The 130,733-nt window shown below is 34.9% G+C and overlaps 4 protein-coding genes and 3 long non-coding RNA genes across 9 annotated transcripts; 2 read left to right on the top strand and 5 right to left on the bottom strand.

Moving 5' to 3' along the window:
* Positions 1–4,444: 4,444 nt before the first annotated feature.
* Positions 4,445–9,334, top strand: LOC107872829 (uncharacterized protein At2g39795, mitochondrial). Its single transcript, XM_016719451.2, has 3 exons — positions 4,445–4,687; positions 8,261–8,589; positions 8,991–9,334. The coding sequence occupies exons 1-3, from the start codon at positions 4,520–4,522 to the stop codon at positions 9,148–9,150; spliced, it is 657 nt and encodes a 218-aa protein (XP_016574937.1). The 5' UTR covers positions 4,445–4,519; the 3' UTR covers positions 9,151–9,334.
* A 437-nt stretch (positions 9,335–9,771) lies between these two features.
* LOC107872830 (Golgi SNAP receptor complex member 1-1) lies at positions 9,772–16,655 on the bottom strand. Its single transcript, XM_016719452.2, has 5 exons — positions 16,330–16,655; positions 13,951–14,181; positions 12,225–12,392; positions 11,325–11,438; positions 9,772–10,340 (listed from the first exon to the last, which is right to left on the bottom strand). Exons 1-5 carry the CDS (start codon positions 16,366–16,368, stop codon positions 10,227–10,229), a joined length of 666 nt encoding a protein of 221 aa, XP_016574938.1. The 5' UTR covers positions 16,369–16,655; the 3' UTR covers positions 9,772–10,226.
* A 1,747-nt stretch (positions 16,656–18,402) lies between these two features.
* Positions 18,403–60,567, bottom strand: LOC107872831 (CHD3-type chromatin-remodeling factor PICKLE). Of its 3 annotated transcripts, none has more exons than XM_047413622.1 (31): positions 60,380–60,567; positions 58,433–58,576; positions 56,080–56,217; positions 55,848–56,002; positions 54,976–55,137; positions 49,965–50,209; positions 49,787–49,882; positions 49,466–49,602; positions 49,182–49,391; positions 48,994–49,101; positions 47,400–47,450; positions 47,208–47,307; positions 46,438–46,580; positions 46,261–46,358; positions 44,884–45,022; positions 44,619–44,788; positions 42,478–42,544; positions 42,193–42,315; positions 34,254–34,363; positions 34,057–34,138; positions 32,054–32,251; positions 31,411–31,558; positions 31,198–31,300; positions 30,998–31,072; positions 28,666–28,727; positions 28,455–28,531; positions 24,890–25,020; positions 21,881–22,331; positions 20,982–21,096; positions 20,822–20,895; positions 18,403–19,276 (listed from the first exon to the last, which is right to left on the bottom strand). In XM_047413622.1, the coding sequence occupies exons 2-31, from the start codon at positions 58,571–58,573 to the stop codon at positions 18,920–18,922; spliced, it is 4,266 nt and encodes a 1,421-aa protein (XP_047269578.1). In that variant the 5' UTR covers positions 58,574–58,576; positions 60,380–60,567; the 3' UTR covers positions 18,403–18,919. The 3 variants fall into 3 exon arrangements, with proteins under 3 accessions (XP_047269578.1, XP_047269579.1, XP_047269577.1); XM_047413623.1 differs by having other exon boundaries at positions 18,403–19,230; positions 31,198–31,303; XM_047413621.1 differs by having other exon boundaries at positions 31,198–31,303.
* Positions 60,568–109,313: 48,746 nt separating this feature from the next.
* On the bottom strand, positions 109,314–112,598 carry LOC107874850. The gene is made up of 4 exons (XR_001675618.2): positions 112,468–112,598; positions 110,074–110,115; positions 109,941–109,989; positions 109,314–109,849 (listed from the first exon to the last, which is right to left on the bottom strand). It is a non-coding gene; the product is annotated as an uncharacterized LOC107874850 (long non-coding RNA).
* On the top strand, positions 111,037–114,543 carry LOC124899288. The gene is made up of 4 exons (XR_007056556.1): positions 111,037–111,994; positions 112,115–112,174; positions 112,252–112,317; positions 113,457–114,543. It is a non-coding gene; the product is annotated as an uncharacterized LOC124899288 (long non-coding RNA).
* A 1,340-nt stretch (positions 114,544–115,883) lies between these two features.
* LOC107872832 lies at positions 115,884–117,471 on the bottom strand. The gene is made up of 2 exons (XR_001674996.2): positions 117,098–117,471; positions 115,884–116,367 (listed from the first exon to the last, which is right to left on the bottom strand). It is a non-coding gene; the product is annotated as an uncharacterized LOC107872832 (long non-coding RNA).
* A 5,048-nt stretch (positions 117,472–122,519) lies between these two features.
* Positions 122,520–125,879, bottom strand: LOC107872833 (cytochrome b561, DM13 and DOMON domain-containing protein At5g54830). The gene has a single exon (XM_016719454.2). The coding sequence runs from the start codon at positions 125,622–125,624 to the stop codon at positions 122,934–122,936; it is 2,691 nt and encodes an 896-aa protein (XP_016574940.2). The 5' UTR covers positions 125,625–125,879; the 3' UTR covers positions 122,520–122,933.
* Positions 125,880–130,733: the final 4,854 nt, after the last annotated feature.

Consider the following 130,733-nt stretch of genomic DNA (forward strand, 5'->3'; position numbering starts at 1 on the left):
CCGTAAATAAACAACATATCTTATAGTGAATGGTGTTGTAGGACAGGCAATAAGCCAAACCATCGCCCTTTTGGCACCTTATATGTGTTCCAAGATATCTCAACTCTAAAAGTCAGCTCAAACTCAAAGATAGTTGGAACAGCTGAAGGAACATTGATAACGCCCTTGTTGAACAGACTGCAGAGCATATCTATTAGTAGGATCACTTTGAAGATGAAGCATTACAAAGGCTCAATATCAGTTGTGGAAGGCACACGCAATACAAATCCATCTAACTATCCTGTTATCCGAGGCACTAGTGATTTTTTGTTTGTTCAAGGTGGTAAATTATTGATAGTTAAAAAAAACAAATGGATTGCTGAAAGCTTAATTAGGTAATTGAAGCATTACACACAACTATCTAACAAGACAAGTGATTTAAATCTTTTACCACCATATGTCCTGGTATGTTGAAGAATTTGTCCCATTTCTGCTTCAATCAAAACTATTCTCCTTTTATGTCAATGATACTCTTATCATCGGATGCAGAAGTTATCCATCAATTAGTTTATTGTATAAAGAACTTCTGACATTGGTTATTTTCAATCAAGACAAAGAACTAATATGTAGGAACACAAAACATTAATCGAAAAACTGCTACCTCATTTAAGCCCTCCCATCCCACTCTTCGTACAACTCCTTCAGAAAATCCTTCATTTTTCTCAGCCCTTTCTTTACCAGCCTGTAATGAAGAGATGATTCATATGTAAATTCTTCTTGCATAATTTATAAGATTCTGAAGGAATAAAACAAAATATATAGAAACAAATGATAAGTTGACCTTTGTCTTCGTCAAGTACTTCAATTTGAGAAGCTTCTCGTGAAAATGATTCACACTAGTCTAATCTTCTTTGTTTATGTAGTTTTTCTTAGACAGATCTGATCGAGGTTGAATTTTTGGGTCATGGAGAACTCTATGGCTGCTTCCACCAAAAGTAAAGCAACGGGCGATTCCTGAAACATTAATTGCTATATGATATCCATATTAAGAAATAACAAAACCTTTTCTAAGGTAGGAATATAACCAAGCAGTCTGGAATCAGTAAAAATCTGAAGTAGCATAATTTTATATCCTCAGCAGCAACTAACACAGAGAAAGAGAGAAGACATAACATCTACAGGTGACCACGAGGTAACTAAATTAAGTCAATAACCTATTGCACTAATCGCATCAAGTATCTACTATGGAAATGACAGCACACACAAATTAGGTAACATTGTCACAACATGATAATTATCAAATTTCTCTCTTCAGTTTGTTGCCTTCTTTTTCCCGTGATAAAACCACAATGTAACTAACTCAAAAATTAAAATCAGACACTTGAACCACCTCAAATAATCATAAACACTATTAAAGTCCAAACTTTTCATGAAAAAAATATTCACATAGATTAGCAGTTAATTACATGATTTATTATGAAAAAGGAAATTACCACTCCTTTTAAGATCCTTAGGAACTTTGTCAATACTATCCGAATTCCCCAAAGCATTAGCAGTGGAAGAAAACAAGGGTTCTGTAACCATAGCCATACAATTATGCCTGAGCACGTAAGACATAGTTCTTTCTCTAATATATCCTGATTAACAAACAAGACAAGTTTTTACTATCATTTCACGAAACAAAAATCTGTTAAACCAAGGTAATAGTAGCCTTTGGTACAACTTGCAATAGTACCAACAATCACAAAGACCTTTACTAGTACCAAAATAGCATTGAGATATCATATATGGAATAAGCCAACAATAATATGTGGATTGGAAAATTATACTTAGTTGACGTTATTCAAAAATAAATCGTGTTAATCAATCATGTCATGTAAGCATTTTCTTTTCGATTTGTTGAATCTCTTATGGACACTGTTGAAAGTTGGAACCTACTTAGTAAAGCCCAAAGCATGGTTAGACTCAAACATGTGCAACCTAGTTCAATATTTTGACTCCTATAAGGTCTGGCTATCTTTTGACTGGAATTTTTCCATAGCATATTCAGTTCTAGAGGGACCTTGTATGCTGCGACATTAATTTTAGTGCTCAAAAGGGCATTATTAGTAGCAGTTTAGACCTCCAATGATATGTTCAGCTTTGGGCTCAGGCCGCCTTTTAAAATGCATCCTAGTTTCTACTGATTGCTTCCTTTCTATATCCAATATCTCCTTTATTTTGTCGATATGAGATTTGTCTAAGATGTTATATACTACATGCTCTTTAGGATTGAGTGTTCTTATTGATGTTTACTACACCGTCATTTCAAAGACATTAGAGATACCCAAACTCAATTGAGCTTTTGCCGCTCTATCTTAATGATGCATGATTTGCCTAAACTCATAAATGCTGAGATTTGCCACATCATCACTCATAATAATAATAATAATAATAATAATAATAATAATTATTATTATTATTATTATTGCTATTACTATTATTATTATTATTATTATATTATTATTATTATTATTATTATAAATATTATTACTTTTTTTTACTATTATTATTATTATTATTATTATTATTATTATTATTATTATTACTATTATTACTTTACTTTACTACCATATATTTTTTACTATTATCATTACTACTACTATTATTATTATTATTATTTTACTTTACTACTATATATAAGTGAAGATTGGGGTGACTACCAAAGGTAGTTTGATAACTTTAATCACCCCAACCTTTACTTATATATAGCAGTAAGTAAAATGGTTACACATGCATATGATTTTTTTTTTATATTTATTAGTTTTGTCCTTATTTTACTGTACAATAAAATGTTACACATGCATATTATTTTTTTCTTATATTTACTTATTTTGTCCTCATGTATTATATTAATAATATTTTTATTTAGACCTTTGTAATTGAATTATACATGATACTTTTTTATAAATATCGTTTTGTTCCTTATTAAATGACTACCAAGGGTATTCCAATAATTTTATGGTGCAATAAAATGGTTACAAATGCATATTACCTTTTCCTTATATTTATTAATTTTTTCCTCATTTTTATGGTGCAATAAAATGGTTACACATGCATATTAATTTTTTATTATATTTATTAGTTCTGTCCTCATATATTATTTTAGTAATATTTTTATTTAGACCTTCGTAATTCAATTATACATCGTACTATTTTTGTATAAATATCTTTTTGTTCCTTATTAAAGGACTACCAAGGGTAGTTCGATAATTTTATGGTGCAATAAAATGGTTACACATGCATATTGCTTGTTCTTTATATTTATTAGTTTGGTCCTCATTTTTATGGTGCAATAAAATGGTTACACATGCATTTTAGTTTTTTCTTATATTTATTAGTTTTATCCTCAAGTATTATTTTAATAATATTTTTATTTTTACCTTTATAATTGAATTATACATGATAGTAATTTCTTATAAATATCTTTTTGTTCCTTATTAAATTACTACCAAGGGTATTTCGGTAATTCTATGGTGCAATAAATATTTCAAAATCGACGTATGTCTCCTCAACTTATATATTGGAAACTTTCAAATGAGACGTGCATTATGTACTTTTTCCAAAATGTCCAAATGAAAGACGTGTCGTCAACTATAGTTGCAACAATCTAATTAGATTTTATCGACTTATATAATTACTTTTGTATTGGTTGGACCAGTCCAACAAGCTCAATTTTATTCCACACTGAATGTATATATTATATTAACATTGGCTCATTGTATTACATTTCTTTTTTTTTTACTCCTATATTAAACAATTAAAACAATTAGGAAATAATCTTTTCCAAAATTGAATCTCTTTTGTATATTAGTGTTATCAAAATGTCCGTGCCTTGTACGGGCACGGGTATCTAGTCATTTATATAAAGGGAGAATAAGTAAATTAAAATAATTATTTTTCGTAGAGTGTGACAAGTAAAATCAGAGTAGAGTACTAAACTCCAATTTGAAATTTTTTTGGGGGAAAAATTCAGAAATAACATACTTATCCCCTTAATTATGAGTTTTATAGCAACAGTTTCATAATTACATAATATACCAAGTTGTATTTTATATTTTTGCAAACTGTTGCTACAAAAATACAAATACATATGATACAAAATGTAATTTGATAAAATTATTTTTTTTTTTTGTAATTTAATACTCCCTTCACTTAAAAAAGAATGAACTACTTTCATTTTTAGTTTGTTTAAAAAAGAATGACCTCTTTTCTTTTTTTGGCAATACTTTAATTTCAACTTTCCACATGGCATGTTTAGGACCACAAGATTAAAGAGCATTTTGGTATAGTTGACATAAATTTAATTTAAGGCCACAAAATTCAAAATTTTTCTTTATTTTTTAAACTTTGTGTCAAGTTCATTCTTGTTTAAACGGAGGGAGTATGCTACTTTATATATTTTTTTCCATTTTTATTCTCCTCGTTTCATCTAAAATAGCCTAAACCCATCAAAACAAAACCCCGTCCAAACATTGAATTAAAGAGTGGTGTTGTATTCATGGCGGCATTTCTTCGAACATCTGGTAGGTCACTTGTCTCGACTTGTGGCCAATTTAGTCGGAGTAACGCATCGCAGGCAATTCAAAAATCATCATTTGAATCAAACATACTCAGAATCCTTCGCAATGAAATCCAATATCAGTTAGATTATGCTCCTCCCCATCCGGTAACTCTCTTCGACCTTTTTACTTTATTTTTCCAATCTCGGAGTCAAGTATGGTTTTTTTGGTATCTGGTTGGGGGGTGAGCTATGCAGGTATTAAATTATGCATCAGTAATGCTACCACATTTGGCAGTTATTTAGCAGGTAAATTATTCATGCATAAAATTAATATGGTGTTTCATTTGCAATTTAGAAAACCACCTAACTACGACATGTATAAGTTGTGAGGGAATCTATATATTATTTTATGCAGAATAGTAGAAGGTGATATAGGAACAAACTACGGAATCGAAACTAACTACGATACGAAAACAAAAGATAAAAGGATAGATAAAAGAGCAAGTAATAGATAGACACAACGAATGAAAGGATAGCAAACTAAGGGTATACTAAACCCCTAATCCTCTGTTCAATATCACTCAAAACACCTAACTCTTACGTAGACCTCAAGCGAATTGGATTCCCAAGCAACTCACTTTTCTAAACAAGGTAACAACACAAGTTAATCCAAGCTTGCCTCACACTCTCAAAAGAGTATACATTCATAATTCATCAAAAGATACCTACTAAATGAAAGAAAGGTCCTATTTATAGTCTAGGTTAAATTATTACATCTTATGTGCCCCAAAGTGACCCATTTGGAAAGACAGAGCATTGTAGCCCACTTAGCATCCGCTTAAGCATTTCAAGCTCACATGGGGCACATTTCAAAGGCATGTGGTGCTGTTTTGACCTGCTCTAGCAGATCTAGAGCAGGTTGGGCGCACCTCCAAAGCGGATGGGGCACATGTCCTCTTTCGGGACATGTCCTCTTTCGGGGGCTTTCTAGCTCCGTCTTGAACTCCCTTGGCCTCTTTAACGTCCTTTGACCCTCCTTGAAGGTAATCACCATCCAATTGACACCTTTTGATAGCACCAAGGAGTCGTCAAGTGCCTCTTAAACCATAAGCATCCTATCTAAAGATCCGAAGGCAATTTGGATTGTAACAGAAGGTGGAATAACTCCTATTTGAATAATTACTCCTTATATAACTAATACCTGCATAAAATAATGCATGAATCTCCTCATAACTAATCCCTACATATTAGTACCTCAATAGCTCTTACCAGCTACCAAACAACCTCTAGATGTGTGAGAAAAGTAAACACTTGATATTTGAGATGTGTTTTGATAAATAGTTCAGGTAGTAAACTCACACACTTATTTTAGGTATGAAACTCAAAAGCAGGGGTACTTTAGGTGTGTTTTTGAGTATTAACTCTTTTTTTCCTGGTACGTTTAGGCTAAGTATCCTAATTTTTGGGTTTCTTAGTTATGATACAATATTTTTTAGGAACATTTACATTAGGTTAGGTGTTTTGCCGGAGGTTCTAAGTTTGGTTGGAGATTGTAGGAGAGTGTGGAGTTAAGTGTTGAAATTTAAAGGATCCCTAACTTGTCCTAAGACAAATTATTGAGTATATGAATGGTATTGAGGCATAGTTATTGTTGTTTTTATGAATTATCTTGAGGCGTAGTTATTGTTGTTTTTATGAATGATCTTGAGGCGTAGTTATTGTTGTTTATATGAATGGTATTGAGGCGTAGTTATTATTGTTGTTATGGATGGTATTGGTATGAATGGAGCGAAATGGATATAAAGGATTCAATAAAGATGACTCTGACTAGTTTGGAACGAACGTAGGCTCGTAAATGCAACTACTGGTGTAGAACAGCCAATTTGTTTTGGGTATATATCACCATTGCATATTCATTGTTCCCTCCAGTCCATTTTACTTGTCATGTTTTCTTTTTACACGCCCATTAAGAAAACATTTATTAGAAAGGTAATTTGACTAAATTATCCTTCGATCTCATTTGAATACTACTCTCTTTTTCATCACATTAATCTCTCGCCACATGTATTGAGTTAAGGTAAAGGTGGAAATTAATAATTAGTTATATCTCAAGTTTCTAAAATGACAACTATTTTGGAGCAGATATTTTTGGTAAGCACGAAAACTGAAATGGACCTGAGGGAGTTTCAAGTACCAAAATAGGTCAGATACTGGTACACATGATAGGGTCCCACCAATCTGGTCTTTTCTTAAGGCCGATTTGAAACTCTACTTGACCCGACTTGAGCTTTATTTGGTGGTGTTGTCATGAAGTTGTTGAATTAATCCCTGCTACCTGGACAGCTAGTTTGGTATGCTTGAACCCCTAATGCCATGAGGTGGTTAATATGAGCTAAATGACGTGTAGATCTTTAGGGGCTGATTAAAAATATATCTTAGTCTTAAGTAAGAGAAGGAAATGTCATATTTTTCCTTTTTGTGGATATTATGGGAGACTAAGTTACTTGGACTCTTCACTTGCGGTGCCGCACCCTGTCGATTTCGACATGGGTGTGGGATCCGTACCTGATCTAGTCAACTGATTTTGGGTACTTTGACCAAAACGATCAGGAAAGTCCTGACAAATTTAAGAAATTTTGTTATCAAAACAAACGCTAAGGTGAAATTGAAGAAAATGAAATACCTTGTATATAGAAATTTCTATGTTATTATTTTTCTTTTTATCTCCTTTCAGGATTTTCTTCTTGATATTTTCTCCTCAAGTTTTCCACATAATATCTCATAATTTATGTTTTATAACTCTATTTTTAGATATTTAAATTATTTTTCGCCGAATTCCCGCACCCGTATCCATCCTAGATCCATATCCCCGAATATTTAAATTGAGACCGTGAAGGATCCAACCTCTAGATCCGTACCTATATCGGACACCCGCACCCAAGTCCGAGCAACTTAGATGGGAGAAACCCTCGAGATTGGTTCATACGGTAATGATTTTCTAAATCTCTCTTTCTAATTGAAACCCTGTGCATGAAGCCATAATCTTAAGTTTATACATCCTGGAGGCCAATAAGACATAAGTGAAGTTGTATGATCAATTCAGGGACTAGTCACTTGTATAACTTTCTTTTGAATTAAGACAATTGGTTTTGAAATGAACTTATCATTTGCCCACTAGAGGTAGCTTTTATCTTTAGACTGGCATGCTTTTGGTTCTATATGCTTGTCTATTTATGTGTTGGAGTGTCTTCAGGCAGGTGCATAACTTTAATGTGTCTATGCTGTTTCATTCATCCATGTGCTTGGATGTATGTCATGACAATACGGACCCAGTCCATTATTCGAAGAGGAGAAGTAAATTCTTATAACCAACAAGTATTTTCTATGGTCTAGTTGGCTGCTCATTTAGTTGAATTGCTTATCACGAAAGCAGAACAATTATTTCAGTATCAATCGACTGCAGATTTTGTTTTTCCCATCCTTTTGTTAATTCTATACAAAGAGAAAACATAACGACAGCAAGAGAAATTGTATTCGTCACCAACCAATTTTCAGTTTTTATTCTATACTGATTACTTATGCTGTAAAAATCTCCATTAGCTTACCCGTCTTTCTGTAACGTGGATAGGAAACTGTAAGATAGCTTTGTTACTTCTTTGAAGTCTTTTAAATGTTTGATTTCAGTGGTGATATTTGAATTCCTGTTGTTTCTCACGTTTTATATTTGGCTTTCTCCAGCCTGTTACAAAGTTCAATACATTTATGGTGGAAGACCGGCCAGGTGAACAGTGGATTACCTTGAGGAGAAAATTCGACAATGATGAACATATCAAAATCGAGGCAACGATGATTGATGGAGCAATTACTGTTCCAAAAGCAAATGATGAGAATTTAGGGGAAGAAGTGCGGCTTCACATAAGTGTGCTAGTTGACATATGGAAGGGTGAAAATAGTGAGTTCTTGGAGTTCGTTTGTTCATCCTGGCCAAATTCCTTGGAAATTCAGAAAGTTTACTTGCTCAGAAGCGATGGTTCTCGAGCTCAACCCTATATGGGCCCTAATGTCAAGTATGACACAGCTTCCTACTTTTTATGTTGTGTATGTGTGTGCATTCTACTTGCACTGATCTATTTCATCCATTTAAAAGAGTTAAAATCCGCAAAATAAGAGAACAGTAAAAAATTGAGCTGAAATCTCTTTTCCATTTTTCTCATTCGAGTTTTTCTTTTCTGTCTTAGTTTCTGCCTGCAAGATCTTAAAGATAATAATGCACTATATGCTGAACATCTCTGAAGTTATCTTGAACATCAAAACGTTAACACTTCCCTATGGATATCGTCTACTATCTGTGTCTAGCAAAATTAATAGTAGAACTTCATTCTGATAAATTGTCCATGTTCATCATCTCCCTGCAGTTTCTATTCTTGCTCCTGACTTTTTGATGTTTCTTTTGTGTCATTACTTTCAGGAATTTGAAGAGTGGCTTCCGAGATGGTCTAAATGAATTCCTAAAGGCAAGAGGAATAAATGATGAACTTTCAGCATTCCTTCATGAATTTATGATGAATAAAGATAGAATTGAAGCAATTAGTTGGTTGAGAAAACTCCAGTCTTTTGTGGAAAATTAAAGGCACGGCACGTCTTTGCTCTCTCAAATTAAATTTGTAAAATCATCTATTGTAACCTTTCTTTGTTTTGCTGTGATTTTTTCCTTGATATTTCTATCCTTCTTACCTCTGTGTGCGTGGATGATGGTGTAAACAACTACATCATAATATTGCTTCTCAAGTCATTATGGAATTTCTCCACAGACGAAAATTCTACCGACTAGGTAACTTGGGAGGAAACCAAATTCGATACATTCGTCTGCTTCAATTTGGGCACAGAGGAGTGGCTGCAAATGAAATGGAGTCATACTTGTATAACCAAATTCTTTTATTTGGAGTACTGGCTCTTCAGCTTTGCTAAACAGTTTTGTTGCAAGAATATTTAAGGACCATCGACAATACTTCCTAGAATAAGATAAGAAAAAACAGAACGCACTGATGAATCGTTTCCACTTTGACATTGGTCATATGCTGCCATGCAACGAAATAATTAGCTTGGGGTGGCAAATGCTGCTTTTGCCAAGAGGTAAAAAGAAATGAAAATCCATTACCTTTTTAAAGTTGATTATTGATATGTATATCACCATTTACCAGGCATTCCAAGTCCTTTAAGCATCTTTCTAGTAATCTCCAAACCAACAGTGAGAAAAGTATGTTATTATGAATCAAAAAGTTAGTGTTTTACAATTTATGGCTTAGGGTCCAGACTTAAATTATACACGTTTCAAAAACAAAATGCATTTGAATTACGTGTCCTTGCTCGTTAATTCCAGTATTTGGTGGTTTCATCATCTCCTATACATTAGACAGAAATTTGCATATAAACTAGCCTTCATATTAGTGATCACGATCTACTCTGTTGCAGCAACTGAGTTTTTTCACTTTCACGCCCCAAAAACTACAAACGGTGAATTATGTTGATACTTGGAATTGGCAAAACATACACGAGCAACTGCATGCATTGTACCAATTCAAGATACCACCTTACACGTATAAAAATGAAAGTTACAAAATTCACTGGGTGTGAATATACAAAAAGATACAAACGAGCAAAGACAGTGCTCCAAGCCCCATCAAGAGTCCAATTAATTACTGTCTCATTTCGTCATCCAGTAAACCAAAATGAGAAACATGCACACAGAGGCAACTAATGAAAGAATGACAGTATCCATAGACTTTTTCTTCTTTATTGCTGAAAGAATATGGTTAACCTGCAAAATTGAGGAAGACCAAATAAGAAATAAGGAGATCGATCCCATCTGTAACAGAAGGTTTCTGCAGATATTTAACAATGTGATGCACCGACACTTTTTAAGGGGGGGGGAGCGAAAAATATGCTGCTTACAAGATCACTTTCCTCTCAAGTATCCTAGAGCTTGCAGATGTCAACAAACACCTCTAAGGCTAAGAATACTTCGTAAAGATCTATAACTACTTTATTTCAATGTCATATTCATCTTATTGTATTTTTAAATTTAGGAAAATGGTCAAATTTGCCCGTGCAATAGCCAAAATTGAGCATCTGTTAAACTTCTGGTATAATATTACCCCCGCTATAACGAAAAAGTCTAACTTGCTCTAGCCCTTTACCGGAGCCCAACCTGAGGGTAATGTTTCAACCATAGTCAACAGCTGAGGGCTAAATTTGGGCATTGTTTTCCTCGAAGCATTTATACTGTAGAACATTAATTAGAGTCCATCCAATTCACGTCGGAGCTACGTTAACGGTGAGGGAAAATACCATAAATGGACCAAAAGTGTAACGAAGGGAAAAATGAGAAATTATGGATAGTATAGGGACAAATTTGAACCTTTTTCCCTTTTTTCTTTATGGCAGTGATGTCTGGATTAACTTGCAGGTACTCCAATTAATTAGTGGGGACCTGTTACTGTAACACCACATGTAGTAAATCTATTCACCAAAATGGATTTGGCATTCTGTCTGGGACCAAAACTGGAATCCCATGTTGTTGCTCCCAAGTTCCAATGCCAAGCAATCCCTTGAGGACACTTGGAGGGATAACATACTCAAAAACAAGAACTAAAGAGATGACTCATCTTGATCAGATCAATGGAGCCGCTCGTAGCAAATGCCATCAAAATTTACAATGAGAATTTTAAGCTCTCCTGCTTCAGCTCACCTCTAGATATTCAAGAAAAGCATAAACAGGGTGCTTAAAACACAGTTTACTTACCGTTGGAAGGCGACTGATGACATTGCTCAGTTTTGAATTAATGCCACCAAATGTTGATCTTTGAAACATAAGTGTCTTTATTGTTTCTTGAGCTTGAGAAATTACACCATCCATCTATATCAAGAAGTCAGCAATTGAATACAAAATATGCACAGCGATAAAATTAACAGCAGAAAGAACAGCGCATGATTACTCGAATAAAATAAGTACTCTTAGAAATTACAATGTCCCTAGAAAATCTGTGGCCATCTGGACAAGGCTTTGCATTCTTCTAGATTTCAGTATTTCCTTTCTTAACAGCTGTTACTCAGGTGCAATGTTTTGAAGCTATGTATATCGTAGCATATTGTTATGGTTTAAAGTCCACTGATCAATTATCCTGACAAAGTTTTTAATTTTTACATTATTTGAATGTCTATACCTCACGTTTACCATGCCAAAGGGTGTGGCCTAGTGGTCAATGAAGTGGGTTGAGAGCCTGAAGTCTCAGGTTCGAATCCTAGCAGAGAAAAAAAAACTTTAAGTGATTCTTCCCATCTGTAGCCTTGCCTTGGGAACCTGATATCTATGGCTAATGAGAGGTGGCAGGTACCCATGGATTTAGTCGAGGTGAGCGAAAGTTGGCCCGGACACCACGGTTACCCCCCCCTCCTCCCCCCGAAAAAAAGAAAAAAATCTCATGTTTAGTGCATCCCCCAACTATCATATAAGGAGAGCAAGAAATCCACATTGAAAGAGAAGCAAGAAACAAAAGTAAGTTTAGAGGCAGCACCAAGTGTTTGAGAAATAATTTCACGTATGAAAAGAGGGATCCAACATCATAACTAGTGGTGGAATTTACTTCACATGACAAGGAAGGTTATTCACCATTGACATATCAAAGGAACTTTGTAATTTTACCTGTCCAGTACTCCTATGGAGTGCAGCACGTTCATTAAGGAGTGCTTGGTCGTGAGACCCGCTACCATCTTCCAGATCTAACCTGGTCCGGTCGAACTCCCTAAAATCTTCAAGCAATGAAGCATGCTCTTTCTTAGCTCTGTAACTTGAACGGAGCCGATTAAACTCCTACAGTCCAACAAGAAAGTTTTGAGTATCATTACCTAATTTGATAAGAGGACATTTTACCAATCATTCCATGACATATCAGAAATTGTCCACTGGGAAATGCAAACAAGCTGCTATTAGACATTTGGGGGTTGTACAATGACACATGCATCTCTTTGCGAAGTATGATTCCATGATCAAATATTCACTGATTCCCCAATACCATAATTTATGTCATACTTTGAGAATTTCCACTGTTCAGGATACCCTGGTTTACTTTGGTAATGAAATCACTGATTAACTTAATTTTCTTTCAGTTTGTCTTTGATTTAAGTCTTTAACTATTCAACAATAGATGTTGTAAGTACATATTAGCATGTGTACAGTGTATGTGTGGTACAGTAAGTTTAAGTTACCAAATATATCCAAAGTTCTCGCATTCTTGTTTTGCCATATTATGTATTTTTGCACGCATGGTGATATTATGTTTTCTTTCTTGAAACTCCTCATATAATTTTATTAAGTACATCATTTTGCAAGAGGAAAAAAATAAATAAAAAACAACCAGTTGGGTTGTATCATGTGCTTAGACCAAATAAATAGATCCACCTCAAAGCATTTGAAGACGTGGGATCAGGGATGCATTAGGTAAGAGAAGCGTTTTGCTGGGCCAAAAGCTTGACCAGTACTCTGGATCAATCATCAATTTCCCCATTTACCCACAGACCTGTCTGCTATTTTCAACTGTCCTCAGCAACACAATCAAAGAAGTTACTACATCCTAAATCCAATAACCCACGGACCAATTTGTCAGTTACAACTGTTCAACAGCAACACAATTAAACCATGTTCAGTCAATTTGCTAGAACTAGAAGTTGTCTAGAGAGGATTCTAAAAGCATCACCCATTCTTCCTCTTAGTTCTCGCTGTGAATAAAACTGCTTCTCAACATAGGCCTTCATTTAAATTTTGGATCCCATCAAATAGTCTTACCATGTTCAGCAAATTTCTTTCATTTATTGAAGTTCATCTTGGCTTATTTGGCCCTTCAGATAGTTCAACACAACAAACCACATATGCCATACTCTTTATTAATCAGATGGTTGTAACTTGTAAGCGGCGTTGATAGTCATGACAATACTGACAAGTGACAACGCCCTCTGTCACTGTTCCCAGAATAACAATTAGGTGAAATAGACCCCGTTATACATTAAATTAATTTGCAAGGGCAAGCTTGTCTTAGGAACTCTGAATATCAAGCTTCCCACCTTACCATTAAATGATGACTAAGAAATTCATTCTTTAAGCTTTGACACTCGGGGATAGTGGGCCCCTTATACCCTTCTCCACTTAAATACCAGACGTGGTGCAAGAGAAAGGTTTCAAACTCATGATGTAAGTCTATCATACATTCTGTGCTGTACTACCTTTGCCTTTGAACCAAAGGCCAATGCGACAAGGCACAAGCATTTTGCTTGGCATATAATTCCATTACAACACAATTTCAATGGCTTGTCTTCGCAGAATCTCTTTATATAATAAATATGCAGCAAGATCCATTGGGAAAAAAGACTTTTACCTGAAAAAGATCTTGAAGAATTTCTTGATGGCGAGTCAGTGTATGAGAAAAGATCTCAGATCCTCCCGATGAAACCCATGCTTGCATTTGTGAATTTACTTGTTGAAGCTGCTTGAGCAGCTGATCTATATTAGATTCAAGATCATTATCATTAGCATTGCCAGTTTTGTTTGAAACGAACCTCCGATACAAATGCATCTGCTCATCCAGCTGAGCTTCAAGCATCCTTGCCTAGTTGGATGTGTAATACCAGCATAAGAATGGTTTTTTATATATATGAAGAAAATATAGAAGCAATTAAAAATGAGATTTCAACAAAAACTTCACCACATGACCAAAAAGATCAATTTTCCAATCTGAAGCTGAGCTGAATCAAGCAAAGATAAGAGGATCAACTATAAGTTATCCCTGCCACATGGCACATGCAAACCATTTGTCATGATTCCGGCGATTTCCACACCCTTGGAGAACTCTACAGGCATTCTTATCATAAGTTCAGACGAGCAACAATGCTTGGACTAAGCGAGAAGAGTGGTATTTGAGGGCTCCTACACTAAGAACTAAATCTAAAGCGATACCGGTTCAACCTAGCACAAACTTTGGAATACTCATAAAATGCTTTCTTCAAATTGCAACCAAGAAACTAACAAAGTGAGAAACTCATCTTTATGCATGTTATAAGTCCCCAATCAAAATTGCCCACATTGAGTTTTCCTATGTGATATGGTCTCCTAATGGCTTAACATCTAATATAAGTTGGCAACGTTAGGACCTCCCATATCCTCATCCTTGAGTCTCTGCTAGACTATGTAAACTCCAAAAACAAGCTCATCCTATCCCTCAACAAGTCCTTTGATTTACCATGGCCCTGATATCTAAATAAACCTGATGTTAACCCGAAACCATTTTGGCAGATAGAAGAACTCAATTTAACATATATTCAAGTGTCATCCTATTTCAATTAGTCCTATCAAATCTGTATAGTATAAAAGGAACAAAGAATTGAATTTCAAGACATGGATGATAGCTGCCTAATAGATCATTTTCCCTTTGACATCATTTTTGTCAAATATTTCATCTGTTGGGGTTTATTAATCCTTATGCCTAGGGATATCTCAGTGCAGAGTCGGAATATGGTACAATGAAGCTTCACAATGAGAGACTCAACATTTGAAGATTTGATTTTGGATGTAATAACATCGTAGGTTTGGCATGGAAGAATATATTAAAAGCTATACTTGGGATCATGCAAAAATGATCATGTTCTCTGTGATAAGATCTCAAAAAGTACAATATGGGGGACTGCTTCTTGTGCAGATCATTGACAAAGATAATATGTTTAGAATCCCAAAAATCTTGAATTCTACCGTTCTCATTCACTTTGTATATGAGATATTTCATGCCTTTGGTAGTGTGGATTTGGAAGAAAACCAATCAAGTCTCAGTCAAAACCACATACATAACTATTAACACAGTCGTGTATGATCACATCTCCAAGCACCAATGGAAGTAGTAATAGTCCAGATTGTTAACCAAAAAATTAAAAAATCAACAATTTGTATCACTCTTTTAGGCTCCATTCAAATAGAAAGCAAGAACCATTACAGATATCTTCTAAGATTTACCCCTCAAGAGTAAAAAGAAATATGATCAGTAATCGTTGCAGTACCCCAAACTAATCTCCCAATGCTTCTCTAGTGAAACTTATGCAATAAGAAAATTACATCTACAAGGAAATTAAAACACGCACTCCATCAATAAAGCACATGCTTCCCTTCTGGAGAGAGCAGCATTACATCATGATAAACAACAAGATAATCAATCCAGTTTATATATCCTAACCAGCAATCCATGAAAACCATGGCTTCTTCACACACACAAACACACACACACCACACCCCCTTTTTTAGAGCCAATGTTCTATTGGAAACAACCTCTTCACCTTATAAGTTAGGGGTACGATGTTGTTGTTTTAGCAATTCTAAAAAATCCAACAACTTACAACTAGAATCTGATCCTGCATTTTAGAATAATTCCAGAGTCTACACTCTCGCTACACGGCTAAATCATTGTACCTTTCGATTCTTGTACACAGTATCATCAGATCCGGATCAATACATTCGTACCTCTACATCACCCTCCGTAACATAGATCTATTCAATTTCATCACTCAAATCCAAGCATCAACACCCAAAAAAAAAAAAAAAAAATCGGAAAATTGCACAACCGACAGCACAATTGGAACGATACAGAGAAGATTAACATAGTCAATATGCACAAACCAAAAAATGGTCTAATTTTTTTGTTTACATAAATTTATACCCAAATTTTTAAAAAAAAAAAAATTAGAAAATGGATATGAAGGAATGTAGGGGTTACCTGCTTTCGCAAGGTATCCCAAGAGGTAGGAGGATCCATGAGAAAGTGAGCAACGATCCAACAGAATGGAAGATTCTACAATCTCTTTCTCTCTGCTGAACAAGAAGAAAACAAGAAGAAGAACGAGGGAACTGAATGAAATTTGGGGGAAAACCAATAAGGGTGCGTTTCGTTAGTGGAGATTGAGCCCTCAAAACTAACCATATTCTCAACTCTAAAGTATTTTAGTAGCCTAAAACATCCTCCAATTAAACTCAAATTAACAAAATACTCTCTCTTTCATTTTACTTACTTAGCACTTTGATAAAAATATATATTTCAATTTATTCCCTCGTTTCATTTACTTGCTCCTATATATTAAAAATAGTTCTTTAAATTTAATTATTCATCTTATGAAATCAAAATACAATAGCAATAACAACAAACTCAGTATATTCTCACATAGTGGAGTCTGAAGAGGGTAAAGTGTACACAATTCATACCACTACCTCAGGGGAAGTAGTCCACAAAATTATGAAGTCAAAATAATTTTGTTAAAATTTTTCTTTCTATCCTTAATATTAAATAACTATATAAAATAATCTACTTAAGAATCGTTTGGTATGAGGTATAAGGTGCGTTTGGTTGGAGATATTAGTTAGTTTTGAGATTACTTATCCCAACATTTAAATCATATTGGTGGAATAAGTTATTTCATATACGTGGTTGGATAATTAATCTTGGGATAACTTATTCCCAATCAAACGATTAGAATTGCAAAGCATCATTAGTAAGATTAACTTGGTAAAATAAATTTTTTATTTAAAAAAAATTCAGAAGTGTGTCAAGTCGATAAGAGTCAAGTAAAACAAAATAGAGGGAGCGCTTATCCAAATTTATGAGATAAAAAAAGGCTTATCATTTTCTTCTAATATTATTTCTATCCTTTAATGACTGCGTAAAATATGAAATTTCAAAGTATAAATAATAAGTTAGTTAAGTAAAATAAATTTTAAATAAATATTTTTTTTAAGTGAATATCAATTCATGAATAAAGTAAAATGAAAGAGAGAATGTGTGGAATAGCAATGGCCAAATTTAGAGTTTGGCCAGGTAAAATATCTTTAGCTTTTTTTAAGTTTGTTAGAGTGGATCATTCTTATTCCAACTAAGCAGTATTAGAAACTAATAATGACCATTAAAAACACATGATAAAAACTTATCAAAAAAACTGATAGATTCAATCGATTTGATTCTAACTTTCTGTAAAACAAAATCAACTGAAAATAATTTTATTTTATTTTCAAAATAAGATAGACCAAACCAAATCAGTTAAATTAAAATAAATTAAAAATATGGAATCAAAATGATCGAATTGTTCCATTTTTTATTTATCAATTTTTGATCCAAACACAAACTGACCGATTTATTTTTCTGTCAATTCAAAAGTTGATCAATAAATCAATATTTTTTTAACTATATAATTTGTATTTTGTAATAGTATATTTTTTTAATAAACGCCATTAATTTTTAAGTCCTTTTTGCAGTTCAACTCTTCCCAAATCCCATTATGTGAGAGCCTGTTTGAGATTGCTATTAGAAAATTACTTACTTGAGAAACACTTTTATAAAATAGCTTTCAGAAAAATACTTTTTTTAAAAAAAAACTTGTGTTTGATAAAATTATTTGAAAAATACTTTAGTTAAACGGATTGTATTTTGATAATCTTTTCAAAAAATATTTTTGAGCGGAAAATGACCAAAAAGAAAGTGTTTTTTTTTTTTGAAGGAAGAAAAACAAATCTCATACAGGCCATAAAGACGCTGTGGGTTATATGTTAAGGGACAAATAAAATCCTGTTATGATAGACAAGGGACAAAAATAGATCCTACTAGCAAATCGACCCATGTTGTTAAAAAGTCTCTCAACTAAATACTCTATATTAGTAATACTTTCACGTAATTTCCACCCTATGCAATTTTATTACAAGGATGATGGAAAATTTGTACCTAAGGTAATTATTATAATTTAAATGATACTACATGCAGTAGACTTCACTGATGAATGCGGCTATACATGTGAAAATCAAGAAATGCAAAGTAAATTTTTTTTTTCTTCCAAGTACGAAATTTAAAAAGGACAGTTAAATATGTGACAACATTTCCAACACATATGGGATGTTGTCAATATTGAAGCTACAAGGTTACAGTATGGTCCCATATAAATATAAATATACATGGCATGCTGATAGGAAATGGAGTCCAGCGTACTTGCCCTCCATCCACCCTACAGACTTCTTGTCACTCTTTCGTAGTTTGATCCAGTCAATCGATCAAGACGCTAGACGCTAATCTCTTCTGCTTATGCCGGTTATAAGAAAAGTATGTTCTTGTGTTTCAAGGGGAGAGCGGAAAACACAAATAAGGGAAGGAAAACAGTTGCTCTCTTGTAGTCATTCTAATGATGGTTTCCTAGGAGGTTGTCAATTTCCCTATATAGTCTACTCTCAGTCACAAATGTAATGCCCTTTTTTTAACTGGTTTCATTCTGATATATCCATTGCAACATTGGTGGTGCTAACAACAGTATCATCCTGCTTCTCCATCATCTCTATATCAGTATCTCCGAAGGGCTAATATTGTGGGGCTCATTGCTTCCTGTTGTTCTCGGAGCTGTTAAATTGCTAATACTCACGGATTCAGATTCTGTACCTGTTGGAAAATTGTCATGCCGTTCCTCAGCACTGTGAAGCCTACCATCCCCTAGAAATGATGGAACTGGAGAGGGTTTGACACCTTCGGGCTTCCAATCTTCTTGAGGTTTTTGATGCGCTGAAGAAAGTACTCGTTTCATCTCTTGGAAAAACGACTCCAGTGGAAGGAGGTCCTTTTTTATTGCGACATTAGCTGGCTGACTTGCTACTGCATTAAATGAATCTTCACCATTGTCAGAAAGTACCTTGCACATCTGCAAAAGAAAAGAAAAGAAAGCACAAAACATCTACTTCACAACCCTTGCTGTGAAAATATGTTTTGTTCCATATTTTCTGGTAATATGCAAATTCTCTTATTCTATAAGACAGAGTTAGCAGGCTCATCTCCGTCAACATGCTTGCTTGATGATGGGGATATTTATGTAATCTGGACAGGGTTTTATACGTGGTGATACCTGGAATATCTACTGCCATTTATTTTGCTGCCTTTCAGCCTATTGGCTAGCTTTATTAGGTAAACTTTTTGCAGGTTTCTTTTTGTCCATTGATTTGATCCTTTACTGCATTATTTCACGCTCAATATTTAGTTTTGTCAACAACAACAACATACCCAATATATTCCCGAAAAGTGGGGTTTGGGGAGAGTAAGTGTATGCAGTCCATATCATTGCCCCAGAGGTGAGATTGAAAGGCTGTTTCCGATAGACCCCCGGCTCAAGACAAAGGAAGTCCAGAAAAAATAGTAACGGGAACAAGAAACAATAGGTATTTAAACCACAGCGTATTTGAAGTTATAATAGTGTTCCGATAAAATATATGTGAACACTATATCACAGAGAAAATAATACACATTAAGTATTGTTTGATTGAAAGTACACATAATTTATTCATACAATGTTTTAAAATTTTCTAGCCCATGAGATCATTAAATTAAGTGTACAAATATTGCCAATTTTTTAAATTGGATTACTCCACACATTTCATTTCCAAGTTTGGTTTCAAAATTTTAAACTATTTCAGTCTCACATTATCATTTTCTAAACATTCAATCTTTGATATTGGTATGAATTTGGCTTGCTTTCAATTTCACTTTCTTGCACTGGTTTTAGCTACATAACCCTAATGAAGAGGGGCTAACATATGTGCTCGAGATGTTATTTTTGTGAACATAATGCAGAGATGATTAATGATCTGTTTCTTCATTGAAGTGGTTAGCCAGCTTTGGAATCTGTTTACCAGTTTCAGAGGCATAAGGTGGACGATACCGGAAGAACAGGAGAGGCACTAACTAGCTGGAATTTTGAGGGTGGTCGTAGCACTAACAAAGAAAGACAGATGGAGAATTGCCCCAGCAGTAATATGGTGCACCATTTGGAAAGCGAGAAACTCTAGGTTTTTAGAGGGCAACAGAAGTTCTCTTCAAAAGTTAAAGATGAACTGCATTATAAGTTTTTGTTATTGGTGCAACTCAGAGTATATAGATGGACCAGTTTATATAGTAGACATCCTAGGATCCTACAATCCTTGTAAGATGAGATAGGATTTAGTGTTAGTCTATTGTTTTTACTCTTTTGGATGTAGATTCAATGATGGAATTTTCGCTTCCAGCTTTTGTGATGATGATTTATATACAGTTGTTACCATTGTCAAAAAAATGGAGAGTGATCAAAGTTACTCTTTCATCGATTTTATTCAATATATTTATATTGGGATTGGGCCCGTGCGCTGCACAGACTACTCTTTACTATTTATGCATATAAGATGAAGTCCTGAAATATGTTCCGGAACAGAAGATTCACCTTATTGTAAAGCTGAGCAACACTCAAACGATCCGCTTCACCATCACAAGCAACATCAGAGATTCCCTGTGGAGCTGCATTCAGAAGTGCATGATGGGATGCTAGTCAGTAGCTTCTTGACACACTAGCGAAGCTTCAAGCAGTGAATAACAATACTTACAAATTGCAATAAGTTTTGGGAAATTATCAATCATTTCAGTGCCAGCTGCCTCGACATTTCGACTTGGTTCGTCTACAATCTTGGTGTCACACTCCATCTCTTTCCCAGGGTAACCCTGAAGGAAGAAAATGGATACAAACAAACCACATTAATACAGGTTTAACTGTCCTAAAAATGATCAAATCAACCAATGCAGCTGCAAATCTTAGCTATTAAAACCTAAATCATATGGGAACAAAATGAGAAACAACAATCATAAAGCTTGAAAATGAGCAAGTCAAATAACAAAGGCCAAAAGCCATTCACAACAACTAATAGAACAGCAATATATTTGGGATAAGTCATGATTTATCTACCAAACAGGCAGAAGGAATAAAGACTGGTCTTGACAGTGATAAAACAAAGACCAAGTAACGCATGAAATTCTATTCATTTAAGCTTGGTCGAGAAAGGGTGTAGAATGTAATATCTAACACACCAAAAGTTTCTTTCCCCAGAAAACATCAAATTTTGCAGGCTCTAACAATCATAGAGAAATTTAGCCTTTTATATAGTTGGGGCCATCACAAGGTCACATACTCAATGATTAAGAACTAGCAGGAACATGAAGTTGTACAAGGCTAGCCTGCTAACATGGAATGACTACAGAATATACCTAAAGACTACAGGACCCCAACCAAACCAGGTTCATAGTTCTGTGGCTCTTAAGGAGCATACACTAGATCTACAAGTCTTAGTTTTTCTTCTGAGATAACTTGACACCAGGAGGAAAAACAAAGAAGGAAAGAAGATGAAGCCAGGTTTGTTATTACACTCTTTGGAAACAAATCCATGACCGATGGACTTCCAAGTATATTCAAATGAACTTCAGATGTTTTTGAAAATTTAAGACGACTTACAACAACTTCTCTCTGGTACTCAGCATTAATTGCATTCTCGAGAAGCATCACCCTTTTCCTTATAAATTCAACTTGTCTTCTCTGCATCTCTCTCAAATGATATAACAAAGAAGAATCTTGATAAAGTTGGGTTCTGTTTGAAGGATCGCTTGTGCCATGTGAGTGTTCATGGTTAGTCTCATCAGCAGCCTTCACTTGATTTCCAGTAGTTCCAGCATTAGCTGTATTCACACCATTTGGTGCTTGATGGACTCCTGGAGCAGAAACTTGTGCTTGTGAAACCCCTGAAGTGGGAAGCGGCTGAGAAGCTCCAGGAGCAGGAGGAACTTGTGGCTGAGTCGCTCCAGGCACGGGTAAACTTATAGAAGGAAGATTCAGCTCTTTACAGACAACTTCTTGGATTCTCAACTCTTTGTCATCGATAATAGCTTGCCATCTTCCATAACCATGCCTGCACAAAATACAGAACAAAAACACAGCCAGAAATTAGCACTTATGCACAGTAATTGAACTAAACATGGGCTACTGCCCTGGAATTCCACAGTCGAAATGATCAATGATACATTCAAAAGGATAGGCACAACGAAAAATTGCCGCGACACTTTACACAGACAACTTGCATTTCAGAGGAAGAAGTAGAGGATGATGATCGAATGACCACAAACAACTCTGGCATAACTAGAAGAATAAACATAGATCATCCCTACATTAGGTTCCAGTTATACAAGATACACTTTAGCAATCTTTTACTGTAAAGCAACTTCGCATGTGAGCACAAGTAGATCAAAGAAATCCTTTTCACTTAGAGAAGCCAGTATTTGGATCATGTCAAATGATATAATTTTTTAACTGCAGGAGAAGTCCACGTTATCATGTAAGGTGGGCTTCCTCTTAAAATCATGGGGAAAAAATGAGGTTTGGGAATGGTTTCATAGACACAATTTGCATACTGTAAGGTTTTCAATATTGATTATTGCATCTTCAGAATGCTTTGTTGTCCCACACTCTCACAATGAGGACTGGGATAGTCAATCCTCTGATTCCCTTCTTCTTTGTTCAGGTAATGACAATTTTTTTCTCAATATAGAAAAAAGAAGCATTATATGGATGGTTACAGGCCTACAAGAGAAGAGACTGAAGCCAAGATGGAAACACAACATATGTTTCACAAACTCTTTATGCAGAGAACAGACTTAACCTGTGAAGCAAAAAATAAACAAATGCTGCATTTAAAAGTGATCCTTAGCCTTTGAGGCCATTTCCAAGAGCAACATATCCACTGGAAATGCTGACCAGGGAATTAATCAACCGGCTATGGTAAAGAGATGCAAAGTAGAGAAATTTCCTCTCACCTACCTGGAGATTACATTTGAGAGCTAAACCAAAGAAAGGAAGAAGAGAATTGTACGGCTCGGTTGTGTTTGAAGGCAATTCGGAGAATGTTGCACCACCCAAGAATTTCTAATTTTTCAGTAAGAAAGTTTATTTAACTTGGCTTACTACATTTTTGGAAGGAATTATAGTTATGTCATTATATTTAATGAATCATTCGTTTATTGCTTATGATTCATTAATGAAAATAATCTTAGAACTAAACATAATTTGCTTATTTTTTCCTTACAATTTGAGTTAGTCAAGTACTCATTCCTATCATTATGAAATAAATAGGTTCATATTTCTCTGTCTTTTGTTAGAATTAATTTAATTGAACCAACTTTATTAAGAGGTTAGCATGTGCAGTTTGATTCCCTACTGAGAAGACGCTTCATGGTATCAACAAAAGATCTATTGACATTATTTTCTGATAAAGACCTTCGTAACTTTTTTTCCTTTTCTTTAATTTGATATTTCAGTTTTAAGTAATTGTGGTGATAATTTGCTACTTTTCTTCCATTTCTTGAGTTAAATAACATGTATTTCTCATTTTTAGGTTACATTTATTGCCAATTACTGACCAACCCACAAGCAAACAAGCTCTATTAAATTTTAGGAATCATGTTTTACTTTTCCTCTTCATTTGATTCTCTGGGATTAATCTTTATCCATCATTCCATTCCCATGGAATAACGAGCCTAAATATCTGATTGTTTTGCATTTAGGCACGACCGTTCCGTCTAATTGACATCAACTTCATTCTTCTTATGCTGAATATTCAATCTAACTTCTACTCATCCTAAAACCTTTTATTCACTAGAATGCTTCTCCATAGTTCAAGTTTTTGGTTGACATCCTCATTGATTTGATCAATTAGCACAATATCTTCAACAAGTAGCATAAACCGTATATTTCATCTTGTTAACCCGCAATCACGGAAATTCTTTAGTATTTCTTACTTGTGTACTAAAGTTAGCGACGGTTCCTCCGTATATGTCCTCTATGGAATTTATATATTTAATGTTACCTCTTTTCTTTTCCAATACCAAAGGACCTTTCTCGGTACTCTATCAGATGCTTTCTCCGGGTCAATGAACACCAATGTATAGATCTTTCTTCACCAATTTTCTTAGCAAGAATATAGCCTCTGTTGCAGATGTACTGTACATCAATCCAGTGTGTGCTCTATCACTCATTCCCAGAGTTTCAATGTGTGACTCATAAGTTAAAGGTCATGATAGTTTGGCGCAATTTTGTGTATCTCCTTATGTTTCTAAAACTGGAATCAGGGTATTCTTTCTCTACTAGTAAGGCATCCTACCACATCTTAGTATAGCACAAACAACCTCTAGGAAGATATTAAATACTCCATCTGTTTAAGAAATAATTAAGGACATCTCTACTAGTTTGACTGGATATAGAGTTTAAGAAATAAAGGACTTGTGAAACTTGTGATATAAAATAAGCCATGGATATTGTTTGGCCATCAAACACATCATTAAGAGTAAAATGAAACATTTCAAGGGAAAATGTTTCTAATATAGAACATGGGCAAGTACACAAAGTTACTCCAAAATGGTTCATCACTTTCTAACTTCATGAAATAGATCAGAGGAAAAAGAAAGGACTGCATACTTTAGTACTGCTTGTAGTAGCAGCAAATCATGATCTTCCTTCCAAACACGTCCACCTTTTAATCCAGGAAACCAAGACACAATGTCCATGGAAAAAAGAGGACTATTTCTCTCTTCCAAGAAAGCCTTGACCTGAAATAAGCAACACTTCGTGAAAATTTCATAATTAATCCACATTTAGAACTGTAGCTCAATATGCTCGTGTCATTGACGAGGATTTCAGAGATCACTTGAAAACTTTAGTAACAGCAAAAACTCTACATGAAAGCCGTGCATAAACTGCATATATGACTGTTTTGCTAATACAAGAAACTATCAACGTAGGACTAAGAAGTAACATTGTGTTCCATCAGGCTATACAAGGATACATTGGAAAGTAACAATTCATGGAAAAAAAGTGTCTCCCCTTTTTTTCGATTGTGCGAACTGAATTCCCAACTCAAGCAAAAAGAACAACTTGTAGTACTCCCCCAGAAAAAAAAAGGACGTAGCACTTCCTAATTTCCGATTTAAGTGTCCTACTTTTCTTTTTAAGTCTATTTAAAAAGGAATGCTTCTTCTATATTTGGTAACTCTATAATTCCAACATTCTACATGGCTTGTTTAAGACTACAAATCCAAAGAGCATTTTGGTACTTATTTTTTTTTTTCTTTGAGAAAGGTAACCATAAAGCATTTAGTACACTAAACACATCTTTAGTTTAAGACCAAAAATTGAAAAGTCTCATTTTCTTAGATTCTGTGCACAGTCAAACTAAGATACTTAAATTGAAATGGAGGGAATAACAACTAGGCAGTCAAGTTTGCCAACCAATCAACAATGTCTTCCAACATCTGAAAAGAGTTTCCCATCTCCCTATAATAGCTTGACATTAAGATCCATTCGTGTCTATTGGCTTACAGTCAAGAAATTTGCCTTCTTCCCAGATGACTATCGCATATTTTCTTCATGATATATAGGATGCCTCATTCAGATTGGGTAACCTCATTTACAAAAAAAGTACCTTTAAGCCTCCAAAAAGATTGATGTAACATATCTTGAGAAAAGTAACTGACTAAAATGGTGCGAGAAAATATGCCCAAGCATTATCATTCTGAAGGATGTAAATAAAACACTAAATTGTCTTTGAATCTCAGGGCAAAGAGAAACAAAGGTAGAATATAAATTAGAACGGTTCTCATTCAGGAATAGTCTTCATTGGAAGTAATGAATAACCCTGAGTCCTGACTCAAAACAACCATTCATACTATGTCGTACATATCTCAATGAATTGAAGAAAACGAAGTACGAGATCATACATTGACTATACCTAAGAATAGAAATCTTGTGATAACGAAAGAAAGAATTGTGAGAAAAACTTATTCTCATTAGCTTCTACTATCATAGAGAATTATGGGAAAAACTTATTCTCATTAGCTTCTACAATCTTATATAGTAGCTCCAGAGTTGTGCATAAAAGATAATAAAAGAATGAAAAAGTACAGTTAAGTCCCTAAGCAATGTCCCATTTATTTAACAAATGCAAACAGACGTGCAATATGGCTCCCTAATAGTGTCGTTCATGAGGATAAACCATCCTTATTATAAAACAAGAATCCACTAACAAGTGATGAGTTGATATGGATATCCAACTTATAGTAGACCTCTGATATGGTTTAGTAAACCTAACAATCAAATTAGTTAGCCTTTTAATTTGAGATTTTCCGATTTGTATTTTTCTGAAAAATGGAATAAAAAATTCATATCTAGGGTCAAGCCCTTAATACATTTAAACAGATGCACACAGCAAAAAGAAGCAATTTAGAAGAAGACTTTATCTTAATATGACAGAAATCAATGTCAGTTGATGTTCCTTTACATTGTTCATCATCTCATTTACCAATTTGGAAGTATCTATAAAGAGCTACAGTAGATGCTATATATTTACTTCAATCCACTTCTGTTTGAACGAAAACAAGGTGAAAAAAACTTGGCCAAATAACCCTTTTTTCAGAACAGAGAATTTTTTTCTTCTAGAAAAACTCCAAAAACTTGATAACTTGAAAAAAAAATTCTGGCCCCATCCCAAATGCCAGTCAGTCATATCTCGCTTAATGAAGTTGTGTCAACCTTATCAAGTGATTTTGGTTGGTCAGAAGAGTAGCTTCAGTTCAAACCAAGTAGACATGTTTTGTATAAGGTGTTTTATGTTAGTTCATGTGAAAAATAAAAAAGAAATCTGCCATTCTACGTCACAGGGATGGCTAAGAATCTGATTTTGAAGTTCTTTTATAGTATGTTAATCTGAGTTAGTGTTCTTTTTGAGGTCCTTCAAGTTTTTAGTTCGATCTACGTATTATTTACTAGTATACGGGTTGTACCGCACATCATTGTTGCAAAAGATTTGCCTTACCTGTTAAAAAACTTCTCTCAAATGCATGCCATGTCTTACAAATAAACCCGTATATCCACATTAGGCTATATAATCATATCACAGATCAAAGAAGCACCAGGATAGTAGGGACAATTCACAAAGTCAACAACAACGACAACTACACACCCAGTAAAATCTCACAAGTGAGGCCTGGGGAGGGTAAAGGGGACGCAGACCTTACCAGTACCTCGGGGAGGTAGAGAGGCTGTTTCCGGACGACCCTCGGATCAAGTGTAGCAAATCCAAGTACAAAGAAGAGATAAACAGTGAAGAAAATATGATAACTAACAAGGGAACAGTATGCAGACACAAAATAGTGTGATAATCAAAACACAATAAACAACAAATGATAGATATCTACGGCTAAACCCTAAGCTACCATACTACGATGCACGACAATACTCCTACCCGACTAACCACCATCCATATCCCCGTAGCTAAGGTCATGTCCTTGGTAACCTGAATATGCGTCATGTTTTGTCTAATCACCTCACCCCAATGATTCTTCGCCTACCTCTACCCCTCTTCATACCTACTATATCCAACCTCTCGCACCTCCTCACTGAGGCGTCTAAACCTCACCTCATCACATGTCCAAACCATCTCAATCTCGCTTCCCTCATCTCGTCCACCACGGAGGCCACTCCCACCTTATCTCGAATAACCTCATTCCTGGTTCTATTACACCTAGTATGTCCACACACCCATCACAACATCCTCATCTCTGCGACATGAGCAAGTTAGCATTTCAGAAATTTACAAGAAACAATGGTAAAATTCATCTCACCATCATCAACAATGTCAAGAAAAAATAGTAAAAGTCATATTAAGACATAGCTCAAAAAGTGTGAAATTTATTTCAACACAAAATCAAATACATATAGAGTGACTAAGAAGCTCAACAAGACACCCAGTGTAATCCCACGGGTGGAGTCTCCGGAATGTAGAGTGTATGTAGACCTTAACCTCATGGAGGTAGTGAGGTTGTTTTCAAAGACCTTCTGCTCAATTATTGACTAAGAAGCTCAAGAAATTATAAAATAAAAGGACAGTCCACAAAGCCCCACGGCAATAAAAGTTGCTCACAACTAAAATAGCATTAAATAGCCACCAACCTCGGATTCCGGCAAGTTATCGAAGTTAAAATCTTACCTTGTCTCTTATAAGAAGCAATACTGCAATCCTCACTAGCACATCTGGTATTCTTAATCCTTCTTTTGGAACCCCATCTGCAATCCAGGATTTTAAATGTTTTGACCCAATTGACGCGCAAAGAGAAGGAAGGGAGAGAAACTAAAGCAGTAAAGCGAACAAATAAGAGTTCCATAAAGAAAGACATAAAGAATTGATGTAAGTCCTTCACCTGTAAATGATGGTGATTCAGTAATATCTTCAGCAATATGCGACAAAAACAGAGTTCCATAGCTGTATGACAGATGACAATGTAAATAAATTATTTTTCCTTGCAGAAAAATGAAGGTTGGAGTTTTTTTTTTTCTGACTGGTAACTTGTGTGTATTTCTAAATGAACAAAACAGTACATAGGTTGTACTCTCTGAAACCATATTTACAATGTGACTAAGAAACTGAAGTTGTTCAGACCATCTCAACGTAATCTAGCACATCGAGAATTTCTACAGTTTCTCCTAAGTAGGACTGTCTACACCAAAAAGTAAAAGAGCAAAAATACAGTTCAGGTTGATATATTGCACAGAATTGTTCAAATTCTCAAAACATCTGGAATTTCTTCCTTTCCAGATTGTATACCAAATGTTAGCTAGGACAGTTCTCCATCTTTCTATATCCTTTGCCCCAATTCATCCCAACTCACTAAGGTTTCAGAAATGTTATCTGGCATTATCCAAGTGATGCCTCTAACATTAATGAGATTAATAAAAATCCTCCACAATTGTCTGTTAGCTTGCAATGGAGAGAGATGGATTACTGTCTCTGCTCTCACCACATAAATAACATATGGAACAAGAGAGATCCCCTTTTTCATCAAGTTTCCTGGATAAAAGCCAGACAAAGCAATCTACTTGAATTATTTTGTTAGTTTAAACACAATGTTTTGATTGTTACTTAAATTTTGTTGTATCGTATCGTTAAATTCATCATTATGTAACAGTGAAAAGTCTCATTTTCTGTTAACCGATTTGGTGTGGTCACGGCACTACCTTTTTTCTTCTCACTTTGTTTTTTCTTACAACAGCAACAACATACCCAGTGTAACCCCACAAGTGGAGTGTGGAGAGGGTAGAGCGCACGCAGACCTTATCTCTACCTCGTAGAGACCAAGAGGTTGTTTCAAATAGACCTTCAGCTCATTTTGTCTTTCTTATTATCTAATAATCCTATTTTATCCTTTGTCTTACCTTTTTATAATAGCTTTACCCTGTATCCTACTTATTTTGTAAGTTTATTCTTCAAATTGTCGGTTTGTGACACTATGTAACGATGGAAAACGATACAATCTATCCACACTGTAGTCATCAAAACAATACAATACAACACAACACAATACAATATAATATGACATTATGAACCAATATATCACAACTATCCGAACAAGTTGTTACCGCTCACAACACCACGTTATTCAGTAGGCAGGGACAATGCAAGAGAGAGACGAGGAAGATCAATGAAGAACCACTTTAAACAACACCAAGAGATCTCCTCTTTCATTTTATAAAAAAACTACAATCAGGGTTACAAGGCATGTGATGCATCCGATCATAATATGCCACCAAAACTTAAAGGCACATCCAATAGAGTGGTGGCTAGATCGACTACGTTGTATTGGGCAGAGTGTAGGCCAGTTAACAACTCTCACATTCAGAAGATGAGAGTTGTGGAAATGAGGATGATGTGGTGGATGTATGGCTAAGAAAGAGAAGATTAGGAATGAAGATATCTTGGGAAAAATGAGGTCGTCGTCGTGGACAAGATGAGGAAAGCGAGACTGCGATGATTTGGACATGTGAAAAGGGGATGCATGGATACCCCAATAAGGAAGTGTGAGGTTGGCAGTGGCAGGTTTTAGGAGGTAAAGGTCCGCCAAAAAAGTATTGCGGTGAGGTGATCAGAGACGACATGGCTCACCTTCAGCTTACCAAGGACGTGACCATAGTAGGTAATGGAGGTCGAAGATTAGGCAAAAAGGTTAGTTGGTAGTCGAGTGTTGTTTCCTTGCATTCCAGTAGCATTAGTTTTGATCTCGTAGTTTCTTACCCTTCGATTTCTGTTAATACTACTTGCTCTTTGCTTCAGTTATCACATTATTTTGTTGTTGTAACTGTTCTTTTTTATCACTGTTCCATAATGATTTCGTTATTATTTGCAATGTCTGCTTAGCGTTTGTATGTTATTTTAAAAAATTGCTTTGTTATGAGTTACTTGAGCAGAGGGTCTTTTTGAAACAGTCTCTCTACCTCCATGAGATAGAGGTAAGGTCTGCATACACCCTAGCCTCCCCAGACCCCACCTGGTGGGATTACGGTGGGATTACACTACACTGGGTATGTTGTTGTTGTGCTATAAGGCATGTGATGCATTCTTCACTAAAGAATCCCTTTACCAGAGATATAGCTTCAATATAGCTAACACATTAATGACGGTCTATCTCTTTTATCAGGAGTAGTCCATGATAGAGAGTTGAGGAATATACAGAACTCAAAGTTGATATCTTTACGTACTCTCTTATTTCTTCATAAGTTTTCTGCTTCAGTCGTGGTGTGAATTCTGCCCAGTCATAGTCTCCAACTCCAAACCTGTAAAGAAATCAAGAGAGATTGTTTCAATACTCTCAAGCTTTAGTGCACAACGGAGAAATAAAACAGAAAAAAAAAACAGAGAGAAATAACAACGCCTAGAAAGGAAGATAGCCACATGAGACCTCATTAAAATTTTGACAAATGCTGCCCTCTGGCTTTGATTAAATCCCAGCACTCTAAATGATTTTCCTTCTCCTTCCATCAAAGGAAGTGGTACAGAAGAGTCTCCTGCCAGAGTAAAGAACTTTTCCTTAGACACTATCAAGTATCCTAATTGATATATTTTTAACAAGTCTAATTGAAATGTGAAATGAGATCAAGAGTTCATATTTCACCACGGGCTCTCTTTCTGTAAGGCCTTCTCACAACTGGCGCTCCAGGTAAAGCTGTCTCGCCATCACTATCAGCTTCATAGTTATCATCCTCGCCATCAGAGGTCACCTCTTCCAGACCAGCAAGATCATCGTCTTCAACAGACACCATCTGAGAGGAGAATGAAGATAGTCATGACAACAGGAAGATAACTACTTGTGAGAGTTGACCACATAAAGTAAATACTAAGCATATACTCCCTCCATCCCAATCCCAATTTATGTTTCACCTTTCAGATTTTCAAAAGTTAAACAAGTTTTTCTTTTATCGCCATTTGTTCATATGCCTTTTAAATATGTTGAATTGCTAATGATTGTGACTTATATTACTTCTGATATAGTTTCCAAATATGTAAATTTTATTTTTGAAAAAAAAACATAAAAAGATTCAATATCCGAATTCACGGACAAAATTAAGGAATTTGACTCTTGAAATCCAAATTGTGTCGCATAAATTGGGGCAGTGGGAGTAAGTACAGATGGCAAATTGAGATAAAGACTAGATTAACATGTACAAAAACTCTCGAGCTGAATGCCCTGCCAATTCATTCAACAGAAGAAAAATTGAATAAATTAAATATAGGCCCACGTAAATGGCATGCCACACCTGTTTACGACTTCTCTTTCCCTTGCCCATTCCATTGAATTCTTCGACTTTATGCATTTCATATCTATCTCGTAACAATTCTTCCCAGTAGGTTGCTCTCTCGGAATTGAGTACTGTTGCTTTGTTCTCCAACGGAGGAGTTGAGATATCTTCTTCTGGTGTTGCTTCTGCTTCTTCAATATACTCGAAATTAGCTACCTGAAACAATCAGAAGCGTTCAGCTTGTCCTAGATCAGAAAACCAAACACAAAGCTCAAATGCACCCAAAGCAAAGCTAAAATGTGAAAAAACTCTAGGAGGACGATACTTTCACAACTAAACCAATATATTATCATACAAGTTTTCTTCACATATGCCCTTTTCTTCATTGGGAAAAAAAAAACTTGCAAACAACTACTAGATAAGGCCTGCAGAATAAATGCATGTTTCACCTAAAAGGCTATGCAGAATATGATTTCCTTATTTTTGCTGGAAAGCCTTAAGAAGACAAGTCAACGCATTATTTGCTTAGGAGGTAATTAATCAATCAGACAGAGTAATGGCAAGAATCAAGCATATCAAGATAACCGGCAATACCTTTACACCTGAGACCATTACCAGTATGAAGCTCTGGATTCTAAGTACAGAAATATCAAGCTCACATTGTCCTGGTGTTATCGTTAAGTCATTTTTTTATGGTCAGTCATATGTTTATTACAGGAGAAATAAAAGTAAACAAAATAGTAGTCAAGGTGCAAACAAGTTACAGTTACGTGGTAACATGGTTGCTGACAAAATTCCACCTCATCCCCTCCTATTGTATTCATAAAGCTCCTCTGTTATTAGCATTAGCTATCTTGCCGCGAATTCTTGTATACCATCTCTTCCTCCAACCCTCATCATTAAATTAGCCTTTTACAATTTCCTTTTTTATGAAGTGAAAGAAATTTCATGAAAGTAATATTTTGAAAATTAGTCGTATTATAAAATTAGCATCTCGCTGCAAATTCTTGTATACCATCTCTTCCTACAACCCTCATCACTAAATTAGGCTTTTACAATTACCTTTTTTATGAAAAGAAATTCCATGAAAGTACTATTTTGAAAATTAGTCCTATTAATATAAGAACCCATTGATTTATTAACAAGGTGACATGTTTATAACAAGTTGTAGTACATAAAAGGATATGATATTTCTTGTACGCAGTTTTAAATTGAATAAAGACCCCACAAATGCAAGTACAAGAATTAAGTACATTAACTTAAGACATGAGGAGCAATCACATGACAGTGGAAGCGTCTTCCACATCAAACAGTACCTCTCAAGTTTTATGGGAATTTTATTTAACCTTTAATTAGTATACCACTTCAGAGGAATCAAATATATGTATTCTGCTCCTCCATTTTTATGCCATGTGCAAATTTAGCTTAATATTTTAACAGATTCCAGTTAAGCACTGAGAAAGTGTAAGCCCATGCATATTTCAAAACCTCATTATGGTTAATCTTGAGCTTATTGATGTCTTTAAGTGATCCTAAATGTGTCGACAGGGGTAGAAGTAGGTGAGGTGCTTAAGACATGAATCTAGAAGTTTGACATGAATTGGAAGCACGGCGAATTGGTGTTGGACTTAAAAGTGTTGAAATGTTGTTAAGAAACGCATAACTAATTGTCCGGGGTGCCCAGCAGTACTCCCACATTGCGAGGAGACCAGCACCACTCCCCAGGGGTTCTGCGAGAAAGCCCTGCGCCCCGAGAAGTCCAAATTTGCCTGACTGATGACATACATGATGGGCTTGCACTGCGTGGGCGCCGTGCGGCCTCCGGCACTATAAATAGCTCTCTCTGCCCCTACCGAAGGTATGGGGGAACAAAGTATGTCCTAAGGAATGGAAGTTTATAGCGATTATCCCCAACTCCTTACTAGATAGATGTTGGGTGAACTGGAAAGATAGGTAACACAATCCATTGGCACTGCAAAATCACCTTCCAATTATAAACAAATTACACAAGAGATATAAACCTTGAAGGCCTTCAAAAATGAATCCTCTTCTTCATCGTCCACGACAGCATCCTCATCTACAACTTGGTCGCGATTGAGCAATCTGATAAAGAAAATAACAAAACGATCATTACATTCATTTGACATAAACTGATACCAACCCTTAAGAAAACTAAAGAAAGGGAGAAGAAAGTGAACCTGACATATAGAAAACTCACCTATCTATTGCAGCATCATCGTAATGAATTTGTCGCAATTTTCCGGCCTCATCATTCTCATCAGCAAATAGCTCTTTCGACCCATACCTTATAATATCATCCAGTTCTTCCTGAATTAAGACCGTAATTAGCCACCTTTTTACAGTACAACAGCCAATAATGATGACCGTCCACAGAATGCTTTCAGAGCTGATCAATTGTATGACCAAAATCTTTTCTTTTTCCTTTTTATTTTGTTGGGGTACACTTGTCGCTTCAATCATTATGACTAGGTGTAGGGTCATGCCTCGGAATATTAAAGAAGCATATGAGGGTTGGACTTTGTGGAAAGTTGATAAAAACATCAAGAAATTTGGAAAACGATCCTGCAAGTACTTTTTGGTGCGTATGGACAAAAAGAATTCACAGATGTTCTGATGAAATCTCAACCCCAAACCACTCCTTGAAGATTAGATGTCTACTGAATCTATTTGGTTGGATTAACCTACTCCCTGTAAATACTGTTGATCTTTATTTGGACTTTGTTAGCTCAAACTTCAGCTTAGTCTCAAGAATTATTGTTAATCCCCCCTACTTTTTGACTTTATTAGCTCCCTTAGCATAGATCATGTACTGGAGCCAGCATACTCTCTTGTGCTTATTGCATCTTCTTGATGTCAGTAATGAAACATCTTACTTTATCAAAAATATAACTGTGACTAAATGTTGAGATCAGCCATAGGATCCGGAAGCACATCAACTGAGGGAAGTTATACTTTTTTATACAGTTCTAATGACTAAAGTTCACTCGACTACTATGGGAAGTCGAAGACTTACTACATCTATGATGAAGTGGGTCCAGAAGCAGAAGTAAAAAAAATAGAACCCAAGTTACCTATTTGTAATTACAGTATTTGAAAGAAAATTGCAAGTGACGGAACAAAAGCATTTTTTCTAGGACGCCAGACACTGTTTTGGGACAACCCAGATTTACGTGGGGCAGAGGGGATAAATAAATAATTAAAAGAGATTGTAGATTAACAGTAGACAAAATTGTGACTAGGTGATTTTTCCACATCTCCCTTCTAAGTCTTGGTGTAGAGTTAGCCAGTACCTGCGTTGGTGGGAGGTAGAAGGTATAGGTTACTCGGTTTTATAGTCGAGGTGGGGGCACCACCGTAATTAAAAAAACCGTGTATACAAAATTGTAGTGCGTCTTCAACGACTTGTATACACTAACGCAACAATAATTTAATTGTCTAATCTATAACAGTTCATTATCTATTGGATGCCAGCATAATCAGTCAGAACAATGGTGTTGCCTTGTGCCTACCAACTGATGCAAGACAGCACCGTATAGTACAAAAAGATCTTAAAGAATCGCAGTAGTTAAGTTCGAAAGGTGCCGATTATTAAAGACTAATATAAGTCAACAGAAGTGTTCTCTATTAAGCAACTTACACTTGTATTCCAGACAACTCACACAATACAACATGTTTTAAGAGCATACACAAGCCCTAAGTTTGAGTCGCACCACTACTTAAAATAAAAAGTATATCTTCTAATTTTAGACAAGGAAATAACCGGAATTCAACATAGTATGAGAGCAAGAACCCATCTCAAAACATTTTTGTATGCATCTACACATTTAAAAAAGTAAACTCAAAAGTTATGGGTATCTAACAATTGACTTAAGGAAAATGACCTTAGAATTAGGATATCTCTAGCCATTAGCTTTTTTTACCTGTTTAAAATCTAGTAGCTCACTTCCCCTTAACTTAGCATCATGCTTTAGGACTGTAGAGGTCTGATTCCGGCACCGATCACCGTCATTATACCTTTTTTTTCTCAACCAATCAATAGTCACCCACTGTGACTATTGATTCAGCCCCTTTCTTCTAGTTACTTATCGACACAATTCAATGGCAGAAAACAGAATCTATTTCAATGCAGGCTTCAAATCTTTTGACATTACAAGATGGAACTATGGCAACTCAACATGGTTTGATTGGGTAGAAAGAAGTAGAAACAGAATGCATAGGATAACTCTGAGCAGAAAGACTCAGGAATGGATCTGCTACATACTCAAAGAAGCTTCGAAGGACAAAAGAACAAGTGGCTGAATATTATGGCACCAGAAAATATAATACACACGACAGGTACATGAGCTTTCTGTCTTTGAATGGGGAGGATAGAGAAGTTATTATTGTCCCCGAACTAGCCATAAATGCAGGGTGGAAGGACATAGCATTAAAGATTGAAAGATTCATAAATGCTAATCACCAAAGTACCAGTAAACAGCCTTCAAAATAGACTATTCCATAGGCCAGGATGGTTCAGAGCAGTAAATGGCAACAAGGTCGTAATGAAGGCTGACAATTCGAGATATTTTGGATATTTTGGAGGTGTGGAGATACCCACCCTAGCAGATGTAAGAAGATGGGCATCTTTGACTTGGAAGGAAGCTTTTGGAGTCAACATTTATGAAATGGCAGGGCACAATTTTCTCTTTGAGTTACCAAATAAGCACATAGCTGAACAAATACTACAAGGAGATTGGGTCTGGAGAAAGTCAAAAATTCATCTAGAATGATGGAACCCGCTCTTTGGTTGTGTATCATACAAGCAGAATCAAGAAACAACATGGACTAGAGCCACCGGACTGCCAATGCATTTGTGGTCCAAAGAAATCTTTCAAGAAATAGGAGATAAATTTGGAGGGAGGTGTAGAACAGAGGAAGAAACTAAGCTGAGGAACCATCTTAAATGGGCGCGTATCGAGGTCAAGGGAGATGGCCGAAAAATTCCCAATGAGATCTCCATTACTAAAGAGGGTTACATCTTCAAAATCCCGATTTGGATAGAAAAAGCTACAACTTTTGAGAGGTTGCCGGTAGCAGCAGCAAAACCTATGGCGGAAGAATTGGTGACAGGAGAAACCCTAAAGGGTTTTATCCAGAGGTCCTTGCTTCGCGGAGAAAAGACGAAGGACAATGACCTTGCTTCGCGGAGAAAAGACGAAGGACAATGACCTGCAGATAAAACCTTCTTTCGAAGTTATCACAAAAATAGCATCCTTGACAGCTGTTGACTGGAGTACACATGTGGGCTGTAATTTTAAGTTACACCCATGTGAGGAACATGTGACAATTTTAAGTCAAGAAAAGGAGACCCCAAATATATCCAAAAGCGGGCCGGCCCAACAAAAGCAAGTGCTACAACAAAAGAAAAGTCCCCAAGCCCAACCCAACACAGGTGTATTCATTGATGAACTGTGGGAAGAAATTAAGAGGCTAAGAAAAGCAGTCCCACAAGTCGATAGAGCAGAAAACACAGAAGAGCTTCAGATTTCCATTAAAAACCCAGGTGCAGGTGTCAAGACAGAAAACAAAACAGGTTTTTAGGAAGGATCAATTGAGACAGTGGGGGAAATAATAGGGAGAAAGGAAAAGGCACCTGAAAATTACATGGAGCAACAAACCATGTTGGGTAATTCATGCACGGGAGGAGAGTTATGGAACGTGGAAGAAGCAACACCAATAGCGACAGCAGCATCAACAGATATCATCGAAATGGGGAGATCCACATCAGCATGGGTTCGGCAGAACATAATCAAGCTAGGGAAAATGTTTAAAGCTGATTTCAAAGGTCATGAAGAGGAAGCCCTTGAGTTACTTATGCAAGTAGATGCCTGCAGACAAGCTAGGAGGTTGGAGACATCCTCAGAGATCAGGAAAAACAGGTTTAAGGGTGCCAATGAGCTGAAGAATTTAATCACTTTTGATGTTAAATTCAAAAGTAAAGAAGGCAGAAACAAGGGGAAAGGGTGTTCACAATCTGACCCATGAAGCTAAACCTGGTGTCATGGAATGTTAGGGGATTAAATGATGGGAAAAAAAAGAATGGTGAAGAGCTGTATTGAGCAATGGAGGCTGATATAGTGTGTTTTCAAGAAACAAAGTTACAAGGGAACTTGCAAGAGATAGTGAAACAATTATGGGGAAGGAGATGGGTTAATTTCGCGCGTTTAGAAGCTAGTGGTATTAGGGGTGGTATCATTATGCTATGGGATAGTATAATGTGGAAGGGAGAGGTGTAATTGAAATAGGGGTACATACCTTAACTTGCAGATTTGATGCTTTGTCCCAAAACTTTAATTGCCATATCACAGGGGTCTATGCTCCAAACTGTAAGGTAGAAAGAAGAGAAGTACGGGATGAGCTAGGGGCGGTGAAAGGGATACTTGAAGGTCCCTGGGCAGTATGTGGAGATCTCAATGTGTGTAGGTTTTCAACAGAAAAAAGGGACTGTCAAAGAAGGATCTCTGCAATGATAGAGCTATCAGTTACCACTGAAGACCTGGAACTCAAGGAAGTTATACATGGTTCAGAGGAGACACTAATAATGCAGCATCAAGGATAAACAGAATTCTATTCTCAGCAGAGTGGAGTGAACAATTTAACAGGGTGAAACAGATGACTCTACGGAGACTAACATCACATCATGTACCTATTAGCCTACAATATGGCCCTTGGGATCAAAACAAATCATACTTCAAATTCGAAAATAGGTGGTTTAACACTGAAGGGTTTGTAGACAGAGTCAAAGCATGGTGGCTTTCTTTCACTTTCCAAGGGAAGCCAGATTATTTACTAGCTTGCAAATTAAAAGCTCTGAAAGGCAAGCTAAAGGAATGGAGTAGGGAAGAAAAATGAAACCTATCTTTGCAAAGATCTACCTTGCTAAGCAGAATGGCAGCCATGGATACTATAATTGAGGGAAGAGCTTTGACAAAAGAAGAAGCATCTGAAAAGGCTGCAACATTTGTTGAATTTGAGGAATTGCTAAAAATGAGGAGATTGCATAGAGACAAAGATCTAGAATGTTGTGGCTGAAAGAAGGTGACAACAATACTAAATTCTTCCATAACTCCGCCAATGCCCACAAAAGAAGCAATTACATTGATCACCTACAAGAGCACGGGGAGATAGTGAATGAACCAGAAGGAATTTGTACAGTTTTATAAGAAATTGTATACTGAAACGGAGAACTGGAGACCAACTGAAAACATGAGAAACTGCCCCACAATATCAGAAGATGAGAAAGCACAATTACAAGCAAGATTTGAGGAACAAGAAGTGTTCAATTGTTTGAAGATGTGTGCTGTGGACAAAGCTCCGGGACCTGATGGGTACACCATGGGTTTTTTCTTAAAATGTTGGGATGTCATAAAGCAAGACGTTATGGATGCTTTTCATAACTTCTATGAAAGTGAGATTTTTGAAAAGAGCTTTAATGCCACATATATTGCTCTGATTCCAAAGAAAAAAGGGGCCAAGGAGCTAAAGGACTTTAGACCAATTAGCTTGATAGGAAGTTTTTATAAGCTACTGTCTAAAGTGCTAACTGAGAGGTTAAAAAGGGTGATGGTTAAGCTAGTAGATTCTCAGCAGATGGCTTTCATCCAAGGGAGACAGATTATGGATGCAGTGTTGATTGCTAATGAAGCAGTAGATTCAAGGCTGGCTCGAAAAAAACCTAGAATCCTATACAAATTGGATATTGAAAAAGCTTATGATCATGTGAATGGGGGGTTCCTACTTAACACACTCAAGAGAATGGGATTTGGGGAAAAGTGGATTAGATGGATTAGTTTTTGCATGTCCATAGTGAAGTTTTCAATAATAATCAATGGTGCACCTGAAGGCTTCTTTGCATCCCAAAGAGATATAAGACAAGGAGACCCTTTGTCCCCTTTTTTGCTTATCCTTGCCATGGAAGGTCTAAATAATATGATCAAGACTGAAAGACAATGGATGGATTTCAGGTTTTGAGGTGTCAACAAGAAATGGAGATAGCCTGGAGGTGACACATCTCCAATATGCTAATGATACAGTGATCTTTTATGGGGCAGAAAAGGAGCAGATAAGATATTTATGAGTAATTCTAGTACTCTTTGAAGGCATTTCAGGTTTGCATATTAATTGGAAGAAGAGTCATGTGTACCCTATTAATCTAGTTCCAAATATTGATCTTCTTGCCTCAATCTTGAGAGGTGAAGTGGGAGCCTTACCATCTATATACTTAGGTATGCCTCTGGGGGCTAAATCAAGATCAAACGAGATATGGGACTCTGTTTTGGAGAAATATGAAAAGAAGCTTTCTAGATGGAAAGCCTAGTACTTGTCTATTGGGGGGGAAAGCCTAGTACTTGTCTATTGGGGGTAGACTTGCCTTGGTTAATGCAGTTCTTGATGCCCTTCCAACTTATATGCTTACTTTATTTCCAATCCCTGCAGATGTGGTACAGAGGCTGGATAAGATCAGCAGATCCTTTTTTGGGCAAGGAAACAAAACCAGAAAGGGCTATCACCTAGTCAAATGGAAAGTGCTGATATTCGAAAAGAAACAAGGAGGTCTAGGAATGAAAAATTTGAAGATCCAGAGCTTTAATGAAATGGTTGTGGAGATATGCTCATGAGCAACATTCCCTATGGAAAAAGGTGATCAAATTGAAGTACGGAGAATTGGATGGTTGGGTTACTAAAGAAGCAAACAATCATATGGGGTTAATGTCTGGAGATCTATCAGATGTTGGTGGCCTATTCTTCTTAATCACACTACCATTTCAGTCAATGATGGTGGAAAAACTGCTTTCTGGAAAAACAAGTGGTTAGGTAATAGGAGTTTATCAGTAGTGTTTCCAGACTTGTTTGATTTAGTGCTAAACCAAACCAGTAATGTGACAGACATGTGGTCTCCTCAAGGGTGGAATCTACTATTCAGAAGAAGATTAAATGATTGGGAAAATCCAAGAATGGTTGAGTTGCTCAAATATCTTGACACATTCCAAGGGCTAAAAAATGAGATGGACAGATTATGGTGGTATGGACACAATAAAGGAGCATATAAAGTAAGTTCAGGATACAAGTGCCTAAATGATACTAGTATGCAAAACATCTGGCCATGGAAACAAATTTGGAAAGCTCAAATACCTTTGAAGATAGCATGTTTCTCTTGGCTATTAGCAAAAGAGGCAGTCTTGACACATGAAAATCTAAGGAAGACGAATATCGTCTTAGTTACACACTGTTGTTTGTGTGGAGAAGCAGCTAAGATAGTGGGACATCTATTCTTACATTGCAGAATTACTGATCAACTATGGAAGATTTTTATCAACCTCAGAGGCATACAATGGACGATGCCTAGCGAGATTGTTGACACTCTTTGTAGTTGGGAAGAAGCCGGAAGTGGAGCCAAGAGCAGGAGAATTTGGAGAAGCATCCCACTTTGCATTTGGTGGACTGTCTGGAGGGAGAGGAATGCTAGAAATTTTGAAGATAGGAGTAGGACAATCCAGCGAATTAAAACTGAATGCATTTTGCTTTTGTGTTTTTGGTGTACAAAGAAATCTCCTATAGAAGTAGAAGATATCCTAGGAGTTTTAGAGTCATGCTAGGTTCAGGAACTTCTTTTATTTCTGTTGTAAAGGGGTCTTTTCTGCACTACCCAAGTGCTGGTATTTAATACAAATGTTACTTTCTCAAAAAATAAAAAATCTAGTAGCTCACTTTAGTCTTAACTTATAGAACAAAGGCAAATTGTTTCATATGACCTTGGCCGCGAGTGTGTACCATGTATGGCAAGAGAGAAACAACAGAATATTTCAAGGCAAATCAAGGAGCATGGGAGCTATTATTAGGAGGATAGTACAGGATGTGCATTGTAGAGAGGAGGTAAAGCATAGGCTAGCAAGAATTCTAGAAAAGTTGAACTACCATCCATAAGGATCTGAAGTTTTTTATGCTTCAGGGATAGATTAATCTGGATAAGATAGGATGTTATGTGCTACTCAAGGCTGGGCATGTCAGCCTTGATTTTTTCCTGCTTTGCAAAGTTTACTGGTAATAAACATGCTTATTTACCAAAAATACAAAGAAGTCGATTGTAAATAAGTTACCTGGTTAATATTTTGTGCTTTAAGCCTTCCAACAACTAGATGCTCCAAAACCATTTTCTTCTTAGTCATTTGCATCATTCTTTCCTCAATGGTTCCTCTTGTTATGAGTCGAAAGATCATTACCTGCAATATCAAATATAAAAAAAACTGTCAAAACTTTAGATACAGGCCAAGAAATCAATGTCAACATAACCACCTATTCAGTTTCCATAGAATCAAGGCTAATGAGTATCAATATTTTTCCATGGTGCTGGGACCAACACCAGTAAGGGAGAAAATTGTAACCTTATTTGTTTGACCAAGCCGATGAGCTCTAGCCATTGCTTGTAGGTCCGCATGGGGATTCCAATCACTGAAAGATAGACACTAAAAAGATAAGCAAGAGGAACTGCAGCACAGGGAAAAGAAAATTTCAAAGAAGTTTCTTTCCTTCCCTCTCTTCTCTAGATTTGAGACAGAATTCCCAACAGAGGAACCAGAATTGGATAATGCAGTCTTACATTCCTTATTGTTGAGGTGTGTGACCATCTCAGTTAAAAGCTTACACTATTACAGAAAACACATTTTTATTTACTTAATCCAATGTTGTCAAAGGTGAAAAACTCTCAAAAAAAAAAAAAAAGGCTCCAGGTTTGTGAGGCTTTAAGCGCAAAGCACAATTAAACTGTGGGCTGAGCTAAACGAGGACAATGAAGGGAAATATTAAAAGTATATATGTAATTCAAGAAAAAAGTAACAAGTTCATCCATAATACTTTTCATAACAGCTAATACACTTTTTGTCAATTATCGTTTTTGTTTAGTACTGCTCGATTCAAGATGCCTCCAAAACTCAGAATCAAATAGACACCTTTTGCTACATTGTCCAGTTGTTACAGAATCTGGGGAATGTTTCTCTCTATTTTGGTCTCAAATGGGTCACGCTACAAGTATAAAAGATGCCTATGAATGCTGGTCACAATGGAAGTTGATAAGTCCATCAGGAAAATCTGGCAGATGATTCCTACCTGTAGCTTTTGGTGTGTCTGCGCAGAAAGGAATAGCAGATGTTTTGATGGGATCTCAACTCCCACTAATACTCTTAAAAGCTAGGTGTCTTTCATGGCTGTATAATTGGCAAAATCTCTCCCGTGTAAATTGTCCCAATAATTTTTTGGACTTTATCAGCTCTTCAGCATTAGCTTAGTTAGCTATGGCTGATAATCTTCTGTGCTCCTTCTACTTTTGTAAGAAACAACATAGGAAGGAAGTCTGCTACATTTTGTAATTGTCTGTTAGGCAAGGGGACTTCTTCACTTTTTTGGGGAGAAATCCTTTGACTGGGTATTGAATATACATCCAGGTCTTTATTGTTCCACTAGCTAAGATCAAATTATCACATGTCCCCAGGGGACTATAAAGTTTGGTATAGCACATCTGTTAATATAGAATGTCACCATTATCAAAAAAAAATTGATGTGTTTTCTTGATGCCATCTATGAAATTCTCTTATTTCATCAAAACAGAAAAAAAGATATATCATAAATTTTATTTGAAAAAATCATAATTGATGGAAATATGATAGATGGAAAGCTGAATGATGAAGTATTCTCACTTGCAAAAGGAAACTGCACAAGTGGAGGATGAGATAGATAACTACTCTCAAAAGTGCGGTTTTAGTAGATTCCAGAATATCATAGGTGAAAATTGAATCATCATACAGAGGAGGAAGTCTATGAGCCATGGAAAAAAAGCCAAAATGCAGCTTTTATTGCTTTATTCCTGAAAATGGAAGAGTTGTACCAAAGAGTGTGATGTATTTGCTTTGATGGATACATTTATAAACATGTTGCCAAGGTAATAAATGACATATGACACAAAATGCTTTCGATCAAGTAGTCAAATCCTTGATGTTTTCGAAGGGAAAATTAGGGTACTGACTCAAGACGTGTGGATATGAAACGTGTTGACCTATTAGGCTTTGACGGAAGTCTTTACAACATTGTGGCCGAGGTGATTAATTGATGCCATGCTTCCATTTAGAAACAGCAAACTAGTGTATTGATAGACTTACAGGAATTTTCCTAAGTGATATGCAAGTTGAGACCAGCAGTTACGTGTATATAGAGTGGGAGCAAGGATTCTCGAATATAATACACCCTCCGTTTGTCTTACTTTCCTTTTTAGTCCGTTTCAAAAAGAATGCCTCTTTCCTTTTTTGGCAACTCTTAGTTCTAACTTTCCACATGACATGTTTAAGGCCACAAGATTAAAGGGTGTGTACATTCTACATATTTTTATTCAACATATTTTAAGTTTAAGACGACAAGATTCAAAAGTCTTTCTTTACTTTCTTAAACTCCATGCCTAGTTAATACTAGACAAATAAATTGAAATGGAGGGAGTATTTTATTTTTTTGATAAGGTATTCTCGAATATAATATTTACCTATCATAAATAATTACTGTGTCAGCAGTTGCAAGATTAATTCCTAAACCACCAGCCCTAGTGGATAGCAGGAAACAGAATCTTGAAGAATTCTTAGCATTAAATCTGTCAATTCGGATTTGTCTTTCTGCACCGGGAACTTTTCCGTCAATCCGTTCGTAGTGCCATTTCTACAAACATCAACAGGTAAATGCATCAAATTTTGAGATAATAAAGATGAATACCAAATCGGGTTTAAAATAATATAATGAACTAGCATCTTTACCTTATAGGTACAGTAGTCTTCTAGCAAGTCGAGCATATGCTGAAATTGGGAATATATAAGAACTCTGTGACCTTGGTCTTTAAGCTTAACCATCATCTTGTCTAGAAGTTGTAATTTGCCAGAAGATTCCAGCAGCTGTCTGTCAAATCAAAACAATCCACAGTGCAGATTAAGATAGTTTGGTTAAAAGAACTCAAAAACAAACATGTTTCTACTAGAAAAAGCTCTGAGCACACTTTTCTTGCATGCAGGATCATCAACGATCTCACTAGGCAACATTAGTGCTTAGGCAATACATAACATCCAGGTCCTAAAATAAGAATTTTCGCACTATAGACCGTAATGATCATATGAAACTCCTTTGACCACCCATATTTTCCATATTAACACAATACAGTTTCTCCAAATTAAATGGTATCACGAAAAAGAAAATAGAAGAATCGCACTAAACATTTTTCTTTTAGGGAAATCTGGCACTTCGAGTGAAGACATTAAAAGAGAAGTTGAAAAAGGAACAAAATCCTATATAGTGCCGGCTCTCCAAAATACAAAATACTATTGGGTGCGTGTCAGATCCTCCAAAAGTATAGCATTTTTTGAGGATCCGACAGTGGTGTGAGTTGTGACAACAGTTTTGGCGAATCCAAGCAACATAGCAAAATGATACTTATTTAACAAGATACAGCCAACACAATCAGGAAGGCGAGAAAAGAACTACTCTCACTTAACCTATCACTCCTCCATCTAATATTAATGTCCCTACTCAGAGCAGCCACCACTAACACCTTCCCTTAGCCCCCACAGGGCCACAGTCCTTGCCATTTTCTCACAACTGCCACTTCCTGTACAACTTTTCCCCTTCCCATCGGCTTGGTTACAACCTCACTACCACATCTTTTCGTCCCCACAATTGCTGTTCTTCTACCTGCTGTGTTTCCGCTTTTTTATTCTTGGATAAACTGAAACAAAAATCACCGACTGACTTGAATCCCAGATTCCCTTCATAAATCACGTATCTCCTACTCCAACCCTACTACAGCGGTTGCCCCCTCACCCTCTGCATTCTATATTCCTTAATTAACAAAGGGAAAAGATAGACTTCCAACTTACCTTCTTAATTTTTTCATTTTGTTCTTTTTATAAGGTAAATAACAGCGTTCCAATTTGTAACACCTTTTCTAAATTTTCATTAACAACTGACCTTGAAAGCGTCGGTTTTTGGAACTTAAAAGGCTGGAACTATGACCGGAATAAAGGAGGCCTATTACAGTTTAGCTAATACCAGAGGGGCCACAAAATTCCTCTAGAAAATTGTAACAAATTTGATTTCCTGCAGGCAAGAAATTAATGCAATTGATTATAAGATAAGAAATGTACTTGGTAAACTCGTTAGGATCCTCTGGTTCAACACCTTCTAACATAAATGGATGACAGCAGAGCTTGCGCAATTCCATAACCACATTTATGAGGGAAATCTGATAGAAAAGTATCAACAAAGGTCAAAACTCCTGTTACAGAACAATAAAGACATCAAACAAGTAGAAGCTGGAGCACCTGGGCACCTCCCTTGCGAGCCAGTATCTGGAAGTTACGTGTCAGAATTGCTTTGTAATACTCTTTCTGCTTGCTACTCAATTCCACTCGCAAAATTAGCTCCTTTTTAGGAGGCAGCTCCTTCATGACATCTTTCTTGACCCCTGCAGCCAACCAAACACACTTAAACCATAGCTCAAGAGTTCCTCAATAAAGATGAAGATGAACAGAATCATGTTTCTTGAAGTACCGCCCCAGCCCCTGAAGCTTTTTCTGAATTTAACTATAAGCTTCACTCTGGAACTGTAAGTACTTATATTGAATAAGCTCAGCTATTTAGAAAGATGTACAAAATCTTCAGAAGCTTAATCCACTTGAACTGATACAGCATGCACTCCAGGAGATCAGCAGACTACAGTCATCTAATGATGTTGTGGTTGATTTGAGAGGACGCCAAAAAGATAGAATTTCCAATGAAAAATGATAGTATAGAGAACTTGGCATCTAATTCTTAGTTGTTTTGACACCCATCCCCAAAGGTGTATAAGATACAGCATATTTAATGTAAAGACAAACAATACAAATTTGTTTAATATGATATAACCATGCTATCTGTATAGCAGTTTGCCAAGGCTGTACAGCAAACTACAGAGACTCAATTTAGGAATCAAGCAAAGATTCATCAGTAGCATGTTGGAACAACCTGATAATGCCTACTTCCACAAATCAATCAAACCATAAACTACTTATACATCTAGCGAAAATCACGAAAATAGGCTTGAGATTTATACTTCTCAGCAGATGGGGTGCCAGCATTTTATGAAGTCTTGAAATCTGTTCTTCCTGACTAATATCCTCAAATTCCTGCTGGAATTCCTCCAAGCTTCCAAACTGCAATCAAGTTCCACATTTCACATCATAATAAATCAAAACGGAAATTGGTTAGATACCAGCTGCTTCTAGAAATCTGTGGTAGCACTGACCTTCCCAGCATCAAGGAAGTGCATAAGCATGAAAAGTTCATCCAGATTGTTCTGAAAGACGGGAAAAAAAGGAGTATCATAACTATTACAAGTTAGTTTTGCATTCCAACCATTAAATGGAAGATAACAAATGATGGTGATGAGATGACGATACTCATGATGATAACAATTATGATTAATATCATATTAATTAGTTCTAGCACTAGCAGTAGCAGTAGTAGTGTCAGTACTATTACGATTACTATCGTTGGCACTAATATTATTATTACTACTGCTCTAATCGTCTCGCTGTTGTTATTGTTGTTACAATAATATTAATATGAGAAAAGCTGGAGGTGAGTTAAATGTTATAGATAAATGACAAACTTATATGGGTCGTTGCAATTATCAAACACCCGTGGAAAGGCAATGGATGACAATATTCTTTTTTTTTTTTTGATAAGGTAAAGTTATTGAATGACTATATTCTCTTGGAGAGAAGCAAAAGACACAGTTATCCTCCTACACCACTACAACCAATTAATTCACAACTAGCTATGATTGAGATGTCTGCTTCACACATTATTGATACTCGGGAGCTTCCATCTACTATCTTCAACTAATTTGGCATGTGGGAAGTTAGTGTCAGACGTTCTGTAAAGGGCTTTTAAAGTCAACTGAGGGGTGCTTTCGAAGAAGTTTTTTATCTTGAAAGCCACGTCTCTCCATCCTGCATTGGAGGCTGACTCTGGCAAAATTATAACCCACCTATCTTCACCCTTGAGAGACAAGCTACTCATGTACCTTCCATGTGCATTGTACTACCTAGTACCAAAATATTCAGCCACCTGGTCCTTTGTCCTCCATCTTCTCACAAAGTTCTTGTTGTCATTGGAAGCTTCTTTTAGCATAAAACATATCCACTCCATCACTTTCTTACTGCATAAAACATATCCACTCCATCACTTTCTTACCAAGTGTTATTATTCTCATCAAGTTTCTGCTTCTCTCTACCCGGTTGAACCAAGCTTCCTTGCCAGAGGTCCATCAGGTGATATGAGAAGATTTGAATCCAGCTGTGAAGTAAATTCTATTTTCCCCCGTGAGGTTACAACACATTCTTGGAAAGTGGTATTTTTCAGCAATCATAGTGGGTGGTAACTGTTGGTTGAGAAAGAAAAGGTCTAATTCCGGTGAAAACACACAGGAAAAATGTATTCTGCAGTCCTAAGAAGTAGGAGAGAGAAAAGTCTGGGCAATCGTGCCTGGGAGAATTTTTCCTTCAGAGAATAATTAAAAGGATGTGATCTCTGATCAGTTAGAATTAATTACATTTGTTTCTTTTCCTATTATAGAACTTGTATACTTCACCGTTCGAACATTGGCAAACTTATTTCCCCCCTCTCCCTTCGCCAATGGTGTTTGTTCTACAAAAGCGCTAGGAGAATATGATCGTAGTAGTAGAATGACTAGTCAAAATGTGAAAGAAAGATAACGAGAGACAATTCGGAGAAAGTTTGCTTTGTTTGGTTGATGCAGTATCAGACTTCAAATAGTACAAGTAACGAGATATCTCAGAACAAACACCTGTGTAGAATGCAAATTCCGGACAAACCTGAAGAGGAGTTCCAGTCAAAAGGACACGATGTCTACTAGAGTATTGCTTCAACGAAGAAAACAACTTTGAATCCTTGTTCTTGAGACGGTGACCTTCATCAACAATCTAAATACGAATTCAGCACCCTTAATGAAAAAAAAAAACAATAAACAATAAACAACACACTTGAGAATTAAAGCAATTACCATGCACTCCCACTTTATAGGCTTCAAAGACGCAGAGTCCATGTTGATCATTTCGTATGATGTCAGAAGGACATCAAATTTTGTTTCTTTCTTACTTTCACCAACTGTCTGACCGTATTTCTTTTTCTTGATCTTGTTAGAATTTTTGGGAAAGAAAAATTCATATTCCCTAATAACAGCACGAGCTTGTGCAGAACCAACGTACATAACCTATAGCATCACTTCTCCTTAGGAAAAAGTATATCAAGTATTCATGATAGAAATCAAAAAGAATCCCAACTTACCACATTCATTTGAGGAGCCCAAGTGGCGAACTCCCGTTCCCAATTTCTCAATGTAGAAAGAGGAGCAACTACTAGATGTGGAGAGATATCCTCTTCAAAAAGAGAGGCTAGAAATGCAATACTCTGTATTGTTTTGCCTGCGAGTCTTATAATGCATCAGAAAAGAATAACTCCCCGGAGTTATAGAAGAAACTATATGCAATGAGACGAGTAGTAAGTAGTAACACTAACTAATTCACCTAGAAGTCACATAGAAGTAATTATATAAGAAAATGATATGAAAAAGAACTAGAAACAGAGGAAGAACAAAAGTAAACTCACCAAGGCCCATCTCATCTGCAAGTATCACATGTGTTTGTTTAGACCAGGCAAAACGTAGGAAATTCAGCCCTTCAAGCTGATATGGATGCAGAGAGCCTTTGTTTCAACCAAAAATAAAGATTAGTAGAAGTCTTTTAGACGAGTAGAATGATTTAATATAAAGGAAAATCGAGGATACCTCCAGAAAGAAATTCGGGACTCCTTTCATACTGTTGAAATTCTCTGGGTTTCAGTTTCAATTCAATGGTCTCTTTAAACCCGCTTTTTTGTTTACTTGAAGCTTTGTCAACTCGAGACTGAACACTATGATATCGCTCAATTTCCTGCTGAAAAGAAGAAATGTCCGATTCAAATTCCCAGTAGCACTCATCATAAGGAAGCTCCTTCCACTTAACAAGATACTCTTTCTCTTCACCTTCTCCCCTGTGAGTACAATAGCAATTACATTAGTGCAATTTAACATGAAACTTGGACTAAATTCCACATAATGCAGCAAAAATGAACTATTTAAGGGAAAAAAAAAAAACTAAAGAAAATAGGTGGAATAAGCAAACAGTTTCTGCTAAAATTCATACATTATTCATTTATTCTTTCAGAGCCACAAAGGAGGAGAAGGAGATGAGGGAGGGAGGGAGGGAGGGGTGCAATTTTGTATTAGAAACATAATCTATCTTGCCTACAAAGATAATTTTCTAAAACAAAGCTAGGCTAGAAATGTTCAGAAAAGCTTCACATGGGTAAACGTCGCTACACCAATTCTGCTTCCAGAAGTGATTCTAGCACATTTTGCCCACTTAGTATCTTATAGTTCCACAAAAGGTATCACAATATTCCGTTAGAACCAAAATCTTTAATACAGTGAATGAAGTAGTCTACAACTCTCTGAATCATTCTAAGAATTGACAATATACCAAGATTCTCAATACGCAGCAAAATGCAATAAGAATAATTATCACAAATAACATATTCGATATGATAAACAGATTTACAAAGACAAACTTCACTAAGTTTGGTTCTTAATTCTTAAGGAACATTAGTTCTTGATAGGAACAGACTGTTCATCTGTTCAGTGATAAGTGATAAATTAAAAGGGCAACAGTGTGCCGTATACAAGAAATATACCAAAAAACAGAAAATCTTACAAAAAATATTTTTCTACAAAGTGTCTTAGCTCAACAGAAAGCATTAAAAGATCTTTTTCATTTCACTTGTATTTTTCTTGTACGGGAGAATATTGTGTTCTGTTCATAGCTAGACAAGCTCGAATCACTCGGGGTATGTAATATACAATCTGTAGACATATTTTGGCAGAGACTTGATGCTTCTAAATAAAACTTTCCATTAATCAAAAATAAATTAACAATATGACACTTGCAAAGTTAGAGCTTTAACATTCACGTCTTAAAAAATTGTCATCGCCATACAGGACAGGAGAAAAAGAAATCGGGCAGTAAGCCCACACGTGGCAGGAACTTAACTTTTAAAAGGATGGGAAGGGAAAGAATAAAGCCAAGAGCATCAAATGCATAAATCTATGTTATCAGAACTTACCAAATTCTAAATTTCTTCAGTAATAGCTCAGTTGAACGACTGCAGTCTTCTCTCTTAACTTAGAAGGTAATATATGAATAGGAACCACTAGCATTCTACTAGAGAGAGGGTCACAGAAGAGAGAGAGAGAGCACAAAAAAGAGAGAGAGGGCACAGGCTCACCTGTCAAATGTGCCATCGCATGCTCATTGGTAGAGCTCTCACCTTCGACAGATACAGCTAACGCTAAGAACCTAGAAAAGTAAAGGCACTGCTTCACTCAACTCAATCTAATCGCCTACCTATCCGGCTCTAACAAAGGAGAGGTTTTGCATGGGCTCATCATTGGAGGTTGAACCGGTGCAAGAGGAAACGGGGATTGATAACTTTCAAGAACTGGGGAAAAGGACGCATTATGTAATGCTTTCAACTTCTAACACATAGCTGTTCGAATGTTCCACACAGTTGAATGACTGGACATTGTCTCCTTCTATAATCTTGAACAATCTTCATCTCATGAACTGGGTTTTAGGTTGAGTCAGATTCAATGTCCATTTTTACTTTACACGGCACCACCATACCCAGTCTTGATTTACTCTATGTTAGGCTCGGTGTTATGGTGTCCGCGTTCTATACCTCCAGCAAATGGTGTACTGGGGCCTTAACTGTATGTGTCCCACATTTGATAAGGAAATAAATTGTTGTCTCCCTGTACATTTTTGGACAATCCTCATTCCATGAGCTATCTTTTGGGGTTGAGTTACGCCTAATATTCATTTTCTTTGCATGGTCACCCATTCTTGTTCTAGGTTTGCCAATGTATGACTCTCATGTTATAGTTCAGGCTCCAAATATCCAACCCTGGGCATACAGTGGTGTTAGAATGTCCTACATTAGTTGCAATAGATCTAAACCATTTTGTAACATATTTCCTGAAAGAATTCTTTTTTTTTTATTGACAAGGTAATAGAAGTAGATTTCCCAAAAGAGTTCTTTCTAAAAGGTCTTCATAAAAATATTCTGTTTGGATTATTATTTTTGGATACAAGTTTTTACAAACAATTGTAATTTCATTTGATTTTTCGCAAAACTATCAATTGGAACTCTAGATTAACAATTACACCTGCACTTTGCAAACATTAAGATAATATTCCTAAAGCAACATGCATAAGACAAAGGAATGTACCAAAAAGGGAAGGGCCAGTGTAATCTGGTTTTGAGGTGGGTACCAATAATGCAAGTTATCTGGAGGTGACTCACCTTCAATATGCAGATGATATCCTGATATTTTGTGATGCAAATGAAGAACAGTTGAAATACTTAAGAGTTATCCTGGTACTCTTTGAAGGAATTTCAAGATTGCATATCAATTGGCGTAAGAGTCACATTTACCCCATCAATCCCGTATCAAACATAGAATGCTTGGGTTCAATTTTGGGTGGTGAAGTGGGAACCCTACCCTCTATTTACTTAGGGATGCCTTTGGGGGCTAAATCAAGGTCAATAGAAATCTGGGATAATGTGCTAGAGAAATGTGAAAGGGAGCTGTCCAGATGGAAAACACAATACTTATCTATGGGAGGCAGACTTACACTTATCAATGCAGTCCTTGATGCTCTCCCAACCTCTATGCTGACCCTTTTCCCTATCCCAGCAAGTGTTGTACAGAGGCTGGACAGAATCAGGATAGCTTTTTTTTGGCAAGGCAACAAAATCAAAAAAGGGTATCACCTTGTAAAGTGGAAAGTACCCATAACCAGTAAAAAGCAGGGAGGCCTAGGTATCAAAAACTTGAAGAATCAGAGCAAAGCTATGAAACCAAAGTTGTTGTGGAGATATGCTCACGAATCTCAATCTCTATGGAAGAATGTGATCAGGGTGAAATATGGGGAGGAGGATGGCTGGGTTTCTAAGGTAGCAACCAACCCCTGTGGTGTAACAGTTGGAGGTCAATCCGGAGTTGGTGGCATATCATGCAAAGCCACACCACCATCAAAGTCTATGATGGTAACAAGACCAGTTTCTGGAAAGATAGGTGGTTAGGTGATAGAAGCCTTTTAGAAATATTCCCCAACTTGTTTGAACTAGCTCAACACAAAGATAGGTCAATGGCTGATTTGTGGTCTTCGCAAGGATGGGACTTGAGATTCAGGAGAAGAATGAATGAATGGGAAATTCCAAGAATGGTTGAACTCTTTGAAGTGCTTGAATCATTCCAATGAATTAAAGAGGGGAGGGATAGAATGTGGTGGAATGAACAAAGCACTGGAACTTACAAAGTTAACTCTGGATACAAGCTCCTAAAGAGGTCAATGACACAATCTGGCAGGTGGCCTTGGAAACAAATCTGGAATTCTAAAATTCCCCTGAAGGTGGCATGCTTCTCATGGTTGCTAGCAAAGGAGGTTTTTAGTACACATGAAAACTTGAGAAAGAGGAAAATAAATTTTGTCACATATTGCTGCTTGTGTGGAGAGCTAAGTTGCGCGGACTCTTCATTTTTTATGTTGCACCCACGTCGGATTTTTCAAAAATACACTAATTTTGATGAATCCAACACACACCCATAGACATTTTTAACGAGTTCGGGCAACATAGGTGGAGAGGCAGCAAAGACAGTGGGACATCTATTTTTGCATTGTAGGATCACTGACCAGCTATGGAAGATTTTCATCAATCTCAAAGGCATACAATGGGTAATGCTTAGCAAGATTGTGGACACTCTATCTGACTGGGAGGAAGTCAAGAACGGGAGCAAAGAATAGGGCTTACTAGAGGATCATTCCAGCTAGTATCTGGTGGACTATCTGGAGGGAAAGTAATGCTAGAAGTTTTGAAGATAGAAGCACAACTTTACAACACCGTATTTAGCTTTTTTATTTTTGGTGTATAAAAAGCTCCCCTGTAGAGGCAGAAAACATACTAGAAGTTTTAGAGTCTTGCTAGGTTAAGGAGCTTTTTATTTATTTAACTAGATACTTTTGTAAAGGGGTTTTCAGCACTACCTAAGTGTTGGTTTATAATACAAACGTTACATTCTCAAAGAAAAAAAACATTTGTAAGTGTATAAGCTTTCTAATAGTAAATTCAGTTTTGTTTTAGTTAAAGTCGATGCTGAAGCAACCTTTTCTTTATTTGTTACTTGTGAAAAAAATTGTTTTGTTTCTAAAGAAGAATTTTGTTCAGTTAATTGTCCCATAAATCACATCCAGAATATCAAAACTATGCCTCCACTAAGCATCCTTCTTGTTGTACATGGGGATTTCCCCAATATTAATACAACTATTTACCGTATAAAAATAATTATAGACTAAGCATCATTTTAACCCCCAAACCTATGGGTACTACTACATCAAGTAAACGTGTATTAGACACTATGAAGTCTCAAGTACAATTGCTCATCTTCATCAATGGTCCACGGCTCATGAACATTTCATGTGTTCCCACAAACTTTTTTCTTTCTATAATCACATTCATATTTCCATTTACAGATTAAATCCTCTAGCTGAGAGGAGATTTTAGCAAAAGAAAATATCCTACCCTCCGAGAAATTATTAAAATTTGGCATGACAAGGCATATAATGTAAGCTTTGAAAGAAATATGTTTAGACTGATCCATAGCTCAATTAAAATCTACTAATATACACTAAAAAAATAACCTGCAAGCAAGAATTCGGTCAACTGTAGTCCACTCAGATCGAATGGCAACATAGTCCTCTTCAGAGTTAGTCATTGACGACATTTGACGATGAAAATTATTCACTTTAGTCTTAAGACGTGGATGCAACTTGTAAGCTTTATGAAACTCTTTTTCAGGTACCCTGCAAAATTGATAGGAGAATATAACTTCAACAACATAAAACTGCAGTTTTCAAAAGGTTTAAGGGAGAAACCATACTAGGCACAAGAAAAAATTGCTACCAGGAAGCAATAAAATATATTAACCTAGATTTAAAAAAAAAAAGGAAATCTAATAATAGTCTAATAACCAATTGGCTAAATTTTAAAAAAAAATTAAAATTAATAACAGTTCTATGAATCAAAGCACCATTGAGTGCACTAAAAGCAGTGTTGTCTAAGGCCCACTTAAACCCTAAAGCAAGGGTCAAAACATACTGAGCGCTTCGCCTCACTTAGTAGGTGCTACAGTGTCATCATCAAGGATCTAAGGCATAATTTTCCTTGTCAATGAGAATAACCAAAAAGAGGCAACACTAAACAATTGATATTTCACATTATCCCAATATTTTTTCAAATTCTTTGTCTGTAGATTAGTTATTCATACTTATAATTATTAGTCTAAGATTACACAGACATAGTTGTATTTATTTCACCGTTTGTGCCTTTCTTCATTGAGTCCATGCTTTATTTGTGCTTAAAGCCCCAACGGACCTTAAAGCACTGTTGCACTTTTCATGTTTGATAACACTAACTAAAAGAAGCTCTCATATGATAGTAAATTGTCAAAAGTGCAAACAGAACGCAGAGCAAATAAAGTAGCAGCAAAGAAAGGGCTGTTGCAAGGAGATACCATATGCAGTGAAGATACGACAACCCTTTCCACTTAACAAGATATTGTTTAACAAATACTTGTTTTGAACCCATCTTAGAAGCATCACTATCATCAGCAACAGTTGGGCGCATTTCACAATCCAATATCTTGTCAATATCATTTAGGGGGCTTACCTACAAAAGCATGGTAAATCATAATGACAAAGAAAAATTCTGAAAGTATAGATAATTTGAAGGGGAAGGGAACCTACACACTCAGGGCACCTCCAACTGCTAGGAAGAGGAGCTTTTAGTGGTGGAAGTAAACACTTGGGATGGTAAGCATAAGTGCACGAGTCACAGTACAAAAGATCGCCCTCTCCTCCACAAGCTTGACAGGATTCATCTTTCTGTAAGTGACCTTTCATCATTTCTCCGGTGCAAGTAAAAGTATTAAAGATCATTAACATGCAACAAAAGAAGTGCGTGCAGAGAAAACAACCTCTCTACCTTCACATGGTAGAGGTAAGGCTGCCTACACGTCACCCTCCCCAGACACCACTTGTGAAATTACATTGGATATGTTGTTGTTGTTGTTGCTATTGCAAAGAAAACAAGTATGGCCATGCAGATACAAACTGTGAAGTTGGTTTTTGTTTCCCTTTACATCAGTGAATTCCACAAAGTAGCATAAAGATAAAGTAATTGTACCCAAAGACAAAAGGAATGCTTGACTCTAGATGAGGAGTTAGTACATACATTACTACTATTCATCGCCTGCCATCTACCATATCAGAGGCATCTTGTTTTAGACAGGTCAACCAAAAAGGAATGATAAATAGTCAAACAGTAAAAATATGCATGCACTTGACGAATATCATAGGGACAATGCACTCAAGCTCAGAAGAAATACAATGAATGTCACCTCAATGAGCTAGAGCGAAAAGGTATTTTCTGAATCGAGAAAACCAAATTTTTAGTTTTACCCAACAGAGGAAATCATTCAAATTGCAATCACAAGGGAGCAACACCATTATACAGTCAAGAGGCTATCGACGAGTATAGAGAATGATAGCTTGTAAAAGCGAGGCTCGTCTGTGCTTTGCAAAATCAAGAAACATCTATGTTAAGTACAAAGTATAGCTTAGTGTAGTCTTTGACTAATTAATTTAGGAATTTGCTCTGTTATCCTGTCTATGAATGGAAGAAAGTTACTACAAACTTTGGCTGCACTCGGTGGTATATGAGGGGTAGTGTCTCAAGTCTCAACTATACCCTGCATTTTCAGACTGAATATTTCATTATTCTAGAATGACTTTTGTTCGACTTTTCACAATTGTTAATCTAAAAGCTTATAAATTTTATTTCACTGGATAGCAGTTTTGAGGTCTGCACTAGAGCACCCAAAGGTGTGACTTAGTGGACAATGACGTGGATTGAGAGCCATGAGGTATTAGGTTCAAATCCTAGCAAAGGCAAAAAAACTAGGCCTGCATACACACTATCCTCCCAGATTCCTTGTGGGACTACACTAGGTATTGTTGATGTTGTTGTAATTTCTTTATTTTTATAATCGTGGCGTCCGGGCTAGCTTGCGCGCACCTCGACTAAATCCACAGGATACTTGCCACCTCCCACCAGCAACAGGTACCAGGTAACTCTGTCCACCAAAGCAAGAACAGATGGGAAGAAAAACACCTAGTGTTTGTTCCTACTGGGAAGTCAACCTGAGACCCTATGGTGCTCATCCCAACTTCATTGAACCACTAGGCCACACCCTTGGGTGCTTGTTGTAATTTGTTTTCATTTGTCCAAGTCTCAGTGGATAGAGTTATCCAATCCATGTGTTGGTGAAGGATAGCATATACTCAATGGAATTAGTTGAGGAGCGCAAGTTGACCGAACACCATGGTTAGCAAAAAAGAACAATAGAACCCGCAAAAAAAGGCAACAATATTCCATATATGTTCTTTCATTGGAAAAAATTATGTTCAAGTAAGCAAGCCCCACCAGCCCTTCTCCTTTACGGGTCTGGATTTTTCGCGTCGTTTCAGTCATCGTGGTCGACGGGGAAGAAAGAAATGAATGAATGTTCTTTGGGGAAAATGTATAATAATACACCTACCGAGACGAAAGCCAAAGATGAGTCTCTTCATGACTCATGCAGTTTATCCTTTGTGTATAGACTTCAAGGTAAATTGAAATCACTAAATTCTCCCCTCTAAGCTTGACTCTATGTTGGATTACGTTTTTCATGAAAAACTAAGTAAACCAAAAATAATTGTCTTTCCTTGCATATCGAGCCAAAACCGAATTAAGTCATATCATAAAGCTACAATTCAATTTATAAAGACAATTCACACCTCTATATGTAGTAAACCAAAATAAGTATATGTAGTAAACCAAAATAAGAATCTGCCTTTCCTTGTGATGAGCAAAGTTATGCCCAGTTCTTCTCTAGGATCTAAGTCATCTTGAAGTTGCAACTAAGTTATTCCAAATAAGTACACTAAATACGTCTATAATGAATTGAGATATGGAGAATGTACCCTGTTACAAAAACAAGTCAAGTAAAGAACGGGCAAAAGAATTAGCACAGAAAAGTAATAGTCAAGGGCAATATACCGCGTCAGGACGGAAAATTCTCTCAAATATTTCCTGTCTAGGCTCAGACTTCTTATCAACTTCATCGTCGGAGTCATCAAATAAACTGTAAATTGGTCTTCGATCTGTTCGCACGCGAAGCCTCTCCACTAGGCTAGACATTTTCTGCATTAAACAGTGGGGAAAAAACTAGGCATGTAGGTTAGACATTCCATAGAACCCAAAAACAAAGAACACCATAAAATCAGTTGCTCCCAATTAAAATTAGAAATTTCTAGTCCACAAATTAAAAATGGGAGAACACATCTTTTGAGCTGAAACAGAGTGAACATAAGAATGGCTGAGCCTGTGAAAGTTAGTAACATGTGTGATAGGCACACGTCAGGAATCCTTGGATTAAGTAGAGAAGGTTCACCTAGTTGCAAAACTGAAAACAGCTAGCTACTAGGATCCGTTTGGCCACAAAAATTATTCACTTTTTTCCGTAACAACAATTTACTTTGTTTGTAAATCAATGTTTAGTCACGAAAAATTCAAATCCAACTAAAAGTTGTATTTCAAATTTATAAATCAGCTTGTAACTTGCTTTCTAACTCACTTTTTGCTTTTGAAGTTATACTTAAGTACATTCAACTATGAACATTATTCCAAATATTCTTTCCAGAAAGTATAACAAAAAGCAACTCCCTCTTCAACTCCAACTCCTTAAATTCCAAATAAAGTGAAAAATATTTGGGAGCGTTTGGCCATGAAAATCTTTTGCTTTTTTCCGGAGTTCAACTCTAGAAATCAAGTTTAGACATAGAACTCCAGAATTCAACTCAATTCAACTTGAAGTTGAATTCCAGATTTTTCATGAATTTTGAAAAACACCATAAAGTTGTTTTCACTCCAAATTACTCAAAAAATAAAAAAATTAAAAACACCTCCAATTTGTTTTCATGACTGAATACAACTCCAATTTTCAAATAACATTTTTCACTTTGAAAACAAAAACTACTTCTTTTCAAATACTCACAGTTTTGATGGTCAAACGCCTACTAAAGAAATCGCCGAACACTTTCTAAGCTAGTATGTAGCAATGAAGGCAGTGGCTGCAACCACACCCCACAACCCTTCACTTGAACTAGTATAATTTTTGCACAATTTTCTTTCTAATTCTAAACTGTTAAAAGAGACCCGGTGCACTAAAGCTCTCCGATATGCCCGAGGTCTAGAAAGGTCCGGACCACAAGGGTCTATTGTATGCAGCCTCCCCTTGCATTTCTGCAAGAGGCGGATTCCACCACTTGAACCCATGACCTCCCGGCCACATGGTAGCAACTTTAACGATTACTCTAATGCTCCACTTCTCAGTAGGCAATCTCTATCAAGCCCCCTTGGAATCTATGGCGAAACACCTAATAAAGAAATCGCTGAGCACTTTCTAAGCTAGTATGTAGCAATGAGGGCAGTAGCTGCAACTACACCCCACAACCCTTTACTTGAGTTGAATTAGTATAATTTTCGCACAATTTTCTTTTTAATTTTAAATCAAACCCGGTGCACTATGCGCGGGGTTACATTTCTGCCACAGGCTATTTGTACGGCTTAACCCATGATCTCCTGGTCACCTGAAATCAACTTTACCAATTACCCCGAGGCTCCCCTTCTAAGTCTAAACCGATAAAAGGCAATCCTGGTGCACTAAAACGCACACTATGCTTCAAGTCCGGGCAAGCGTCGGTCCACGAACACATTTCTGCAAGAGGTCATTTCCACAGCTAACCCGTGACCTCCGGGTAACACGGCATCAACCTTATGGGTTACTCCAATCGCGCCCCTTACTAACTAAGAAATCACTATCAATAACTTAAAATCGTGGATCCGCCACTCCAATTACAACATCGAGTAAAATAAAATTACTAATACATAAATTAGATGAAATGAAACTACAAATTCGGTAAAAAGAGCTAACTCGCCTGTTACCTGTTCGTCAATTTGCCTTGGAGAAATTATCGCCTACGAAAATTGGGCGACAAGTGACAGTTAACAACTCAGATTTTGCTGAATTTATCGGACGTACCCGACTTTGTTCCCTCAAACGACAGAGGGATGTGTCCCTTTATTTGTGAGTTAACTTTGGTTGTTGTTTTTTCCTTTTAGGGATAACAAATGAAGTTTTGAGGGAAAAGCTCTATTTTATAGATTTAGCAGGAATTTAAAAAAAAAATGGAAAAATTACCGTTTATAGGTAAAAATCTTTTATAATTATATGGTACAAGTAATGTTTTAAATAATTATAATTTATAGGTAATTATTAGTTAAAATTTAATTTTATGTGGCCCCATTTATACAAATATAATTTCAAATGTATATAACAAAGGCAAATTATTTTTTCTCAATCATAATTAATATTTTATTCTTATTCTTACCTGATTGAAGTGATATGCGGCAATAGGTTACTTTTTTGCTCTGATTGAACTTTTTAGGCGGTAATAGATTTTTATGCTAAATAAATTGTGCTAATCTCAAACTTCTTTCAATTGAAATATCATAAAATATATTTCTTCCTATTTTTTCTCCAAAAATTTCTCAAATGTTATGTTCTTTCACCTACAAATATCATAGAAATATATTTCTTCCGATTTCTTCTCCCAAAATTTCTCAAATATTGTGTTCTTCACCTATAGATTAGCTGATTTTTGTCCATTGAAGATTATGTTGAAGCTTTTTTAATCCCTATAAACTCGCATTGATTTGATTTGAAGATTTTTGCGGTAAATTTTTATATCTTTACGGATATATATATATATATGTTTGTTCTTCTTTATTTTTTTAAAGTTATTCTCTACACTACCCACCAATTTTATTCAATTTTTTATATATATGCAGTGATAATTAGGTGTGCAGGTAACCAATTTCTAGTTTTTCAAATGGATGAGGAAATTCCTTTTAGGAGAGTAACAAGAGGTATTGAACATGTAGATAAGACTAATTGTGGTACTTCATCGTTTGATTTGGGAGTTTCTCAATTAGATAGTAACAATGTAGGTTTTATAGCGAAATTACAAGAAGACAAGTTGAGAGCAGAGACTCGAAGGAAAAGTGGCAATGACCATGTTAAAATTCAAAATAGCATGATAGATTGTCAATCAAAAGACGTTTTAATCAACGCTTCAAAAATATCAATGGTCAATACAAGTGGATCAAAAAAAAAAATGGCAAATTCTAGCAATAATAAAAAAACAAAATGTTCCAAACTTTATCAATCCAAAGCGGAGAGTAATGATGTTGAGATTCAACATAAGATACTTTTGTATATTTATCAATTAGACTTTTTTATAGTTTAATTGTGTAAAATCTCATAATATTAAAGTTCTGTATTTGTGCGATTATATTCGGTGTAAAGGTATATACATATATCAACATCATACAGTTATACTTATGTAAATATAACTATGTATGTAAACATATACATACATACATACATTCATACATACACGTATATACATATACATATATATACATATATATATATGTGTGTGTATATATATATATATATGTATATATATACATGCATACATACATAAAGTTATACATATATTCAATTCAGTTAGCATATAAATTTTTTATTTGTTTTATGATATGCAGTTGTATACTATTAGTTTATGGATGAGGCTTTATATACTTTTGATAATTTTTTTGTGATCATTTGTGTTTTTTTGGTTAAACAAGATAGTAGTTTTGTCATCATAGATCTTTCTAAGAAGTCCCCGCATGTTTCGTGTTATGTGGAGATGAAAATATTTGATACTTTAAAACAAAAGCTATTCGGTGTTCAGCTTAGAAGATTTATGGAAACATTCTTTGGTCAATACGCCATTATATCGGAATCATGAGTTCAGTCCCAATTGTTTAGGTGTGCTATGTCCTTTGAGTTGAAAACTAGTTTATATACATTTTATAATTTTTTTTCTTGATCATTTGTATTTTTTTCTATTGATCATTTGTATTTTTTTTTTGTTCAACATGATAGTAGTTTTGTCATCATAGATCTTCCTAAGAAGTCCCCACATGTTGCGTGTTATGTGGTGTCTTCATTGTAGCATTGCGGAGTATCTTAGCCATGAAAAAGATATACCACCTGAATATTTTGATGCAGAAACTTTTTGTACCCATTATGCTGCTCTTCTATGAAAGCATGGGACTCAGAAGAATGAGATTGGCGCAGTTAGTGATGATGAGAGTTCGGATAAGCCAGTGAGGCCTCAATTTGAGTGTGAGAGTAGTGACATGCTAATTATCCCTTAGACAGTGCATATGTTCCTCCATTTTATTGGTTTTAGTTGAAAATACAAACTGATCTTCAATTTGTTTTGTTTAATTCTAATATCAAATATGATATTCCACTTTGTTGATATTTGTCCAGCGACATTTTTTTCAATGCCAAACTAGTTTTTGTTATAAGTGTGTTGTCTAAAGAATATTAATAGTACACATAATAATGTGTAGTAATTGAATATGTCTCATAGATGAGCCATGTAATATGTATTTACAACAGTATTTGCCGTTTTAGTAGTTGAAATCTCCATTGACTAATTAGTGTTTGTTTATAATTATACATTTATTACATTTTTTTATATATATGTAAAACTTTGTATATCTGTAGGTTACTAAAACAAGCCATGATGGTATATTACCAACCTTTTCAGTTGTTATCTATAGGTTAATACCACGTTTTTAAATGCACAAATTCAATTTTTTAAATTGTAACTGTCATTTTTTTTGACACACATACTATCTTGTAGAATATGGTATACATATATATATATATGATAGATTAAAAGAGTGTTAAAACCAATTGCATATTACATTAAATCGCATATATAATTAATTACTAATATTTTATTTATATATTTGGAGCTATTCAAATAAAAGTTAAATATAAAAATTAAAATGTATACAGTTAAATAAATATATTTATATACATATATACATATCAAGTAACATTCCTACATATACACATACATAAATATCAACTGACATCTTTTGGTATACGTTAATTTAATTGAAAATACATATATTCATATAAATGTATTACTCATATTATTAAACAATTACGTTTTATATAATTTAACTTGAAACATATACTATTTGAAAATTGTATAGGTAGAAATATATGTATATATACATTTTAAGTAAATAAAAATACACATGCATATAATATGTTAAACATCAGGATAGTTAAAATCGACAAATTATTACATTAGGCTGCATATTGATACAGTTATAATGTAAAGTGAAATATATATGCAAACTTACAATCAGTGTATAACATGAAAACAAAGTATATAGGGTGAAAACTTACAATTTCAATTTAATATGCAAACAAAATATATAACAAAATGTGTCATGTTATTGATCATTATTCGAGCTACAATCAGTCAAAAGTCATAACAAAATACTGTATGTATTTCGCGGTATACACTCTTTTGTGGTTGGGTAACTTCTGCTTCGCAATGCCGCCAATCAATGCACTACTAACATGTTTCTGCTCGTACACCTTATCCTTTAAAGGACAAGTATGCTCCTGACAAAATCGGTGAGTCTTAAAGAAGTCGGTCTTTTTATTACTGGATGCCATTAGCAACCAACAACATTCCTTTGATTTACACACCAAATTATACCTGCAATGTAAAAGTTATCTATTAGTAATTTATACAAAAAAAAAATTGTACTTTAAAAAACTTCAAAACTGATTTGCTAACGTATATAATTCTGTTTACCATATTCTGTATGAATAGAAACATATAACAACAACTGTATGTATCTAGTTAGACAATAATATGAATAAACTTATTCATATTATATATACATAAATACATTTTTATAATAAGACAAAATCATGTACAAAATAAAAATACAAATGCTTTAACACGATAAATACACTTACCCAACTGCATTTGATTGTATTATATCGAATTGGAATCTATTTCTAATTGCATAAAGCCTCATCATCGACTTTTTAGTGGCTTTGTCCTTATAAAATTGACCAACGAGCACTTCGTTATGATTTGTATCAAAAATAATTGTCTGATCATGTCCATTTACATCAACAACTTCAACCAATGCACCGTCATCTCCAGAATTCCCTTTTTGCTCATCAACAATAGAAATTTCGCATTCAACATTCGAGCAAACACTCTCATTTTCCATTATTTTATCATATATAAAAACACATAATGGATAATTTTTGAATCCTTATTCTTCTTTCCGTACCATTACATAAACTGCCAACCCCACGTCGTTACGTATGTCAATTCTTTTACTGCTAAATTCAACTTTTTATTCAACTTTAAATGTTTTTCAATTCAACTCAATACAACGTTGCTTACCAATCAATTGAATCAAATCATCGTATTTTTCTGTTTCTTCAATTGCAGTTGAGTCCAACTCGTACTGTTCATATTCATTATAACAGTTTCACACGCCCGAATACTTTAGAAAAATTAATAATTACCCCCATTTAAAAAAAATTGTAAACAAATGCAGTTTGCAAATTGTCAGTAACTATGATATTCAAGTTAAACTAACAATTATAAGGTTTCAAAAATTGTAAAAATTCGTGTGTTAGATCACAAATTGAAATTGCAATATAGATCTTGTATACATGAACGGAAAATAATGAATCAAAACATACTGAAATTTATATAATTTAGTCAAAAACAACAAATACATAAATTTAAGCACAAATACACAATTTTGAATTTTTCATAAAAATTGTCTTTCAAGAATTTTTAAACGAAATTTGAATTGAGAAAATATCTATTAAAATTTATTGTTGAATAACTCTTCTTTCTCCTCTCAAATCTTTTCAAAATAAATCTTTTTAGCTTTAATACAACCATTTTTGCAGATAATGAGCTTTACTACTCATTAATGGATGAGCAACTAGTGGAAAGTTGGAGTGATTTAAGGTAATTTATTGCTTTCAAGTTTTCCTTTTTATTTTCTATTTCAGTTAGGTTATGTTTCTTCTGATTTGTATAATTCTTATATATATACAAATAACTATTAATTACTTTTGCCTATAATTTGTAATTATTGAAACTTTCACTAGGAAGTTAGTTATAGGTCTTATACTTTGCCTATATATGAATTTTTATCAAAAAAATTACTTTGTTTAGTTTGCATTGAAGTTGTGTTTGGCTAAAGTTTTGGCAATTAACATTTAAAATTTAAATATATTTTTTAAAATATATAAATATGATTTGAACATAAAATATAATTTAAATATGAATATTTTATGAAAAAAATAAGACTTATTTGAAAAAATAAATAAAAGTGAAAACAAGATTTTGATTGTTTTCGCGGGCAAACATTGTTATTCAAATAAAGTGAAATCAACTTATCAAAAAGAATTCAAATATATTCATGATCAAACCGATCCTTTAAAATATTACAAGAATCTCCATTTTTTATAAGATTTTAAATGCTTAACTTTTTTAAGTACCTTGTTCCCTCGTCTTCTACCTTTCCCCTTCGATCGATATCTCTAACTACGGCGGCACGGCTTGGAACGGGGCTAAGCTCCCAAGATAAGCTTAATTGTGGTAAAGGGAAAATTAGGCTTGAAATAATCGCGGGGGAGAGGGTGGGGCAACCCTTCTTCTATGCACAGCCCACCTGGCTCAGTAAACCCATCGGATGCCTTCTCAAAAGGTGACAAGACCATTGGGCCCAAATTCTTTTTGGGCTCTTTCTTCTCCACTAGTACCCAGCCCAATACTCCCCTGAATTCTAATAAGAAATCTACCTCTAATTTAAACAGTTCTCTCTCCCATTCTAGCTTAGCTAACAAAAAGAATGAAATTCTCTTTGGGATCCACTCTAGCCAGCTCAACATGGGCTCCAAAAAGCCTAGAGCTAATGATATCCTCTGGCAAACGGAAAATGTTTCCACTGCCCAAGATGATTTGATGGACACTGTCCATATCCGGACATAACATTAAATGTTAATTAATGAAGTTCCCAAAGCGAGAACTCTCCACCTTCTCTCTAATAAAACTGGTCATACTAATCAGTTGGGAGGCATGCATTCTTCTTCAAGCGCGAACAATGAACTCCCAAACTAACTCAACCATGATCATCATGTTTACGGAGCCTCTACATTCGAATTACCAATTAGATTCTTGGCTAGAAATATGCCTATCAAACCAAACTATCCCACTTCATCTTCAGTGGAAGGGCAGATAAGTAACTCTATTCATTCAAGACTCGGGTTACCTGTCCCAACTAGCTATGGAATTCCTGAATCAGGGTCTCTAAAATTATAGTCAAAACGTATGGATGACGACCCTATTTCAAGTAATCACCTCTTCCTCCCACGAGGACATAACACTAATGAGCCTCTCACGCCTAATGAACCAGATCAATTTGAGCCTCCCCTTCTTTCCTCCTCCCAACCTTCCTCTCATGGCACAGGACCTAGTTTTTGTAAATCTCTCTGGACTAAGCTGGGAAACACCACCCCCTAGCATCTTCACCATCCAATACTTCCTCCTTTCATCATAATGCTAGAGAGGGAAAAAACTCTAGAAGCCTTGAGAGAAAGCAACAGAGAAATGGAGGGGATCCTAGTTCGACTGAGAATTCTGAAAACAACTGCTCTCATGCCGAAAAGGCCTGAAAACTTGGATTTTACAAAACTCATCTATGAAATGGTAATTGTCTTGCTACCTCAAGAACTATCCAAACTAGAACTAGGCATAAATCTTCTAAATCTTTTGATAGGGGAGCACTTCTCATTCAAATTAACCCCCCTCCCCCATCCAAGAAGAGAAAATCCAAGGAGATGTCAGGGTCATTTCATCCTCTGGAAAAGGAAAAAGTTGTGTTGAAAGAGATCCCCCAACTTCCAAACCAATGATGCAGAACTGCATAATGTAAAATGTTAGGGAAGCAAATAGTTCTGAACTTAGAAGGCACTACAATTCCATGGTCAGCATTCATTAACCCACCATTTTAGACCTTCTTGATATCAGAATGACTGATGTTGATGTGCTAGGCTACATTTATCGGATCCAGTCTAGTGCCACTGGCTCTTCTGAAGGTATTGTCATCCTATGGAAAGATAATACTATCACTACCAACAACATCTCCATTACTCCTCAAGCGATCCATGTCATTATCAAGGTCAGTAACCTTTTTTTAAACTGGCTGTTTAGTGTAGTTTATGCTAGTAATGACTTTAATTTAGTAAACAACTCTAGGACTAACTCATGTCCATTGTTACTATAATAGACTCTCTAGGATGTAATGGTTTGCTGGTAGAGGGACTTTAATGAGATTTTAAAAGCCTCTAATAAATTTAGGGGCAATAGAATTAACTTACATAGGTCAAATATTTTCTAGGAGTACATCAATCACTGCAATCTCATTGATATAGGCTTTAGGGGCAGCAAATATATGAAAGATTAGATACATGCCTTGTATTACCTTTGAATTCACTTTTTTCTAGAAGTCTCTGTTCTTTACCTCCCTAGAACTCATTTCGGCCACTCTCATCTTCTTCCCAGCCTTACCAGAGCTTTCTAGAACATCCTTAAACCTTTTAGGGTTGAATCTATATGGTGCAATTATAAGGACTTTAGTAACCTAATCAAACACTCCTTCTTTGAGGGAACCAACCTCACCAATGCCACTCTAGTTTTTGAAAGGAACAAGAAAGTTTTTGAAAATATTTTCTACAAGAAAAAACACATCATTTTCAGTTTAGTAAGCAGTCAAAAATCTCCTTACTACCCAATTAGCCATTTCCTTCATGACCTTAAGTATAGCCTTACAAAATACTATAGCACCATTCTCAAGAATGAAAATGATTTCTAGATGCTTAAATCCATAATAAATTGGCTGGTTGGGGAAGCCAGGAACACTAAATTTTTTCATACATCTACCCTCAACCGGAGAAGGAGAAACAACATTTCTTCCCCCCAAAAGGATGGAACTTTGCTCTATAGCCAACCTAAAATTAAAGAGGCCATTATTTTTTTCTACACAACCCTGTTCACCACTAGACATCTTAGTGCAAAACTGAGATGCCAGTCAAATCCCTCTAACTTTTGCTCCATAAGTAGCTCTAATCACTCCATCCTAGACTCTATCCCTAGTATGGGAGAAGTTAGAAATGTTGTCTTCTCCTTCAAGCCTTTCAAAGCTCCTGGCCCGAATGGAATGCTTCCTTTCATGTACCAAAAATACTGGGACACTATGGCCCCCCTACTCTCAGACTTTCGTACCTCTACCTTTACCTTCAACTCCATAGATAGTAGAACCAATTCTACTTATATCTGCTTCATTCTTAAATGAAGAAATGCCTCCTCTAAAGAATTTCAGGAACATTGATTTGTGTAACACTCAATAAAAAAATATCACCAAAATCACAGCTAACAGATTAAATCCCTTTTTCCAGTCTATCATTGATCATAGCCAAGCCAGTTTTTTTTTCAAGAAGAAGTGTCTCTGATAATGATATTATTGTCTAAGAGTATATCACTCATTTTTCAAAATGAAGTGGAAGAAGGAAAATATGCTTCTAAAGATTGACCCAGAGAAAGCCTTTGATAATCTTGAATAGTCTTTCATTAGACAAGCTCTTTTCTTTTTCAAATTCCCTCCCGATTTATCCAAACTCATTATGTCTTGTACCTTCTCATCCTCCATTTTTATCCTTGTTAATGAAAGCAAAACCCTTAATTTTTCTCCATCAAAGAGAATAAGGCAGGGGGGCCCATGTTTCCTTACTTGTTCACCCTATGCATGAATCTTCTCTCAAGAAGAATCAATTCTAAGGTTGATACCCTCGAATGAACCCTCATTAAGATCAGCAAAAGAGAACCCTTCATCTCTCATCTCTTCTTTATGATTTAACTTTATTTGCTAAAGCTGATAAGGCTAATTGCCAAACAATCCTAAAGACCTTGGACTCCTTTAGCTCTCACTATGGACAGAGAGTTAACTCTTTATAATCCAAAGTATTTTTCTCTAAAAAGTGTGATTCCAATGCTCAACAGGACCTTTCAATTATCCTTGGAATAAAATCCTGCAATTTCATTGGGAAGTATCTTGGATTTCTCATGATTCTTGGTAAATCTCAACCTGCCAACTTTTAATTCATCCTTGACAACATGATTCGCAAAGGCATCATTTGAAAGCATGCCAAATCACGTTATGCAATATAACATCCTCCCCAAAAAAATTCATAACCTCAATGATAGAACCCAAATGAATTTTATCCAGGGAACCACTGACATAAAAAATGTATATGGTTAAATATGACATCATTACTAGACCTAAGAAGGAAGGAGGATTGGGTATCCAAAAAGTTATCCTTAAGAATGACACTATCCTTAGTAGTCTGGCCTAGAGACTTCATACTAATCCCTACTCCCTTTGGGATAGAGTGCTCACCTCAAACATAATGCTAAATTTGAAAGCCCTAAACCCTTCTCTTTAAAAATTTGGAGGGACATCCAGAAGGATTAGAACCTCTGAAAAGATGCCACTCTGTTGTTTGTGCATGATGGGTAAGGAGTGGATGTCTGGAGGGATAGATAGATGCCTAGTCACCCCCCACTATGTAACATTATCCAGGGGGCCTTCCCCAATACTCCCCTAAATCTCTCTTGCATTTAGCAGAATAGTGTGTAGAATTCGGACATTCTACCCTTTGATATCCCTCCTAACATCAAGCATAACATTATCAACTCTTTCTTCCCAAATCTTACACTTCATAAGAATACTCCTCTCTGGATTTCTAATGGCCATGGTACCTTAACTTGTAAGCGTGTCCATCAACACATTTCTAGGGGTAAGACTGACCATATTTCTACCAATATCTATTTAACTGGATATGGAACACCAGAACCCCTAACAAGATAAAATTCTTTCTCTATATCCTTCATCATAAAAGTCTCCCCACCAGGGAGACCTTGTCTCACAGAAGAATTGACATCACTCTCTCTTGTTATGTCTGCAACCATCCCATTGAGAACCTTCACTATCTCTTCTTTGATTACGACACTGCTAGGACCCTTTGTCTTGATCTTATCAATTAATACAAAGGGCTTTTCTCCATTCAACTTAATTGTTTTCCTCCTTCCAACTGGGAGAGCACTTGGGCAAACCTTAGAAATTCCAACTTTGATAATAATATTCCTTGGTCTACCCTCCTTCCCTACTACTTATGGAACATTTAGAAAACCAGGAATAATAATGTTTTTAACAATAAGAGAGGTCTTCATATTTTTAACGATGCTTATGCCGAGGCAGTCAAATTCTTCCACTTAAACTCTTACACAAACCTCCTTCATTACAACACAATTTTTGTGTGTTGGATCCCTCCCCAAAAAAATTCCTTCAAACTGAATATTGATGCCTTATGAAATAAAAATTCTGGGAAAGAGGGGCATAAGGGGTGTGATAAGGAACTCAAAAGGGGATCCTTGGTTTCCTTTAAAGCTTCATACTACGAACAACCTCATCGAATTTCTTGACCTGAGACAGGAGCATAACTTGTTCCCTATAGAAATCAACATTGACTCCCAAAAAGATGTCCAAATGCTTCTTAGAGGTAACTTGCTCTATAATACAATTATTGATGATTGCATGTATCTTATAAGAAGATTGGGAGGTCCACCCGTTCACCATAGCTATAGAGAGCAAAACAAGGTTGCTGATGCTTTAGCAAAGGAAGAAGTTAAGCTGGACTATTTTGAAAGATGTCAGTGTTTTGTTGTGCCACCACCTTACCAAACTGTCTGGGCAGACATATAAGGACAATATTCTCTTAGAAATATCCCCTCCCTTTTGAACACCGTTGGGCAACACCCAACTATTTTTGTAATATAGTCTGACTAGGCTCCTAAACTACTGTTAATTTTATTAATGTAAATCTGGTTCATAAAAAAAAGTGAAATTTGAACTTCAAAAGTTATATTTTTTTTCTCATAAACACAAATCCTTCGTAATTTAGGAAAAACTATTAAGAATTTCCAATATTTTATATATAATTTTACTAAATGAGCAAATTATAGTTCATAAAACCAGATAAAGGAATATTCTAAGGACTACATATCTTCTTGTTCTTTTAATAAATAAATATTTGCTAATATATATTATTATAAATTTTTGATACACAAGAATTTACCAAGATCCATTGATCTAATAAGTTGACTGTAGTTATAACTATTATTCTCTAATATAATATCTCACAGGATGATCTATTTACGTTGATTATGGATCTTTTTTTTTTTGAAAATTTAAAATGGAAGGTCTTTGTTTGTAAAATATAAACTTATAAATCTAGTTTTTGTTTTTAAAAAATTGAAATCACAATTTGAAATTTGACATCCTACTTTTTGAAGTATTTGAAAGTTTTATCATAATTTAAATTTGTGGTTGATGTTTTTTCACATATCATAACAAATCATGACTTTAAATCAAAACTTCATATGTAATCTTAATGACTTAGCTTTTTAGTTATTTCGAAAAGATTACTTATTTCTATGTGATGTATTTTTATTTTTCTTAAATAAAAGGAAAAAGGATCAAGGTTTTTCTCTATCCTTTTTGAAATACTCTTAGCGTAGGTAATGCTAACATGCTCTGATGTTGGTATGACTAGAAAGAGACGAGGAGAGAGGCCTCAGAAGGATATGATATTAACCAGGGGCGGATCTAGGGTGCCGGGTGAGGTTTTTAGTGACCCAGTAACTTTCGTGTGAACTAATATTTATATAGAGAAATCTAGTAAATATATAGAAATTATAAGTTGGGAACCCATAAACAACATATGTTGTTGGTTTAGTGGAGTAGATGGTCTTATAAGAATTTTATTGACCTCTTGGTTGTGGGTTCAAATCCCCTTAACAAACCCATCCGATATTGACTAGTCTCTTGAATTATACTATTTCATTGAATACTGTTCCTTCTCCTACTAATTCATTAAGCTAGATTCAGCTGAGGAGCAACAATTAAAGGAATAAGGGATGATCTGGTAATTGCATAACCAACAGAGTAAGGTAATCCATGGGTTAGCCTATTTGCAGGTAATAGAGTAGCAAGTAATGGTATGTCACTAAGCTATGTTACACCTGAAATGGTTAATAAGGAACAGGGGGAAGGTAGAACTTAAAAGAGAAATACTCTCTTATACTAAATGTCATTGGTGAGATGTCAGGGTACAATTATATAAAAAGATTCATAGCACAAACTTGGACAAATATTGCTCAACCTGAATTGTTTTATTGTGATGAACGGTACTATATAGTTATGTGCCAATCAAACTTCAGACATAAAAGAATTTTTGTTTGTTGGCCCACTTAGTATGAATAACAAGCCAATAATTCTGAAGCAATGGACATCTAAGCTTAATTTTAAGGCAAAATTCCTTACAGAGATGCCTCTTCAGGTTACTTTTCCTAAATTACCTTTAACATGTTGGAGTTGTGATTCTATGAGCCAAATTGCTAGTGCAATTAACATTCCCTTATTTCTTGATGAATGCACCTCTAAGCAAACAAGAATCTCATATTCTCTAATGCTAATTGAGATGGATATAACACAACATATCCTTTCTAAAATTTCAATTATGAACGTTTATGGACAAATATTTCAGCAGATGATTGCCTTTTGTTTGGAAACCTAAGTATTATGAGACGAATATAGTGGTGAAGCATAACTGTGTGAAGACTAAGATTAAGAAGTCACCACAACCTACTCCAGTATAGACACAACCTCCTCCAGTGCAGAAGCAGTCTCCTGCTAAACAAAAACAGCCAAAGCTAGTACCAACTTAGTTACCAAAGGATCCTACTGTTGCTAAATATGTGGGATCACCTGAGAAACTAGGAGCCAATGAGTCTTTACAATAGACTAGTGTTTTTGATTCAATAGATGATAATGGTGATTACAAACCTATTAGGGGTAAGGAAAAGCCGACTTATGCAGCCATACATCCCTCAGGTTCTAAGAATTATGCTCAAGTAACTCGCTTACCTGTGAAAAAAATAGATTTGCAGTACAATAGTATGATCACGTTATGGTGGCTATATATCCTTTTCTTGATAAAAAGGGTGGAACAACTAATTCCTTATAAATGTTTTGGATAATATGGAATGCAAAGAGCATTAATAAAATGTATAAGCAACAGGATTTATGTAGATATCTAAAGGACAATAACATTAAACTATTTATTGGTCGAGACTAGAGTCAAAGAGAATAAAACAATATCTATAGCACAAGCACTAGCACCTGGATGACATGCTCTTTATAATTATGCAAGTGCTGTGAATGGGAGGATATAGCTCTTTTGGGATGATCTTGTGTATGATGCCCAATGCTTAAACTAAGGAGCAACAATATATTCACTGTAGAGTGGTGAGCAGAGATAAAAAAAATTGATTGTCACATGATAGTGGTCTATGATTTTAGTATAATTGACTTGAGGAAAATTGTATGGAATGATCTTAGACAGATGGCAACTCAAAGTAACAAACCATGGCTTGTCCAGGTGATATAATAATGACAAACTACAAAACCAAGACAGACTAGTTACGAGAAATGAAATAAAAGTTTTTATCTAGTAAATGAACTACTCTAGAAGAGTGCGTTTTATCCTGGTCTAACAAGTAACTTGGATCTAATAAAATATATAATAGACTTGACAGGGCTTTAGGGAATGATGAGTGAATGCTACAATATGAACAGTTAGTTTTTGAATATAAATTGCCCTATATTTCTGATCATTATCTAATGTTATTGGATATGCAGTCATAAATTCCCACCGCTAAAATTCATTTTAGGTTTTTTAATGTGTGGGCAAATCATTAGACTTTTGCCACACTAGTGAAGAATAACTAAAAGGGAAGATCATATAACTCCAAGATACAAAGTGCATGGCACAAACTGAAAGCCTTGAAGCCACATCTAAAGCATTTGAATAATAGAGAATATAGAGGTATCGCACAAAAGATTCAACAACCTCACACTGATTTGGAGCAGTAACAAATGCGACGACCTATTAAAACACAAATTTAGCCATGGATGTGATACATTACAAACTTGGTACGTATAAAAAATAACACAAAATAGTCCACTAAATAAGAAGGAACCCGAGAGCTCAACAACACCCAAATCTTGGGTCCAACAAGATAAACAAGGTGTAAATGACACAAAAAACAACCACTTCCACAATAGATAAACAACAACATAACAATAAGAAAAACACTAACATAACAACAATCCAACGTTTACAAGATTACAAGAACAATAACAACCAACGAGTTCACTAGACAACACAAACTAGTACATGAAATGTAAAGATCGGAAGTGAGACATACACTATTACAAGACTAGAAACCCAAAGATATGTTAAATCTAAGGGCCCCTAGGACTTACAATAGCAACACCACATCCTCACTAAGACACAAGAGGGATTCCACCGCTCAAGCACCAATGTTTTCAAGTAATACACATTCACAAGTGAATCCACACTTGCTCATGTCCTAGTTTCGGCCTAGGAGGGCTCTCTCTCTCTCAAGAGAGGTGTTCTTTGAGCTACTACATCAACAATCAATAACTAATGAACTAAAACCCTATATTATTCTATTTATAGTATATTAAAAATAAAAGATAAAATAACAAAAAGGCTATTTAATCACCAAGTAGGCAAATAGACGCCCATGAAATGTGTTTAGGGGCGGTTTGGAGCCCTTTTTAACACTTCAACTCGTACACTTCCGAGGTTGCATCCGAAATACTCAAAAACATTTATCTTCATAATTGTGCTTGTATCATCCTCTCTATCTTAAGAGGAATTTGACCTTAAATTCATGACACAAATCAAATGACAATGGTATAAAATAATCCACAAAATAAGAAGAACCGAGAACACCACATCTTCAAGTCTCGGCCAACATCTTTATTATGCACCTCGATTTCCTCTCTATGTTGAGATTTACCTTCAATCTCATTGGCTTAATTTTAACCAAAAGTTTCACTACAAAACAACGAATGAATTAGTTGTAAAGAGAGCTCCTCACACCCTCTTTTTATTTCTTTGTTCTCGGATTTCTCACACTCAATCTCACAAGTGTTGTATGCTTGCTTGTACTCCGTGAGGTGTTGAGAGGTGAACCCAATGTTTACAACGACTCCAAAGAACAAGAAAGAAAACACACAAGGATGTAAACATGAAGAACGGTCTCAAAACCAACTCACAATCTAGAAAATGGTCAGTAGCTTGTAAGTTAGTATTGGGATCAACAAACGAAACTAAGGACACAACAAAATAAAACTAAGAGATCAAAATTTGAGCAAAAAAGAAAGTTGTCGTGTGAACAGTAAATGATGATGTGGCAGTCTTGTATTGGTTGCGGTTTTTAAACAAGTCTTTATTTTCCAATTTGGGAGTCTTGATCAATTTCAATTTGGATTGTCGAGATTTGGTTAATGGAGGGAAACTGCAAGTCTTGAAACTCTTTTTAATTTTTTAAATAAAAGTCTTGACTTGACTTGTACTATTTCCTTAAAATAAGGGCTCTTGAATCATGGAAAGTTGTTGGAAAGTGGTTGAGATGTGATTGACTTATGGGTGAGTGATGGTAAGTCTTTCAAGAATAACAAAGCGTCACCTTTTCCCCTTCACCTTTAAAGATATAATGCTCTCTATGCTTCAAAATTTATGAAGGGGTGAAGAATTTCAAGAACAAAAACAACCACACCAAGAACAACAACAACAACTCCAAGAACAACCAACAATTTCCACACGGCTACTCCCAAATCTACAACAACAATGCCTTTAATACACGACCAAGACTACTACACTTCAACACAATGTTCTTAGGCCACCAATTATCAACAACAATATCACAAGGCCTAACTTAGAACATCAACAACAACAATTCAAGCTCAATCTTGATCTAGACTCAAGAGTGTTAGTGAGAAAGAAAACTAACACTAAAAACAATAAAACAAATAAAATGACTTCTAGATCTAGACAAGAAAAACAAGTCTCGGCCACAACAACGACAAAGACACAACTTTCGGCCAAGACAACTCAAGAACACTTTCTTCTTCTTTTTTTATTTTCTAGCAAGCCCAAGATTGATTTTATTGGAACAAAATCAACCACAAGCTCTGATACCAAATGATACATTACAAACTTGGTACGTATCAAAAACAACACAAAATAGTCCACTAAACAAGAAGGAACCCGAGAGCCCAACAACAACCAAATCTCGAGTCTAACAACAACAAGAACAACGTGTAAATAACACCAAAAACAGCCACTTGCACAATAGATAAACAATAACATAACAAGAAAAACAACACTAACATAACAATAATCCAACGTTTACAAATTACAAGAACAACAAAAACCAACGGGTTCACTAGACAACACAAACTAGCACATGAAATTTAAAGATAGGAAGTGAGACATACACTAGTACAAGATTAAGAACCCAAAGATATGTTAAATCTAAGGAACCCTAGGACTTACAATAGCAACACCACTTCCTTACGGAGACACAAGAGGGATTCTACCGCTCAAGCACCAACGTTTTCGAGCAATACACATTCACAAGAGAATCCACATTTTCTCATGTCCTAGTTTCGGCCTAGGGAGCTTCTCTCTCTCAAGAGAGGTGTTCTTTGTGCTCCTACATCAACAATCAATAACTAATGAACTAAAATCCTATATTGTTCTATTTATAGTGCATTACAAATAAAAGATAAAATGACAAAAGGCCCTTTAATGACCAAGTAGGCAAATAGGCGTCCGTGGAATGTGTTTAGGGGCAGTTTGGAGCCCTTTTTTAACACTTCAACTCATACACTTCTAAGGTTGCATCCAAAATACGCAAAAAATGGTCATCTTCATGATCATGCTTGTATCAGGCTGAGAAGGACTCTAATGCAAATTGAGAATTGAAGTTATATTGAAGAAAGTATTCAACAACGAAAGTCTAGGGCTATGTGGTTGAAATTAGGTGACTCTAATACCAAGTACTTTACTGCAATATCGAAAGATAAGAGACACAAGAAACAAATTATTGAGCTTACAACAAAAAATAAAAAAAAATTGGTAGAGCCTGGTGCAATTAAGGTTGAAATAATTAACTTTTACAAGACTCTCATAGGCATAACACTACTTAATACCACAACAATCAATAGGAATATCATGAAGAAAGGACCTATACTCACTCATTCCTAACAATTAGCCTTGTGTGCAACAGTGACTAAGAAATTTGTAAAAGTCTGAGCTCTACATGGAATGATAAGGCCCCATGTGTGGATGGTTATAACGCAGTATTCTTTAAAAAATCTTGGACAACAATCAAGCATAGTGTGATTGGTATTGTGCGGAGTTCTTTATTATAAGATATATGTATAAGGCAGTCAATTATAGAGCTATTACACTGTTGCTTAAGGTGCCATATCCTTCAAGTATTAGTGAGTATATGCCCATAGCATACCGTACAGTCCTCTACAACTCATCGCTGAGGTGCTAGCAAATAGAATCTATTTGGTGGTTGTTTCTATAATATCTAATACTCCAGCATGCTTTATATCAGGGAAAGGTGCTTGATAATGTCATTTTTGCTCCTGAACTACTTAAATCTTATAGTAAGAAGAATGTCTCTCCAAGGTCCATGTTAAAAGTGGATATCCAAAAAGCTTATGACACTGTTGACTAGAGCTTCTTAGAATAAGTTATGCAAAACTTAGGCTTCCCTCAAAAATTTATTGGGTGAATCATGCAATGTGTTACAACAGTTTTTTAATTTCTTTTTAATCAATAGGGAGTTTACTAAGCCATTTGAAGTTGCAAGAAGCCTTAGGCAAGGGGATCCCATATCCCCATCTCTTCTTGTAATGGTGATGGAGTACTTAAGTAGAGCCTTGACTAAGTTGAATGATCACAAGCAATTTAAATACCATCTAATGTGTAACAGACTTAATATTATACATTTCAGTTTTGTTGATGATTTGCTTTTATTTTCTAGGGGTGATCTCCAATCAGTGACTTTAATGCATGATACATTCAAGATCTTTACTACTGCTTCTAATCTTCAGGCTAATCTATCTAAGAGTCCATTATATTTTGGAGGTGTGACTAACAATTTTAAGGTTCAAATATAACAAATATTTGGTTATAGTTATGGTGTCTTGACTTTTAAATGTCTTAGTGTGCCTCTATCCACCAAAAAGTTAGGTATAGTTCAGTGGCAATCACTAATTGATTAGATAGCTGTAAGAATTTCAGATGGACTGCTAAGAAATTATCTTATGTTGGGAGAATCCAACTAACGTTACGTCTATAATTTTGGGGTTCAATCATATTGAGCTCAGATATTTGTTATCCATGCCAAAGTGATGAAAGCCATTCAAAGTTACTGTAGAAGTTACATCTGGTCAGGATCTAATGTGAACACTAATAAAGATCTTATCCGTAGGAATTAGATGTGTACTAAAAAAACCAACATGAGGATGAAACTTAATGACTTGAAGTTGTGGAATAAAGGCTCTATAATGTAACTGTATTGGGATGTGGAGCGAAAGTAAGATAGATTATGGATTAAATGGATTCACAGTTACTATATTAAAGGACAAACTATGGAGAAGTTCCAACTACAAATCATGCTTGTTGGATGGTGAGAAACGTTCTTGGAGCAAAAGAGCATCTACATGTACTTCATAAGCCCGATAAAGCAAGCTTATACTAACCTGTAAGGTAGCTTTACTAATGTGGAGTAGAAAGGTATCGGTGTTATTTGTCATAATTGGCAAATCCAACAACTGTATTTACTACTTTATTGCAACGCCACAAAAGACTCCTTACAGTGAAGAGGCTACTGAAATGAAATATGCAAGTTGACTCTATTTGTGTGATGTGTAAACAAGAGAATGAAATCAAAAACCATCTGTTTACTGACCGTTGTTATGCCAAAACTATTTGAAAGATGTTACAAGATTGGACTTCACTTAATTCACTTGCTCAGGTCATATGACATACAATGCAAGGAAGGCTACTACAGAAGACTAAAAGGTAAAGCCAGGTAGTCCAACTAACTCGATTGTTGGATCCTGAATTCATTCATGAACTATGGAAGAGAGAGGAATGCTAAAATATTTGAGAAGGTGGAACATATAGCTGAAGAGGTTGCAAAGAGGATAACTTGTGTTTGTTGTGTCAGAGCTACTGGACTATTTAGGTTACTGCTTGATCAATGTAGCTTCTAATAGTGTGTGAGTTTTGTTGGCAACATTGTTAGTTGTTGTTTAGCTTTGTGGTAACCAGTTAGTGTAGAATTAGCTCGTTTTGTAATTGATTACTTTTGATGATTAATGAAATGCTAATTACCTAAAATAAAGATCTAATTTTGATTTAAGATTATAAAAATTCGAAATCCTCTTTATCTTTTATACTTCGTATTTAAGGTAATTAAAATATTTAAATTAAAATAGGAAAAATACTTGTGATTGTGGGCGATGCAATTTTATTAAATTTAAATTCGTACAAAATTCAGATTATATTAAATTCAAAATATATTAGTCCCAAATAAATATTGTGGATTAATATAATTGAATTAATTATTTAAGTCCAAATAGGTATGGATTTAAATAAGACCCAATATTTATTGGGTTGGTCCATTAATTTGGGCTATAAATGATAGACCCAATATTCTAGAGGTCCAAATAAGCTTCACGTGTTAAATGATGTAGCATGCCAAGTCAAGTGAAGGAGTCAATAGGATCGTGCCATATGTCAAAATTATGCTGCATGCCCAATAAAATCAAAGCCCATAAAGGCACCACGTCACTTGAATTTGATTGGTCAAAGGAAGTCCATCTTCATCATGATTCTTTCCTTTCCACAACTATAAATACGGGCCTCATAATTCAGAAAAAGGACCCCCAGAACTCTAACAAGAAGCAAGAGAAAGCTCGTGAATCAAACACCGCAATTTCTCTACAAAGCTCAAGCATTCAAATCAAGTTCATTAAGATTCAAGATCAACACTGCAATATTCAAGAACAAGCTCAAGATCCCTTGAATTCAAACACAAGTCAAGATCAAGTCCCTCAAATCTGCAAATCAAGTTCAAATTCAAGATCAAGCTCAAAGCCTTTGAATTTATATTTGAAAAGGCGAATCAGAGGATTCATAGAGATTGTAACACTCGCATTAAAATCAATAAATTGTTTGTTGCAATATTTTATTGTATCAATTACTTATTTTTAGGCCTCAAAATTTTATTGTCCAACAAATTCTGACACGCCCAATGAGACAATCTCTACATCTCATCTCAACTTTTCCAACTGTAAAGTTTAACAATGAAATGACTTCCAAGAAGATCAACTGCTTCCAAGGCTGCTGATTCAAATTTCTCTGCTAAAGTAGAGAGCATCTTTAGTGTTGCTTTCGGAAGCTTAGGAGCTGTCACAAAGATTAAGGTAGTCTTGCTAGGACAACAAACACATGCAGTGTTGTCCAAACCAACTCCAATTTTTGGATCTTCAACTCCAAAAGGAAAGAAGTCCAATGCAAGTGCTTCGGAAAGAGGAAGCAGTATGGCGGAATCTTTTAAGAAAACTTTAACTCTACTTGAGCATTTTGATTCTGAGTAATCTGGCGCAAAGGGCGATGGTCGTTCAAGCGACTCATCATCTCTAGCTATACAGCATAAGTTCACCGCTTTAAAGATCAACTTGTGCGATAATCCGTGCTACTCTCCAATATCTGCAGTGATTATGCAAGCGATAGTGCCTGATGTCTCGTCTATGGAGGAGCAGCTTGCGAATCTGGCAAAGACAATTGAAGACCTGACCAAATATGTTCAGAATCAAGATGCTTGAATTGATAAGATAGTGGATAGGGTGGAAGGTCTGCTAAACGAAGATTCTAGCCATGCACCTGAAAAATCTCCAGGGGTTCATAAGACAGAAAATCCTTTGAAACAAACACCACTACCTAAAGAGGTATAAGTTTCTTCTGAGGGAATGATCCCGATCGGACAATTGAGGAAATTCATTGAAGGGACCCTAAAATACAAGTATGATGTTGTTACCAAATCGTCCCTTGTATATGCCAAGCCCTACACTGCGAGGATAGATAGCCTCAAAATGCCTGTTGGCTATCAACCCCTCCAATTTCAATTATTTGAAGGCAAAGGGAACCTAAAACAACATGTCGCATACTTTGTTGAGACATGTAGCAATGCTAGAACTTACGGTGACTATCTTGTCAAATAGTTTTTTCATTCCCTAAAGGAAAACGCCTTTGATTGGTATACGAACCTTGAGCCTAATTCCATCGATAGCTGGGAGCAATTGGAGCACGAGTTCTTAAATCGCTTTTATAGCTAAGGCGTACAGTGATCATGGTAGAGCTCATAAATACTCCTTAAAGAAAGGATGAACCAGTCATTGAATTCAACAATTGATTGAGAAATGCTAGCCTAAACTGCAAAGATAGGCTCAACAAAGCTTCTGCGATAGAGATGTACATCCAAGGAATGCACTAGGGGCTTTTCTACATCTTGTAAGGCATTAAGACAAAATCCTTTGAAAAGTTAGCTACCCGTGCTTATAATATGGAGTTGAGCATGTCTTCTGTTGGAAAGTGAGCAACGTCTATCCATGACCCTCGAAGGGAAAAGGATAAGTAGGAACCCAAAAGATGGGTCAAGTTTGCCCCCAAAAATGACAACAAGGAATCCATGAATATTGATGTATCTCCCTTGAAGGTTACCACAAATGTAAGCAAGAAGCAAAGTGTAAAAATGACTTCTGGAACACGTCCAAATCAGAAAACTTTGAAGGAGATATAAGAAAATGGGTATCTCTTTCTTGATTCAGATGTTTCTTAGATTTTTGATGAATTCCTTGAGTATAAACTCATTGAACTCCCAGAGATGAAGCGTCCCAATGAAGCTGGAAGGACCAATGACCCTAATTATTACAAATATCATAGTCTCATAAGTCATCCTCTGGAAAAATGTTTTGTCTTTAAAGATAAAATCATGCAACTGGCAAAAGACAAGAAGATCTTCTTCGACGATGAGACGACCAGTTCTCATCAAATATCTATCACTTTTTGCTTTCTCGATCCGGTCCAAATATGTGTCGAAGAGCATAATGAGAGGCCATTATAGTATGACAAGTTTTCAGTTGACAAACATGATGATGAATGTTGGACTCTAGTAACCAAGCTCAGGCGCAAGAAGATGAGTCCACGAAAGGAGTCGGTCGAGCAACCAACTAGGAATAAGATGGTAAGAAAATCAATAAAAAAAAGCTGGGTGAGCTTTTAAAAAATATGAGGGTATTGGAGCTTCACCACCAGAAACCTCGATGTTCGGTAACTTTAGAGGAATTCTTACCGAGTTGTTTCATGTAAAGACTGCCCAAGTCAACCTTGAGGCATCTTGTTTTAATACCACCAAAGAGGGGGAAAAGGGTGAGAATCTACCCATGGAAGTTTTTTCATCTTCTGAAAAGCTTGCTGAAACTCTTGGCTAAGAGGCACATGTGTGTGATACAAAGATCATATTCACAAATAACGATCTTCTGCTCGGTGAGGCCTACATAACCGTCCCTTATACATGGTGAGTTAAATTCTAGGAAAGAATATCAATAGAATCTTGATAGATGAGGGATATGGAGTCAACATCCTGCCTATCCACACGATGAAGGAACTTGACATCGCTACTAGTGAACAGGACAAAAGTCATATAATGATCCAAGGCTTCAACCAAGAGGTCCAAAAGGCCATGGGATGTATCAAGTTGGGGATTCGTATGGATAATTTTTAATTAAACCCATTTATGCATGTGATCGATACCAAAACTTCATACAATATATTGCTCGGTAGGCCTTGGGTGCACGGGAACAAAATTACCTCGTCTTCCTACTATCAATGTTTGAAGTAACCTGAAGGTGGAGTAGAAAGAAAGATGGTAGCTGATGATAAGCCATTCACTGAAGCTGAATCACACTTTGTCGATGCAAAACTCTACTTGAAGAACTATGTCGTGAATGATAAAAAGGTTGAGGATGTCACCAAGAAAAAGTGTGACGATCTTGCATCTAAGAAGGTCATGGTGACTACTAAAAAAGTCACCACCAAGAAGCCCCTCTTCAGTTCAAATAAAGAAAGCGTGACACCTACGAAAAAGAAGACAACTTCTATTTTTTGCTACATACCAAAGGTAAAGAAAGGGAAAGATGACCCACCTGATTCCCAAAATAATGTGTTAAAGGGGATAACATTACCTATCAACAAGATTGATGAAATAAATCCATCCGTAAAGCTACTTGGAGAGATTATGGCTTAAAATTCGTCACAAGATATGACACTCCCTATGAAGCATTCAAAAGAAGGCTTCGATCTTAATGCATACAAGTTATTTGTCAAGACTGAATATAATCCTAATGAGCCATTAAGGTTGGGTAAACTTCCTTTGGAAGGTACAACCAGTAAGGCACGTGAAGGCCTAGGATATACGTAGCCACCTCCAATTCACATCTCCATAAGAAGGACGGTTAACATTTATATCACTGTAGAAGAAGAGTTTACTGCATCCAACAAAAGGGCTTCTGTCTTTGACTGACTTGGAGAATCAACTGCAAGAACTTCTATGTTTGAAATTTTAGGGCCTCTAAATAAGAATAAAAGCAACAAGCGTCAAATAAGTCATCAAAGCATGATGATGCGTTCTTCACTTAAAATCCAGAAAGATTTCTAAAGTTTGATCCCTTCCAAAATGAGGCGATAGACGGAACTTGTAGTTTTATGCAACGAGGTGCTAAATGCAAAGGCTCATACTGTGGTTTATACAAAACAACGCGAGGAAGATGAAGAGAGCATTGGCTCCTTATATCATGTTACGAACCCGAATGAGAAATATGTCTCATCTCAAATAAAGGTTAATGAAGAGATAGAAGATGCTTTTGGTGTTATCATATATCCATCAATGACAATGATATTCAATAGGAGAAAGATGCTGAAGATGCTTTATCGGAACTTGAAGAAGGAGTAAAAGCCACAATAGATCCTTTGAAGGAAGTCAATCTTGGAATCGATGAAGATCCAAGATCAACTTACCTGAGTGTGTTTCTAGAAGTGGAAGAGGAAATCACTTATATGGACATACTTAAAGAATATATGGATGTCTTCGCTTGGAGATATAAGGAAATGCCTGGCTTAGATCTGAAAGTAGCAGTCCATCAATTGGCGGTCAAGAATGGTGCTCGTCCTGTTAAGCAAGCCCAAAGGATCTTTAGGCCAGAGTTGGTTCCATTAATTGAAAATGAAGTTAACAAACTCATTAAAGTTGTCTTTATTCGCAAATTCAAATATCCCACGTGGATTTCAAGTATTGTTCCAGTACAGAAGAAGAATGACCAAATATGAGTTTGTGTCGACTTTTGGGATCTCAATAATGCCTATCCTAAGAACGACTTTCTATTACCTATACCAAAGTTGATGATTGATTCCACCACCGGTTGTGAGGCAATGTCCTTCATGGATGGTTTATCCGGTTACAATCAAATCTGCATGGCGCCAAAGAATAAAGAACTTACTGCATTTTGTACTCCCAAAGGTATTTATTGCTACAAGGTGATGTCTTTTAGTTTGAAGAATGGTGGCGCCACTTATCAAAGGGCTATGCAAAATATCTTTAATGGCTTGCTCCATAAAAATATTGAATTCTACGTTGATGATCTAGTGGTGAAGTCAAGAAAGAGAAACGACCATTTAAAAGGCCTAAGAATGGTATTCGAGTTGCTTTAAAGATATCAACTTAGGATGAATCCATTGAAGTGCGCCTTTGGAGTTACTTCGAGAAAATTTCTTGGCTTCATTGTGTGATACCGAGGAATTAAAATTGATCAAGCTAAGGTCGATGCAATTTTGAAGATGCTCGAGCCTCGAAATATTCATGAGTTGAAAACCCTTCAAGGAAGGCTAGCATATTTAAGGAGGTTCATCTCAAACCTGGCTGGAAAATATCAACCATTTAGTCGTCTCATGAAGAATAACACTCCCTTCGAATGGGACCAAGCTTGTAGTAATGCCTTTGAGAGTATCAAATCATACTTAATGAAGCCACCAGTTCTTGTGGCACCCATACCTGGGAAATCATTGATACTCTACATCATGGAACAAGAGAGGTCAGTTGGAGAGCATTACTGGCTCAAGAAAATAATGAAGGCAAAGAAAACTCTCTTTACTATTTGAGCAGAACTCCAATCGAAAAGTTGTGTTTGGTATTAACCTTCTCAATTCAAACGATGAAACACTACTTTCAAGTTCATGTTGTCTGTCTTGTGTCTAGGGAAAATCCCATCAAGTTTGACATGTCAAAACCAGTCCTTAGTGACAGACTTGCAAGATGGTACCTTCAATTTCAACAGTTTGAGATTGTGTACGTTCCCCAAAAGGGTGTAAAGGGACAAGTATTGGCTGACTTCTTGGAAGACCACCTGATACCTGATGATTGGGCGATGAACTTTCTGATAAAAATGCAATGGTTATTGAATCTAAACCCCCATGTAAGATGTACTTTGATGGTGTAGCACATCGAGATATAGTTGGTGTTGGTGTGGTGTTCGTCACTCCACAAGAAGAGGTCATCCCATGCTCTTTTACCCTAACAAATCGGTGCTCTAATAATGTTGCTGAATATCAAGCTTTAATACTTAGACTTGAGATGACAGTTGACATGAAACAACTACAATTACAAGTCATTGGTGACTTCTAACTGGTGATCAAATAACTTTTGGAAAGCTATAAAGTCAGAAAGCCCGAGCTACGACCATATCATGATTATGCACAGAAGTTGATGGGGTGGCTTGGAGAGGTAACCCTCCAACATATGCCAAGGAAAGAAAATAAGCAAGTTGATGTCTTAGCTACTTTGGCCTCAACTCTACTCTTCCGAATCAGACACGAGTTGCTATCCGCCAAGAATGGGTAGTACCACCATCAAATGAGGATGAGGACTTAAAAGGTAAGGTTGAATACATCGTTGCCTTATCTGAATCTGTAAAAGAAGATTGACAACAATCTATTATTGACTACTTATGTTATAGGATACTTCTAGATGATCTAAGGAGAAAGACTGACATCCTATGGTGTTTGGGAGAGGAAGAAGCAATTCAGGCTTTGTAAGAAGCGCACTCGGGAGTTTGTGGATCACATTAGTCTGTACCAAAGCTCTATTTTCACATTAAAAGGATAGGATATTATTGGCCAATGATGGTGAAATATTGCTTAGACCATACTTGAAGATGCAAAGCTTGCCAATTTCATGCAAATTTCATACGTCAACCTCCAGAGGAACTACACCCAACTGTAGCATCTTGGCCTTTCAATACTTAGGGAATGGATATTGTTGTTCCACAACCAAAATCTTCTGGTAGACACTTATACATCTTGGTCGCGACAAATTACTTCTCAAAATAGGTCGAAGCTGTTGCTCTCAAAGAAGTAAAGAAGGAGAATGTTGTGAATTTTATCCGAGTGAAAATCATCTATTGCTTTGGAATTCCTCAATATATAATAACCGAAAATGGCAAGCCGTTTGATAACAAGCTGATGAATAAGATTTGTGATCTCTTTGGCTTCAAGCAGCGCAAGTCTTCTATGTACCACGCTGCTGCGAATGGTTTAGACGAAGCATTTAATAAGACTTTATGCAATATATTGAAGAAAGTCATCTCCAAGTTTAAACGAGACTAGCATAAACAAATAGAAGAAGCTTTATAGGCATATAGAACTACTTACCGCACACCAACGCAAGCAACTTCATACTCGCTTGCTTTTGGAGTTGAAGCAGTCCTTCCACTTGGGCGTCAAATACCTTCTTTGAGATTGGTTATTCAAGAAGGGCTCACCGATGAAGAAAATGCTAAGTTGCACCTTGCAGAGTTAGAAGCTCTTGATGAAAAGAGGCTGGAGGCTCAAAAAAATCTTGAATGCTATCAAGCCCGGCTATGTCGTTCTTTCAACAAAAGAGTTCTCTTGAGGTGCTTCTAAGTTAGAGATTAAGTCCTTGTAGTAAGGAGACCTATTATCACTTCTCGTAAGTCTGGGGATAAATTCACTCTGAAATGGGATGGACCTTATAAGAGGCATAATCAAATGGTGCTTACAAGCTTATCAATCCAGACGGTATGAAAATTGGTCCTATCAATACCAAGTTCATGAAGAAGTACTGTCCTTGAAGGGAGATGACACTCCTGGCCTGCAAGAGTATAAACTATGAATGGCTCAACAACAAAAAAGATGTCCACTAGATTGAAAACCTCAAAAGAGGAGGCCTAGGAAAAAGTTAGGACGTAAAAAAAACACTCACCCAGAACTACGTTGTGACTTGATCCTCTTTACTGAGGTGCGTAGGCGCTTGAAATTTTATTCTGAGTTTGGTTGCATGAGTGTCAAAAAAATATATGTTTCTGCAATATATAACATATGGATACCAAGTATGAAACTATTCTAATTAAATTTTAGACTTACTCTAAATATCTGTGTCTCAATGGGGGCAAGCCGTTGAAAAGAAAGAAAGTTCCTTCAATGGGATTTGGAATGACAAAGTTCTCCAAGCATACACTTAGAAGGATCTCAAAATTTCCATGCTTTAAGGTGGACAAGATTTGTCCCTTTGCACCTTAAGATGGCCTCTTACGGGTTTATCCTTAAAGGATATTGAAATTTCCATGCCTTAAGGTGGACAAGATTTGTCACTTTGCACCTTAAGTTGGCCTCTCATGGGTTTATCATTAAAAGGATATCAAAATTTTCATGCCATAAGGTGGACAAGATTTGTCCCTTTGCACCTTAAGCTGACCATCGAAAAGGGTCCACACTTAGAGAAGACCATCACATAAATGCATCAGTAAAAGGGTCCATACTTAAAGAGACCATTGCATAAGTGCATCAATAAAAGGGCCTATACTTAAAGAATACCATCGCATAAGTGCATTAATAAAAGGGTCCATACTTAAAGAGAACCATTGCATAAGTGCAATAATAAAAGGGCTCATACTTAGAGAAGACCATTGCATGAGTGCATCAATGAAAGGTCCCATACTTAAAGAATACCATTGCATAAGTGCATTAATGAAATGGCTCATACTTAAATAAAACCATTGCATTTTCAAGTAAAATTGGTCGGACTTAAGGTGACGGAGGCGAAGTTAAACTCTCGCACCTTAAGCCGATATCCACCATCTTCAAGTAAAATTGGTCGGACTTAAGGTGACGGAGGCAAAGTTAAACTTTTGCACCTTAAGCCGATGTCCACCATCTTCAAGTAAAATTGGTCGGATTTAAGGTGACGGAGGCCAGTTTAAACTCTCGCACCTTAAGCCGATGTCCACCATCTTCAAGTAAAATTGGTCGGACTTAAGGCGACGGAAGTGAAGTTAAACTATCGTACCTTAAGCCGATGTCCACCGTCTTCAAAAAAAATTGGTCGAACTTAAAGTGACGGAGGGGAAGTTAAACTCTCGCACCTTAAACCATGTCCACCGTCTTCAAGTAAAAATTTTCAGACTTAAAGTGACGGAGGCGAAGTTAAACTCTCGCACCTTAAGCCGGCCAATTATTGCATGTTGCTATCTATTTCAATTCTCAAAAAAAAATATTAAAAAAGAGAGGAAATAAGAAAGAAAGTTAAAACACAAATAGAAAGGATGTTACCTATCAGAGCATTATGATCTTGAAAGTTGTATATCACCAACTTGGATTGAGACAAGATGCCTTGATGAGAATAAAACCCTAAAAATCTAGTCTGAGGCAATCAAAACTCCCTTTGGTGGTGATGGTCCCACAATAAGAAATAAATTATTTGGTGAGGCGATGCAAATCTGGAATACTCTGTCGGACAGTATATAAGATCGACTTCGAAAAATCATCGAGAACAATCAAAAAGTATTAAAATACAAATTTTGGTATGTTATACATGCATGTTTCCGACTTCTATAGGATCAAGCGGATCATAATTTTGATACTCTTACATTAAGATATAATTTTCTTGGTAATATCGCGTAAATGATGCATCAAAACTCAATGTTGATTTTGGGATAACACCTAAAAATATATAGATTGTATTAAATTATGAATTTTGGATATATTACATATATTTGTGTCTAGTTTCACAAGAATCAAGCGGCTTGTGATTTCATCCTTCCTACTTCAAGTTATGAAAGTTTTTGTCAAGACGCGCAGATCTGAAATTTTCAGCATGATAAAATTTAAGGCTAACTTCAAAAAATTATCGAGAATTATATTGAAGGGATTTAAATATGAATTTTGGATATGTTATATATATCGAAGTCTAGTTTTTGGAATATTAAACGGTTCATAATTTTGATATTTCTACAAATAGATATGAATTTTCTACCACTAACATATTGCACTGAAAAAAGTGACAAAAATAAGAGAAAAGTAGGAGGGAGAAAAATTACCTCAATATTGTTGATGGCTTGAAAACCCCAAAATTCATATTGAAAAAGTGAAAAAAACTACCTCCTTTCATAGAGTTATAGGATGGATGTTTTCTTCTCCAATATAAATTCAGATTCGAATAACTTCTATCTCCAAATTCAAATTGGAGATTGTTTCTTTCTCCTATATAAATTAAGATTGGGATAGCTTCCATCTCCAAATTCAAATTGGAGATTGTTTCATTTTCCCATACAAATTCAAATTGGAGGTTGATTTTGTTGTTCCATACAAATTCGAATTAGAGATTGTTTTCTTCTCCCATACAAAGTTAAATTGGAGGTTGTTTCCTTCTCCAATCTAAATTTAAATCAGAAGAGTTTTATTCCTGGTTAAGTAAGCCAATGAAAAAGTCTTACAAAACTGTTTGAAATTGGATTTCATGCCTCAACAACGGGTCTTAAGTACAGAGATTTGAGAAAAAAATAAGAGAGTTTTGAAAGACAACATCAATATGGTTCGGCTTTAGAGTTTTTGAATAAGGTGTTCTAATGTATGAAAAATCGTTGAAGCACGAAGAAAATTTTTTTAAATAATCATACTTCAAGGCTAGTCTCCAAAATATTAAATGTCTCGACAAATCTTGAGGTAGGGGACATTTATGGGTGATGCAATTTTATTAAATTTAAATTCGTACAAAATTCGGATTATATTAAATTCAAAATATATTAGTCCCAAATAAATATTGCAGATTAATATAATTGAATTAATTATTTAAGTCCAAATAGGTATGGATTTAAATAAGACCTAATATTTATTGGGTTAGTCCATTAATTTGGGCTATAAATGATGAACCCACTTTACTAAGCCCAATATATTGTCATATTCTAGAGGCCCAAATAAGCGCCACGTGTCAAATGACGTGGCATGCCAAGGCAAATGAAGGAGTCAATAGGATCGTGCCACATATCAAAATCATACAGCAGACCCAACAAAATCAACGCCCATAAAAGGTGCCACGTCACTTGAATTTGATTGGTCAAAGGAAGTCCATCTTTATCATGATTCTTTCCTTTCCACAACTATAAATAGGGATCTCATAATTCAGAAAAAGGACCCCAGAACTCTAATAAGAAGCAATAGAAAGCTCTTGGATCAAACACCGTAATTTCTCTACAAAGCTGAAGCATTCAAATCAAGTTCATCAAGATTCAAGATCAAGACCACGATATTCAAGAACAAGCTCAAAAGCCCTTGAATTCAAACACAAGTCAAGATAAGGTCCCTCAAATCTGCAAATCAAGTTCAAATTCAAGATCAAGCTCAAAACCCTTGAATTTATATTTGAAAAGGCGAATCAGATGATTCGTTGAGATTGTAACACTCGCATTAAAATTAATAAATTGATTGTTTCAATATTTTATTGTCTCGTTATTCATTTTTTGACATCGAAATTTTATTGTCCAACAGTGATATTATGTGAATGAATTTACCAAATAAGCAAATAATATTATTTACCGAAAGACTTTATCAATTGGTGAAATACTTATTTGAAATCCATAGTTCTTTGAAAAAATGATTATTCAATCGTTTGTAATTATTGCTAATTTACCAACATATTTAATTTGGTTAGTTGATAAAATTCTTAAATCCATATATAATTTTGTTATTTCTTATAGTGAATCTCCAATAACTATTTTTTCCATCGAAACTTAAAATATAAAATTTTATCTTCTTTAATACGATTTTGATTTACTTAATATATGAAATATGTGCAAATCTAACCTCTTAAGAATTATTTGTGTGATTCAAAACCAATTACTGTTGGTTGCAATGTTTAAAAAAGGAAAAAGAATATGGGTACACTCTTTTCAAAACAATTGGTCCATATTTGGGTCATTGAACATTCATGTCCAGTTGGCCCAAACAAATTCCATATTATGGTTATTTCATAATTTTGGTCATTTTGGGCAGTTGATTCAGATACAGTTCATATATCATATTAATAGAATATATATACCATATTGATACAGTTCTTTAAAAAAATAAAGCAACATATTTATGGGTAAAATTATATCATTGTTATATAGAATATGCATTTTTAAATATAATGTGCATAAAATTTTTATCATTGTTGTATAGAATACATATCTGTATAAAATATGTATCAAATTTGTATCAATATTAAATAAAGTTATTAGCAAATGACTAGAAAATGAAATTAAAATTCAATGGTCATTTTCGTGTCAATAGTTTCATCTGAAGCGCTAGATATGTCCTTTCCCCTTTAAAAATGGAGAGAAGTTGATTTATGTTGGACGAATTAAATTATAAGCCGTTTTTTGACCCAACTTGATCCAACGCATTTTATCCCAGCCAAGTATGGAACGCATTGAATCTTAGCCTAGCAATTATTTAACGTGTTTTAACTCTGCTTGAATTTAATCAATCCATTTATTTGCCACCCTTGGTGAAAATAACATTGGTTAGATCATGTAACGACAATGAACAAGTATGCGAGAGTAACAGTATTAGAACATTCACAATAATATGAAATTAACTCTCAACTCTTTAACCACAAAAGCAAAAACAGACATTTTACAAGACAGGCATTTAGTAACTTAAATAAATAACACTATCGGTTCAATTGTATTCAGTTGTTCAAGCCTCATCACTAAGTCTCACAGGTAAGTTTCTATGCTTTAGTATTTTCTTCATCTTCATAATCCGATTTCAATGGTTTTTTTTGCCTATACAATATTTTTTTAAGGTCTTACAAGTTAGAAAGTTGGATTTTTTAATACTTTTTTATTATTATTAATCTATTTTCTTTGGGTTGTTAGAAAGTAGAATATGCGATTATTTTGTCATGCACTATTTGATTGTTTAGTTGTCATTATTCCAATGTCTGAGTACTGTTAGTTGATTTTTGATTTTTACTCTAAAAATCATAGTATCAATCTTCATAGTAAGTGAGGTATGAACTCATGCTTATTGTGTCTTACCATGTCACCTGCTTCTCCTATTCATCTTAATATCAGAATTTTAGGAGCTAATAGTGTGCCTTATTTTAGCTCGCCGAAATTAAACACAAACTTGATTCGCTCGGCTCTCTAATCTTATTATCCAAATTGGTGTGCAGCTTCCTTCGCAGTACATATGGCCCTAAGATCCAGGATTGATTTAATAACAATAGATACTCCTGATTGGATATGTAAAATTCAGAGTGTGGACATCAATCTAGAGAGAAAAAGTCCTAAGAAGTAAATCCTATCCAAAATTTCCTTTTAGAAGATGAACAGTTGCTCCACCTATATAGTGCTAGTGTATACTATCCTATGCATAGTTATATGTTTACCTCCATCTTACCGAAGATTACAAATATACAGGGCGAATAAATTAGGGTTACTGTGTATAAAGATTACATTGCATATTATGCGGACAAGCTAGTCCTCCTCAATACCTACTTGTCTCGGCTGTATGGGTAAGGGATTTGCCAAAATCATATGGTCGGCCAATACATACAAATTATTGGATACTTGATATGGAAACAATAGTTGAACGTATCAACCCCAATGATGAGATTGAGAAGCCCCTGCCACCGCCGACTAAGATGAATCTCACGACTTTAGCCTATGTTGCTCATAAGACACCCACTCCGTCTATAGAATTTGGTATATTACTCTTGTCAAATGTTGTATAGATGAAATTTATATGCCTACATAGATAGATGCTAAATATATCCTCTTATTTATTACTACTAGATACTCTAGGAGTTATTATTTGTTGTGGCCCTGAGAAACATGCAGGTCGCACTTAAAATAGGTGCTGAGAGATCGCCATAGCTGACGATCAGTAAGTATACCTTTTACATAAGATAGTGAAGATTATACTTTACAGTACCTGCATTTTTATAATAGATTCTGAAACAAATGGTAGCTACTACTGCTACTTCTAAGAACACTCAGTTTTTCCTCACTTTATGGGGTGACTTCAGTGAAATTGAAGGGTCTGTACTTCAAGGTAAAATGGAAAAAGAATAGTTCCTGGTCATCCTCGGAAGGAACATAGAATTTTTTTCTTATCAGGGTATAACCACATTAAAATATTCCAAAAAAAAAATATATAAACCACAACATTATGCGATCATTTTACACATGCAGGTTTATCATTGCAAATAAAATTCAACACAACAATACACATTAATCCTTCTTATTCACAGGAATTGGAACTTCTCGACTAGTATGAAGTGCTCACATTTATTTTCAACCTCCAACGTACACTTAGGGAGTACAAATGCTAACTCACTTAGTCTGTTGATAGGGTCAAATCAAACAAAAATATCCTTTCAAGTTGGGCATCGACCGTGCTTTCAAGCCGTGCATCAGGCAGCTTCTCTGTGTCATCCACCCCTCTCATTGCTGCTCTTGGCTCTCAAAAAGTAACCTCTATTACAGAATTTACCTCACAAACATCTATAAGTTACAGAGTTATCTACACCTAATCAGTATACTCAAGGACAAGACTAAACATATAAACACTTTTGATCTCCTCGATAGGTTGGAGCTTTCAATGTTGAGGCCTTCATGTCAATATCAGATGAGTTTCAAAAGTTCTGTGTGCTAGAGTGTCCAGGCTGCAAGAAAATAAATGCACAAAGGAAAAGAAGCCATTTGATTGTCCAAAATATCTGCGGAAGATGACATTAGTGCCTCGTTATTATATTGTTGACATATACATAAATTGTGTATATATATAAATATATATATATATACTCCTCCAAAGCACAACATATTCTCTGGCATTTCAAGTACTAACTCACTATGGTTATAAGTGTATGTTCCAAATTGATCTTACTGATGCCACTGGCTCGACAACAATATTGATTTCTGGTGCACTTGGTGAAAAAATACTCTCTATGATAACAGAGGAGATGTTCGAAACAACATGTGTCAAGGTCAGAATTTATTTATGTCTACCTTCAATTTTCTTGAATCAACCTTATCCCTGAGACATGATTTATCTCTTACAATCGACTCCTGCTTATAGCTGCAGCTCCTTCGTGTTGACCATATCCATAAAATATTTAATAAATTATTCAACATTCAGTTGAGGAAATCATCCTGGGTAAGCGCTAAGTTTACCCCTACAAGCCTAACAATTGTATCATTCACAGAAAAGGAATAGGTGTGCCGCTGACTATTGACCAGAGAAATGCTAAGAAGGTCAAGCAACTTGCCATGAGCGAGTTGGGGATGGAAGCAACGATAGTTGAATCTTAATCTTCAAGTGTCGTACTGGCACTTGAACCGCTCACACCAGCAAGAAAAAACTAAGAGGTTAGAAAACTTGAATTTTCAGTAAAAAAATTACATTTATCTCGCTAGAACCTTCATTTGATTTCATGCAGCCTTTATCAACTTTACCTGTACTTTGATTACATAGATTAAACCAATAAAAAATGTTGATCATGAAATATTTTGACCGAATAAAATAAGCTATTGAATACCTGTTTGGTTATTTCACCGTCTATATATCCCTCCATATGATGAACCTTGCGTTCCACTTCAAACACATTAATACCCAATATTTTGTAGAGTCAGTTACAAGTTACAACTAAATGTCCACTCCTGTAATTTTTCCCCAAGTTATACAATGTAACATTAAAAAATGGTAGGATCTCACTCTCAGTTACCCTGAGTGTGTAATCAGCGATAACACTGCTTTCCACTCTCTTCATAGTAGTTGCCTAAATTAAACATTAAACATAACATCACAACGTTACTGTATTATTGTCATGATGAAGGTCTGATTTACCCGTGTTTCACTTAATACATTTCAATCATAGACAATTAATAATTTAGAGTAAAAAAGAGGTTGATGGCCAGACCACATTTTTATGATTATTGAACCAGATAAATAGTTTCATCTATATTGTCGTTATCTTAAGCTTGATTAAGTGTAAGTTCTTGACACTTGACAATGCACGCTACGTTATTTGGTTTATTTTTGGCTGATGCCAATATAGAATGTCTTTTTGTTCAGCTTATTTAAGTGCGAGAAGACAGGGCTTTTGTGAAAGTGAGTATTTGCAAGCTTGATTTTATTTGATATATGATAAATTCGAGAAAAGGTGATGTGGTTTATAACCTATTTGTAATGCCCTAAGTCTGTACTCCAGACGCTCCACGGTGCTTACGACCCCAAAGGACCACAAGCTAACCCATGACTGATATCTGCTGTGAGTCTTGAATAATATAATGTAATAAATGCAGAAAATAGGTGGAGTTGCCATAAGGTTCAAATCTAAATACTGATAAAAGAAAATAACTTCTAATAAAACATTTGGAAATATGAATACTGTCTTAAAACTAGCCTGAAAAGCCTCTAACTGAAATTGTTTGAAAGTGGAGCTGATGGGACAATCCCCCAACTAACTCCATCTATTGAAATACTATATCAACTGATAATACTTAAATAAAAAATATCCTCGATAGATGAGGACTCACTACTAAATCTGACACTGTAGGCTGAATCTGAATTTTTCTAAGCGCAGTTGGGTACCTGAGCGTCCGAACCTATGATATGAGACATCATAGCACAAAGAAAGAGTATGCGTCAGTACGTGGAATGTACTGGTATACTAGATGAGGTAAGTCTGAATGTAAAGGTTCATATGCATGAACAATAACTAACTGAATGATATAGAATAACTGTACATGAGTACATGGATAATCTGAAACTGATGTAAATACTGAGTATGCAATACTATGCATATATCTATATACTTTAACTGAGATTTTCTGAAGCTAAGTACTGAGTTCTAATATCGAGAAACTGATATCTAAATTTACTGATAACTGAGTTACTAATACTGATTGACTGTATCTGACAGTCCTGTTTCTGTAGAACTAAACTAAGTTCTATACTGAAGAATGAAATTGAAACTATGGGAGGTAATCATCTAACCGATATGCCCTAAATCTGAGCTGATAGAGGTCCAACCTGTGACCCTAGTTGAAAGGGTACTAATATTGTACCACGGTTACTAACACTGGAAAACCAAGATGCCAAGACTAACTGACGGGTGACACCTGGGCGGAGTCAAGCCTAATCTAATGGGTGACTCCTGGGAGGTAGTCAAGCCTAGTCTGACGGGTGAATCCTCATCCTGCACTGGCTACATAGTTCTAGAGTACAGGGACTACTGCTAACGACTCTGCCTCTCTGACGAGGAAGTTGTCATCCCTGCACTCACTCGGTGCTAAATTCTACTCTCAACTGAAAGATATTGAACTGATTATATTGAACTGGACTAGACTGATACTAAGTTTACTGAGTTTTCCTGAGTTTTGTAACTGACTGAGTTCTACTGAGTTCTGTAACTGACTGAATTCTACTGATCGTGACATGACTGATACTATTCTGTAACTGACACTGGCTCTAGGTAAACAGCTAGATTATCGGGTATTAAATACCCCCAGGACTCGATAACCTGAAAAATAAAGCATAGCATAATCTTGAATAACAATGTTTACTTGTTCATAATTCATCCATAAAGGCATTTTATCAAACACTTAAAAGGCATAGGCTTGTACATGATTGGGACCATATAATGACATGTCATGATTCTATTATTTACTTCATATAGGCATTTTAGCAAACACTTGGGGAGCATGGAATATTTCTCATGGTAAAAGTCACATATGAGTATCATGGATACCATAATCAATTGCAAATTCAAGGGTTTAGCATGCAATTCATATAATATGTCACATAACAATTTCAATTTTCATGGAAACTTATAATTAAACATGAATTGGATCCCAATTTCTATCATGAACATGAATACACTCAATTTCAAGCATAGAAATCATAAATCTGAGATCTTGAGTTTTTAAAAAGGGCTCTTGGACTTCATGGGTGAAAGGAATTCGATGAATGAACACCTAACATACCTTGGATTGTTAATTCTTGAAGGTTTTTGGAGAAATTCTTGAGTTTTGACCTTGATTCTTAAAGTTAGGGTTTTGTATCTTGAGAGAGAATGCTTTTAATTTGGGAAAAAAATTATTTAAGAATGACTTTTAAAACTTTTTTAGGGATTAAATCCCACACCTGGATGTATTAAAATCATGGGAAAAGACTAATTTAAGCCTGGACAAAACTTTAATTTTTTCGTAAAAATTGTTCAAACTGGGCCCTTGGAGAGACACGCCATAATTGGGTCGGGCCACGGGAAATTGACAATCGTGAATATGGTTGGTGACGCGATGCGGTGGTATCGTGTTGCCACGCTGGATGCGACCTGGAAGTTCACCGCGATACGGTGACATCACGTAGCTTCATTGGAAAATGGACAATTGTGAAAACAAGCCTTGACGTGACGCGCCAGGATCGTGGAGCTCACTGAATTTGACAATTGCCATTTGGTCATGCTCCACGATGCGCTGAGTGCTAAATTGGCACACTGTTTCACTAAAATATCTTTAACTCTTCGGTCGGGTATCGAATTTGAGCAAATTTTATATCGTTGAAAAGCTAATTGAATTTTCTATGCAATGGCAGGATCTAAACTTAAAAATACTGAGTATTTCAAAAAAAAATTATATAGGATTACTCATGTACTAAGATTTAAATTAAGTTAGGGAAATACGGGGTATTACAATATCTCTCCCTTGGGAACATTCGTCCTCAAATGAGACTAATTAAGGTGAGAAATACTGATAGACTGAGTTTACACATGAACATGCACGACTGAAGCATGACTACATGACTGAAACTACTGACACACTGAGTTTACATACTTAGCATGCATATCTAATGCATGAAATACATGATTAAACTGATTCATGAATGCATGAATGAACGTGTAACGATAAGGAATACCAAGATTATAACCGTAATTGAACATGAAACTGAGTAAATCTAAGGAAGGCTATCACTTAGGTTGGGAATACCGATGAACCTGAGATCATTTACTGGACATGTATGAACGGGAACATGAGAATATTACTGAGTCTGAAATATGATATATGAACTGAATATCATGAACTGAACTGATTTTCATGGATACATGTCATACGACTAAGATTGGAACTTGAGGGTCTACTTATAGTACCCATTACTCTAAACTAAATTTTATTACGTGAAGAGAAACTGAAAGGTTTAGGACACGAAAGATCGGGGGTTATAGTGTATCTCCCCCTTGGGACATTATGTCCCTCGAAGAATGCTGACTTGGCTGAGATACAAAGGAAAAGCTGAGATAGTGCACAGGCACCTAAAGCTGAATCGTTACTGAATATCTAGGATCTGAAATTGAGGCATGATACATGAACTGGGATGAAATCGTAACTACTAGGATGCTCTATCTTGGAGCAGTCATGCTCAAGAAACTTAGAATAGTTTGACTAGATGGGAGACCATACGAACTTGTCCACCTGACTGCTAAACTGAATTGCTGGCTTTACGGACTAACTTATACTGAAAACTTATATTCAACTAAAGTATTTATTTGACACTCTTTATATAAATTTCTAATGACTTTACGGAGCGAGGAATCTTGGCATGGTCAGAATAAGTCATCTAAATAAAAAACTGCTACTTGGCTAAAATTCTACAATATGGACACTGATAACCCTACCTACTAAGGTCTGAGCTGAACTAAATTCTCCTGCTAAGTTCAAGCCTACTCAAATATCCAAAATACATTTAGCCACTTACACATCAACATGACATTCAAGGCTATCTTCATAACTAAAGCCTTATGTAAAATAAGCATGTAACAATCTTTTCTTAATATGAAACATTTACTCTCTCCCATCTAGGCAACTGCTCATCACTACATTATTTTATAACGAGAATTCACTAAAGGTTAAAACATGAGGACCTGAGGCATTAATGGACACTACACAGAACTTGACATTTAACAGAAGCCTGAGGAATAGAATATCATCATCATGGATTTATGAAGAAGTATAAACTGAGGATGTACATGACAAAGTTTGAATTTGGCTGATCATTAGAAGTGTAGCATGAGTCATGGGACCTGAGCATACTGTAAAGCAAGTCATGAGTACATGAGTCATGAGCTGCATGATCTGAGTTTGTAGTTTCTGAATTCATGGGACATGATTCGTGACACTGAGCGAACTGAAACTCTTTATACTAGGAACTGGAATCGTACATGATTTTCTATAATGTGCACGAATATGAGCTATGATCATAGAGCTGACGTGTAAGGCATAAGTAGATACCATGCTAGCTGAAGTGTAAAACTTTGCGCTGAGGTAAAGATGGGTTGGACATCATCCCCTCCTACTACTTTTCTACGCATACTGATATTACTACAAAAATTTGAAAGCCTAACTTGGTTACTTGTTCTACCATCTCCCCCTTAGCTTAAAGCGATTATTTTAAAGTTGTGAACCACTTAATCAACAAGTCTAAACTAAACTATCACCACCTTCCTCTAGAGTTTGGGGGAGACATAGAGGAGGGCTCTGCTAATATATCAAGTCTGACACTGAAATTGACCGCTATATTGGGGTTACAAAGAAAGTAAAGCCACGTGATCTAACAAGGCATAACATAAAGATGAAAGACTCATAAAGTACCCGTAACTATATTAGGAGAACTTCCCTGATCATGGCGAGACTGAAGTGCATAAAATCTGTTCTAGCATTGACCACTAGTGGTACTGAAAGTGGCGCCCTACTGAGTTGGGAAATCGTATAAGACTGAAGGATAGTTGAACTGACCCTGTTAACACAAACCTATTTCCCTCTAAGCCATTACTCTACACTCTCGCATCCTATGGCCTAGCTTACTACATCCAAAACACACATCGTTGCCTGCTCTACATACAGCTAGGTGATTTCTACCACGTTCTTTGCAAAATGGAAGGGTATGAATGCTGTTAATACTACCCTAGGTTTTAGAGCCTGGTGCCCCATCTCAACTGTTATTCCTGAACTTTGGTACTGGCGCACTAGCTGAGGATGGAGCTGGAACTGAAGATTTTGAATAAAACTGGGAACGATTATCGCCTTCTGACTTAGACTGAGTAAAATTAAAGCTATCTGTTCTAGCCCTCTTATTTTTCCTCTCCTTCTTCTTACTTAACATCGCAGTCCTACACTCCTTGACCATACTATCTGATACCACAAATAAAAACTTATTTATTCTGGACCTATTGTCTGCTACTACATGGGGAGCATACCTGACTAATTGAGTAAACTTAAGGGAATACTATTTCACACTCATACTGCCTTGCCTGAGATTAATGAACTCTAACATTTTGGCTTCTCTCAGCTCTAAGGGAAAAAAATCTATCTAAGAAGGTTGTAGCAAACTCTTTCCATTCTATGGGCTATGAATCTGTGTCCCTGTTTACTTTTCACTACTTAAACACTGTATGAGCCATATCTTGTAGCTGATAGGCAGCTAACTCAACACTCTCACTGAAAGTCACTCCCATGATATCTGTGACTTTCTGAACATGATCTAGGAACTCCTGTGGATCCTCTTCTGACTTAGATCCTGAGAATATGGGAGGATTCATTCGAGTGAAGTCCCAAATCCTGGCTGAAGCAGTATTGGCTACTGGGTTGACCTGAATAACAGCTGGCCGAACATTCTGAGTTGCTACAGAATTGGCTAGAGTAGTTAATGCAGCTCTGAATTTTGCAGGAGAGACATGCTCGTCCAAGGGATTTTCTTGAACGGGCTAAGGTTCTGACTAGTTCACAATTCTTCTTTCGTTAGTTCTTTTGGGAGGTATATTCTATAAACAAAAGAAAGAAGCAGATTGGACTGAGAGTTTAACTTGATCTTATGCTCACTCGCACGACATGAATATTGAAAGGACAGAAACTTTTCCTAAAACATCTCATAGCCTCTTGTCCATAAGTATGGCGTGCTACACACCCATGCACAAGATTCTACGTGGTGTGGCTTTCAGACTTCCTAGGACTCTGTTGAACCTTAGACTCTGATACCAAGTTTGTAACGCCCTGAGTCTATACTCCGAATGTTGCATAGTGCTTATAACCACGAAGGACCACAAGCTAACCCATGATTGATATCTGCTGTGAGCCCTGAATAATATACTGTAATAAATACAGAAAATAGGCAGAGTTTCCATAAGGTTCAAATTTAAATACTGATAAAAGTAAATAACATCTGATAAAACATCTGGAAATCTAAATACTGTCTAAAAATTAGTCTAAAAAGCCTCTAACTAAAATTGTCTGAAAGTGGAGTTGATGGGACAATCCCTTAACTAACTCCATCTACTAAAATACTGTATCTACTGATAATACTGAAATAAAACATATCCTCGATTGATGAGGACTCACTACTAAATCTGACACTACAGGCTAAATCTGAATCTGTCTAAGCACGATCGGAAATCCGAGCGTCCGAACCTATGATATGAGATATTATAGCATAAAGAAAGAGTGTGCGTCAGTACGTGGAATATACTGTTATGCTATATGAGGTGAGGCTGAATGCAAGGGTTCATATCATGAACAATAATTGATTGAATGATATAGAATAACTGAACATGAGTACATAGATAACCTGAAACTGCTGTAAATACTAAGTATACAATACTATGCATATATCTATATACTGTAACTGAGATTTTCTGAAGCTAAGTACTGAGTTCTGATACTGAGTAACTGATATCTGAAGTTACTGATAACTGAGTTACTACTACTGATTGACTGTATCTGACAGTCCTAATTCTGTAGAACTGAACTGAGTTCTATACTGAAGACTGAAACTAAAATTATAGAAGGTAATCATCTAACTGATATGTCCCAAATCTGAGTTGATAGGGGTCTAACCTGTGACCTCAGTTTGAAGGGTGCCAATAACGTGCCAAGGGTACTAACACTGGAAAACCAAGATGTCAAGCCTAACTGATGGGTGACACCTGGACGGAGTCAAGCCTAATCTAACGGGTGACCCCTGGGTAGTCAAGCCTAGTTTGACGGGTGACTCCTTATCTTGCACGGGCTATGCAGTTCTGGAGTACAAGGACTACTACTAACGACTCTGTCTCTCTGACGGGGAAGTCATCATCCCTGCACTCGCTCGGTGCTAAATCCTACTGCCAACTAAAAAACACTGAATTAATTATACTGAATTGGACTAGACTGATATTGAGTTTATTGAGTTTTCCTAAGTTTTGTAACTGATTGAGTTCTACTGAGTTCTGTAACTGACTGAATTCTACTGATCGTTACATGACTGATACTGTTTTGTAATTGGCACTGGCTCTAGGTAAACAACTAGATTTTAGGGTATTAAATACCCCTAGGACTTAATAGCATGAAAAATAAAGCATAGCATAATCTTGAATAAGATAACAATGTTCACTTGTTCATAATTCATCCATAAAGGCATTTTATCAAACATTTTAAAGCATAGGCTTGTACATGATTAGGACCACACAATGATATGTCATGATTCCACTATTTACTTCATGTAGGCATTTTAGCAAAAACTTGGGGAGTATTTCTCATGGTAAAAGTCACATATGAGCATTATGGATACCATAGCATGCAATTCACATAACTATTTCAATTTTCCTGAAAACTTATAATTAAACATGAATTGGATCCCAGTTTCTATCATGAACATGAATACACTCAATTTCAAGCATAAAAATCATAAATCTGAGATCTTGAATTTTTCAACAGGGTTCTTGGACTTCATGGGTGAAAGGAATCCCATGAATGAACACCTAACATACCTTGAATTGTTAATTCTTGAAAGTTCTTGGAGAAATTCTTGAGCTTTGACCTTGATTCTTGAAGCTAGAGTTTTGTATCTTGAGAGAGAATGCTTTTAATTTGGGAGAAAATTGTTTAAGAATGACTTTTAAAACATTTTAGGGATTAAATCCCATACTCGGACGTATTAAAATCATGGGAAAAAACCAATTTAACCCTGGACGAAACTTTAACTTTTTTTCAAAAAAAAATTTTCAAACTGGGCCCTTGGCGCTGTCATACCCGATTTTTACCTAAGTTCAAAACGAGCACGACATTATGGACTCTAAAAGAATGAATTATGTACAGAGTCGCCACCTAATTTTTAAGGAAAAATAGAAAACCTATTTATTTATTAACAAATATGATATTATTCTAATCTACGAAACCAATTTAGATTCTAGATAAGGGTTCAGAAAGAAAGGTATGAGGCACCCTTCCGGATCCACAAATGTAGTTCCCGACCAGACTTAGGTTTATTAAAAGATAAAAAAATCTATGTGTATATATACAAATATAAAATGCATACTAAAATGATGTAAATAATTTATATATAAAATATGTATAATTACCTATATTATAATAAAACTATGTATAAAGTATATGAAGATAATGTTAATAAAAATACATATAAGAATGTACATGAAAAGAAAAAAAATAAAGATTAAGTAAAGGAAAATTTATTTTAAAGAAAAAATTCTGTAATGTTTTTAATGTAAAAATTATGAATTATTTGATTAGATGTCTAAATCAATTTAATATAAATATTAATGGTTTAAATTTGCCAAATCGTGTGTTAAAGATTGCGTAAGCAAACATATCCCCACCCAACACCCAAAAGTAAAGTTTTCACTATGATAATATGTTATACAAGTATAAAAATATAAAAATACAAAAATACAATATAAAACTTAAAGTCTTCTTTGGAGATCCTTCTCGACGAGCACTCCTAAAAACCAGTACAAACACTTATAATAAAAATATTAGCAACAAATAAATAATAAAAGGACATATGCACATATATGTATTTAAAAATATAATTTTTATTATAATGCAGGCTCAAATAAACTATTAAAAAAATAAAATACAATAATAATAAAAATTTTATCATTGCCCAAATTTATTTATTACGTATTTATATACATAATATCCGTCTTTTAATTTGTGTAGGCCTCGAAAATCAACGGATAATTTCTTCATCGGCCAAATATATTTTTTTTATTTTTTTTCATTATAGACATAAAAATGCATGAAATAAAATAACAATGATAATTAAAGCAATTTCATAAAGTAGCAATGGTTAATAATAATAATAATAATAATAATAATAATAATAATAAATGATTAAAGCAGCATAATGATTGAAACAGTACAATAAATAAAGCACTACAATAATTAATAAAGCAACATAATAATTAAAGCAACACAAACAACACAATAATTAAAACAAAATAATTATTAAAGCAACAATAATTAAATAATAACAATAATAAATCCCACAACAACTAAATAAGCAAACAAAGAAAATAAAATCAGTCTTTTTATAATGGGATGGCCTCAAATATCCAGACGAAAAGATAATTTCATTGGCTAATATATTAATACTAACTATAAAAAAAATAATTAAATAATTAAATCTAAAAAAAATTGAAATCAATCTCTAGCTTTTGTTCTTGGGAGACATCAAAGATCAAACCCACAAATTTTCATTATTCAATTAATTTATTAATGACATAAAATAAAAGGTAGAAACAAGTATGCTATTAAAGTAGTTCAATTTAGACCAAAATAAATAAATAAAAAGCAATTTCCATAACCTAATAAAATTATGATAGTGAATCAAAAGCAACATAAAACAAAATAATAATAAGCAAAAATTACAAAAACAACAACAAAAATAAAATAAATAAATAAATAAATATGTTCAAAGATGTCAAGAAAAAGTAAAGCAACATAATACTACAAATTATCCAAAGATATCATGAAAAACGTAATGCAGCCATAAAAATAAAAAAAAGTCCAAAGTTATAATAACAACTAATTATAGCCAATTTTCCCTGCACAGCCCGTCATTTCTTCTTCATCCTCAGTATAAGCAAATTTAACAATAAAAACAGTACCACTTCAACCACACAAGTCAAAAAAACATATACACAACACATAGTGTGACTGTGTCATAGCATTAGTATCCAAGAACTCGCTAAAAAAACTCTGATCTTTACATCAAGAATGACAACACTTGAAATTTATTTTTACAAAACACAAATATAATGGTGAAGCAAAAAGGGGGAACTTGAACGGTATTGCTTCAACGAAGTTTCACCGGAGCAATGCAAAAATATAACTATCATCTAGATCTGCAAAATAAAGAAAAAAAAAAACGAAAAAGATGAAAGAATAGTATAAAGAGGAAAGAGAAGTGAAAATTATAGTGAAGTGAAAAGATGTGGATGTTATTGGATGAAATGAAAACCTATCGTTAGTGTGTTTTTGTTTATGCGTGTGTGTATTTATTAGGAAGAAGAAGAAAGTTGTGTATATAATAATAATATAATAAGAAATGTAACATCTACCTTCTCTTTTTTTCTTACAACAAGATCCATAAATTCCGAATGGTACATAATTAAAGTAAAAAAAAAAGTTATCAACTTTTGATTCTGATTTATTATTTTATGTATTAAAATAATTAAATCGACTCATTTTGTAATTTGTATTAAATAATTTATCAAAAAAATATGAAAAATATATCATGTTATAAATAAATAAAATTATACTACGCTATAATGAATTGCAATGTTATGTTGTATATGTACGCCAATGACTGTGCAAAATATTAAAATCATAATAAACTGATAAAAATCTTACAATTTATGAAATTAAGTGTGTAAATATTTGTGGTGTTGTAGTAAAATAATAATAATAATAATTGTGTTAAGTGGTAGGTGGAAGATTAGGTGGGAAGAGATAGGTGGAATAGGGTAGTGAGAGATAAAAATGAGTAAATATTAATTATTCGGAGAGGGATAAAATTACGTGTCTGTGTCTATACTGTACAAATTAATAATAATATATTACTATTGACCGTACATCACTATTCATCGTCTGTCACTATTCATCTTAGTTACTATTCACCATACGTTACTATTCATCATTCGTCACTATTCATTGTAGTTACTATTTATCACCAGTATTCAATCAATCATCTCGATAACATCGTGCATGTGTACGAATGATTTTTTTTTTTAAATATTAAAAGATAATAAATTGATAAAAATTCTGAAATAAAAATAATTATTAATAAATTATGTAAAAATTAAAATATGACAATAAATTAAGAAAAATCCTAAAATAATGATTATTATCAACAATTTATTAACAATTGCAAAAAATATGTGAAAATTGCATATTATGTCATTTAACGGTCAGAAAGCCTAAATGCGTTAATTTCACGTTTGGAGAGCCAAAATTGAGTGTCAACAGGCGCGACGCGCCATGATCGCGTCGGGCCACTGGAAACTGGCAATCGTGAATGTGGCTGGTGGCACGACCTGGTGGTATCACATTGCCACACTGGATGCAACCTAGAAGTTCACCGTGACGCGGTGACATCGCGTAGCTTCACTGGAAATGGACCCTTATGAAAATGAGCCTTGGCGCAATGCGCCAGGATCGCGGAGGCTCACTGAATTTGACAATTGCCATTTGATCATACTCCGTAACGCGCTGAGTGCCAAATTGGCACACTGTTTCACTAAAATGGCTCTAACTCTTTGCTCGGATATCGATTTGGACGAATTTTATATCGTTGGAAAGCTAATTGAATTTCCTATGCAATTGAAGGCTCTAAAATGAAAAATACTGAGTATTTCAAAAAATTTTATATGAAATTATTCATGTACTAAGATTTAAATTAAGCTAGAGAAATACGAGGTATTACACTGTTACAAAGTGTTCTTTTGTGCCTTTCATTCTACATAAATTCTTTGTATAGCATAAGTGTTCCTTGTCACCACTTTGTAGTTTGCTTGGAGGAAGTATCTTCCTCTCTTTTGGTGCTCATGTTTGCGGGAAAGGCTTGCTTTTTTGACGAGGCTCTGAATTACCACACCTCTACTCAGTATGGAAGACCAACGATTAAAAAATAGGGAGCTGTATAACAAATGCTATGTAGGTTTAGCTGGTTTTTTGGCCGTCTTAGTGCTCTTGATTTAGTTCCAACGAAATATGTCTTCCCCAGGTAAATTTTGTTGCATCACTTTGGTATATGCATATTCATTTATTATGCTAACTTTGCTTCAAAAAACTCGGTCGTACTAAATCTATTTTTGGAAACATGGCCGTCATCTAGGCATGTTCATAACATGCCTCATGATCCAATGAAAATATCACTCATGATGAAAATAACTGTTCAAACTTACTAATCTTGTAATCTTAGCATCATATGTTAATGTAGAGTTTCCAATGAATTGTTTAATAGCTTTGTACTAGGCATATAAATAAAGGATAGGCTTGCGAACTGGTGGCTCAACTTGGTTTTGGCTTAACCAAAATCCTCCTTACAAACTGAAACCAGCTCAAGTATCAAATACAGACTTCATCTCAATTAGAAGGGTATTTACTTTTAAGTCAATGAAAGGTTAACTAAAAGAAATCAATCAAGAAAGCTGGAACTGGCTGATAACTGAAAATCATTAAACTCTTGGACCTAAACAACATCCCATGAAACAGAGGAAACAAGATTTGGTTAGACATCAAGTAGGATATCTATTTTATCTCTGTCCTACGCACTATGATAATCCAAATGCACACATGGGTATGGACTAACAATGGGAGAACGGGACTTACAACTTTGACACTAGGAAAATTTTTTCCTACCTGCCCGCGTATTGCTCGGTAGAATTAAAAAGTGGTAGTATCAATGGGACTAGCATAATTATATCTTGGAATGACCAGGAAAAGCGGAGGACATTGTGGATAATCTTTGATTGCTTAGCAAACCGTTGATCACTCCAGGTCCAAAAGTCTAACAAGTGGACGCTTGGGAGTTGCATGATCTTCAGGAATTGACTAGAAGGTCTTTGGAGAACCACATTTATGATCATGAAACTACAAAGGTTACAATGTTTGAAAGCTTGAATATTGCTTGGAACAAGTCGATAAGTGAAAGGAATTAAAATATGTAGAGGCCAAAACCTAAGGTTCAGCACAATTACATCAACCTGCACGCAGTTGCGCCACTTTCTGCCACAGGAATTTTAAAAGGGGACTATATGATAAGATTGGGCTGGTTGTACATAAGTTTTTGAATGTATAGGATGATTGCATTCGTCAACATTTCCTTGTGACTCTGAAATTTTTTTAATTGAAATTTTCTTATAGCAGGACATGATTGTCAGTTGTAATAGCTCAACATATAGTCTTTCCAGGTACCAATAGTTCTGTTGTAGATTATACTAAAAAAAAAAAAAAGACTAATCACAACGCAGAAAGAATATCATATTTTGTTAATATTTAGATAGCTTACTATCATGTCATCTTGCTCCAATACAGGTATACACCTTGGGAAACTTTACGGCAATTTATTTGAACCTTCAGTGTTAAATTTTCCATTTTCCTCAGGCTACTAGTATTTACCTCTTCACCTTAGGGATGTCGTACCTGTTTTTAGGAATGCCAAAAGTTGGCTGGACTCTTAGCTCTCCCATCCCGCCGCTATACATTTGGAATATGATCGTGTTATAGCTGAAAATACAAGGATTGTAAGCTTTTTGGGTTGTATTCTAACTAGTACTAGAACAATGGTCTGAAGCAATTTGACTGGATGACGCACTTATGGTTATTGTAAATATTGTTTAATATATGTATGTATGCCGCCTTAAATGTAGTATTATTGTGCTTCATTAACTTACATGCTACAAAATTAGGAGTATACACGAACTACAGTCTGCTAAACGACTGATAGCAGCAACCTCTCATTCACAGGAGCATTTTTATATCTGTTTATGCAGGAGTGATACTCAGGAAATTGTCATTCAAGGATAAGGGTAGATTTGTAAGTAAATAGATTCATGTAGTTTTCCCCTCTATCCTCATTGATTCATATAGCTGACCAGTATTGGAGGCTTAGCCTTGCTTTCGGGGCTGCACCAACTAAAGACATGACAGCAGAGAAACATTTGAAGTGTTGGAATCACAACAAACAAGTTAAAAAAAGAGCATTTCACCAAGGATTTGTATGTACCTCAACGATGGTGCAATAACGAGTCTTCTCTTTTGACCAACTTGCATAGCTGTTTAGTTATTGTTTAGCCACCCATAATAGAAATGCAGAAGTTATATAAAGCAAATAGTTGCAGTCCATGAAAAATGATTACCTTCAATGCTAATGATCAAACCCTTAAACATTATCTTGTGACCTGATCAAAGACATTAAAACAAAATTTTTGAAGAGATATCAGTTCATGTCAACTAATGCTAGAATAGAATTAAAGCTTTTATTATAGGGAAAAGAGTGATGAGAACTTTCTCAGAAAACATAGGAAGAAAATTATATTTACTTCTCTAAATTTCCACCTGCACAAAAGGAAAGATCATTCAGTAGGCGATTACTAGAATGCTGTTTGCACCAACCATCTCTATCTAAATTTTGAAAATGGACATGTAGAGGTTGGAGAATGAAACATCTGCACTGCCCAATATTTGTAGTGTCATTCTCAATAGACATTAGAAATATTAGGCCGAGGAAGGGTTTGATTATTGAGTAGTTGTACTTAGATTAATGTTGATTGAAAATGTACCATCTTTTACATCAGATGATTTCGCTGTCGTAAACGCATTGAAATCATCTTCAACTTTACGTGGCGACTCAACGTTATCGGTATCGACAATAGATAAATCGACGAAGCCCCCAATCGACACCGTAAAAGACGGAAGTAGGTAGCTGTGAGCTATGATCTACCAAATTGAAGAAGAAGAGTACAACCAGGTTCCTACATGCATGTTGATATTGCTTTCTAAATGAATTTATAGCAACTACTGCCAACTTATTTATCATAGACGACCAAAATTGCTCCGAAATTCAACGCCTATAAATGATATGTACATAAAATAAGCTACGTATTTCTTATCTACTTCATATCTGACTAATAACATGCATGGAGTAATCCTTCTACATCAAAGCATAAGAACATTTCTTTTCCCCACCAATGTAAGAAAACATTTCTTTCATAAAATATTTTCACTTTTTCCTCCATTTACTCCATTTTTCTGTTTTATATTTCATTAGAGAACCTTAAGTGTGTATTTGTAATTTGTAGAAACCAACCAAATCAAATAAATGAAGACAAAACAAAAGAGTACTTAATAGGCCCAGCGAACTATTGAGTGGATCAAAATAATTTGGTAAAAATACAAATTCCAGAAGCTTTACTCATTATGACTATAGTATCACCATATTCTTACACCACTAAAGCACACACAGGTAGAAACATCAATGAAAGCAAGTATCGGAAGCTCTCAAAGGTGGGTTCTCTCTACTGATCCTTCCCATTGCTGAATCTTGAAATTATTAATTTCGTGTGATAACTAATATTTGCCTATTTTAATTTTGACTCGGAATTTAAAATAAGTATATGCTCCCTTAGAATTTAAGGAAGTATTAAAAAATCTTTTAAATCTTGGGATCTTAAATAAGATATATGAGTTTTCTAGCTAAAAAATTCTTGTCAGTTCACGAAATTACAAAACTAGGGAGATTTTTTAATTTTCACTGTTTTTTTGTACAAATTTTAACGTCCATGTTCCTAGAATTATTAACTACACTTATTAAAGGTCATTGAAAATCACTTTCACTGAGGGCCAACTTATCAAAAAGACACAGAGGCATTTTCACTTATTTGTGCCTTTGTTAAGTTCATCCTTGAATCAAATGTTGAAATTTGTGAATTTTCCTAATCTAGAAGCAATCGTACGACGGAGTAAGAAATTAAATCATCCGCCAATATTATCTTTCATCTGCTTATTGTGGCCGGAATAACCTTTTAAAATATTTTCCCCAAAACTTAAGGTGTTTTTCATGCCTTTATTGAGGTAAAGGAAATATGGGTTCAATTGTGCCAACAACGTCTACATAGAAATATGTTACGGCGTAATAGATATACGCAAATATCACCAGAAAAAAAACAATCACTTTTGCTGCAACAAGAAGCTAGAAGATCCGAATCAAAAAGGCGTCGACTTATACAACAGAAAAATTGTACAATGTCTTTTTCACTCCTACATCACCTACCAACGGAGGTCAGGAAGCTAAATTTCGCATTACTACTGTTTTGGCAAGTATACATATATATATATATATCTTTATAGGTTTATTCCTTTAATGGCATTTATGCAAATTTGTCGTGCACTACTTTGTAGGACATGCTTCTTCGATTTCAACTACACAAACAATTGCCTGCACCCCCATCTTCGAAGTAGGTAAGTCGAGAAGAATGAGATGTTTATGACTAATTTTATTTTTTCTATATTTCTGATTATGGACTTTGAAATGCTAGGATCAACATCACATAGTTCTGAAGCAACAGAAAAGTATTCAAATGAATCAACTGCTTCAAATAGAGGTAAACATCTTTACGTTATAACAATATCGTAGTTGACTTAATTTGCCTGTAATGATATTACAGTTTGCAATCCACAGGTAAAAAAGGTTTAAAAATAAATTTACAAAACGGTAATCTATTTCCAAAAGCTATATGCATTTAAAAAGGTACCTGACTGTAAATTTTGTGCCGCAAAAAATTTCAGTATGAGCCGCCAAGTTTTTGTTGAGATAAGGGCTCGAATAAAGTGACTTTCTCCCAAATGCCTGAGGAATTACAGAATTTATTTCAAGACAACATTGAATAAAGTAAACAATTTTTTTAAACCTATAGTAGAACATACAATAATATGTTTGCATTTACCTCTTTCGGAGTAAATTATGATAAAAATTTAGCAAAAAGAGACCACGGAATATACACGTTTAGAGTGCAGGACAAATGTACCATTTTATTGAAGATTTAGTTCTTGCTAATAAAAGACCAAAAAACTTACAATTATACTTCTACGATAATGAAAATGAAATAACAAATCGAATTGCTTTACCCAAAAATCTAAGTGAATTAATTGTGACAAAGCTAATGCATATAATGAAAATTAATTCATATACTATCTTTTTGAAGTCGTTAACAGACATTTCATAATTATCTGAATTCTACATTGCCCTTAAATCAAACTCTGGTTTAGATCAAAGAACATACAATTTTCTATCTGCATCTGAAGTTGGAGCAATATGGATAGAAGAATAATCAAATGACAAAGTTTATACGCCCCATATTCGAATATACACTCACAATGACAAATCACAATTAGTCAATTATTGTTAAAGTTGTTATGATCCATTATTATTCCCTCAAGGTGAAAATGGATGGCATGCCAGTATAAAAAACGCTGACACAAATATATGATATTTCTAATTATCAACTTAATTGTCAAAAAGAACAATTACCAAGTGTAATAAACATGGCATCGATTGATGGCCTACTCGACATGGAATCTGAAGTTCTTGTTAGGTGCGGAGCCTGATTAATATATGATGCACTGTTTATATATTAATGACCATGCCGTGGAGTTTACACACGAGGTGTTACGACGAAATAATTTTCTCTCTGTTCATTCTCTCTCCTCAAGAAATCTCTCTTTTCTTTATCTCTTCCACTAGATCTAGTGAGTGTGGAAGGTAATCGATCCTAACAACTGGTATCAGAGATTAGGGGATTCACACGATCACTGAAGATGGAAGGATCGAAGCTTGAAATCGAGAAGTTTGATGGATCCGATTTTGGTTTCTGGAAGATGTAGATCGAAGACTATCTATACCAGAAAGATCTTCACGAACCTTTGAGTGGGGTGAAGCCGGAATCCATGAAAGAGGAGGAGTGGAAGCTCAAGGATCGGCAGGCTCTAGGGCAGATCCGATTGAATTTGTCAAGAAATGTGGCGTTCAACATCGCCAAGGAGAAGACTACGTCAGATCTGTTAAAGGCGCTATCAAATATGTACGAACTGATCATATAAACGAGTTCAATATGATTGTTAGTCAACTGTGTTCTGTTGATATTAATTTTGAATATGAAATTAAAGCATTGATTTTGATGTCATCTCTACCCGAGTCTTGGGATACTATTGTTGCTGCGATTAGTAGTTCCCGTGGATCTAAGAAGTTGAAGTTTGATGAAATCCGAGATGTTGTTCTTAGCGAAAGCAATTGCAAATGAGAAATTGGGAGTCATCTGGTAATGCTCTTAGCATTGACCGAAGGGGAAGAGACCAATCAACGGGTCAGAATACACATGACAGATCAAAATCGAAGAATCGTGGAAAACCTCCAAAACCCAACGTGACATGTTGGAATTGCCAAGGGATCTTTGTAAATAGTTATACCATATAGTTGGTGATTTAGTATCAAGAGTTATCGATGAAACTCTGAAACATCAGTAGCAGCAGATATTGCCAAGGGGTCTTTGTAAATACATGGATGTGTGATACAAGTGGATGTGCATATATACTCCGGACAGTGTTCTTAAACGAACCAAGCTGTGTAATAGAATATGACTTGCACAAATTTTTTTTTACTGTGAAGAAAACAAATGTATTGAATTGACGAGTTTTTCCTTTTTCTTAGCTCTTTTGAAGTGTGCGATTTCTTTCTCTCCTGCTGTCTTATTGTAATCAGAGCCATTTGCTTTACCAATTGCCTGTGTTACTTTCTTTATCTGTAATATAAGTTTCAAAATTTGAATTTTTTATATGCTTCTACTTTTGTCTTTTACATTTTTCCAAACAAACAGAACTTATAGCCTTTTATGTTTTAAGTTTGCTAAGATACCTGAAAATTTTATATTTGCAGATTGATGAATCTCTCACAACAGAGAAAGTCGAACTCTTATAATCACTACTGGTTTTTCATTACTCAAGAATCTTTTACCATGGAGAGTTAAAGTCAACGATTTTCATCACTCGAGATCTCAAAAAGGAAGATGTACTTGGATGAATAGAAACGTCACTCCAATGTACTTTGGAGGACATATTTTAGTTTTTCGATTCTTAATTTGTGTAGTTGCAATTTATAACTAAAGTGAATGAACAAACTGTGCATGATATATCTTAACTAATTTAACGAATCCAAATTGAATGCAAGTTTCACTTCTTTATTTATTATTATACTAGTTTGTTGTGAATTGCCAGCGTTGTTCAGATAAGGAACGAAATTTATAATCAGTTTGGACAGAGAAATTAAATAGAACAAAAGGCATAGTAAGATTTATTTGTCAACCGCACTAAATTTTTTGTTGCAAATCTTGCATACCTTTGCCTAATGTGAAACCCTATATACATACAAAGTACTACTTAACAAGCAACATCAAGTACAGTTCCAAGTACAACCAACTTCATATCAAGTTCAGGGTGAAGAAACAATCTTTCAAACTCATACTCCAACATAGCAGAACATAATTTAGTTAAGGGGATGAGAAGTAACTAATTGATTTAATCATAGGAGAAATTATGACCTCTACTGTATTGCAGCTTTAACCAAACTCTACAAAATATATGCAATAACATTCTAATCTTATCAATTTTGATGATGTTAGTAGTAGGCTTCTTCCATATATCCATTATTTAGTTGTAATCCTCTGTACTAAAGCTCTCGCTATGTGCGGACTCCGGGCCAAACCACAAAGATCAAACTTACCATACATTTCTGCAAGAGGCTCTTTTCACGACTTGAACCCGTGATCTACAACAACTTTACCTTACTCAAAGGCTTTCCTTCAATATCCACTGTTCACCTAAATTTAGAAATTTAGGACTAAAAAGTAACTCCAGACCACATCTCACAATTAGTGTACGCAAACTTCCAACCAATAACACAATTAAAAGGCTTGTTCCTCAAAAGTTTGATTAGCTATCTTGAAACTCTAAGCCTGCTTACACGTGGGATATATGTGGTTTACTTGTCCTGTACAGTTGAGAAGCAGTAACTAAAAGATTATAATCACCAACACTATCATACAAACTGGATGAAAATTCAAGAATTGGGCACTACTGTAGAAATCTGAAAAACCCAAAATAATCATAAAGAAGTGGATGCATGAACATCTGTTAGCATATCATCATAACCATAAAGAAAGTAACAAAACGATTGACTAACTTCTTACAATTAGCAAATTATTAGAACCCCTGAGAGTTCTCCTTGCATCTACATATCTTTAGGCGTACAATACATTGTATTTCGCAAATGCAGAACGACTCTTGTAACCATTTTTTAAAATACAATCATTTTGAATATCATTACATAATTCAAGTACGAAAGAGTAAGGCCTATGTAGAAACTGCTCATCTGTCCAATCTCCTAAATATTTTTTCTTTATGAGAGGTCAAAAAATTCCGTTGAGCCTTGCAACTTTCTTGGTGCGCAGAATTTTCACCGACACTCTATTATTGCAGTAAATATAACCATATCTGAATCCTTCGAGACGTACGATCTTCAATCTTTTCTTATCCATTCAGTAACAAAGAAATGATGCTAACAAGTCCATCCATAACCAGATGGCATTGAATGTCCAAAAAGGCTAATGAGGCAATATTTAGAGAAAATTTAGCAAAACAAATTTGTACCAGCAATTGATATTTTGTGAATAACTTCTGATTTTACTTTACGACACAAAGAAAGCTGCACTTATATAGTCAAATATTTTTTTTCACTTACCCGTTTATCTTCTTAAATTCATAAAATTCAATTCACACCAATAAAGATGACTTCAACCTATTTCAATATTAGCCTATGAATTTATGAATTTCTGTTTTGAGTGTTTACTTGGCCTGGGCAGTGTAGAAAAGAAAATAACGAATTAGGAATCTAGATGATAATAGTTAGCTAAATCACCAATATAATTGGATAAACTACAACTAAAATCTGAAGAACTAAGTTTAACCTAAAATCAGAGAAAGGAAAATAACAAAAAATTTAAGCAAAAGAATGAGAATGAGAACGTATTCAAAGAATTAACAATTGTCACGGAGTATTTCTTATATTCTTTACTGCAAGCAATTTATCAAATTTCAAACACCTAAAATTCAAAAATTCATACAGAACAAAATCTAACAACAAATTTTATAAATTTATTCATCCGAATCCAAAATTTGAAGAAAAATTGAAGATGGAAGAGAATATTGAAGAATAAACATATTGATCAAAACGTTATAAATCAAATCTAAGAAATTGAATGTATGAAGAGAGAGTAAGGGAAAAAGTGAAGACGAAGATAACGTTTAGAGTGAATAGGAATGACAAAGAACTACCTTTAGGTTGCACCAGTGCTCAGAGAATTGAAGATGAAGAGCTGCCGATGAGAAATACTTGGAGATGAATTTGTGAAGACTGAAGAGATCTGCTTATTCAAGAAGAGAGAAAATAGACGACTCCAGAATCATCCAAATTGTTAATTAAAATTACTTGTTTGCCGCTATATTATTCTATTAATAACGATTATGCCCTTAGTCGTTCTCCACTCCCTCTTCTACATAGTACTAGCCGGTTTGCGCCGTATGCTATGTATAATTCTAACATTTGATTAAAAGTTTTATTTGTTTAGTTGATAGATTCTAAGTTACACATATAATATTATATTTAGACTAGTGATAATGGATACGTTTCGCACGGTTAAAAATAACATTAGTAAATTTATATTAATAATACATATTATCTCAGATTATTATACAGAAAATTATTTGTTTTTATCTTAAAAGTATTTATTTTTATCTTACACCTGTGATAATTAATTATATTTAGTTAGTTAAATTATAAATTCTTCCTTTTGTTTATGTATTTTGTTGGATAATAGAATTTTTGTTTCTCTATACTTTTATTTTATATATTTAAATAAAATAAAGATGAGATACGAATTTAAAAAAATTATGATTAATGAATACAAATTAAAAAAAAAAAATAGTTATTGTTTTGTACTTCGTAATTAGTTATGTCAACTATTATTTCATAATTATGCTTGAGTGTTAGCTCGAGTTATCGATAGTTTAAAGAATTTGATATAGTAAAAATTAGCATTGCTTCGAGTTTGAAAGTTCTATCTCAACAAGAAAGATTGCAAATTCTATCTCACTAAGAAAGAGGCTATGAATAACAAATATTGTTATCCTTAACCTTTCATTGTTGATTGTTGCTCACGTAAAAAGGAACCCCCTTCCCCTGCTCATTTGAGAAGTTTAGAAAAGTTAAATAATACAAAAAATACTTTAAAAATTGTGCAATATATTTAGAAGAAAACATAACAATTCCATTAGCTGCTATCTACTTCTCTTTCATCCTCTTCTATAGTTATAAAGTTGGGTCTATGTGTTTTATACACCACATTCATGAAGCTAATGAAACAAACTACATAAAACTTTAAAAAGGACAAAGCGTTCTATGTGACATAAAAGGATATCAAAACTAATGAAGTCTCCTCTTTTAATGAAAGGATATCTAACTTCATGTATATCAATCCTTTTATGAGATGATAATACACTTAGAAATTAAAGATATAAAATAAAATAAAAGGAAAGAAATTAAAGTAGACAAAAGAGAAAAAAAAAAAAATAACATACCATGAGATTCCAAAATTATATGAAGATATACTGAAATATAAATAGACAGGACAAATGAGTTGTGCACTTAATTATGAGTGATTAATTATATTTTTAAAAAAAACTATTTAGACATACTATATAAATAAGTATTGATACTATGTGGGTGAAACAATGGTATAATTAGACTTTATTGTATATGATAAATAACTCCTTTAGATTATATTTAATTAGTCTCTAGACACGTACATTGTACATGTGTTTCACGTAGTAAATTTTTATAGATTAATAAAAACAATTAAAATTCTATAAAAAAAAATACGTGTGTAATGAGAAATGCAATGTAAAAACTATAAATAAATCTTTTTAAGTATGATAAAAACACCAAATAAGAGGTACATTTTAACGTTTAAAATTAATTCATAATTTTAACCAAGAAATGAAATTTTTTAGTTATTAGCAAACCCTCAAAAAAGTCAAAAATGCCTAATTTGAGCCTGAACAAAAATATAGATTTACTGTAATTAAAGATTTATAAAAACTTAAATTAAAGAAGTTTAATGGCAAAAAACAAAAGAAAATAACATAAAAGGAACCAAAAAAAGATAAAGGGGTCGAACAGTTAAGAGACTTAGCACACATTAAACTTCTATTAAAATTGAAAGAGTAAACAAACTTTTTTATGATAAATAACAATTGTTTCATTATAATTGATATTTATATTCATTATATTTTAAAAATTTATGGCTTTAAATGTAAAAGAATAAATATACCAGAATATAATCACTTTTGTAGAAGCCTAAAGACACATATGACCATTTGAATATATTAATATTTATATTTTTCATTCAAATTTATATTAGTTTTAGTAAATACTTTATTTAGTATTTAGTCTAATATGATATGATTACCATATAATATTTAATTAGTATTTTATAATATTTTAATTTAATGTAGGAGTAAGATAAAAATTAAACTTTACACTTTGAAACTTACATCATCAATAGACAATAAAAGCAAACAAAACATCATTCTAAATTCAACAATTGAGAAAGAGGAGTATAAAATATAATAGCAAAAAAATGTAAATAAATGAGAAAAATTAAAGAAATCCTAGCTTTGAAGAGTATACTTTCTCTTTAATTGAGCATTGAATGTGGACAAAAATTTATTGAACATTAAAAGAATTCATTTTTTTTTGACTTTTTTTCACTATTTTTCTTCTTTTCGGTATTCACTCTAATTATCTTGATTTTCCTTTTTATTTTTAATCAAAAACTCAATTTTTACATTTAAAATTTCTAATAGAACATTTTTCTCTTAAAGATCAAAAAACAAATCTGCCATGCGGTGAGACTTTTGTCAGGTAATTTTGACAATACACACACACACACACACACACACACACACACTTTTTTGTATTAATTGACATATTTTCAAGTTAGGTTGTGAGATGTTAGATTTTTTTTTTTTAATTGTTGATACTTGAAGAAAAAGAAATACTAAAATGGGATGCTCAATTATGAAAGTTGAGTGACATATAGTTCGAATTAGATAGAATTGAATTAAAAAAAAATTCAAAAAGTAAAGAAAAGAGCCAAAAATAATAAATGAATCATTGACCAAAAATTAAAACTACGAATCAATAAGTTCTATGTCATCAACAAAGGGATAAGTTGAAAATATTTTTCGTTGCTGACATAGTGTTAAACTTTGTAATAAAATCTTGTTCTTGAAGGGTGCATTTCTTGCATTTAATGAAATAGCTAATTGAAAATATAAAATTAAGCAATAAAAATGTATGTATGTATGTATGTATGTATGTATGTATGTATGTGTGTCTATCTATTTACACACACATATATATAGATAGATCGTTCAAACATCTATACTTCGCCATACTAATTAATTTGATAATCTCTCTTGGTGAATCTTTCAAGACATAATCTCTCTTAATGAATCTTTCATGACCATTGAACTTTCTTCTTTGTTATGATAAACTTGTATCAAATTAAGTTAATTTTTCCTTTGATGAATTTTGTACCAACAACAAACTTGCTTCTTAATCTTGATAAATTTGTGTATGTTTGACTATTACTATACAAGAAGAAATGCTAAAGAATATTTAATGATCTTTATCAAAATGGTCACTATAATATTATCACATGAAAAAGATGTAAAAAAAAAGAAGACAAAAAATACTATTAAAGAAGAAGAAAGAGAAAATGAAAATGAGTATCCAACAGTTCCATAGATGAATGATATTTATAGATTGATTAATAAGAACTAAGCAAAATGAAATTGAGAAAACATGTTATTTAAGTGGAGAATACAAATAAATGAAAGTTTTTTTTATTACTTATGAGATATAATTACATATAGTAAATATGATAGAGTTTTTCTTTCATTAATAAACAAATTAATTAGTGAAAGAATGAAGAAAAAAATTCAAAAAAAGAAGAAAAAAGATAAATGGAAATGAAGGCCCCTAAGACATGCCACATAGGATTGTCTTAGAGTCTCCTTTATATATATATATATATATATATATATATATATATATATATATTTTGATTCTTTTCTTTTTCTATAAACAATATTCTTTCGTCTATATTTATTTGTTACGTACCCATGTATAAAATAGTGATATAAATTGCGTATGCCTTATTTTTTCTATATCCTACTTTGAAGAAATATACTACATATACTATTATTATTGTTGCAATATATTAAAATTAATTGTCCAATTTTTGCTTGTCCCATTTGAAAAAAACAAGAAATAATATCATTTTGTGTACGTTTTTCATTTGTTATTAAATACTACAACATTAAAATGACTTATAATTTATAGAGTTGATAACTAAAATTATTTTTTAAAATTTACGTGTCAAGTCAAAGATAAATAAGTAAAATTAACAAGAGACATTTTTTTCTAAATTAATTTAATGAAAATAAAAGTGAATAAGGAATGAAAAAACCATTAGTTCTTGGAGGAAGCATCACAAGTTCCACTATCAAAGATTGCATTGAAAAAGGGCATATGAATGAGAGCAATTACCTTTGTCTTTTTCCATGATACAATGCTTCATTTTTTGCTAAATTTCTTCACTATTTATCATTTTGCAAGGAATTCAAAAGTCGACGACCACTTGAAATATTAAATGTTGGGCCTGCGCTGTCCATCTAGTACATAAGCATATATGAAGAGTACCTTCTACAACAGTTTCTAATCAGGAAAGTAAATAAACACCTGCTACACTTCTTGGCCATTCGACAAGCATACATGTTCAACAGATTCAAGTATGTTGATTGCGACGATAACAAAAACATACCCAATAACAAACCCAATGTAGTCCCACAAAATGGGGTCTCTGGGGAGGGTAGAGTGCAGTGGCGTATCTACACTATAGTCAGGGGGTCGAACCCCTTCGGCGGAAAATTCTTTTATATATACATGGTTAAAATTATTTTTATATATATATATTAGATGTTGAACCCCCTTCGATTAGTTTTTATATTAACTTATGAACCCCTTAGCGAAAATCCTGACTCCGTCACTGGTAGTGTGTACGCAGGACCTTACCTTTAACTCAAAAGGTGAAGTAGAGAGGCTGTTAACGATAAGACTATTGGTTCAAGACAAAAAACAGTCTAAGAAAAGGATAGGATGTAATGAAAGTACAAGATACAATAATCGTAACAAAATCAACAGATAGTAGCAGCAGAAATAGAATAGTACTACTATAGTCAAACTACATGATACAATAGATAATAACAGAGATGCAATCCTATAACAAATTTCATGTTTGCCGATTATACATGAAATTTATAACAAGAACACATCTCTCTCTTTGTATCAAAGGCCAGATTTTTCACATAAGTCTCATCAACGTTTTTGGCCATTAATATGTTTCATGTTCCAGAACAACTAACATAACAGAACTGTTCTCTGTCATACTTGTGTGCACAAAAATCTGAATCATATAGTAATCTCTGAACAAGCACTTAGCCAGATATAGAGAAACCGTGCATGAAAGGACCATGAATCCAAAGATCAGCCAGATATAGAGAAACCATGCATGAAAGGACCATGAATCCAAAGATTGTTTAAATTGCGAAAAAAATGCACTAACAATTAGTATAATGCATGAAGAAAAACTGAACTGCAATAGAAAATTGTTTTGTACCTTCCTGCATAATTCTTTTTTAATCCTTCCTCTCGACGTTCCCTTTTCCAATTTCGACAAACAGTGGGGGGGGAACATGGTTTCAAATCCATTCTATGAACTTAAACCGCTCATTGCTAATGTACACAAATGTAACAATTTGTTGTTTCCTAAACTACCTCAATAAATGTTGCTGGTCTTTAATACAGGCAGCTGAGTATCTCCTCTGCAGGACCCAAAAGTGGGAACAGAACCTGTCTCTAGGCATATAGTAATATGTAGATCTTTATCATCAATAATCCTTGCATCAAAACAGGCGAACTGTAGGACTAGCAACAAACCCAAAATTTGTGATAACAGATTTACAAAACATGCCTATATGTGAATCTTTATCTGCTTATTGGTTCTAGCTGAACTTCCATGCGATCAGAGGAACCTGAGTCTTTGTCTGCCCTTACCTGGCTTGGACTGAGGAGGTCAATGTCCTCCTCTTCACCACTACCCAGAACCCAATTACTTCTGCCGGATAATCTATCTCGCCTTCTCTTCCTCTCACGATACTCCAGATATATTGCTGTCAAAGCACCAGCAAGAATCCACAGAATTAAAGCCCACATCAGCTTATTAACTTCTTCATCATACCTCTCTCCTAAATGCTTCATTCCAGTTATAAGAGCTGCAATCCCAACAACAATGGCACCCCTGCCAACAATGACATGGGCATACTCCCAAAGACGCCGTTTTGAAGAAACCTCCTCCCCTGCTCCAGGTTTCTTAGGTCGTAGGTATGCATTGATAGGTTGTGCAATAGCAAGAACTACGGCCAGCATTCCAAACTTAACGTGAAGGGAGCTGAAACTCAAACCACGAAGTTCAGCTACAGCAAAGAGAAAGCCAAGGAAGACAATTGATAATCCAGAATACTGTAGATAAACATGAATCTGAAACCACCCATCTCCCTTGACATGTTTCAAATATCTAGCTGCTAAAATACCACCTGGCAGCAATATTCCCCAAGCCAGAAACATCATAAACCCATGTACAGCTAGCACAGGCCGTAAATCCTCCTCTGCTTCTGCTGAACCACGCATGAGCAGCACTCTGATAGGCCTGCTGCTTGTGACGGAGTGCATATTTCTCACACTCAGATGGTCATCTGACCATTGAGCACCCATGGCCCAGATGACTTTGAGTGGTGTCGTAGGATCAACAATATTATTGCACTCCGGCTTATCATCCAGATCACAAGATGGACGTAGTGGACGGGTGAATTCCATAGTAATAATGCCATTCTCCGACTTGCATCTTACGTGTGTCAGACTCTCATTAGTTGGGTGAATATTGGAAGCATCTCTTCCATCTATCCAGTATGTGCTTACCTTCCCTTTACCAGTGTCATCAACCCAGCCCACGTATGCATAACTATTCACCATACCACGACCAAAACCAAGTGCCAAATAACCACTCTTTTTCTCCCCTCGAGCTGCAATGGAGATTGAATTTTCAGCCAACGTCCAAAAGAAAGTAACCTGCTGATCATCCAGAACTACACTGCTGTTATACATATCCGGTAAGCCTGCATCAACCACTTGAACTTTCCACCCCATTTTCTGAGCATACAGAGACTGATAGTAAACTAAATCTGGCGTGTTCCTATCAGGAGCCCAAACTAATTCTGTGGGAGTGGCTTGAACTCCTTGTGCTTCAGGGCCCCCAAAGTAGATGGTCTCTGACATATTCCTCGATGTAGCATTTCCACCAAGTGGATCTGAGGTTATATAGAAGGCAACATCGTGTCCAGCCTGGATTGAAAACTTTACTTGAACACCCCTCTCTACCCTGAGAAGCGGTGCCTCTTTCTTGTTGATGTAAAGAACTTTTGAAGGGTTAGGAGGATTTGGGTAAAACACTGCTGGACCTGTTGATACAACAAGTGGTCCTTTTTTATCTGCAATGACAAGGTCTTGATCTTGTTTATCCTCCGCATCCAGAGGCCCCAAGCAATCGTTAACATGTTCGGATACATTAAGAGTCAAGTGCCCAAAACTACCACCATGGTTTTGTGGAAGATAAAAAGGGCTAAGACTATCCGGAGGTTTTATCAAACCTAAAGCCCATATCACTCTCATTGTAGCGTTTTGATTCACTTGCAAATCATACTTCGTATCAATAGACTTCAACGGCTTCTTAAACCTAATAAACGATACACCATCCTTCCTATGCCCATAAACCAACCTCGTATTATTCACTAACCCAACCGGATCAGATCCTTCATATATACTATCAGGACAAACCCCCTCAACTTTCCCATCCTTACTAATCATACACTCACTATACTTGGTAATAAAATAATCATCAGCAAAAGGCGATAAATCCTCCTTAAACCCCGTGACAGTAACATCACCACCCATCATAAAACTACTCGAAGCACTCGGATTCGCCCATCCAAACGCCATATAACTCAAAAAACCTATAGCTGCTTCTAATCCAATCTCAATAACATCCTCTTCCTCATTCAAACTCCACCTAACCCTATAATTATCCGCTAACACCTTACAATTATTAAACATTGTAGGCATTCCACTCCCCATAATCACACTCCCATTAATCCAACTCTCCAATGGGGCTAAAAACTCCGTCCCATTAGTCAAATTCCTCAAAACAACATGCCCAAAATCCGAAGCCATCGGTACATCCCAAACTGCCAAAACATTCAAATCATCCCACGTAACATTGTTCATCAATTTCACAACAAACCCATCACTCTTATAAGTCTTATTCAACTTGTCCTCAGAAATCACAAAACCCTTTGTAAGGTTTTCCAAATTATCACCAACTGCACCCCACCAACGCACATCAGAACCTTCTAGCATATCAAATTGACTAACCTTAAACGAACAATCATCAATTACATTGAGTACACCTCGTAATTGATGCTGTGCCATTGAAAATTGGTAAGTGAAGTTCATCAGAGATGCACTATGGGTTTTCGGACAACCCGAATCCGAACCCGGATCAGAAACGGTAAATCGAATCAAATGACCAAAAATTCCGATTATAATTAGTTTAAAAACCTCCATAATTAATGGTTTTTTTTTTTTTGTGTGTATAAATCACAATAAAGAGAGAGCAATTTACCTAAAAATTATTACTCTTTCGGCTCATATGTTGAATGAAGAATTTTCTTTTTGAGATCGGCGATTGTTGGGAAAGGTACGGAGGAAGGAGATGATAATAAAATTGGCAAATGTGAAATCGCCTACCTTAGGAAGATTTCGTTAGTTGGACTTGACGCAAAGAAACTTTTTGGAGTGGAGTGGGGTGTGGGGTGGGGGGCTCGAGACCAATTTAATTATATTATTTTAAGAGAGATAGAAGAATACTTAATTTCGAAATTAAATTTAGAATAAATTTATTTCATGCTCCATTGGATCAAAATACATGAATAAGCTATCTTAAGAATACTAATTTTGGGATTATAGGGTTAGTTGCATCTCAATTTGAGGGTGACATAACTAATTTCACAATAACTATTTCAGAAATAATTAATATCGAGATAAATTATTTTTCAACCAAATAGCCTTTAAAAATCTGTTTATACATGCGATACAAAATTATCATACGAAATTAAAGTTATATCTATACACTTAATTTAAATTATTAAAGTTGTATGATTTTTTCATAAGCATGAAAATCTCATAAATTATGAAAATTATAAATTAAAAAAATAAAAAAAAATAATCCAAAATATACCTAAACTTTGTAGAAAATTATTGTAACGCGCCTCAAATTTATGGGGGTCTTATGACACCCTCGATTTTTTATTAACGTATTTCTGTGGCATATATTTTATCTAGATGGATTACTTATTTAGTCCATCAAATTGTGATTCACACGCGACATTTAAATTCAATAAAAGACTTTAATATGTCTTTTAATTTATTTTAAGTCCTCATTATCCACAATTTTTTTTTAAAAAAGAATTATCCACAAACAAACGACCTTGCCTCTTCCTCGTAATTAGAAAAACTTAATCATCATCCATTTTTCTCATTTTCCAGTTTTACTTCTTTTTCTAAAATTATTACTTGCATTAACAAGTTTGTTAGTATTGTGGAAGATGTGATTTTGCTTGGTAGAGGTGTGAACGGGTTAGTGTTCAACAAGTCTTGAAGGTTAAAATTGAAACTTTATGATGATTTTTCTAGGGTTTACCTATATAATATTTTATTGTTATTTCTGTCGTCTGAATTTTAGAATTTGTCAAAAATTAAATTTTTTTTCGTAGTCTGAATTGATTCTTCAAGTGTGACTAATTACAATATATTTAAATGCTCAATTTTTTTCTAAATTATTTGAGTTGTATGATTATATCGACTGTTTCCATTTTTTATTACGTGTTTAGTTGTTTTTCATAGTAAATGCAACTAAAACTTAAAAGTAGGTGATTTTACATATATAACTTTGAGACATTATCATGGCAGAATTTTTAATAGTAGGAGTGAAAAATCAAAATATGAAGGGAGAGAGGTGGGGGAAAGTAACAAATATTTTTGATGTAGATGTGGATTGAATATATTATTTTGAGCTAATTAGTTTTTTAAAAGACTTAGAATATGCTACAACAAGCTACATATTTTAGGTTAGACCATCGAAAAAAGATTTCTATTCAGGAACGGATCCAGGAATTCAATGTAATAGGTGCTCACTATGTTATAGCACATGACATATTATAAACATAGTCAGGGCGTTCAACTTAATCCTATGTATTTTATATAAAGTATAGATATTACATAAATGCTATTTCACAAAAATTGTTTTACAAAATATTTTTGAATCCATCAAATTTAAAGCTTGTATTCAACTGATAATGCAAAACCACTATATACCAAGTATAGGTATAGAAGTTGAACGATTAATTAAACTAATGTTAAAATATCTCAATATCAATGTAATAAATATTACTAGTCATTCTATACACAATTATTCTCGATGTTTTCTATGTTTAAAAAATAATGATAGATAAATGGCAATTTAATATTATTATTAATGCCAAAAATGATATTTTTTTAATGCCAAAATTATTTTTTTACGTTGTGAAAATTATAATATCTATTGGCATTATTCGGATCCACTCCCATTCCACTCTTTTAAATTTTGCATTAAATTAGTCTTACAATATTTTTCAAGCTTTAAGAAATATAATTCAAAAAAGGGAAGAATTTGTTAAATCATTTTTGGTGGCTATAATTTTTTTTTTTTCAATCAATTTTGGTGGTTACTAAAATAATAAAAATTTTTAATCATTTTTGGTGGCTACTAAAATAATAAAAAAAATTTAATCATTTTTGGTGGCTACTAAAATAATAAAATATTATGTAAGTTTGCCTATAAATAGGCATATTCATTTTGAGATGAAAGGAGAAGAAATAACAAATATAGTACAGAGAAAGAAAAATATAAAAAAAAATTATAAGAGAGTTTATTAGTTAAAGGGAGGTATTTATTTATGAGAGCTTTGAACTTAATATTAGTCTAGAATATTGAGTTGTTGTGTATAGGCTGTTATATACTGGAGGGGACAAACCAAAGAGTGTTACTGCTAGATCGGAGAAATTACCGCAGTGGACTTGAATCTCCTTAAAGAGAGCGAGATATCCGCGCCTCAGCCATTGAAGAAGAAATATATTTCTTCTTTATTTATTTTGTAATTTTCAGTTGTAATCATTGTAATATTTATTGTAGTTTTATTGCAATTTTATTAAAATATCACCAATAATTTTAAGGAGATTCAACGGTGGCAACAACTGAAAATACCGCGGATGTCAAGCTAAGAGATCTGAACAAGCCATTCCGGTTCAACGGTACCCACTTTAAAAGGTGGAAGGGTAAAGTTCTTTTCTACTTAAATCTTCTCCATGTCTCTTATGTGTTAACGGAGAAATATTCAAATAAAGTAGATAATTCTAAAATGACCGACGATGAACTTATTTCCCTTCAAGAGAAAATTAAAAAATACGACGGTGACTCCTACAAGTGTCGGTGTTATTTACTAAATTGTCTGTCTGATAATTTTTATGATTATTATGATAGAACTTACTCTAGTGCAAAGAAAATTTGGAAAGCATTGCATAGTAAATATGACACTGAGGAGGCGGGAGCAAAAAGATATGCGGCTAGCAGATTTTTTCATTTTCAAATGGTGGACAACAAATCAGTGATAGACCAAGTTCAAGATTTTATAATGATTGTCGGCGAGCACAGGTCTGAAGAAGTCAAAATTGGAGATAGCCTTATTGTTTGTGGCATAATTGATAAACTTCCACCTTCGTGGAAGGAGTTCCAAAAAACTATGTGCCACAAGCAAAAGGAAACTTCTCTTGAGACTTTGATAATGAGAATCCGCATGGAAGAAGAAGCAAGGGGCCAAGATGCACTCACGCAAACAGAAGAGAACAACATCACAATGAAGGTAAATTTAACTTCAGGTAATGCTACCCCTGAACCTAACAAAAATACTTTTTTGAAGCCTAAGAAGAAGAAATTTAAGAAAAATAATGGTAGACATTCCAATAATAATAATGGTGGAAATAACCAATCAAAACATTAACATGTACATGAAAAAGGACCGTGCTTTGTCTGTGGTAAGAGTGGGTATATTATTCGATTTTGCAGATATAAAAAATATGGGCCTACACCTCAGGCAAACGTAACCGAAGAAACTTTTGTGGCAGTGATTACAGACATAAAAATGGTGGTGAATATTGATGGATGATGGGCTGACTCTGGTGCAAACCGTCATGTCTGTTACGACAAAGATTGATTTAAGAATTATACAAAATTTGAGGAGGCCAAAACCATCATGCTTGGAAATTCACACACAAGTCAAGCACTTGGAATGGAGAATGTCGAATTTACTTCTGAAAGTGTATTAATCTTAAAAGATGTACTTTATACTCCTTCCATGAGAAAAAACTTGATGTCTACTTTTCTTCTTAATAAGGCAGGCTTCAAACAGATGATTGAATCTAATTAGTATGTAATTATGAAAAATAATATTTTTGTGGGGAAAAGGTATGATGGTATACTTAAATTAAGTGTTGAAATGAATAAAGCAACTACTTTTGTTTATATGTTTTCTTCTACTAATTTTTGGCATGCTCGTTTGTGTCATATAAATAATCGTTATGTGGGAATCATGAGTAGTTTAGGATTAATTCCAATCATCAAAAAGATTTTTGAAAAATGTGAAGCTTGTAGTAAAGCTAAAATCACAAAAAGGCTTCATTATCAAGTTGAAAGAAAAACTGAATTATTAGAATTAATTCATACTGATATTTGTGAACTTGGTGAAATTTTAACTCGTGGAGGAAATAGATATTTTGTCACTTTCATTGATGATTTTTCTAAGTTTACATATGTTTACTTAATGAAAAATAAAAGTGATGCTTTTGAGAATTTTAAAAATTTTCTTCATGAAGTTGAAAATCAATTTAATAGAAAAATAAAAAGAATTAGAAGTGATAGAGGCCATGGATATGAGTCACTTGAGTTTAATTCTTTTGTAAAATCATTGGGTATAATTCATGAAACTCCTCCTCCTTATTCTCCTGCATCTAACGGTGTAGCAGAAAGGAAAAATAGAACTTTGATTGAGTTAACAATGCCATGTTAATTAAGTCTTGTGCACCTTTGAGTTTTAGGGGTGAAACTCTTTTGATTGCTTGTTATGTGTTGAATCGAGTGCCTCATAAAAAGACCAAATTAACACCTTTTGAATTGTGGAAAGGTCATCAACCAAATTTGGGATATTTAAGTGTTTGGGGTTGCTTAGCCTATGTAAGGTCAATGGATCCCAAAATATCTAAATTGGGTAAGAAAATTACTACTTGTGTTTTTCTTGGTTATGCTTCAAATAGTACAACCTATAGATTTTTTAATCTTGAAGATGATGTGATAGTAGAATCAGGTGATGTTATTTTTCATGAAGATAAATTCCCTTTTGATTTTAAAAATAGTGGGGGTCATGTGACTAAAGAAAATATTTTGTCACTACCTAGTTTTTCTATTTCTACTTTAAATAATAATGAAAACGATGATTTTGAGTTAAGAAGAAGTAAACGAGTTAGAGTAGAAAAAGATTTTGGTCCTGATTATTATGTTTTTAACGTTGAAAATGACCCACTCAC

The sequence above is a fragment of the Capsicum annuum genome, chromosome 6 (assembly GCF_002878395.1).
Source record: "Capsicum annuum cultivar UCD-10X-F1 chromosome 6, UCD10Xv1.1, whole genome shotgun sequence".
Taxonomy (NCBI): domain Eukaryota; kingdom Viridiplantae; phylum Streptophyta; class Magnoliopsida; order Solanales; family Solanaceae; genus Capsicum; species Capsicum annuum.

What these genes read in the sequence shown, in the direction of transcription:
- LOC107872829 (XM_016719451.2), top strand. Translation starts at nt 4,520, where the DNA reads ATGGCGGCATTTCTTCGAACATCTGGTAGGTCACTTGTCTCGACTTGT. An exon ending in ATTATGCTCCTCCCCATCCG is followed by an intron (nt 4,688 to 8,260) that starts GTAACTCTCTTC and finishes GGCTTTCTCCAG; the next exon opens with CCTGTTACAAAGTTCAATAC. An exon ending in TATATGGGCCCTAATGTCAA is followed by an intron (nt 8,590 to 8,990) that starts GTATGACACAGC and finishes CATTACTTTCAG; the next exon opens with GAATTTGAAGAGTGGCTTCC.
- LOC107872831 (XM_047413621.1), bottom strand. Translation starts at nt 58,573, where the DNA reads ATGTCTAGCCTAGTGGAGAGGCTTCGCGTGCGAACAGATCGAAGACCA. An exon ending in TCCCGAATTTCTTTCTGGAG is followed by an intron (nt 49,883 to 49,964) that starts GTATCCTCGATT and finishes GTTGAAACAAAG; the next exon opens with GCTCTCTGCATCCATATCAG. An exon ending in GGGCTCCTCAAATGAATGTG is followed by an intron (nt 49,392 to 49,465) that starts GTAAGTTGGGAT and finishes GTGATGCTATAG; the next exon opens with GTTATGTACGTTGGTTCTGC.
- LOC107872830 (XM_016719452.2), bottom strand. Translation starts at nt 16,368, where the DNA reads ATGGATCCTCCTACCTCTTGGGATACCTTGCGAAAGCAG. An exon ending in TTCTTCAAGATCTTTTTCAG is followed by an intron (nt 12,393 to 13,950) that starts GTAAAAGTCTTT and finishes GTTGGACTGTAG; the next exon opens with GAGTTTAATCGGCTCCGTTC. An exon ending in TCCATAGGAGTACTGGACAG is followed by an intron (nt 11,439 to 12,224) that starts GTAAAATTACAA and finishes TTCTTGATATAG; the next exon opens with ATGGATGGTGTAATTTCTCA.
- LOC107872833 (XM_016719454.2), bottom strand. Translation starts at nt 125,624, where the DNA reads ATGGAGGTTTTTAAACTAATTATAATCGGAATTTTTGGTCATTTGATT.